The sequence below is a fragment of the Heteronotia binoei genome, chromosome 8 (assembly GCF_032191835.1).
Source record: "Heteronotia binoei isolate CCM8104 ecotype False Entrance Well chromosome 8, APGP_CSIRO_Hbin_v1, whole genome shotgun sequence".
Lineage (NCBI taxonomy): Eukaryota > Metazoa > Chordata > Lepidosauria > Squamata > Gekkonidae > Heteronotia > Heteronotia binoei.
In genome coordinates this window covers 18,338,002-18,482,180 of record NC_083230.1, presented here as the reverse complement: position 1 = coordinate 18,482,180, position 144,179 = coordinate 18,338,002, and the positions used below count along the sequence as shown (strand labels likewise).

Here is a 144,179-nt window from a genome sequence, read left to right as displayed (position 1 = left end):
CTGCTGTATCACCTGCCTTGACTTAAAGGCTTCTCTTTTTTGACATGCTGTGTTGGGTCCCATACTGAGATGCACTGGGCTCCTGAACCATAGGTTCCCAACCCCTAGCCTAAATCATGTTAGAAGAAAATACAAGACCTTTTTCATTGAAATGGGCTTCCAGCTACAGATTAACTGAGACTGTTTTCATCTGGGTGCTTTAAGTGCTGCTGTTATGATCCTTTTTCAGATGTGTGGTTATTCACTACCTTGTCTCTTCTGACCTTAACACAGGGCTTCCCCCCCCCCCTTTTCTTTTTTTTGTAACCAGTTCTGCTGGCAGCTACGTCATGGATTCAGCAGAAGCAATTCTCATTTATCTGGTTCTCAGGTTTGGCCGTTATTGTCTTTAGAGCTGAACTATGTATCTTCCTGGGCTTGATGCTTCTAGTGACCCTCTTTAACAAACGACTCTCTATTCTGAAAATGCTTTCCTATGCCATACCTGCGGGGGCTTTTTGGTTAGGTAAGTCCTTCTGAACTCATCAGGTCTGATTTCGTGTGTTCCTTTTTCAGAATTGTTGAGTGATAGTTAACCTCGTAAGGTCTTGATTTTATGTTAGAAAATGGGCAAAATAGATACTGTTTTTAAAGGGACAAGGGACAGATCCTTATCGATGCATTGTCCGTGAATTCGGCCTAGTCCGTGTACCTGCTCAGTTGACCTGGGTTTGAACCAAAGTAGAGCTGGTTTACAGATGACCCACTTGTGTGCCCTTTACACACAGGTGCATATTTTTATATGAAGTGGAGAATACACACACACACACACATTTTGTACATAAGTATGTTTGTCCATTTGCTCCGATCATTGCAAAGAGAGTGTGCAGACGAGGTGATGTTCTAAGTCTCAGTTACTAAGAAATGTTTCTCGTGACCTACGAATATGGTTAGTGTAGGCCCAAGGCTTACTCTGAAAGCCCACTGTGAAGTAGACCTGACCCGCTAGGGCTACTTATAAACCAGTCTTCTGCTTCCATTCTACACCACTAAATACTCCTTGATCCAGTGACTTCTTGTTAACAACAGCATGGCTTAGGTGGTGCAAAGCAGTGGAGTCACCCAGTAGAACACTAGTGACGTTGTAGGATATACATTTGTGGATATGCGTCGTTATCCTACCAGTGTCAGTTTGATATGAAGGTTTTTAACAATGATTTATTTATAAATAAATGTATTTGTTATTATGATTTATTATTATGATGTTTTTTTATAAATAAATAAATTACGCAAATAGAGGAGACAAGAATATTTATACCTTAGATTTGTGGATTGCCCAGTCCCTGCTGCTGCAGGGCTCTGGGCAATGTACGACGTTATTAAAACAAACCAGTTACAATATTTATTATTAAATTTCTATACTGCCATTCCCGCCGAAGCAGGCTCAGAGTGGCTTAAATATCAAGAAGGCAATTACATAAAACCAATTAAAACAGATATAGAGGGTAACACAATAGAACATTAAAACAATGCCAGCTGCTATCTCAACAGTCTAGAAATGGCACTATATGTAATGATGGCTGAAGCAGCATGTCTGTTTCATATTTTCAACTTTTATCCAGATGTTTTGTAAAAACCGTAGTTAAAATACATTTTGACAGGGCTTTATGTGTAGGAAAAGCCCAGCAAGAACTCATTTGCATACTAGGCCACACCCTCCTGATGCCACCATTGTTGCGCACGGGGCTTTTTAGTAGAAGCAGCCCAGCAGGAACTCATTTGCATATTAGGCCACATCCCCTGACACCAAGCCAGCCGGAACTGCGTTCCTGCTCAGAAAAAGCCCTGCATTTTGATAACACTGTAGAAACAGATGGCGAGGATTGTTACTTATTCTGATTTCAGACCTCCGGCTGCTTCGCAGGCAGGCCAGGTCGGGGCCAGAACTGAGAAGGCCTTGGCCCTCATTGAGGATGGCCAAGCATCTTTCTTTGAATCTTGGTCCAGATCAGGACTATTTTATATGCCTAGGTAACGTATCAGATTGCTGTAAGACAGGCTTCTCTGTCTAATTCTTTTTTGGATTTTTCATCTTTTAGGACTGACAGTGGTCACGGACTCTGTGTTTTGGAGGCAAGTTCTGTGGCCTGAAGGAAAAGTGCTTTGGTATAACATTGTTTTAAATAAAAGTTCCAACTGGGGTGTATCCTTTAACTGTTGAAGGTATGATAAAACATGAAGCAGCCTTTTCCTGAGTTAGATCATTGTCTGTCAAGGTCAATAACGTCAACGTTGACGGCCAGCAATTGTCTTTCACATCACCTCCTACCTGATCCTTTTAATTGGAGATGCCAGGGACTGAACCTGGGACCTTCTGCAAGTAAAGCAGGCTATACTGAGCTATGGCCCAGTCCTAAATTGAATCAGCAAGCCTGACTTATTCAGGAGGTTTAATTACAGGCGGTTAAAATGATTTCTGCGAAGAAACCCATCCAAAAAGCCAATACAAAATTATAATTTTTTTTCAATGGCAATTTTGCATGGTAATGATAAGTGCTAGTGGAGCAAAGCTTGTGGAGAGGGACTTTTTCCTCTTTGTCTTTTCAGTGGAGCCCCAAAGCCTTCCAGGAGTTTGTTCTTGGGGATCGGTGGACTCCCATGAACAGCACAGGGGGCAAAGTGGAGGTTTGTAATGGATGAGCCAAACGGGGCATAATCCTCCCCCAATCCCAATGACAGAAGTGCCCTTCCTTTATTGGAAGCAACATGTAGGATACAATCCAGTGTTTGCTTTAAAGAATCCTTAACTCTTTTTCGATTGAAGACCTCTCCTTTCTTGTGGTATTTTTATTCAGCCTTGCCTCGAGGTCTTGGGTGCAGTATTCTTTTCATACCACTAGGTGCAGTGGACAGAAGAACCCGAGTTTTGATGCTACCTACGATTGGCTTTATTTTCTTATATTCATTTCTGCCACATAAAGAACTTCGGTTTATCATATATACTTTCCCATTTTTCAACATAGTGGCTGCCAAAGGCTGCTCCCGAATGTAAGTTTGATATTACTTGTGTAAATATATTGCCTTCACACAGAAAAACTGTTCATAGTTGGTTTGTCAGGTCTTCAACCACTTAAGAAGAAATGAGTGTTAATTTGTCTTGTTCCATTACGTTCAAGAGTTAAGCGAGCCACATGAAACTAATTGGAATTCTGTTGTTAAGATACATATTGGCAAGTAAGGTGAAAGATTATAGCATCATCTTGTGATAAGAACATAAGAGAAGCCATGTTGGATCAGGCCAATGTCCCATCCAGTCCAACACTCTGTGTCACACAGTGGCCAAAAAAATTATATATATACACACATATATCTACACACTGTGGCTAATAGCCACTGATGGACCTCTGATCCATATTTTTATCTAACCCCCTCTTGAAGCTGTCTATGCTTGTAGCCGCCGCCACCTCCTGTGGCAGTGAATTCCACGTGTTAATCACCCTTTGGGTGAAGAAGTACTTCCTTTTATCCGTTTTAACCTGACTGCTCAGCAATTTCATCGAATGCCCACAAGTTCTTGTATTGTGAGAAAGGGAGAAAAGTACTTCTTTCTTTACTTTCTCCATCCCATGCATTATCTTGTAAACCTCTATCATGTCACCCTGCAGTCGACGTTTCTCCAAGCTAAAGAGCCCCAAGCGTTTTAACCTTTCTTCATAGGGAAAGTGTTCCAACCCTTTAATCATTCTAGTTGCCTTTTTCTGGAATTTTTCCAATGCTATAATATCCTTTTTGAGGTGCGGTGACCAGAATTGCACACAGTATTCCAAATGAGACCGCACCATTGATTTATACAGGGGCATTATGATACCGGCTGATTTGTTTTCAATTCCCTTCCTAATAATTCCCAGCATGGCGTTGGCCTTTTTTATTGCAATCGCACACTGTCTTGACATTTTCAGTGAGTTATCTACCATGACCCCAAGATCTCTCTCTTGGTCAGTCTCTGCCAGTTCACACCCCATCAACTTGTATTTGTAGCTGGGATTCTTGGCCCCAATGTGCATTACTTTGCACTTGGCCACATTGAACCTCATCTGCCACGTAGACGCCCACTCACCCAGCCTCAACAGATCCCTTTGGAGTGCCTCACAATCCTCTCTGGTTCTCACCACTCTGAACAATTTAGTGTCATCTGCAAACTTGGCCACTTCACTGCTCACTCCCAACTCCAAATCATTTTTGAACAAGTTAAAGAGCATGGGACCCAGTACCGAGCCCTGCGGCACCCCACTGCTTACCGTCCTCCACTGCGAAGACTGCCCATTTATACTCACTCTCTGCTTCCTATTAATTAGCCAGTTTTTGATCCACAAGAGGACCTGTCCTTTTACTCCATGACTCTCGAGTTTTCTAAGGAGCCTTTAATGAAGAACTTTATCAAAAGCTTTTTGGAAGTCAAGGTAAACAACATCTATTGGGTCTCCTTTGTCCACATGTTTGTTCACCCCCTCAAAGAACTAACAGGTTAGTGAGGCAAGATCTTCCCTTACAGAACCCATGCTGAGTCTTCCTCAATAACCCGTATTGAGGAATAACCTCAATAACCCGTATGTGCCTACTCATTCTGTCCTTGATAATGGTTTCTACCAACTTTCTTGGTATTGAAGTCAGACTGACTGGCCTGTAATTTCCCGGATCTCCTCTGGAACCCTTTTTAAAGATGGAGGTGACATTTGCTACCTTCCAGTCCTCAGGAACGGAGGCAGATTTCAATGAAAAATTACATATTTTTGTCAGAAGATCCACAAGTTCAACTCTGAGTTCTTTCAGAACTCTTGGATGTATGTCATCCGGACCTGGTGACTTATTAGTTTTTAATTCGTCTATTAGTTGTAGGACTTCCTCTCTTGTCACCTCAATCTGACTCAGGTCTTTCAACATCCCTTCCAAAATAAGTGGTTCTGGAGCGGGCAAACACTTCTCGTCTTCCACAGTGAAGACGGAGGCAAAAAATGCATTCAGCTTCTCAGCCATTTCCCTATCCTCCTTCAGTAATCATTTTACCCCTTGGTCATCCAAGGGCCCCACTGCCTCCCTGGCTGGTTTCCTGCTTCTAATATATTTGAAGAAATTTTTATTGTTCGTCTTTATGGTTTTTGCAACATGCTCCTCATAGTCCCTTTTTGCCTGCCTGATCACAGTCTTGCATTTGATTTGCCACAGCCTGTGTTCCCTTTTATTAATCTCACTTGGACTAGCTTTCCACCACTTAAAGGAGTCCTTCTTACCTTTTACAGCTTCCATTAACTTGTGCTTGTAAATACTCTAAAAATAAACAGCATAAATGTATAATACATCAAGAGAGAGTTAACACACATGAGAAACCGTGGATTTCAAGCCAAACTTAGTTTTGAGTAGATCTTCCTCAGACCAATTCTGTTTTATTCTGTTTATTCAGTTTTTTTAAGAAAAAACACCAGTTCAAGGAGCCAGAAAAGGTATCTCACCCATCCCATAGGCCACACTCCCTTGACTTAGCCAATCCCCCTGGAGTTTACAGTAGGTCCTGTATAAAAGCCCTATAAGCTACATCGGGTGTGTGGCCTAATTACAAAGGAGTTCCTGCTACAAAAAAAAGCCCTATCCGGCAGTGTTTCTTTTTGTTTTCTCCAGCCTGTGCCATTAGTTACAGTCTAACACAGTTACAGCCTTCTAAGTCTGTTGAAGCTGCACTGTAAGGGTGTACAGAATTTTGCAGGAAGCTCAAGAGAAATCCTGGTTGGAGACACAAATAGTGGCATGTGTAGTAGATGGATCTATTTGCATGTTCCAGCTGACTGCATTTAATTGAGTGGGATTCTAAGAGTGGAAGGAGTTTCTCAAGCAAACAAGGGGTGGTCTATAGAAGTGTCTGTCCCGCTGTGATGTATTACATGTCATCCCTGGGGTTTTATAATCAAGTTGTTTAAGGGGGTGGTTGAAGGAAAAGTATTGGTATGTGAGTTCTGTGGCTCTTGAGGAAGGATGGAATTCTATAAACGGCTGTTTCCAGTTTCAGCATGTCAAATTTCCAATGAATTACAATTAAATGTTTCCATTTAGTGGGAAAAATCTATCACTATATACTGTCACAGAGATAATACCCCCATAAGGCACTGTGTTGAAGGAACTATCCTTACAGACAACGAAGTTGCCTCCAAGGATATCTTGGGCATATTAATATGAAGCATAAAAAGAAATATCTAGGTATATTTATATTCCGTACAGAATACTGAGTGGCTTACTAAATAATGACTTTTCTCGGAAGAAATAATTAGAAGACTCTGAGAGATCTAGGTTCAGATCCCTTACTCTTCCGCAGAAACCCTTCAATGGGCTTAGAAAGGTGTAAAGCTGTTTTAGGATTACAGTGCAAATTTGCCTCCTTCAGGAGGATCCATAATTATCTCTGCTGCAACTTCACTGTGAAACCATTTTTAACTATATTCTCTGGTACATAAGCAGAGGAAACAGCACTAACTCTGGTGCAATTTCTGTTCTCTCCACAGACTAAACAATTACAAGAAATCTTGGCTGTATAAGTTGGGCTCTCTCTTTGTCGTAGCGCACCTGCTGGCGAATGCGGCTTACTCGGGTGTGTCGCTCTACGTATCGCACTTCAATTATCCTGGAGGAGTTGCAATGCAAAAGCTGCACCAGGTGGTGCCCCCAAGCACATGTGTGTAGAGCTGAGGTGAAACTGCCGAAGTCTTGTAGCTTGTATATTTGATAGCCTTAGGCCATTTGACGTAAAAGTTTATATTGCAAATGGGGGAGAGGATATTTAGATGAACAGCTTACAACATTGTTCTTCGTGGTGGAGTTATACCATGTTGATTGAATCGTTGTAATACTTGGAGTGTAGGCCAGTATTGTTCACACAGACAAGAACCATAGCGGTTGTGGTGAGGTGAAGAATTGTTTGGCCTAGGAAAGAACTGTCACAGTCAGCTGAGAGGCCTAGCAAGGAATTTGAAAGCAGAATGGCAGCAAGATATTGGTCCTTGAGGGGACATCTGGCCAGAGCCCCATAGCAAGAGTTGTAGTGTTCGAACTGGCCAAACTACTTCTCTGTGCAGGAAATCCAGCAGTACAGCATTTCCAACAGATGTCTGTGCAGACCATCAAGTGAGTGAGATTCCACACTGCTTCACAAAGGCTGAGACAAGTCTTATGAGAGGTCTCTGAAGGAAGGCTTTCAGTTGGCAGTTCCCTAGAAGTTTTTAACTCATTCTATAATGTGGGTGAAGTCTGCTTCCTTCAGCTCCCCCCCCCCACTCCCACATACTATCTTCACTCCTTTCCTTGGAGTCCTGTCTCTTTTTTCATTCCAGTTCTCCATTATGACAATTTTAAGACTCCTGTGGATTACATCAGAATGACAGGGATTGGTTTTTGAAAGTGGCATTATCGAGAATTCATATCCTGTTCAAGACAGATTCTCACAGAAGTTTGTGTAGACTGATAGCAGCCTTCTGTATTTGAAGCGCTAACAAACAGATGTACTTCTGCTTTTGCATCTCATCCTGAAGTGTCAGAGAAGACTTGTGAGGGAAACAGATTGTATCCAAGTTGAACACCTTAGTATCTTGGTTCAGAAACACACTTCTGTTTGTTGGCCCTTCCTCTTATATACCGTATACACACACACACATATACACATGTAAGTACCGTATATGTATTCCTGTTTCAAGGCACAATTTGTTCTCTTTTCAGATGTTTCTGTCCACATTGATGCAGCCTCAGCACAAACTGGAGTCTCTCGATTTTTGGAAGTCAATTCAAATTGGAAGTAAGAAGTGCTTTTAAAGCATTTTTCTCTGTGATGATTGCTTTCCCTTGTCCAGTACAGGGATAGCCTTGCCAAATCTCAGAGTGTTGTCAAGGAAGCAGATGATAGATCTTAGCTTGGTGTCACAGGAAGGGCCTTCCCTTCAGACTACCAAGCAATCTGCTTCAGAGAAGATGAGGCATCAGAGAACACTGTGTGAAAAGACATCTCTGAGACAAGTGAATGTGGTGCTTATGTCTCTGTATGCCACTTCTGACCCTAGCTGCAGCTACTTCCCAAGATCAGAGTCACTACAAAAGAGTTAGACAGACAGTACCATGAGGGAGTCCCCACAGGGGACTCTAAAATGTCTTTTTATGTTGTGGGGAGAAAAGAGGTGATCAAGCTGGAAGCAACCTGCCCAGTCTCATGCTACTTTAGGCTTTGCATGGCCTAGCCAGGCCATTCTTGTCAGGTTGGAAGCAGTGTATAAATTTAATGCTGCTTCTGTTTCAGCCATTGTTGCTTCAGTGTGGTGTGACAGAAGACTCTTTTAGGGGGTTGCCTTGTCCCTTGTGCTTCATTTTCTCCATCATTGCACTGTGAGCATTAGAAAAATGGAGGACAGATGGGGGGAAGAAGCCCACCTGCATTTGTCAAATGTCTTTATGTTTGATAAGATTTACCTATGGCTAAATAGTTGCTTCTTTTAGGTGATGACTTAGCTAGATTCCAAACCATCTCCAGACAAGCTGGAAGATAAATTTAACAAATTCATGAAATTACCTACAGAGAGTAACCCTGGGGAGGGGGATTCAAATCTCCTTAATTTTGTGAATGGAAATAAACTATTTCCTATTTATACCTTTGGGAAAATGTAAATGAGTGATTTCCCCCCCACACACACACAATTTAAGTTATTAATAATCTAGGAGAAAATTTCATTTAGTCCAGAAACTGGGAGTATGCTGTGAGAGTCCTCTCCGCCCCACCTACCTCACAGGGTGTCTGTTGTGGGGGAGGAAGGTAAAGGAGATTGTGAGCCACTCTGAGACTCTTCGGAGTGGAGGGCGGGCTATAAATCCAATATCTTCATCTACCTCACAGGGTGTCTGTTGTGGGGGAGGAAGGTAAAGGAGATTGTGAGCCGCTCTGAGACTCTTCGGAGTGGAGGGCGGGATATAAATCCAATATCTTCATTTACCTCACAGGGTGTCTGTTGTGGGGGAGGAAGGGAAAGGAGATTGTGAGCCGCTCTGAGACTCTTCAGAGTGGAGGGCGGGATATAAATCCAATATCTTCATCTACCTCACAGGGTGTCTGTTGTGGGGGAGGAAGGTAAAGGAGATTGTGAGCCGCTCTGAGACTCTTCGGAGTGGAGGGCGGGATATAAATCCAATATCTTCATTTACCTCACAGGGTGTCTGTTGTGGGGGAGGAAGGTAAAGGAGATTGTGAGCCGCTCTGAGACTCTTCGGAGTGGAGGGCGGGATATAAATCCAATATCTTCATCTACCTCACAGGGTGTCTGTTGCGGGGGAGGAAGGGAAAGGAGATTGTGAGCCGCTCTGAGACTCTTCGGAGTGGAGGGCGGGATATAAATCCAATATCATCTTCTTCTTCTCCTAAACTAAGGAAGCTGATTTTTACACATACTCTTACTTTTGGCACTAAAATGTTTTAATACCAAAGAATGTGAATGTGCAAAGCACATCGTCCGGGCCAGGAATTTGAAGTCCCAAATATGAAGCAAACAGGTTGAATAGATTTTCAACAAAACTTTATTTCAGTAGATAATCTGAGGGGTTTCCAAAAGTGGAAAGCGTTTCAGGTTTAAGAAATGAAAATATGATAAAACCCAGACAAAATTAATAATATTTAAAATAGATGCAAGCTCGCTATTTTTATATTTGCTTTCTTAGTTTACACCCCGATTTTCTCCTCAAAGTGGCTTCTGTTCTCATTTATTTTATCCTCACAATGATCCTCTAAAGTAGGTTATGCTGAGTGCGTGAGTGGCCAAGGGTCACCTAGGAAGCTTCCATGGCAGAGTGGGGCTTTCAGACCTGGGACTCCCAAGATCCTAGCCTGACACACTAATCACTACAGTACGCTGTCTATACTAGGGGCCCCCAGACTTGTTTAACCAGAGATCACATTTGGAATTTTAAGAACAGGTCATAGGCGCTATAACAGTTCCCTAGCCACAAATGTCCTTCAGTAGTGGAGCCAGCCGATTCCCGGTGGGCGCTCCCTGCATTATAAAGTAAATGCCTTCTGGGTTTTTCTAAGCCACCTCGGACTCCGACGAAGTGGAAGACACCCAGGGCTGACTGCCTGCATTGGAGAAGAGATGCTTTGAACACCTGGAAACATATAGGTGGGCGCCATGATATCCATGGGGGACCACATTTGTAGTCTGCTGTTAAGTAGATTTGAGTATTTAAATAAGCTTAGTGATTCATCGGCGTCATCTGAACCATTTCATTGCCATGTCTGCCTTTACCTCGGGGGGGGGGGGGGGGGAGAAGGACACGAACTTGATTATCTGTATCCAAAGACTTGACTTCAACTGGCTTGATATAAATGCTAATTCAAGGCAAGTCTCGTCCTGGCCTTTGTAATCCTTGCATCAGGCGAATGGATTTACACATGTAGGGAACTTTACAATGATAGTATGCATGGAAGCTTCCATCTTAATAACAGCTTCTGTAGTATCCAGAAGCAAAGTGTTGCTTTAGGAGTTGGCAGGTGCTCAGTTTTGATAATAACCTGCCCAGACTTTCAGTTACAATTGGCAGATGAATCTGATATGCTACTCAGCAGCTTGGATGAAATTTCTAAAGAGGGTAGGAAATTTGCCTTGTGATCCGTGGAAGTGTGTTCTCTGCCATTTTGGACATTCAAACCAACAACGACAGAAACCCCCTTCACATGGCACAGGAATTGTCCCCCTTCTTCAGATTCAGCTTACCTAGCCGACCACACTAATTCATGCTACGATTGCATCAAAGCTGTGCTGTCAGAATGTGCTGCTTGTAGCGCGGTCCGTGGAGAGCACATGTGTGCTGTACGTTATACAAAACGTGGCAGCTAGACTTGATGGGTTGCAAACACATTACCCTGAGTTGAAGATGACTACAGTTTTTCCCAGTTTGCTTCTGCGTTCAGTTCAAGGTGCTGCTGTTTACCTTTAAAGCACGGTTTGGAACTCTTAATTGAGAGCCAGTTAGGTGTAGCGCTTTAGAGCATGGACTGTAATCTGGGAGAACAGGGTTTGATTTCCCACTCTGCCACATTCAGCTGCTGAAGGGACCTTGGGTTAGAGCTGTTCTCTCGAGAGTTAGAGCTGTTTTTATCAAGAGCAATTCTCTCGAGAACTTTCTCAGCCCACCTCCCTCACAGGGTGTCTGTTGTGGGGAGGGGAAGGGAAAGGAGATTGTAAATTGAGAGCCAATTTGGTGTAGCGCTTTAGAGCATGGACTGTAATCTGGGAGAATAGGGTTTAATTTTCCACTCTGCCACATTCAGCTGCTGAAGGGACCTTGGGTTAGAGCTGTTCTCTCAAGAGTTAGAGCTGTTTTTATCAAGAGCAATTCTCTCGAGAACTTTCTCAGCCCACCTCCCTCACAGGGTGTCTGTCGTGGGGAGGGGAAGGGAAAGGAGATTGTAAATTGAGAGCCAATTTGGTGTAGCGCTTTAGAGCATGGACTGTAATCTGGGAGAACAGGGTTTGATTTCCCACTCTCCCACATTCAGCTGCTGAAGGGACCTTGGGTTAGAGCTGTTCTCTCAAGAGTTAGAGCTGTTTTTATCAAGAGCAATTCTCTCGAGAACTTTCTCAGCCCACCTCTCTCACAGGGTGTCTGTTGTGGGGAGGGGAAGGGAAAGGAGATTGTAAATTGAGAGCCAATTTGGTGTAGCGCTTTAGAGCATGGACTGTAATCTGGGAGAACAGGGTTTGATTTCCCACTCTGCCACATTCAGCTGCTGAAGGGACCTTGGGTTAGAGCTGTTCTCTCAAGAGTTAGAGCTGTTTTTATCAAGAGCAATTCTCTCGAGAACTTTCTCAGCCCACCTCTCTCACAGGGTGTCTGTTGTGGGGAGGGGAAGGGAAAGGAGATTGTAAATTGAGAGCCAATTTGGTGTAGCGCTTTAGAGCATGGACTGTAATCTGGGAGAACAGGGTTTGATTTCCCACTCTCCCACATTCAGCTGCTGAAGGGACCTTGGGTTAGAGCTGTTCTCTCAAGAGTTAGAGCTGTTTTTATCAAGAGCAATTCTCTCAAGAACTTTCTCAGCCCACCTCCCTCACAGGGTGTCTGTTGTGGGGAGGGGAAGGGAAAGGAGATTGTAAACTGCTCTGAGACGCCAAGTGAAGGGTGGGGTATAAATCCAGTCCCCTCCTCTTCTTGTCTGCAGAACCTTTTGTCCACAAAGTAGTTCCAACTATAAAACCCGGAATTATTAACCGTTCCCCTCCGCAAGTTACTGAGAACTGCTTCTACTCAGGCATGGACTTTCTTGGTGGTCACTCCTGTATTACGAAGTCGGCTTTGTGAGGATGTGAAGAAGGCCCAGCCTTGCAGAGGTTTCAGAGGGTGGCCTGACCTGGATGGCCCAGACTAGCCTGGTCTTGTCAGATCTTGGAAGTTAAGCAGGATTGGCTCTGGTTAGTACTTGGATGGGAGACCACCCAAAAAAAGTCCAGGGTTGCTATTAGGAATGTACAACAAGTGGGGGGGGGGATGTGGTTTCCCCCTTGAATTTGGGTATACCGGACCTGGAAAATATTGGTATTTAGTGATATTCCCATATACAAGTTTTGGTATGGTGTCTGGATTTGGTAAATATTTGGGAAGCCCAGTTTTTTGGGGGGTCCTCTAAAGTCAATGGTAAATCTATCCTGGGGTATATTCAGGAGACGGAGGGGGTGTTGAGGTAGAGGCATCGAATTTGCAACACGGCTGCTGGAGCCTCTCCTCAAAAGAACCTCCAGGTTTCAAAAAAGATTGGACCAGAGGGTCCGGTTCTACGGGCACCCAAAGAAAGCGCTGCCATACTCCATTGTTTCCAGTGCAAGGAAACAATAAGGCAATACAAGTCTAGCACAGTGTCCCAGAAGATCTACATATATGTACATATGAAGCTGCCTTATACTGGTGGTCACGCCTATATTATGAAGTCGGCTTTCTGAGGATGTGAAGAAGGCCCTTGGTCCATCAAAGTCAGTATTGTCTTCTCAGACTGGCAGCGGCTCTCCAGGGTCTCAGGCTGAGGTTTTTCACACCTATTTGCCTGGACCCTTTTTTGGAGATGCCAGGGATTGAACCTGGGACCTTCTGCTTCCCAAGCAGATGCTCTACCACTGAGCCACCATCCCTCCCTGATCTCTGCAGCAGCAAGTGAAGTGAGTGCGGGGGAGGGGCACGTTTGCAAGGGTAGCTGCTGAACCAGCGCTGCTGTGGCAGTGCCAAAACCCAACAGGATTCAGGTCAAATCTGAGAATCTCTGAAGCACAAATGGAGGGAGGGGCATCTCTGCAAGGACAGCAGAACCAGTGTCATGTCCTTGTGCCCAGCAGCAGAACCCAGTGCCATTGTGGCAAATGCCAGCTCAGCAGGACTGAAGTCAAGCACAGAATCACAGTCTAAGGGAGGGAGCTGCAAGGACAGCAGAACCAGAGCAATAGTGCCCAGCAGCACAACCCAGTGCCAATACGGCAGCAGTGCAAACCCAACAGAACTAACCAGCGTCACACCAGAGAATCCCAGCAGGGCTTTTAAAGAAGAAGATGATATTGGATTTATATCCCGCCCTTCACTCCAAAGAGTCTCAGAGCGGCTCACAATCTCCTTTACCTTCCTCCCCCACAACAGACACCCTGTGAGGTGGGTGGGGCTGGAGAGGGCTCTCACAGCAGCTGCCCTTTCAAGGACAACCTCTGCCAGAGCTATGGCTGACCCAAGGCCATGCCAGCAGGTGCAAGTGGAGGAGTGGGGAATCAAACCTGGTTCTCCCAGATAAGAGTCCGCACACTTAACCACTACACCAAACCGGCTCTCCTGGCAGAAGCCAACTGGCAGAAGCAAGAACTGTAGAAGCCCCGCAGAGCACTCAAAGGTGCAGGGTGGTCAGTCATTTTTGCGAGCCCACCTGAACCAAGGCCAGCCCAATGCACAGAAGCCCAGCAGTGTTTTGTTCTGTTCCAAAGCCAAGGGCAAACCCAGAGAAACTTTATACTCCCCTTTCTCACCTCCCGCCTCTGAAAAGAATGCTTCAATTAGCTTTGTTATTTATGGTGCCCCTGTGGGCTCTGCTCGTTTAAGTTTGGCATACAGATCTCTCTGACGTACTCTACCCTTTTCGTCTCTGCCGCTATGAAGAATAGCTTTTGTGCGGCCGTTTCAATTTCAAGATGCGATTTTGGTAAGGGACGGCTGGCGACTTGGTGAGCTGCGGCTCGCGAGCGCACCCGCCTGGCGCATCACCTTGTGCTGCGCCGCTGCCAGGGTGCTGTGTTTTGGTGCGGATGGATTGAGAGCGGCAGCGGGGGAGACCGGTGGGCCGTTTCCGTGCCCATCCGACTGGTTAATGCTCCTGCTGCTTTTCGCTAGTCTCTTGTTTATATTCTGGGAAGAACATTTTGCCCCGCCTCCCCTGCGCAGGCTGAGAGAGGATGCAGGCACAAGTATGTGCTCTGGTCACTCTCAACGTCCAGGGCGGAGTAGCTAAACAGTGGCAAGCTGACCTGCAGGAAGACCAAATGGTCAACTGTCCAAGGGGGGCAGGGCATGAGCCATGTCAGCTGATAATGCTGTCCTAATAGGAGGAAACCTGTTCGCTCTGCACACTCATCGGAGGGCATGAGAGAAGTCTCTGGGCCATGGCAGAGAGGTCTGGCCAGACTACTTCCTTCACTGGTCCAGTAGCTCAGTGGACTGGCGGCATGCAGCTCACAGGGCTCTGCGAGGTATTCCTTCACCATCACAGCTGCCATTTCCTGGATCATGTGCCTGTTGCTCCCAGAGAGGCTAGGGATCTGCCCGATAAATGCCATCTCACAGGTCGTTACGGTGGCAGTCATGGAGGGTGAAGCTGTCTAGTGGGGGAGGTTGGGGATGAACAGCGTTGGGGTGCTTTTGCCACCACCACCCCCCCTCCAGCTCACACCAAGGTGCCTCTCTTGGCTTGCATGTGCACAACTCACTGAGGAAGCTCATCTCTCCAGGGAATGAGCTTGTTAGCCTGCTCGGTGGTCTTGCCCTTTATGTGCGGGTCACACATTGTCACCAACACAGTAGACCTTCTGCTGAGTGAGAAACTTAAAAGTGCCCTTGAGTCCTTGCAGACTGCTGGAACCATGTCTGCACATCCTTCTGCTGGCTCCAGAAACGAGGCCAAGGCCTCATGAGCAGTTCGGATCATGGGGATGACCAGAGCAAGACCTACTGCTCAGGGGAGGGACAGTGACTCAGAGGTAGAGCATCTGCTTGGGAAGCAGAAGGTCCCAGGTTCAATCAACGGCATCTCCAACTAAAAAAGGGTCCAGGCAAGTAGGTGTGAAAAACCTCAGCTTGAGACCCTGGAGAGCCACTGCTGGTCAGGGGAGGGACGGTGGCTCAGTGGTAGAGCATCTGCTTGGGAAGCAGAAGGTCCCAGGTTCAATCCCCGGCATCTCCAACTAAAAAAGGGTCCAGGCAAGTAGGTGTGAAAAACCTCAGCTTGAGACCCTGGAGAGCCATTGCCAGTCTGAGTAGACCATACTGACTTTGATGGACCCAGGGTCTGATTCAGTATAAGGCAGCTTCATATACTGTGTCAGATGAGAGCATCTCTGTGTGGCTCTTAAAGGGCCTAAGAACTTCCACAGTCTGGGAGATAGTCAATCAGTCTTTCTGGTTGAGCTGGCTCTCTTCCCAAATGACCGCGGTCAGTCCCAGAGATAAGAGATCAGAGCAGCAGAGCACCTGTTCTTGAGCATGGCACAGGTGGAGTTCCAGCGAGTGCTCGCATCACCAATAAGGCGGTGCACTAGTATGCCTGTCAGGGTCTGCTTCCCACACAGCAGATGGGTGTCCTTTGTAGTGGAAGAGATGTGACCCATGATAGGCTGGCATTTCTAGAGGAAATGCCTGAACTCATGGGTCTCAGCATCAGACTGGGATTCTCTGCAGAACCTAGTCCCAAGGCATCCTTAATCACCAGGTGGAGAAGGTGGTCTGTGCAATAAATGTACCGGAGGCCCAATGCCTGTGCAGCTGCCCTCATGTTCGTGCCGCCATCAGTCACCGTTAAGTCCATGGCGAGGTTCCTACGTACCCATGCTGCTATCCGTCTCTTGACAGTGGCTGAGATGCCCGCCACGTGTGGCCCAACGAGTACCTCAGCATGGAGCAGAACCTGGCAATAGCTAGCCCAGTGGCCCTGACCCTGCCTAACGCTAGTAGTTCCCCTATTCCCACCCCCAACATTGCTGGGTTACCACCAGCATGCAGTCAGCGAGAGATACGCGTTGTGAGTCTGTGCAGAGGTCCAGCTGTCAGACATGAAGTGTACCGTTCTCCTTTAAGCATGGGGCAACTGTGCCTTCATATGGTCCCTGGCAGCCCTGTACAATGAGGGCAGTCTGGCCCTGCTCAGAATGGTGCGAGCAGGGGGCATGTACCGGGGCTAGGAAAGCAATGACTTTTGATCAGGGAGAAGGGGACGCCACCTACAGCAACCGTTTTGGCAATGAGTTGAGCGATCCTCTTATTTTCCTGCTGTTTCCTCCTCCCTAGGTACTCTAGTGCCAACCTAACCGAGCGTCTCTGTCAGACGTGCTTGGCGTCCATTCCTTAGCATGGAACGCTCAGAAACAGCACTGGAGGTGGTGGCAGGACCACTCACCTCCTGGCTGGCCGCTGGTGGCTGCTTGGGTACCCTAGCGGCAACCTTCTCTCCTCTGAAGAAGCACAGCCTGGTGGTGCTTCATCCGATGGTTCCTCAAGCTGGTAGGCGAGAGATGATAGCGGTCTTTCCCTCGACTTATCTGGGCCCTACACAGCTGGCACCACGCAAAGCAGGGATTTTCCATCAGCTGGAAGTGCTTCCAGACTTTGGCGGTATAGGCGTACCCACACTGACCAGCAGCTGCACGCACTCCTAGAGCTGCTTCTTGTGAAGAGCACAGGGCAGACACGTCGTGTCTTGAGGGCACAGGAGGAAGAGATGCCTAAGGGGGGGAAAGGATTGAGATGGCAGCAACACAGGGTGCACCTCCATCTCTTCCTCTTGCGCAGCTTCTGGCCTCCTCTCCTGTACCTCCTCAGAAGGCCTGCTGGACTCTGGAGAAACCATAGCAGTGGGCACAGCAACCACCCTTCCCCCCTCTAGCTTCTCCAGAAATCTCTCGGTCCCTGAGTTGAGTTCTAGATCTGGAACACCCTCATCCCCAAAGCTTACCCCAAAAGGCAGCTCAGGCAGCTCCTCCTTTTGCTGCTGAGTCTCAGCAGCAATTGGAGGAGGGTCTGCCTAACCAGCAGGGCTGACCCAAGTCTGTCGGGCACCGTAGGCAAGGCTGACTTCTGGTGTCCTCCCCTACACTGATAACATCACCTAGTCATATGGGGGGGGGGCTAATTTGGTGCTCCTAGAAGGCTGGTGCCCTGAGCAATTGCCTCGTGGCAGGGCTGGCCCTGACTTCTGCCCTGTGGGCACATCTGTAGGTGGCGTGCCAGCAGCGGCCTCAATGAAGAGGGCCTCGTGTGGTCTCTTCATTGCACCACTCAGGGCAGAGGTTGAAGTAGTGGAAGGCAGCTGTGGAGCAGTCCTCTGCACAGGTGGGGAGAAAGCCACAGCCCTCCCCCTCCACTCCATCCATCAAGTCTTCTCCTTGGCCCTACTGAATGACCTTCCTGCTGTTTATTATCACCCCAGGCCAAATTCTTTGTAAGTTGTGGGGAAAGCATTATGCACCTACAGGGTCTGACACGTTTTGATGAACCTTTCTGGACCCAAACTAGGTTATCTTTCAGAAGAGCCTAACCTAATTTTGCTTCGGTTTTTGTTTTCTTTCTTTTTCTATTTCTGGATTTGTAAAAGTTTTTTTTTTTTTTAACAGCTAGCAGTGACTTCCTATACTGAACTTGGACTATGGCTCAGTAGACTGTTCCATGAGATGGAACAGCAAACTTTTAAAAAGTGTAAGGCTCTTTATTAAAAATCTGATTAGTTTCTATTGGAACAAGCCTGATTTCCTTGATGGAATATTCCAAAGACTAGTCACTACGGTTCAAGGCTATTGCATAGTTAGTAACCTAGTCAAGCTGCAAATTATGAAGATTATTTTCGGGCCAGTATTTTAGTTTTGACAGTTTGTCAGGGGTAGCCAAACTTGCTTAACGTAAGGGCCACATAGAATAAATGTCAGATGTTTTGAGAGCTGCAAGGCATGAATGACATATGTCTAAGACCTGCAAGGAAGGTAGGCAAATAGATGGGGGAGGGAGCGGTGGAAAGAAAGCAATTTTTACTTTAAATGGCTTGGCTTGGAGAAGTGATTTAAAAAGATAAATGTTTTCTCCAAGCTGGCCGACAGGTCAGTGGGGGTTTGGAAAGCCACACAATATGTGTGAAAAAGCCACAAAAGCCTGAGCTGCAATCTGACCACCCCTGATTTATGTTCTACTAAGTGATATATGGCCAGTTTTGCACAGTCTATTCCCTATAAGGGTTTACTTGTTTGGAAATTTCATTGTTACATTCTTAGCCCAAAATGTATTGCCAGACAGATCCAGTTGAATGTAGGTTTTGATTAGCCCATGTTAAATATAGTTGTCTTAATTTTTTTTGTGGCTTTATATTTTATAACCATATGCTAACTTAATGGAAAGTTTTGAAGTAACAACATATGTACTGGATGGAATTGTATGGTTGGTTTTATGTGTTGTTGCTGTTCCCTTGTCTGTCTGTCTGTCTATCTAATCTCTACATATAAAAATGGGGAAAATGCAGAGGAAAGAAGACAAGCACAAAGCCTCACCCCTCCCAACTTCCCGAAAAAAGAGAAATAGAAAAAAAATCTCAGCAGAAGATGGTGAAGGAGAGAGAGAGAGAGAATTTGAATAAAATAATAGATTTCTAAAACCAAACAGAACCCCCACAAGCCCAAAAAGGACCAAAAATGAATAAGTGAACCAAGTTGTAGAGCAACTCCAAAAAGCCAGCGTTGTCAACCAAAGGCCTCCCCATAGGGTCAAACAACAGTAAAACCCCACAGAAATAAGGAACTCTGACTAAAACCAGTAAGAATCAAACCAAAAGGAACAAGAACAAAAACAGCTTGAGGGGGCCCATGGCCTCATCCCCCCCCCCAAAAAAAACCCAAAAACACCCCACCACCAGGAGCAAACAAGTAACAAAAAACTCTGAATTGTGAAGCCATGCCAGAAGGATCTAAAAGCAGTAAGAATCAAGCTAAAAGGACCAATAACAAAGGCCTAAGGAGGCTCCTAACTTCACCCTCCCTCATCAAGCCCAAAGAACAAGTACCAGAAAAATAAGTAAACTTAAAAAAAAAAGAAAAAAGCATTGATCAATCAAACCAGTTGTTGCTTTCTCCAGGAAGGCAGGATTTGATCCCAGGGTCACAGCAGAGTCTCTCAAGCCATCAGGAGGCAGGCTCAGAGAGCGGCATCTAAAGCTGAAGCCAGAGCACACTCGCCAAAACCCCTCTCTCAGCAGTGGAGCCTAGCTCAGCTTGACCCTTGCTTTTATGCTCTTTGCCCATGCACAGAATTGGAAAAAAACAAAAAAAGAATGGACTTCTGTGATGGGCTAAAGAGCCGCGTTCCCCCTAACCTGATTATTTGGTATTGCCAAATAAAGCCGAATCACTTTCGGCTTTTTTTCCTGCATTGATTATGCCAGTAGCCGAAAAGATTCTGTAATTTGTATTTGGCTCGGATAAACTGAATGCACGCCCCTAGCTGCTGTGTACTGGCAAGGCACCTCTGAATGGCTCTTTCTTTGAAAATCCTACGGAGCTGCTGCAAATCAGCTGTGACTTGATGGCACTTTACGCACACTGCAGGGGGGAGTTTTGCCAGTGTGCTTTTGCCTCTTTGAGTCTCCTTGGTAAGCAGGATATAAGTACTTTCCAGAAAAAAAGAAAGAAAAATGCATTGTCACTGTTTACAGTCTGGTGTCCATGAGGGAAGGTGGCAGGAAAATGTGACTTTTGTAGTACCTCACAATCAGTTACGTGTGAAACAAAGTTGTGGATAACAGAGGAATAGTGCAACATTCAGCATTTGCAGGCTGAACTAGTATAGGCCGAGGGCCTTTAATTGCTGTGATTAACTGGAGCCAGCCAGTCAGGCTCTTCTATTAGCTCCCCCATTGCCAATTTCCTCATGCAACCACCTCCACCCTTTGCCGATGCTGGAAGATGTCTGTGTTCCACCCAAACTAGCACTGCCATCTTAGTCCATAAGAGCAAAGAAAATAAATTAGGAATAACCTCATCTTACATTGGAATTGCCTTGTACGTTGAAGAAGAGAGAAACTCAGAAAGGTGTCTCCATGGTCAGAAAGGAGTCTCCATGAAATGTGTGGTGGAAGCTTCTTTGAGGCTTTTTGAAATCTTTTTGGAACTAGAAGCTACAGAACAGGTGTCGTGCTCTAGAAATGTTTTGAGATTCTGCAGTACTAAGGCTTCTTACACCAATTAATCTGCTGGCTAAAAAGAGTTTCTCACACTACAGTTTACAGGGTTGAGCACAGTTGCATTACCTGACAACTCAAAAGCAACTTAATCAAATTCCCTTCCCCACATAGATATCCAGGTTCCAGATCTGTTATAGCTTCTAGACATTTGATTACATGCTCCAAATTGCCATATCCTAATCTACATGGCATTCTCCTAAGTGAAACTGTTCCTGACATTGTACTTCTTCACTCGCATTACTACTAGTTGTCAGGAAATACAAGAGTAAGCATGTTTACCAAGAAGTGATCCTATTTGTGAGGTTTTGCCAGTTGCCAATCCCAATCAACGCAGCACATGTAGAAATGGTCAGTTGTTTATTCGGTACAGAGCAACGGACTTTCGTGCTACGAAGCTAATGCTGAGAACAGAGCAAGTCACAAACAGAACCGATACGATACCAAGCAAAAAGGCACACGAAGCCAGCCTGTCGGGTTCCCAGGGGGTAGGTGCACAGCACAAAGTCTGCCCTGGATGCTCAAGGTCATCTGGCAAAAGCCAGACGCTGCCATGGCTACCAGATAACAGTCCCACTCCCTGCAGCGCGTCTTGAGAAAGTTCCAGCAAGTGAGATGCCAAAGCAGGCACAATTAGCTATACATTTGAAGGAAGTGTAAAATGACTACAGTTGAGATTATACTGGTATGCAATGCAAAGCGATAAGAGGAATAAAAATGACTGGAGGATCAAAACCCGCAAACAAAGCAGAACCAGTGTGACCCAAATGTCAGGGAACCTGACGATATTAGTGTTTCCCTGCTAATGCCTGAAATAATATAGGACAGTTTGGAGTTGATTAGAATTTGACTAAGAAATGATACTGAGTTGGATGCCAGCTTTATGACTATGCCGGCTGATACTTTCTGTAAAGACATGGGCTTGGATCCACTGGAGCATTTCCACAGATGGAAAAGATTGCCACCTATGAAGCAAATTTTCTTGCTTCCATTACAGCCCAAGATTCCCCCCCCCCCTCCCTTAATTATGTTCAGGCGCAGCATTTTGGGCTGCAGCACAAACAGAAGATAAAGTCATTCTCCACATGGGGAAAGCCTTATTTTCACATAAATGACAGGATTGGACAATTATTACCTCACATTGTTTTCTTGAGCTTCTGTAATGCATTCTGTGTGGGTCTGCCTTTGAAGATCTCTCCAAAACGCGGTAGCAGTGATAATAGCGATCTTATTTAAAACAGATGGTTACCAGTTGGTTTTGACCTAATTGGTCCTGGTAAGGATCATCTCATGTATCAACTTGCCTGATACTTACTCAGTGGCTCAGGAGTCATACATGGCTTTTGAGATCCCACCTGTGACTCCTCTGAGCTCTGTTCCCCAATATGCACTTGCCTCCAATTTTATGAAAGTGCCTAGTGGGCTTGTGGCTGGCAGTTGATCCCCACCTTGAAACAGCTGCTTCCAGAGAAGTTAGTAAGCTGCAAGCCTCCCTGTAATATAGGCTTAGTGCTGGGGGGTGGGGAGTAGATGTAGCTCTTCTGGTTGATGGTAATTGTGAATGTGTCCTGGCCTGGATAGCCCAGGCTAGCCCAATTTCATCAGATCTTGGAAGCTAAGCAAGGTCAGCCGTGGTTAGCATTTGGATGGGAGACCACCAAGGAATACCAGGGTCAAGACACAGAGGCAGGCAATGGCTAGCCGCCTCGAAACATCTCTTACCCTGAAAATCCCATAAGTAAGCTGTCCACCAATTATGAATATGGGTCTGCATAAGCTGTGGAATGAGTACTACTGCTTTACATTTATTTGCAGAGACCTGGTCTTCTGAGGTGTGGGTTCAGGATGATAAAACCTTCTCAATGGTAGTGCCATGACTGTGTCAGTCAGTCATATTTATTACAGTCATTAGTCCATCCATTCTCTCCCATGACACTGATCTAGTACTTTCTTTGGCTGTTTTTAAGCATCAGGTGACAATTTGATTATTTCATTTGCTATTTCAGTTGTTGGTTTCACTGCCCTTGAGAAGTGTTAAGTTTTTAAGATCCAGAGATATGAAACTAAAAAGTTTCAAGAGTCAGTCAGTCATGGATTTATCAGCAAGTAAGTTATAGCAACAATTTCATCAAAATAAAAACAAAACATTTCCAGACGTTTTCATAGGGAAAAATAAAATGCATAATTATTTAAAATATCTCAAAGGAACACCATCTTACAATCCAAATGTCCTTTTTTCCCTGTTGCTGGTCTCATCCTTTCGTGATGACAGTTTTAACTCTTTTGGGAGCTGCTTTCAGTTTTAGGAAAGTGGAAGAAATATATTTTTCATCCTTTTTTAAAAGTAGAGTATAATATTGTTTAGAAATCACATTTTCTAAATTGGATACATAGATATATCTGTACTGGTTTTGGGCACCAATTAATGAAGGAAAAGGATTCTGTGGTTATTACAAGTTCCAAAGCTGAGTTGGCAATATCCACGTCCAAAAAAATGAACACAAGAGGATTATTCCCAGAGTTCAAAGTGGGTATTTATATCTTACTAGAAGAGCAAATCCTTTGGCTTATTACATGAGAGGTATATATAAAATCCAATTTCAGTAATTGTTGGTGCTGTTAAGTGCCTTGCTCTCACCTGTCTTCAGAAAGTGGTAGAGCAGTCAATTGCAGAAGCCTATATATCAGGGGTGGCCAAACTTGCTTAACATAAGAGCCACATAGAATAAACATCAGGTGTCTGAGAGCTGCAAGACCTGAACAAATATTGCACATGTCTTTATTAAACTCTTAATACTTCCTTTGCACAGAAAGATAAAATACATATGTATGCACTTTACAACATGACCATGCTAGGAGACTTTAAAAAAACAAAATGTGGGAATAACAGTCCCCATAAAACCAGTTTAGGGAAAGGTTGGGAAATTATTTTTGGCGCTAGTGGGAGAAGGAAACACACATGTACCATGTAAATCACTGACCACCATTTGCATCTCTCATTGCCTTGACACCAAGGTTAGTAAATACAGCTCCTACAAAAGCTATGAAACTAAGGGGGAACCCTGTGCCTCCCTCTTTAATTCTGTTCCTCCTCTGAGTGGCTCCCTTGGCTCTTGCACTCTTTTCCTACTCTAGGTCTCCAGGCAACCTCTGTTGAGCTAGCAAGCCTGCCTAATTTCCCCTCCTTCCCTGCTTCACCAATGGTGGAAATAGACACCCACCAATGGGTCAGTGTTGAGGCTGACTGAGGTCCCAATGCTAAGCACACTTACTTGAGAGTAAGCCTGGATGAAGTTCTTCCTTGTCCTCCAGAAGCCACACAGTATGTGTGAAACAGCTGCATGTGGCTCCCAAGCTGCAGTCTGCACACCCCTGCTATATATAAACTAAATGTATTTCTCTTCTATATCACCAATTACTCAAATAGGAATTCTTATTAGGTATGCCCTGTTCCTGTATACTGGAGAAGTTACTAAAGTGAGCCTGCTTCTGTAGCTTAAACATGGTGCAGAGTTCTACTATGCTGCATTCCAGCTCTGTTCAGTGGGAAAGAAGTGCCACAAGCCCCACCAGTTAAGAGCCGTGCCCATTTTCCCGAAACATGGGGGCAGATGCTGCATTGGGGAATGGTGCTCAGAAGAAGAAGATGAAATTGGATTTATATCCCGCCCTCCACTCAGAAGAGTCTCAGAGCGGCTCACAATCTCCTTTACCTTCCTCCCCCACAACAGACACCCTGTGAGGTGGGTGGGGCTGGAGAGGGCTCTCACAGCAGCTGCCCTTTCAAGGACAACCTCTGCCAGAGCTATGGCTGACCCAAGGCCATGCTAGCAGGTGCAAGTGGAGGAGTGGGGAATCAAACCCGGTTCTGCCAGAGCTATGGCTGACTCAAGGCCATTCTAGCAGGTGCAAATGGAGGAGTGGGGAATCAAACCTGGTTCTCCCAGATAAGAGTCCGCACACTTAACCACTACACCAAACTGGCTCTGCACTGGGTGGCATGTCAAAGAGCCACATTTGGTGCCTTGCACTGAGTATTATGGATGTAAGGCTCCATAGTAGCTATGAAACATTCAAGGTGGTGTTTTCAATGTCTCTCCTCTGTTACTACCAAAGTCTAATCACTTCACGTTGGACTGAGCCTGCAACGCAACAGATCTTTCCTTAAAGTTCCAAGTTTCCATGTGATTTTTCCATAGTATATTGAACGTTCTCTAACCAGTTACTTAGTTTGTGATTACTAGGACACTGGAAATAATACTGACCATTCTTGGTCTTCCCACCAAGAGGGACGGTGGCTTGGTAAGCAGGTCACAGGTTCAATCCCTGGCACCTCCAACTAAAAACGGTCCAGGCAAGTAGGCGCGAGAAACCTCAGCTTGAGACCCCGGAGAGCTGCTGGCAGTCTGAGTAGACAATACTGACTTTGATGAACTGAGGGTCTGATTCAGTATAAGGCAGCTTCATATGTTCACCAATCAGTTTTATAGTCTGCTGTTGTCCTTTATTCACCCATAGCACCTGGGGAGATCAGTTTTGGTGGGGTAGGGCGGGATATAAATCAAGCAAAATAAATAAATTTCACAACTTCAGTTCTCCCAGTAGCAGTGAGAGCCCTTATTATGACTGATGATTATAATCTCTGTTACAATTCTTTTTAATCACTAGATATAGTTATGCTGCAATTGGTCACAATTGCCATTAGAAAGAAGCACATATACAGCTTTTTGTTTTATAGAGTTTTAAGGGTACTTGGTAGGGGAATGGGGTGTTAGCAGAAAAGAACTCTTATACCCTTTGGCACTGTACTCAGAACCGGGGATCTTTCGAACAGGACAATTGGAATTTTTAATCCTTTTTGCAGTGGTTAATTTCTCGTTCTGCTATAGGTATGACAAACGGGAAGAACTCAAACCAGGTGACCAGCTCATGTTCTCGTACACACACATAATCATGGAGATGGATCCTGTTCAAATGTCGCATTACGAGACAACCCACCGCATAGTGGCACGCATTTCTGGGACTACCGGGATTACCTTGAATTTCACTGTATTACCTCTGTTTACTATAAACATGAAATCCCAACTAGCATTGTTGGAAAGGCTTCCCACTTCAAGACCATAATTCCGCCCCCCCCCCCCAACAGCTTCACATTTTGGAGATAAATTGGTGCACTAATTCAAAACCATAATGCAGGAACCATGAGAGCCTGAAAGGATCTTTTAGTATCGTTTTCCTTCTGTGAGCAGTTGGCATATCCTAAGGTTACATACCTACACATTTCTATGTAATCCAGTTGTATATATTGCCATTTTATATAATGTTTTAAGATATGAACTGGGGAGGGATGGTGGCTCAGTGGTAGAGCATCTGCTTGGGAAGCAGAAGGTCCCAGGTTCAATCCCCAGCATCTCCAACTGAAAAAAGGGTCCAAGCAAGTAGGTGTGAAAAACCTCAGCTTGAGACCCTGGAGAGCCGCTGCCAGTCTGAGAAGACAATATTGACTTTGATGGACCAAGAGTCTGATTCCGTATAAGGCAGCTTCATATGTTCATGATATACAGTTTACGCTTCTAATAAATTGTGTAGCCCTTTAATGTCATTCTATACAAATTTATTACGTTTGGTTAAATGATATACTACTGTTTGCCCTATTAACCTGTCACATGGCATTTTAATGTCATTTTGGTTAATGTTTTAGCTACATTCATGATAAACAACTTCAAATGATCTTCTCGCCGCTCATCATCTTGAGAGCAAGATTATTACCTCCTGCAGGAAATTCTCAGGGTACTGTAAACAAAAGTTCAACATAGTTTTCTCTGAAACTATGTGATCGGTGACTCATCTAAAATTTGGGATGTCTGTCTACATGTCTGGGATATTTCTGCATATAGAGAACTGGATGCAGCCAGCTTATTCACTAAATCTTGTTCCGTTCCCCTCCTGTATGGTTTCCATTCATGCCGATCTCATGGCGGCTTGCTGCTGTCTGCACCAATGGCAAAACTGGCTGGATCCAACCTAGACATTATTCAAAGGCAATACTCGTGTATGTATATCAGATGAGCAGGTGCATTCCCAGCCATTCTGGGGCTTATATTTTACACGTTATAAAATGACATCATGGAAAGTAAGTTGTTGATATGATGACTAAAGATATGTAAATAAAGAGGAAAACATTGCTGAGACCAATCTGTCCTTACTAATATTTCCATCAATGTTAGGTAGTTTTAAGAATACCTGCGCAGAATGTACTTTTCGGTGGGGTGTAATTCAGTTTTCTGGCCAGCTGCAGAAATAAATATTTTCATTACATCCTTTAAGTAATGTTATAAAATAGTAAAATACATCGAAAAGAAGCAGATAAATGATCCAGTTGGTTAGATCTGGTTTTCTCAGTGGTCACCACGACTGCCTGGAGATCCATGGGTCTTAACAGTACATACCAATGCACCCTTGCTTGTAACCACAGCTTTATACCTAAGCCGAATCAGCAATTCAGAAAGAAAATGTGCTGCTTAAAATTACTCATTTCTTTTTTTTTTCTTTCAACGATTTAATCATAGAGCTGGGTGTAGCCTAGTGTGCAGATTTGCTTAGATGCAACAAATGCCAACCCGTAAAACCAGTCCATCCACACTGTCCAGCTGCTTCCCCTGCATACTATGCCACACATTTGATCAATTTTATTGTCGTGTTCTTTGATGCGCACTTCATCCTTGATGTACTGAGTTATTCAGGTATGTAGCAGCAGCCGTCGGTGATGTTCAAGACGTGTGAAGCAGTAAACCCCATATCCTTACAGCAAACTGCACTCATGGTTTCCTACTTCCAGCACTAGCGTGAACAAGTGATACTGTGGCCTGGGTCTTAGAAGTAAGTGAAACTTACTGAAATCTCTTTCACATCTAAAACCCAAATTACTACTGTGTAGGGGGCTGTCGGTCTTCTGGACTTACCTGTGCCACCAATTTCGTCTGAGGTTGAGTATGCCATAATGCAAATCCAGCATGCCATGTCTGCAAGCACCATCTACAAACTAGCAGCTGTGAATGCTGACGTATTCAAATTAAGATGTGCGTTTTAATTTGCTTCCTCTTCCAAAAATCTATTACGAACTGATGGATGTATCTCAAAAATAGGCATTCTCATCACTTTCAAAAGAGTTCCGCTAATTAACCTCAATTATTGTATGCACCTGGTCAAGGTCCACAAAGTGGCAAACATAAACACATGTGAATTAAAATCATCCAGAACTTTAATTCAATAAAAACATAAGCATATAACAAAAGCAGGGAGGAAGGCCAATAGCTGTTACCTGGGCCCAGGAGCGCCCCCCCCCCCAAGCTGCAAACCTGCTCCTTTAGGGGGAGTGCAACCTCATTCATAATAGGAGATAGCTCATTTCCTGAATCAGACCCCCTCTCCCCTAGTAGCACTTACATTTGGTTGTGATTAAGATTCAGCATGTTAGTCTTCATCCACTCCAAAACTCCCTCCGTGCATCAGTTCATGGTTTGCAAAGCCTCCCTGCGACGTGCTAGTAGTGTGATACAGAGCTGAATGTCGTCCGCATATTGGTGTGAACTCAGCTAAAATCTGTGGATGATCTCAGTGGTTTTATATAAATGTTGAACAGCATGGGGGACGTGCAAAGATAAAAGCGGGCTACAAAACAATCCTCCTGTTGGCCAGAACCCAAGAGATCCCTGACAACTCAAGAGTTTTGAAGGTCTATACTGTGAGGATGAAATGGTGGTGTGGAAATGCTTTTCTTTGCTACCATTACTGCAACAGAATAGGCTTTATAACGAGCTCTAGCCCATGACTTCTCGGATTTGTCCCGAGTCTTTCTCCACAGTTGCTCTACTCATTTCCCTTGTCTTTTAATCATCAATAGCCCATCAGTAAACCAAAGGGCTGCCTGGGCTCTTAGACCTAAGAGAGGGTGCCGAGATGCAATTCTGCAATTTGTCTGGATGACTTCCCCATTCCAGAGGTCAACCAGTGCACTGATGGCCACACGGACAACACCACCAGGAAAATTCCCTAATGCTGTCCGGAAATCAAAAGGCTACACAGGTAAGTCATCTTAATCAGTCCCTCATCCCTGCAGTCTTGGTACCCCTCTAAGTCTAAATGTCAGCAAAGAGTGATCCTCTTCAAATCCCCCCTCCTTCTGATCACCTTCCTCCTGACTAGAGCAGAATGCCATCAGTTGCATGACCTGCAGACTGTGGGACCTGCTATTACCTGAAACAGGCCCACGGTTGTTATGAAGACCATGAAATCTTGAGTTGTTCCTGACAAAGCAGCCTCAGCATGGATGTCAGAGTCTAACAAGACCAGCAACCTAGGAGTCCTACACACAATGTCTATGACCTCCTCCACAAACTCAGGGAGACTTGGGCAGCAGGGTGGGTGGTACACCAACAAAATCCAAATCCTGTCTTGCATTCCCACCACTAGATATACATTCAAACTTGGCAGTATCACGGACAAAACATCAAGCCAGCACGATAAAATCCAGATAAGACTAGTGATACCACCCCCCCATAAACCGACAATTTATGTCAGTGTTTGTGAATATAGCAGTACAAATCTCTGCTGTCCCAAGCAGAGATGTACTGGTGAAGGGAGAGTGCATGCACACATCTTTCCCTATTTTCACCTGTATTAACAGCAGCCACTGAAAATCCCTCTTGATCTGATGCTAAAAGCATGAGGGAACTCTATAGCCATGCATTCTAGTACCTATACCTAGGTTTAATCTGTGTTGCAAGTGGCATATAAGATTCTTGAAGAACAGGAGAGGTGCTGGAAGACTGGAGGCAGGCAAATACTGTTCCTATCTTCAAGACGGGGAAAAAAGAGGATCCGGGTAACTACCGACCTGTCAGCTTGATGTCTATACTTGGAAAAGTTTTAGAACAAATCATCAAACAGTCGGTCCTGGAACATTTAGAAAGAATAGATGTGATTACTAAGAGCCAGCATGGGTTTATCAAGAACAAGTCATGTCAAACTAACTTGATCTCTTTTTTTGAGAAAGTGACTACCTTGCTGGATCAGGGGAATGCTGTAGACATCATTTATCTTGATTTCAGTAGGGCTTTTGATAAGGTTCCACACACTATCCTTGTTGACAAGTTGGTAAAATGTGGTTTGGATCCTGTTACCGTTAGCTGGATCTGTAACTGGTTGACAGATTGCACCCAAAGAGTGCTTGTGAATGGTTCCTCATCCTCTTGGAGAGGAGTGACAAGTGGAGTGCCTCAAGGATCTGTCCTGGGACCTGTTTTGTTCAACATCTTTATAAACGATTTGGATGAAGAAATAGAGGGAATGCTTATTAAATTTTCTGATGATACTAAATTGGAAGAGGTTGCAAATACAGTAGAACAGGGGTGGCCAACGGTAGCTCTCCAGATGTTTTCTGCCTACAGCTCCCATCAGCCCCAGGCAGCATGGCTGATGAGAGTTGTAGGCAAAAAAACATCTGGAGAGCTACCGTCAGCCACCCCTGCTATATACATCCTGATCTTATATTAATCACTGTTCTTAGAAATCACTGTCCCCTGTCAGTGATTTCAGAAGGGTGAAGCAAAAACTGAACTAGCACAATTCAAAATTCAGGCCAATTTTTTAAAAAAACAAACAAACAACGAAATCAGCTTTTGTATGTAGACTTGATACGATTACCATGAACTAAATCTGAACAGAACTCATTTGTGTAACTGAACTCTACTGGTACTCCTACTTTGTGAGCTACTGTATAAATTAAGTCTGCTCTGGGGCCATTTTTCCTGAGCTAAGACAAAAATGTATGAGCCAGAGGCTAAAAAACTGAGTTAGCTCACACAAACTCAGCTTAGAGGAAACACTGCCAGTAACAGGCTTCAAATTGGGCAAGAGAGGTGAGCAACAGTTCCAAAATGCAGGCTGGAGTTTATGGAATATAAAGAACTCAACCCATGGTCTTTCTTCAGTATGTACACCTAGCAGTGAGGTATAAGACCAATTACTTAAGGTGAGAAGATGGACAATGATTAACTAGGATAGTCTTGTAGCTACATCCTTTTGACTCATCCTTGGCCTGTGCTAATGAAATCTATTCTACACTAACACTCTGCAGGTAGGGTAAAAGGCTTTTGTACTCTTACTGATTGGTATAATTTCGCTAACACAAAAACAAAAACTGTGCTCTCTACCTATGTATCATGCCTCGCTGTGACCTCAGACTGGGGACTTGTGTTAGCCCTCCCAGGCTCCTACTAGGCCACCTGCACTACATCCAGTGACTAACACAGCACTTTTAATGCTTGGACCTAACTCCCACCATTAGACCTTAAGTGCCTTCCCACTGTGAATAGTCCTTTCCCCTCCTTGAGTTTCATGCTCCTGAAGCACGCCCCCCCTCCCATAGCTCCCTTGCCCTCCTTGCTGCAGCTGTTGTGCATTTATATCACCCAACCATGATAGCAGAATACAAAGCTCAGAATACAAACACAACCCCCTTGCAATGAGTGTGCTCAAAGGGCTTTGGAATTCTTTCTTGAATCTATGCCCTATCGTGTTCAGCAGTGGGGGTTGGTTACTCCAGAGGAAAGCTATATCTGATATGCATATTCTGCTGTTTCAATTAAAAGCCACTAGAAATGTGCAAGACCTTAAGCCTGTCTTTAAGTAGTTTTTCAAACTGTTAAGTGGTTCTCCTCCCCCACCCCATTTCTGAGGATGTGACACCTGGAAGACGACTCATTTTTGTCAGGTTCTGAATGTAAGCAGTCACGCCATTTGACTCTTAAATGCAAACGTATATTTCTAGAGGAGAGGATAATTAGACTTTAACAGAATGAAAGCTTATATGGCAAAATGTTTTGAAAATGCAGCCCTTTATGCTGTAACGCATAATTTGATATTGATTCATCCTATTCCCATTGACCTTTACATGCTTAGCGATGCAAGACACTTGTACATCATTCTCCGCTCAGTAGTTTGGGAACCTGAATCCCACTGGAACTAAAGGTAATACTGAAACAGCAAAAAGTTCTGAATGCAAGGCTGTGTAGAGGCAATCTTGAAAGACCCAAAACAAAGCAAAAAGCCTTCTTCCATGTATTTCTAATATAGTTCTTTTCTGCATACTCCTAAGAAACTCTTTTCCAACTAGTAATCCCCACTAACTTCCAAAGGGAGGGGGGAGACCCACGAGATCACAACTAGTACTAAAAATGGCAAATAAAATGTTTTAATTTCAGAAACTCAGTTCACCATTTATAAATACACTAAAACATAGTAAATGCAAAAAAAAATTAGGCAGAGGTACAGTATTTTAACAAAACTACGTCTTTCCTAAAGGTCATAGGCAACTCCCATTTCCCTGAAGAATTTCATCAATGCACAGAAATGGGAAGAGGAATCTTGAATATTAAAAAATAAAACAGAACACAGAGCATACTGTTTACAATTAAAATGCTGGCTATTCTTAAACCTCGGTTTGAGGCTTCGACGGCTCTACAATATTTTATTTGCCTGATCAACAGTGTCAATTATAGGTCAATCCTAGCAAATCACATTCTAAGCAGGGCACTGTTCTAGAAGGGATATTGGATGAGAACCAGACTGTCGACTTCTACAGAAAACCAGGATTTCGTTTTTACACCAAGTAGTAGCACTGGATGTTTGGATGCACTCTGTTTTTAAAAAGAATATAAAGGTGACTGCTTGTATTTCTTTCAAATACACTGTATTAAATAAACAACTGGAAACAAAGCTGAAAATAAACACCCCCAAAACCTTATAAATACTCAAGCTCTAATTCAGTTACAGTGTAAAAAAAAAACCAACCTGAAGAAGGACCACTGAATGGCAAGACTATAGGTTACTGATAACTGATCTTCCATAATACCTCTAACTTTAGTTTATTCCAATACTAACTCAATAGCCACCTTTAGTACATACATCATACTGGAATATTCTCATAACCTTTTAAGTACATTAGACCTGCAGTTAAAACCTGCTATGTAAAAAGATGGCTTCAATTCCACCTTTTATGTACAGCTTTCTTCTGACAGCTAGAAAATGTCCCCCCCCCCCCCCGTTGTATAATTAAAGCAATATTTAACTAATATACAGTACCTGGTTTATGGTTTTTACACAATTGAATAAAAAACTACATAATAGAACTGTTTACATCTTTGTCTGCGTCTCTATTCAAACAACCGTTTTAAAACTTCATTTACAATTCTCAATTAAAACCTACATAATTTTGTGTAATAGGGACAAAGACAAGCTAATTCTAGTAAGAAGTTTTAAAAAAAACACATATGTACAGTATCTGGCCTGAAGGACAATTAGTAAGGCACATGTAGACATATAGAAAGACAAAAAAATAAAACTAGAATTGGGAACTACTGTCACTGATTAGATGTCATACATGGCCCCTACTGGAGCAATTTAACAAACTAAGTTACAAATACAGTAATTATCCAGTGAGCAACAATAATTTTAGACTGGCAGCTTGTTCATTAGTTTCAATACTGGAAGTATATCAAAGGAAGATTGACTTTCAAAAAAATAAGTTTTTCGAAGTGTTCCATTGCTAGCCTTGACTGGCTAAAGCTGCTGTTCTCATTGGATGTACTGAACAATCTTTCTGATGGAACAATGCTCGGGGGACAACCCAGAAATCGGACCGCCAACTTTGACAGTATTGGCCAAGATGACTTCTTAAAATTCCAGTATGTCAGAGGATCACAGTTATGCTCAAGCACTTCTTCCTCCAAGTACAAAAGCACCATTTCTTCTGGCAATTTAGCCTTCTCTTTTGGAACTTTTGCTTTTTTCATATCTTCCATAAGTGACCAAAGATTACTGTCCCCGTAAGAGTTTTTAGATGGTGAACCCATACCACACCCATTGGAAACAGGTTTCTCATCATCTGAGGTAGCACTTAATATTTCTAGCTCCCTGATTAAGTTCTGTTTATACTGTTCGGCCTCCTCTTCTGTGAATAACGAAGCCTTGTAACGAGGGTCCAAAAGAGTAGCAAAAATGTACCTTGGATCATGAAGTGTAGAAGACAACCTACTCACCATAGCTTCTTTTAAAGACTTCAGCATGGTATCTATACCCATCGTTTCCTCAAACAGTAGTTCAATTTTCCTGTTGAGGATATGAATCATTGGAATTACTTGGCTTAAAGTGGACATGTGAGTGCTCATCTCTCTGCTTGCAACTTCAAAGGGCTTGAGAGCATGACAGACAGACTGCATCACTTCCCACTGATCGCAGCTTATTAATTCCCTGAAGCTGCACTCGATGGACATTTCGTCAATCGCTCTTTTCTGCTCAATGAGGCGTTCGAGCATGTGGAACGATGTATTCCACTTTGATGGGACGTCTTGGATTAATTGATGCTGGGGCAAGTGATACTCTTTCTGCAGCTCTGCCAGCTTCTCTCTCGCTTTCGCCGACCGATGGACACGTTCGCAAATCTTTCTTGCAATACTAAGCAAGTTCTGAACCATTCTCTGGCTTTTAATAGCTTCGTTAACTATTAGGTTAACTGTGTGACCAAAGCACTGCACGCTCGAATGATCCCCTTCATTTAAAGTTTTTCCTATAGTCTGATTATCTGTAACAGTAATCCCAATCTGAAGCCCGATTGAGGTTATCCAGGCTTCCCACCAATATTCTAGTTGCTTCTGAATGCTGATACCACTGTAGTCGCAATCTATCTGTGAAACGTTTAACAGAGCCGAACAATGGTAATCTTCACACTGTGGTCGAACCCTTGACTCAAATGTTACCCAGTGAGCAGTAAGAGTTAGATATTCTCGAGTTTGGTTACTCATCCATATCCCAGACGTAAAATGGATTACGCCACTTTCAGCTTCTTTAAGATGCGAAACAATTATTTGTTTCACACTTTCATACATATCAGGTATTGCAGTCCTAGAAAAATAGGATGGTGAAGGCAAAGAATACTGAGGCTGCAAGTATTCAAGCAGTCGATTAAAGCCAATATTGTCTACAAAAGAATATGGCTGAAGGTCAAGTGCAATCATTTCGGCTACAAGACTTGTAATTTTTTTGGCAACAGGGTGAGTGTCAGAAAATTTATCACTGGCTTCATCAAAAGATGAAGATCCCAACAGATCCGTGCTCAGTGGCACACGACTATTTGTAGATGAGGACAATACTGGCTCTGAGGCATCTGGTTTCAGGACATTGTTATGAAATCGTTGCAAATGTCTTAGAAGGCAACTGGTACCTAGATTGGTTGGCTTTTTCCCCCGACTTATTGTACGTCCACAGTGCATACATATTACTTTAGTTGAATCTGCAGAACAAATTGAAAAATGATTCCACAGTTTTGAGGTCTTTTTGCTACTAACAGGAAATATGACTTGACTATCATTAGTGACCATTGTAGGCAATTCAGTCAGTTTTGAAGATGAACATTCTGCAGAGGCCAGAGTTGCATAAGGAGAATTTGCTAAACTCACATCCATAAAATTCTTCTGGATACCAATGAGTTCAGGATGGCGTCTATATAAGTGTCTTGTCAAACAGCTTGTACCCACATCGCCTTTCCTTCCACGATTTATCATACAATTGCAATGTCTACACATGACTTTTAGACTATTCCCTGGAGACAAAGAAAAATGATGCCAAACTTCTGACTTAAGCTTCCGCATCATCCGTTTATTCTGATGAAAAACAGCACCATGTTCAAATATCAAAGGACTTTTCTCAGGGGAAGAAACTAAGGAAGCCTCACCTATATCATCAGATGACAATAACGATGAGTCTTCCATGAGAGCATCTCCCAAAGGTAGATGTGAATTGTTTTCTTCAACCATTCTATCTGGAGAAGAACAAACAGATGCTGGTTCTTTAGTCAGTTTTCCAGGGGATGACACAGAACTCAGATCACCATCTGAAGGCAATAAAGGTGGCAGCAGAGTTGGAGGAGCCGTGTACAGTGGGGGAATGCTTGAACCACCTCCATTCTCTTGTAGAACAATAGAACGATGGGCTCTCCACATGTGCCGTATTAAGCAACTAGTTCCAAGATCTTTACCATTCTTTCCCCTGCTGAATTCATTCATGCAGTGGATGCAAACAGCTTTTGAGTTATCTAAAGGAGACAAATAAAAATGCTTCCAGACTGCAGATCTTCTCCTAGAGCCAGATGAACTCTTAGGAACTTGAACAGTTTTCTCTGCTATGTTCTCCACTGTTTCTTCACACTGGCTATTAGGAAACTGTTGAGATGACACAACAACAACTTCTTCTTTATTGTTCTTTTCAGCAAGCGACAGATCTGAGGGCAAATCTTCAGTAGAAATTATAGGAAAAGACTCCTCAGTTATTTGATCTGGTGATGGGATTTTGGAAACTGCTTTCTTAACCAGTTTTATAGGAGCCAACGTGCTGGTTAGATCTCCAATATCTGCAGACTGAGGTGGCAGTAACAATGAAGGAGAAGGAAAGGGAGATATAGTTGGGATGCCTCCATTTTCTTGAATGAGTACAGTAGGGTGGGCTCTCCTCACATGCCTCATGAGACAACTTGTACTTAAGTCTTTTTCATTTTTACCCCTGCTAAACTCTTTCATGCAGTACATACATATTGCTTTTGTGCTGTCTCTAGGAGATATAAAAAAATGATTCCAAGCAGGGGACTTTTTTCGGGAGCTTATGCTTCTGCTTGAAAGAAGGCTCTGCGTTACAGCTTCCATTGCTACATCATAAAGAGTGCTGCTGTACTGGGAAAACAGAGATCCATAATCATCTTCATTTTCGGCAGACACATATTTGCCTGGATTGTTATGGACAAAATTCTTCTCTCTGTCGTCTTGCTCATCACTGCTATCTGTCTGTCTTAAGTCTTCTGGCTCAGTTTTGATATCCGCTGTTTCTAAAGCACAATTACTATCATCTTCTGGTTCCACTTTTAAATTGTTGATTTTATCTATTACAAAGTTACCATCAATTGGGGGGGAATGTGCCCTATCTGTATCCATGGTTGACTTCCGTTACTTCTGCTGTGTCTTCATACCTTAAAGTGAAGAACTACAGTTAAATTCTAACAACTAATGCAAAAAAAAATTATGATGGGAACATAAGAAGAAATGTTTTTATGCAAACTTATGGAAAATAATTTGGTTTAATGCATAACATCTCATTCTTCCCTCCAGGATTTTGAGTTTCCGAGTCATAAATTAGTTTTGATGGTTGCTGGTATTAAATGCTTCATATTGTGGGGAGCAGCCTTGGGTTCTTTCCCAATAAAATCATGTACTCTATTACAGTCTGTTCACATCATCTAGAAAGAAAAAAAAAGAAAAGATGTAAGCACAGCTATTCAAGTGAGCTTTCTTTTCTGAACCAAATGATTATTCTTTGTTCCATATTTAGCCGTTAAATATAACTATTTATGTAAATTAATTTAAGCACAAGACTGAGTAACTTTAGGAAAAAATGTAACAGTGCTTTAAAATTACTTTTTAGATTTTATAGATATAATTTTGCACAATTTGTAATGGCCAGATCCAGAGACCTACTTCAGGTACACAAAAGCTTAGATATACCCAGTGTGTATTATATATGAAAACTAGATTTAAATAGCGTGACATCTCAGATTCTTGTCAAAAGCTCTCTGTTTAAAAAGCGACTTGCAAAGCAACACGAAGAGCAGCTGTTTTGAGAAACACAAGCCAAAGTCCTGTTGGTTGAACAGTATTGTGCAGTTCTTTGAACTCAAGCCATTATTTGTCTGTAATCCAGTTAGCATAGGCCAGAACAATCCTGGTGGAGCTGCACTCAACAGTTCTCCGGACCCCAAAATTCTGCTTGGCTTACTATCTAAATCTCTATATTTCGTTGGTTTAAAATATAAAATTCAGTTCTAGCGCTTCACATGAGCAGTTACTTGCTCATTGATCAAAGGGGAGTTTCTCTTCCCTTTTCAGCCAACTGAAAAGCTGACTGCATCCAACCGAACAAGTGGTACAGTTTCCACATGCACGCACAATAGTGCCAAGATGTCACGTTTCAGAAACAATCCAAAGTTAACAGATACCTGCCTTTACATGCGCCAGAGATTGATCCTGATACTTAGTAAACGTTGCCAAACTGTGTTTAACGGCACGTTCTTGAAGAAGTATCTGAAGAAGTGCGCGTGCGCTTTATACCGTGAATAAAACTTTGTTGGACTTAAAGGTACCGCTGGACTCAAACTTTGCTAAGAACATAAGAGAAGCCATGTTGGATCAGGCCAGTGGCCCATCTAGTCCAACACTCTGTGTCACATAAGAACATAAGAGAAGCCATGTTGGATCAGGCCAACGGCCCATCCAGTCCAACACTCTGTGTCACACAGTGGCAAAAAAAAATTATACATACACACACACTGTGGCTAATAGCCACTGATGGACCTCTGCTCCATATTTTTATCTAAACCCCTCTTGAAGGTGGCTATGCTTGTGGCCGCCACCACCTCCTGTGGCAGTGAATTCCACATGTTAATCACCCTTTGGGTGAAGCTCTGGTGCTTCAGACCATCGGGGCTACCCTCCTGAACGTATGTTCTCGAGTAAAGGGATATTCAGTCGAAAAGATCTGAGACTTATTGCTGCTAGCTTTCACCAAGCCATGCATCCTCAATTCTAAACTGAATGCATGTGTTTTTAATTTATTTTAAGGAACCATGGCGTACTGTAATGACATAAAATCCTGACTTTCTGAATCTGATGGTTTCTTCTGCCTACAAGTAACTTGCACCCCAAAGAGGGAGGGGCTTTATGGAGATATGGGAGGTGCACCCTAACCCACCGTTCATCCTAGTGACCATTCATTTTGCCTGCATGCGCTTCGGCATCAGACAAAGAAGGCAGAGCTCAACCGAGTCTACACATGGCCTTACATCAGGAGTGGATTTAATCATGCCCCCAGAGTTTAAAACAGGTTAGCAAACACTGGTTAAGAGAGAACCTTGTTAGCATTAACAACAGTTAACACCCACGCTAATTAAATTTTTAACCCTTACTAAGACGGAAAGAGAAATTCAGACACAAGAAGTGAGGGAGTACAAGGGCACAGACTTGCGGCAGTTCCCTTACCACGGATAAGGAGAGTTATGCCTGCCCCAATTCTAAAATGGCAAAAAAAAAAATGTATTTCATGTGATATAAAGGCAACGTGAGAGCATGCTGATGTTATCATGAAAAGTAACTCGCGTGAAACCTGTAACTGAAGAACATGCTTTGGAATAAGCAGCATGTGCTCATTAAAAAACAATCGTGTGTGACCACCTCACTGATGAAGAAGTAAACCTTGTCATCTAGTAAGAATAGCAGAACGGGGAAGGAAAGCAAAAGATGTACCTATAAGTCGTTGCATATGTATTAATTTGCATGGAAAGGAATTTAAGTGGAATCATACATGGTTGGCAGACTAAGGGTTCATCCACTCCTAACTCCCTTCCCTTCAATCTTCTTCAGTCTACTTAGCATAAAGCTGATAGAAAATTAATGATGCCACTCCCATCACTGACAGAATGCCTCCCTTGCCAGTTAATTTGAAATGGTAGTGGCAACAGCTCTAATTCCTGTCCACCCTTGCTTCTGGCAAGCAGCCTGAGGTGAAGGATGTATGCAAGAAAATTAGATAGGAAGTGAATGGATGCAGCCCGCCTACCTGGTGTGCACGACCTTTCGTTAAGAAGACTTACAGAGAATAGGGCAAGACAAAAATGCTGAGACTCTCATCCACTTAATTCATACCCAGAACATAAGAAGAACCATATGGGTGGTACAGAACTGGCAGCAATACAGGAACACACCCATAACAATGTAACGGATATTTCCCCATGCACTCTGAAGAGCTGGGGCCAGATCCAAAGTACACATAACTTACAGTATTTCTGTTCCTTTAAAATGAAGTTATTCAGAATTCTTACACAAATGTGAAAGCACTATCAGTTCTAAAAACAAACAAACAACCCAGCCCTACATTAAAAGGGGGAAATGTGTATGCCAACAGAACAGAATTAGCATTTACAATGACCCAATGTGATCCATACTGCATTGTCTTACTGTATAGTATAGCAACAGCTAAAAATACATTGAAAGGTTGGACATTTTCATCACATACAAATTTAAGTATACTAAATAATATTTAGTAAGGACTTTACAACCTCAAAACAATTCTTGTGCGGCTCAAATAGTACGATAAATTTCTGTTAAGTTTTCCCTGTCTTTAAGTTGAGTATTTATAGGGAGAGATTTAGCAAGCCAGCCAACGATTAGCTAAGGTTATAAAACTTTGTTTTGCCTGAAGATGCTAACTCTAATGGCATTCAGGACAAAGAGTGCGGTGTTGTAGCAAACAAATATTCCATACTAATACGGGGGGGGGGGGGGGGGGGAAATGTTCAAAATACCTTCTGTTCAACAACAGGCTAAAATGGTAATAGTGGCAGAATTAAAAAAAAAATAGTGGCAGGATTTTTAAATAATTAGATGCAATAAATCCCCTTTTCTTTCTTCAAAATCTCGTAATGATCAAAACAAGATTTGAAATGCATTTTATTCAATAAATATTGCCAGAATTGATAATCACATACCTCATAGGCTTCATCCTCCTAATGAGGTCCCATAGTAATAAGTGGATGTGGCAACTTCCACAAACTGGACTTACTGAAAAAAACAGATCAGCACACTCAAGCCTACACAAAGACAAGTAGCACTCACAGTACAGCATTATGATCACATCAAATATATTTGGACACACAGGCAACACAGATCTTCAGGATGCCTGCACACTTAATGTTTAAGTTTTTAGCACCATAAAACCTCTAATTCTGCATCAACTTCTTCACATGGTTAAATTTCTCGGGCTCTAACATAGTATTGACTGGAATATTTTAAATCACTGTTTACAATTTTAACACAAAAGCTAACCATTCAGGGCATTTTACATCTGATGAACCCACCTCAAGTAGAAAAATGAATAGAGCAGAATGAAATAAACAGTATTTTATAAGGCACTTACCTATCTGATCTATTATCTCTTGCTGGCTTCATTGCTGAAAGTATCTACAGATCTAGAAAACAGGGAAGGGGGAGAGAAAAAAATATATATATACCATAGGTTGTTATGTTTCCATATTGAAGCTTATAGTTTTTCAACTGGTCAGAAGATATATGTTATCCCCAGCTTTTAGCCATAAATATGCCAGCTATATTCAACATAGCTATTAAATCATTTTGGTCTAATAGTGCAATGCAAAATGTATTAAAGGTCAGCAATGCCTTTTGCTGAGTTTTACCAACAATACTCATGGCCTCTCTGCAAATCCTTTAGATAATAAAAGCCGCACCATGGTGGCAAATCTGAGGATTTTCATTGGTTGGATGTGGGCTAAGCAGAATTGGCTTGCACTCTGTCTCTGGCATGCCACTGGCTGATTCTCCTTTCCCCCGCCCACCACCAGCTCCTGTCAGGGGAGAACCCCATCAGACAGCCACTGACCTCTGAGGGAGACAGTTCTCGGATGACAGGTTCTCCTGAGGTCCTACTGATCACTACTGCCTCTCCTCAAGGCCCACTGTGGGAAGTCAGGGACAGTCTGCCCCCTCCCCCAACAATGCTGCTGCAAAGCAAAAAGTGAAGCAAACAATAAACTGTGAGATACATGTTCAGGAGACAAACAGTAGCAGTTACTCCTCTTCAACTGACACAAAAGGAGTGTTCATTCACACCAGGAAGGGGCCAGTTCAACAGCAGCAGATAAACAGACTGACACCATACAATGGATCAAGCCCCCTTTCCACCTGCAAATACTCTTCACTCTTTTTGTTCAAATTAGGCTAGAGTGGCCTCATATGATAGAATGGACTCTATTCTGTACTATGGGTCTATAGGAAACAATGGTCTCCATTCTATCCTATCAGCCCACAGGACATAATTAATGGTCTCCATTCTGTCCTATGAGTCCATTGGACAGATGGGAGTCCATTCTATACTGTGAGACCATTGGACAGAATGGACGTCATTGTATCCTATGGGCCCATAGGATGGAATGGACTCCAATATGTCCTATGGATTCATAGGATACAATGCAGTCCATTCTGTCCTATGGGGCCATAAGATACAATGGAATCCACTCTGCCCTATGGCCCCATGAGATGGAATTGACTCCCTTTTGCTTTTCCACCACCTGCAAGTGGGAGGGAGCAAAAAGGAGGCTTGCAATGGCTCCCTGCCTCTTACAGCCATCAGAGGAGTGGGTCTGCCTGTCAGTTGCTTGCTTTAAGAGATGGGGAGCCATTGGAAGGCTCCCTTTCACTACCCCCACCTGCAAGTGGTTTGTTCAATGTTTCTGTGAGGTTTTTTAATGTTGTAAGCTGCCCAGAGCCCGCTTGTGGGATAGGGCGGGGTATAAATCGAAAAATTAAATTAAAATTAATGGCTGCCTGCCCATCTTGTCATTTTTCTGTCTCCCTGTCTTCTTCCTTTCTTTCATTTTCCTCTTTTCCTCCTTTCTCCCCAACTTTTCCATAACTCTCCCTTCCTTCCTCTCATTCTTTCTCTGTCTCTCCGTCTTTTTCTTTCATTCTGTCTATTTTCCTTCTCATTTTTCTTTCACTCATTTGTCTCTCTTTTTTACCTCTCCCTTCTGTTCTTTCTCTCATTCTTTTTATTTCATTCTACTTTCCTTCCTTTCATTTTTCTTTCTCACATTCCTTTCTCCCTATCTTTTGCCTACCATTCCTTCTGTCTCTCTCTCTCTTTCATTCTGTTTGTCTATCTTCCTTCCTTCCTGCCATCTACACGCTCATCACCCCTGCAATATTTTTTCGAACACCCGTTGTATTTCTTCCTACAATGAGCTTTACTGCTAGTTTAGTATAAAACTAAGAGAGCACCCAAAGCCCACTGAATCAGCCCACAAGACTGCACACACTGCCCTCCAGACAACAGTTAGACACACTCTTCAGTCAGGAGCATGGTCACACATTTCAGGGAGGAAGCTCCCATGCTATAGGGCAGAGGCCCCCAACCTTTTTTATCCCAGGGACCGGCCCCAGGGCTGGCCGGCCCCCCACGGCCCCAGAGCCAGCGGCCGCCCCCCCACGGTGCCTCCCCCTTTCCTCCCTCCTTTGCCCCACCCCCCCGCAGCCTCACCGCCTCCTATTTTTACCACTTTAAGGTGAAGCACCTTGCAGACCGACTTCCCCTACCGGCGATCAGCTGATCCAATCGGCTGGGAAAACTACGGCAGCGCAGCTGTTTCAGCGGCCGCTTGCCGCTGCCACTGCGGTTTTCTCCGCTGACTGGATCAGCTGATCAGGAGGCTGGAAAGGCCGGCCTGGAAAGCGCTTCATGGCACCTTCCCCGGCCTTAAAGAGGTATAAATGGGGGATGGCTAGGCTGCACAGCCCACTTATAAACAGGCCACAGACCAGTACCGGTCTGGGGCCCAGGGGTTGGAGACCCCTGCTATAGGGTGCTTGTGTGAAAAGTTTCTTTCAGCTGTTTTAACAGTCTAAATACAGGGGTATCCTGCTTACTTGCGTAGTTCAAAACTTAAATTGTATTATTCACTATATGAAGTTCAACCATTCGTATGTTATATCACTGGCCTAATAGCTTTCCAGCACCTTTAAACTGTATCATGCAATCATTTAAGTTGTTTCTATGCATATTCCAAGTAAAGTAAGGATTCTAATCGGCATGATTGTGCCTAGACAGATGTGATAGTGATTTCAAACTGCTGACCCGGGCCCAAAACCTATTAGAGTTAGTTGTGATCAAGGCTAGCCACAATCAGCTTACTTTTAGTCATTAACAAGGCACGCTTCTCAGAGAGCGTTTCAAGTACAGTGGAACTTATTCCCTATGATATAAATGTTTACCAAGAAGCAAGTACAAGGGAAAGCAAGGCGGTCCGATTTAGTCTCAACTAGTTTGTTCCGGCAGTTTTACTGGGATTTAATCACAACTAACTTTGGCTGCATTTAGACGTGGAGTACAGGCATGTGATGTTGCACACCTGATGTTTGTGCGAGATTAACAGTCCAAAGCTGTCACCGCACTGTTTTGGTTCTTTCCTGTGCTGCTCTCCTTGCGCAGCAATGGTCAAACTTTGACTTTAACAAATCAACATTCCACTTGCATTTTTATGGCAGTTCATGCAATTCAAAAAAATGTGAAAGCCGTTTCAGAAAGACAGACAAGTGTCTGATTGATGAAACAATTACTTGCGGTATTTTCAAGCTACACAAGAGACTACTCCCATTGGTCAGTAGTAAGCCAAATTGCAACTGCAGGCACACTAGTAGCATTTCAGAGTCTAAAAAGCCTGTTCGCATTTCATAACAGATGAATGATTATAGTTCAATACTCCCTTTTTTTTCTTTCTTTACAAAGCAGCATCATATATCTTACTGAATTACATAAAAGAGCTATGGCTGTATTGCATGCCCATGAATTGGACACACATTTCTGTTGCCAAATCGTGCCTGGATTGAGCCTCAGTCTCCTGTTAAACCTGTCGCTTTAATTTCTATAGTAAATTAGCCTCTACAGTCAAATTTTTGGTCCTGTTTCCCAGGAACCTGCAGAACTCTGCTGGTGCTGTGGCCTTCTGGTACTGATAACCCCCGTACATCCTTAGAGGATGTTTATATATTCCGAGAGTTAGTGGTGCCACTATCAAAGTTTAAAGAGAGAGGTATCAGAACCTAGTTTCCTTCACTTTCTGAGAGTTTCCTGACTCCAGAGATAGAAAGAAGGAGAGGGATTTGGGTCAGTACATTGGGTCAGTTCTGGTCAGTTCCAGTTTTTCCAGTGACACATTTACCACAGCTATATGTCAGTAGGTATGTCAGCAGCTATAGGTCCAAGAAAGGTATATATCTCTGGTTTACTAATGGTTGAGGTTGTTCTTCAACGCCAAGGAGCCTTGATGTGTAACTAGACTATATTCCTTATTTGTCTGGGTGTACACTGTGGATTTCTGTATTCTACTTGATATCTACTTGGAACATAATAAACTGAATTTAGAATTAAGCTTTGGTCTGTGACTCACTCTCTCTCTGGCAAGGAAGTGCCCAGCCAGCCATACCCACCAAATTAGAACTTTGGAATGGGAACTTGGGGCTCCAGGTTTCCCAGCCCCTAAATGTTTTCCCCAACAATTTGCAGGTACAAAATAAGCATAATATATGGAAAAGACAGGTCTGTCATGGTTTAACACTGACTGCGAAGACCTAGATTCAGATTCCCACTCCTTCCCAAAGTCTGCTGGATTACTTTGGGCCAGTAACTAAACCACTGCATTGAGAGGTTCTGAAGATAAAATGGAGGGGGGGGGGCAATTTGTTCTGCCTGAAGCTCCTCAAAAGGGAGAGCAGGATAAAAATCTATTAAATAAACAAACTATGAAGTTAAATGATATTTAACACTTGATAGACTATTGACAAATTCAATCCTTACAAAAGGGAAGGAAAAGAACAATCAGGATATTCCTCATATACATTAATTTATGCTTGGCACGAAAAGATGTTTTGTAGTTCTACATAGCGTGGTCCTCCCCTGTGAGGTAAATAATTCAGTCTGAGGGGCTGTTTCAACTGCAGCCTACCCAGTAAGCCAAGATAGCTTGAGTGGGAGGTAACACACACAATTCTCAGTGTTTTAGCACAGAGACAAACTCAAATCTGGTAGAATCTACCAGAGGAACCTAGCGCTATTACTACTTACTGTAATTGTTTGGTCTGAGCTCCCATGCCTGACAATTTTTAGTTAGAAAGGTAGCAGTTTTAAAAGCCTCTGGAAGATTCTCACCTCTCTGTCATTTTTTCTTAGTTTATGTAGTTATATCCCACCTTACCACCAAAGGGTATATTTCCCCCACATTTCCATGTGGCAGCCCGCCATGCAGAAGGCAAATGTTTAAAAGCCCCCTAACTCATGATTCAGTCCAAACACTGATGACACTACATCAACATTAGGTTTTAGGGGAGTGACGGTAGCTCAGTGGTAGAGCATCTGCTTGGTAAAGCAGAAGGTCCCAGGTTCATTAGGGAGGGACGGTGGCTCAGTGGTAGAGCATCTGCTTGGGAAGCAGAAGGTCCCAGGTTCAATCCCCGGCATCTCCAAAAAAGGGTCCAGGCAAATAGGTGTGAAAAGCCTCAGCTTGAGACCCTGGAGAGCCGCTGCCAGTCTGAGAAGACAATACTGACCTTGATGGACCATGGGTCTGATTCAGTATAAGGCAGCTTCATATGTCCATATGTTTACACAGAAAGCAAAATACTAATACAGAAAGCAAAATGCTGAAAATATTTTAAACAATGAGACCACCACTCGGAAGTGTTTTACAGCAGCTCTCATATTTATTTGCATTATTTATATCCCACCTTTGTCCTCACAATCCTATGAGGAAAGCTATGCTGAGACTGTGTGACTGGCACGTCTTACATGGGGCACTAGCAAACTTACAAGGCAGATGGGAACTCAAAGCTGGACTTTCCAGTTCCGAGTCCAAAACTTTAACCACTACACCATGCCGGGTCTCAATATTGGGGCTGAGGATGGGTTTAACTGACTCATACAAAATAAGACAATTGAACCGTCTAGTCCAAATACAAAATACGTCAACTGGCAGCAACCACCCTTCCTATTAATACCCGATCACTCAGCATCAGGTGCTCTTCATCAGTTATATTCCCTCCTCTATCATACACCAAAAAGTACATGAATGCTTGTGCAAACATATGCATTGCTGTAGGAACACTCGCCAGGAAGCCCCCATTCCATGAAGCAGCCTAAAGTTGCCCATCTGTACAGCAGAAACAATCCCTGAAAGTACTACCCCCATCTAGAACTGCCTGGGTTGTTAAGAAGATTAGCTAAATAGGGTTTGATTACCTTTTGGTGGTAACAACAGGGGCACTATACTGTTTTAAAGACAAGCACTTAGCATCTCAGGAGGCAGGCCAAGCTATTCACAAAATGCAACAGCAAAAAGGAGTGCAGCAGCATCTTAAACAAGATGTTATCCTACATAAGGTTTACTGCACTAGAGCACACTTTTGACAGACATACAGCTATTCCACACTAGGCAAACCCCACTACGTGCATCTGACAAAGTAGGCTGTAGAAATCTTAGGCCATGGTAACATTAACCTCTAAAAGGTCTCTAGACTTGTGGCGACACAAGAAACCTGGCTACCCCTCTGGAATTATTTAAAGAAAATAGGCTGCTGCAAGGGAGGATGGAGTTGGCCACCCAACATCTCTGTTCCCAAAGAGGTATGTTCCAAAGGGAACTTAAACACATCCTACAGAAGCCCTGTTCTCAAGTTTCAATGAACGCATGTACATCCCACTGCATAAGAAACAGTCAAAGAGTGTGCAAGAAAGAGCCAACACACGTTCCCTTTACAAATGAAACTATGGACCAGTACCCTGAGAAATGTGCGTTTCCCTCACACATTCAGCTGTACTCACGTTGAACATGACACAACTACCCGAAGCACTTTTAAAGAAAAATTAAGTGTATGGAGTACACAACACCACGCGTGCATTCCCTGCAACTTTGCTACATTGTTACAATATGCCATGAATGGGGGGGGGTGGAGGGGAGGAGGTCGCAAAGAAATGAAAAAGCGGCTGCCTATTGATTAAAACAGAGCAAGAGATGGAGGGTCGCAGGAGAAAGCGCTGCGCTCTCAGAGACGGCCCCCCCTTTCAGCGAAGGTGGCACCGGCCAGAACTGAAAAGCGGAGCGGGGACACTGGGCCGAACTGAGAGCCAGACAAATGCCGAATTATCAAAGATTTCAGGTTTTCACGGCTGGTAACATCATTAGGGTTTGTAGAGTCTTTCGGGATCTTAAGACTCTACAAACCCTAAAAATGCCGAATTCCTGGTTTCCTACGGGGAAGTGCGGCCCAGCGCTTTCCGAAGGGGGCTTCCTGCCTGAGAAGCACACGGGGGACTGGGAAGGACCCAAAGCAGCTCCATCTTCCGCCCCGCCTCGCGAGGGGGCTCCGAAAGGGCGGGGGGGGGCAGCTCCGCCCCCTTCTCGAACGAACAGCAAGCCCTTTATTGGCACAAAACAGATTTAGCAGTAAAACAGCAATATAAATAATACAAAATCCTAGATTATAGAGTACGCGGGGAGCTAAAAAGGCATAAAATAAGTAAAATATATACGAGTCGAGTTTAGCCAAATTAAATAATTCAAACAAATAAAATGTGGTCATCCCAGAACCATTCTGTGTCGTAAAAGCTAGCGTGTGTGAGGTTGGAGGGGGCCTGGGTCACTGTTTGTGGCGCCCGCCTGACCAAACCCAACCGCGGCCTTCAAAGGGGGGGGAGGGCGGAAGGACTTCACCTAGCGCACAACTCCGGGGAGAGCGGCTTAAAGGAGTCCCTCTCACACACCCCTCACAACCAAATCTTTCGCCTCGCCTCACCCGTCTTCGCCTCCTCCGGTGCAGCTTCGCCAGGGGGGTCCAGCCACGGGTTAGAGCGAAGGCTCGAGCGGGCCCATCCCATTCATTGCTCAGGCGCTTTGTCTCCCGCTGCCGCGACGCTCTACGCGAACTGCCCCAGCCTCGGCCGCCGCGACAAGAGTGCGCATGTGCCGCTCTCGGGGCAAGGAGACGAGCGGGAGGGGGGGTGGAGCTGGGGCCATGGCACGCAACTCTGAGGAGGGGCGGGGCGTCGTCGGCCGAGCTTGGCGTCGCGCGGGGGTTTCGCGTCGGCGCGGAAAATGTGCGTCGTCGAGCGTCGCCGGCTGTCGTCAGCGCCGTAGGAAAGGTGGGGGAAACAAAAAAAAGGGAGGACAAAATGGCTGAAGCGGAGGTGCTGCTGGGAAGCGGAAGCGAGTGCTCCCAAGCTGCTTAAAAAAGGGGGGAGGGAGAAATAAATAAATGAGAGCTGTTCTGTCTCGTGCGGCCTGCACGGCACCACGGCCTTCTTCATGATGAATGAAAAGTAGGGAGAGGGACGGTGGCTCCGTGGTAGAGCATCTGCTTGGGAAGCAGAAAGCCCCAGGTTTCAATCCCCGGCATCTCCAACTCAAAAGGGTCTAGGCAGTAGGTGATGGAGATGGAGGGATGGTGGCTCAGTGGCAGAGCATCTGCTTGGGAAGCAGAAGGTCCCAGGTTTCAATCCCCGGCATCTCCAACTGAAAAGAGTCCAGGCAGTAGGTGATGGAGATGGAGGGATGGTGGCTCAGTGGCAGAGCATCTGCTTGGGAAGCAGAAGGTCCCAGGTTTCAATCCCCGGCATCTCCAACTAAAATGGGTCCAGGCAGTAGGTGATGGAGATGGAGGGATGGTGGCTCAGTGGCAGAGCATCTGCTTGGGAAGCAGAAGGTCCCAGGTTTCAATCCCCGGCATCTCCAACTGAAAAGAGTCCAGGCAGTAGGTGATGGAGATGGAGGGATGGTGGCTCAGTGGCAGAGCATCTGCTTGGGAAGCAGAAGGTCCCAGGTTTCAATCCCCGGCATCTCCAACTAAAATGGGTCCAGGCAGTAGGTGATGGAGATGGAGGGATGGTGGCTCAGTGGCAGAGCATCTGCTTGGGAAGCAGAAGGTCCCAGGTTTCAATCCCCGGCATCTCCAACTGAAAAGAGTCCAGGCAGTAGGTGATGGAGATGGAGGGATGGTGGCTCAGTGGCAGAGCATCTGCTTGGGAAGCAGAAGGTCCCAGGTTTCAATCCCCGGCATCTCCAACTGAAAAGAGTCCAGGCAGTAGGTGATGGAGATGGAGGGATGGTGGCTCAGTGGCAGAGCATCTGCTTGGGAAGCAGAAGGTCCCAGGTTCAATCCCCGGCATCTCCAACTGAAAAGAGTCCAGGCAGTAGGTGATGGAGATGGAGGGATGGTGGCTCAGTGGCAGAGCATCTGCTTGGGAAGCAGAAGGTCCCAGGTTTCAATCCCCGGCATCTCCAACTAAAATGGGTCCAGGCAGTAGGTGATGGAGATGGAGGGATGGTGGCTCAGTGGCAGAGCATCTGCTTGGGAAGCAGAAGGTCCCAGGTTTCAATCCCCGGCATCTCCAACTAAAATGGGTCCAGGCAGTAGGTGATGGAGATGGAGGGATGGTGGCTCAGTGGCAGAGCATCTGCTTGGGAAGCAGAAGGTCCCAGGTTTCAATCCCCGGCATCTCCAACTAAAATGGGTCCAGGCAGTAGGTGATGGAGATGGAGGGATGGTGGCTCAGTGGCAGAGCATCTGCTTGGGAAGCAGAAGGTCCCAGGTTTCAATCCCCGGCATCTCCAACTAAAAAGGGTCCAGGCAGTAGGTGATGGAGATGGAGGGATGGTGGCTCAGTGGCAGAGCATCTGCTTGGGAAGCAGAAGGTCCCAGGTTTCAATCCCCGGCATCTCCAACTGAAAAGAGTCCAGGCAGTAGGTGATGGAGATGGAGGGATGGTGGCTCAGTGGCAGAGCATCTGCTTGGGAAGCAGAAGGTCCCAGGTTTCAATCCCCGGCATCTCCAACTAAAATGGGTCCAGGCAGTAGGTGATGGAGATGGAGGGATGGTGGCTCAGTGGCAGAGCATCTGCTTGGGAAGCAGAAGGTCCCAGGTTTCAATCCCGGGCATCTCCAACTAAAATGGGTCCAGGCAGTAGGTGATGGAGATGGAGGGATGGTGGCTCAGTGGTAGAGCATCTGCTTGGGAAGCAGAAGGTCCCAGGTTTCAATCCCCGGCATCTCCAACTAAAATGGGTCCAGGCAAGTAGATGTGAAAAGCCTCAGTTTGAGACCCTGGTGAGCTGCTGCCAGTCAGGTGAGGGACGGTGGCTCAGTGGTAGAGCATCTGCTTGGAAACAGAATGTCCCAGGTTCCATCCCCGGCATCTCCAACGAAAAGGGTCCAGGCAAATAGGTATGAAAATCCTCAGCTTGAGACCCTGGAGAGCCATGAATGGGGCTGTGACTCAGTGGTAGAGCATCTGCTTGGGAAGCAGAAGGTCCCAGGTTCAATCCCCGGCATCTCCAACTAAAAAAGGGTCCAGGCAAATAGGTATGAAAATCCTCAGCTTGAGACCCTGGAGAGCCGCTGCTAGTCTGAAAAGACAATTACTGACTTTGATGGACCGAGGGTCTGATTCAGTATAAGGTAGCTTCATATGTTCATATGTAGTAGCCCTTGGTCCTATGTGTAAAATCCCTGCTGTCAGTGCTGAGGCTCTATTCCTGGCCACGTCTAAAGCATAACGCTGTTGTTTTGAACTCTCCTGAAGCAGTGTTTTCAACAGCGGTTTAAGGTTTACTTTCGTACAGTGAAATGCTGCATTTGCTGGTTAACTGTACATAAGTATTCCGGGTCGATTTTAGCAAGTTGTTTAAAAGTGTTTGTTTCACAGTGCTGTCCTGTGTAATATTCTTCTCATCTAAATTAATTGAAATCCATTTAGACTGGAGCAAATATGTATAAGACTGCTGTATCTGGTTATTGGTTTAGTTTTCCTGTTCTGAATGACAGCTGCGAACCTCTTTACTGATTAGCCATGAAACTGAAAACCTTTTCACTCGACGTACCAGAGACTGAATCTGAAATTTTATGTATGCAAAGTATGTATTCTGTCCCCTACATACAGCTACTTTTATGTAGTGCATCTTTTGTCATCCGCCATCTCAGTGTAGTTTACCATTTACATGGTTCTCCCTATTACTATTTTCCCTCACAATTCTCTGGCTTCAGTTAGGCTGAGATAATGACTGGCCCAAGGAAAGAATCCAATAAGTTTCTTGACATGAGGACTGGAACCCAGGTCTCCCCACTCCTGGTCCAGTCATTTCACCACATTGGCAAGAACTCCCAAAATTTTCTCCTTTGCAATTAAAAAAGGAGTATTTCTCTCTTCATCTGGTTATTAGCCGGCCCTATGAAAAATGAATGAGTGAGGTAGTAGACAAATTCCCAGGATAACCATTACAGTGAAATCTCAATCACAGAGTTTCTGAGGCATAATATTTAGCCCAGCGGCAGAATGGCCTCAGAGTTTTAAATATATCATTTTTGTTGTTGTTCATGAGGTAAATGTAAGATAAATTAAAGCATGTGCTAATGGGTATACTTGAACTATTGTTTGTTTCAAGTATTTCTACCATATCTCCCGATACAAATACAAAAGTAATACAGAAGCAGTAAGCAGACAACAAGAAGCAATAAAAGTAAATTGGTGTCCTACATCTCCACCTTCAAGGAAGGAGGTTGTGGGTTCAGGGTGTCTTACCAGTTCGGGGTTATAACATGGCAAACTGTATCTGCTCAGACACCTCTTTCTGCCCAACTATTAGGTCTTCATGCCACTATAAATATTAATTGTAGTTCTTTTTTCCCAGTGCTCATTCTGAGAACCTAAAGTGGAGATAAAGCAGGTTCAGTAGCAGTTTAATTGCTGTTTCCAGAACGACTCACACTGGTTTTCTATTTATTTGACTAAGAAATGCCAGAATATGGAAAGATTCTCATTGATTGAGTGCTTACTGCCAAGTGCTCCAGTCCCAAGGAAACTTATCTGAGGATAAATACACTGAAAGTGGTAGCTATTTTTGAGTAAACTTGAATAGGATCAGACTGTAGCCTGTGACTTATACAGTCTTGCATTCAAAGCAGTGATGTGCTGACTTACATCTGCCCTCCTTAATAGTATTTATTGTGATGTAGAGAAGAGAGCTGGCATTGTCCTGGAATTTAATATCTAAGGTCTTTGTTACTTGAGACCTTTTTGCAGATAATGTACTAATTGATTGGTGATACTGTATAGTGACCTGTCTGTCCTTTGCGATAGCAGTTTTTTTCTATCTAATTTTGTATACCAGTGGAGGATCCTACCTTGCCATTCCATTCAATAATTATGCATCCTTATCTTCCAGAAGGAGACAGTCCTATGTTAACTAAATACACATCCAACTCTGCCAGACTGGCCTCAACCATGCAATTACCAGATTACTGTTTTGATTCACTCCCAAACATGAGCCTGCTCAGCACCTGAAAAGGTTTTGCGGGAGGTTGTCCAGTATCTTTAGTTCAAATCTTTCCTTGCTCCAGTACTTTGAGTATCTTATACAAGTCTTTTCTTCACTTAGCTGCTGGGCCTGTGTGACTTTGTGCTTACACAACAATAAAAACACTTTAGTTCTGCTAATTGTCTCTCTGGAATGCAAGAGCACTGTGTGTGGTATAATTTCGTCTGCTCAGATCTTAAAAGACCTGTTGCACATAGACATTGATTAATTATGCTCAAGTAATGTCTGAAAATTGGGTGTAAATTCTGGAAGCATTCTTAATGAGTTTTGTGTAAGTCAAGGAGATAAAGTTGTGCAGAGAAAACTGGTTGCGATGACTCATGGAGCAAATGTTGCTTGCTTACTCATTTGGTTTTTAACTCCTCCTGTGCTCATAGTGTATATCTAGGTCATCCGAACTAAACAGATTATGAAGTGATTCCACTGGTGTATTGCGTAATCAGGCTCAGAATGTATAATGTACTGCCTTCCACTAATTATATAGCAGGGGTTCTCTTTCTCTCTTTAATAGCAACTCTTGCTGAGCGGAGGCAAGATGTAAATACAGTAGAACGTCTCTTTTTAAAATCCAATACGTCAGAGCAAAAACAGCAGAGCCACCTGGGCGCACAATATGCTATGCAGCCTGATTCACAGCATATTACTTGGAAGCAAGTCCCACTTTGTGGGGCTTATACTGTTAATAAATGTGCATAGACCTGAGGGTTTAAGGACCAGGATGTGTGGGGGACCCCCCCAGTATATGCCGTGAAAATGGAAATAGAATGCTTCAGAACCAGAATGCCAAAGACACTTAATTCAGACTCTAACATTGAGGCAGAGTCCTTTCTGAGTATGCTGAATAGACTTGCTTCATCTACATTAGTGTCCAGTGAGGAAACTACCTGAATGAAGGGCCTGCAGCATAGGCAGTAGATGGTGATGAAAACTGCGTATTTTGATACTGTCTGATTTTTTTTGCAATATATTTCTGCAATAAGATGAGTTTTACAATCTATTTCAGTTGTGCAGTTTTCTTTTAGTTTTAGAACGGCAGCTATATAAAAATGGCACCTTTCGTTTTTAATTTTTTTCCATACCCTCTGCATAAAAATGCATGATCTGATGCAAACAAGGTGTTATACTGAATAGATTCAGGTCGGTAGTCGTGTTGGCCCGAAGGAACAGAACAAAGTTTGAGTCTAGTGGCTCAAGTTTTATTCTGGGTATGTACAGAATAAAAAATGGTTGGTCTTAAAGGTGTCACTGGACTCAGACTTTGTTCTCGTAATGAACAGTTGATTAAAGAAATGGGAAATTTATTCCTAAGCTAAATTTCTGCAGCATTACAGCACTGAAACAGAAATATGCATAGTTTGGTTTGAAAACTGCATAGGAAGTGATTCCGAAAGACCACAGTTCAACTGTGCAAGGATTCGCCTGTTTATGCCAAAGTAATCAAATATAGGGGATAAAATGAATAAAGGAAGAACATCTCAAGTATTGAAAACGGCACTTGATTAAAATGTACAAAACATGAGCTGGGGAAATATCAGTGAAGAGCCTTTCGCAGGGAGGGTGGGATAGAAATAAATAAAAAATGTTAAAAGTACATATTTGTGTCCTATGGGAAAAGAATGTTTCATACTTTACAGCGAGGAAGGCATAACTTAAAGAGTCTCTTGATCTGGACAGGACTGCACTTAGAGCAGTGGCCCCCAAGCTTTTGGCACCAGGGACCAGTTTTGTGGAAGACAATTTTTCCCCAGACAGGTGGGAGTGGTTTTTTTCGCTGCCCCCACACCCCATCCCTCCCCCCTTATGGCGGTCTTTAAATGAGGGGTAGGTGAAGGTCACTGCTGCGCTGCCCCTTCCACCCGCCTGGGACCTGGGCAAATGAAAGAGGCAGTGCTTCAGATTGAGGCTGCCTGGGACCCGGGTGGGCGAAAGGGCAGTGCAGTGCCTCTGCCTTACTCTGCGGCCTGGTTGCTAACAGGCCACAGACCGGTACCGGTCCACAGCCCATGGGTTGGGGACCCCTGACTTAGAGGCAGGGGTTTTTTGTTGTTAAAAGTCCACTCTACAATCTATCAACGACAAGCTTGCCATCAGAACATTACATACCATACAAGGTGCTTTTACTTAGGAACATTAGATGAATTCAGTCCGTGCATCTTTTAGCTGACTGGATGGAGTCAGTCATTGTATTGGTTAACAGTGGCAAATGAAGTGGGTCCAACTTTTAGAAATACAGAGCTGTTGAAATGCACTCCCAAAAATGGGGTTTGCAAGCAGTGTTCTGTGGGCATTGAAGCTGCTGTGTGTATCTGCCGAGGAAGTGGAATTGTTGACAAGCATCTTGCTAGCCGCACAGTGACTCAGCTACGTTTCTGTCTCCTTCCTATCTGTGGTTGTAGTTGCTGTTTTACTGCAAAGGAACTTCAAGAACAGAATGGAGAGGGAAATTGCTGAATTACAAATTATTATGAAACTTGGAACAACACCTCCACAGGACTGAACAGGAAGATTGGGTTTTTATCTTATTACATACGCTAAACGCACTTTTACCAAGGAGGGCTATATATCCACAGTATTCCAATGTATTTCTCTTTTAGGATAGTTAATCGGAATGTTTTTGCATTGACATACTCAAACAAGGGATATTGGCTGTTTATCTCACTACATATACTAAACCCATCTTCCACTATATTTTAATGTATTTTTTCTAATGGCAAACTAGAATGATGTATATATTTATGTTACATGTTAAAAGGTAAATTAGTTGGGCAGGAAGTACTTCTGGGGAAGAAATGCCCTCGTTTTGACCCAGGCTTATTAGCAATAGAATAATTAACAGGCATTCTCACATTCTGACATGTTACTGTTTTGTTGGTTTCCCGCGCTAATGCAACCCTGATCAAAGGTTTTCAGATTTCGTTAATTTTACTATTCTGCTATTGGATTTTTAACTTTGTACCACTTTACATTCTAAACCCCACAAGCTATACGTAGCTCTCCTTACTGTACCTCATTCCTTGTCTGAAAAAGTGTGCATGCACACAAAAGCTTACGTTCTGAATAAGTTTGTTGGTCTTAAAGGTGATACTTGACTCCTGCTTTGTTCTGTTGCTTCAGACCAACACGGCTGCCCACCTGGATCTATCTGGTTGTACATCTGTCGAACGAAGTGGGCTGTGATCCAGAAAAGTTCATACTGAAATATGGTTAATCTTTTAGGTGCCACCATATTTTTGTTTTATTATGTAGGTCAGAGGCAAGAATCAAAGGGCAATACTGTCTATTAAGCAAGCCATTCGCTGGATTTAAAATCTCCATGGGAGTTCTTTTTGTGTTGTTTGTCCATTAATTACATTTTGCTTGTTTAAATTATTTTGATTGTGAGCTGGTTTGCATCCCAGGCAAGGAGGACATCACACTATTTAATTATTGAAATACGTAACATTTAATAACACATAACCTTTAATAACAAACCATAACAAAAATTGAGAAAACTTAGAAAATATGCTGTAACAGATGGGAATCAACCCTTAACAAGTGAAAATAAGTCCCGTACTATTCAGTGGAACTTATACCCAGGGAAGTGCCCTTAGGATTGCAGCCATTATATCCATGTATCTTCAGTGCCTTCAAAAACTATTGTTCTGCCACTAAAATGATTTATTTGGGTTTTCCATTGCTGTATTGTGTTGATATCAGCATACGTGTAATAATTTAGAAAATCAGTGTATTCCTTAAACATTGAACCTACAAAGTAATATAAAATTATAAAGCAGGATAGAAAACCTGCTTTGATTTATTCAAAACATATGTTAATGTTCATGTATTCCAAAACCTTAAAACTCATAAAAACCCTAGACATTTAAAAGTGAGACAGAAAGGTTTAACCTCTTAATGGGATAAAACTGATCCAGATATATAGGGGGGAAATAATTAAAAATAAAAAAGTACAACGTTGACAAGCGCTATCAACTCCGGCCTTTATTGGCCATTGTTCTATTTCTGGATTTTCAAAGAATTGGGGGGGGGGGTCCCCCACCCTTTTTTGACAATGGAGGAACACTCAGTGAAATCAACAAGGATTTTCATTTCTTTAATTCTGGGTTCTATCCCCCACCCACAACTGTATTAATAAGGTTCACTGTCACTGTTTGGTGAGGTTGGTTTGTTTGTTGACATCGACAATTCACACATTGCTATGGAGCAGGATGCTACAATTATAGGGGGAAATGCTTCCTAAGGCAGTCCGACATGCCTGACTCCAAAACAATAACCTGATGGCTTTTTTGAAGGTGAACAATGATTTAGGAGAAGTTTGATGGGTGCTAATAGCGTCTGATGACTCTGTAAATACAAGGTGGGGAAAACTACCAGGTTTTGGGAACAGTGCTAAGTGTTGCTTAATTAGGGTGAATGGATGAGGGGAAGTGGGTGTTGATGATATTCATCGTGAGGCAAGATGTTCTTGGGAAACCCTTTGGCTTAAATTATGTATCTCTCTAGGGTGGGGAGGAGGTGATTAACTGGCCAGCCGCTCTTTCCCACACTTCTAAACTACATGTCCAGACTCGTCCGGCTGATATTCATTTTGTATCATTTTAGGCCAGGCAGTATATTGTATTTATTTATCTGAAATGATATTGTAGATTCTCTAGCTGTAAACAGCCTCTCTGAGAGGGGTCTGCCTGCTAGCGATGGCTCTGCACATTTCAAAACAATAACAGAATCACAGAGTTGGAAGGGACCTCCAGGGTCATCTAGTCCAACCCCTGCACAATACTTGGAAACTCACAAATGCCTCCCCCGAAATTCACAGGATCTTCGTTGCTGTCAGATGCCCATCTAGACTCTGTTTAAAAACCTCCAAGGAAAGAGAGCCCACCACCTCCCAAGGAAGCCTGTTCCACTGAGGAACCGCTCTAATGGTCAGGAAGTTCTTCCTAACATTGAGCAGGAAATTCTTCTGATTTAATTTCAACCCACTGGTTCTGGTCCTACCTTCTGGGACCACAGAAAACAATCCCATACCATCCTCCGTATGATAGCCCTTCAAGTACTTGAAGACAGCGATCATATCACCTCTCCTCCACACAATGGCTCCACACATTTAAAGTTGAATGTATAACTGATTACTACTATCTGCTAAAAGGGGCCTCATCACAAATTCTAGGCGTTATAAGGCAGAGGTGTTGAACTCGTTTGTTATGAGGGCTGGATCTGACATATTTAGCCAGTCTCAATAATCTCAGGGTTATGAGTAGACAACAGGAAGTCTTACCACCATCAGACTGTCCCTCATGATTTTGAAGAAGAGGATCTAAGTAAATGGCACGAATATCACAGTAAACCATACAGTGCAGGAGAACATGTTCAATACTTTCTATATCCCTTGAACCACAAACACAGAACCTGTTGGAATATGGAATTTTCTTAAACCTCCCATACAACACAGCAGAAGGAATGACATTAAGCCGAATTTTGGAAGATGATACAACAAGAAATCTCCAAAATTTTGGGTTATGATTTTAAGAAAACTGCAGAGACTTTTTTGCTTGGATTACAATTAGAAAAATTTCCAAAGGAAGACAGGACTTTAATTTGGTACTTGCTCTCAGCTGCTAGGACATTGTATGCGCAGCTGTGGAAACAGGGAAAAATACCAGAGGAATGGGACTGGATTGTGAAAGTTTTGTGGAGTGAGATGGACAAATTAACTAAAACTTTAAGAGACCATGATTTAGATATATTCAAAAAGGAGTGGAAGAAATTTAAAGGATATATAAAGAATGGAATATAAAAAGTCATTGGACAATTTTTTAGTATTAATGAGAGAAGAAAAATATTGAACTTTGATTGGTTAGTGGTATCTTTGTAATCGAATTTAAATTTATAACTCCGGGGAAGTCAAATATTGGAGGGAGGGGGGTTTGAAATATCATATGGGTTAGCATAGAATAGAGACAATTAATTATTGTAACCATATGTTATTAATAAATTGTTAAAACACAAAACAAGCTAACATGAAAGCTCTACAAAGGTTAGGGGAAGTCAAGCAAGCAAGATCCGTTGCCAAGGTTCCACTAGAGATCCCCCACCTCAAAGGGGAGCATCTGCCAGAGGCAAGGCTTCCGAGTTCTTGCATTTCAATATCTACAAGTCTTTGTGTAATCAAAGCAAATGCAGTCCTCTCAGGGAGGAAGACTAAATAATCAAAACTGAACCCAATTATGGATTTTTTAAATATATATGTTGGGTAGCCATGCAGATAATTGGGGTTCAGATAGCATGTATGCAATGAGACTATTGGGGCTACTCCTAAAATATAAGTGTAACCAGAATTTAATTGTTATAATCCAGGCTTTTGTCTCTAGGAGTCTTCGATTGGTCTCCAAGCATATAGCTGCATAGGGCACACATGCTGGTGGCCAGTGTTCCCTTTAAGCTGAGTTGGTGTGAGCTGGCTCACAGTTTCTTACCCTCTGGCTCACACATTTTTGCCTTAGCTCAGGAAAAATAGCCCCAGAGCAAGCTAATTTATGCAGCAGCTCGCAACTTTAATGAAGATGAAGAAGATATTGGATTTATATCCCGCCCTCCGCTCCGAAGAGTCTCAGAGCGGCTCCCAATCTCCTTTCCCTTCCTCCCCCACAACAGACACCCTGTGAGGTGGGTGGGGCTGGAGAGGGCTCTCACAGCAGCTGCCCTTTCAAGGGCAACCTCTGCCAGAGCTATGGCTGACCCAAGGCCATTCCAGCAGGTGCAAGTGAAGGAGTGGGGAATCAAACCCGGTTCTCCCAGATAAGAGTCCGCACACTTAACCACTACACCAAACTTGCTCTAGTAATTCACAAAGAAGAATTTTTGCTCACAAGATTCCACAGCGTAGACGGAGTATTGCTGGTGGCCCTAATATTTCCCTTAAAAAGTTGGATTGTATTCATTCTGCTTTATTAAGGGCTGTGATCCAGATTGGAATGCCATAAAGCAGTTTAGCACTGATCTTGTGATTAAAAACTCAAAGGGCTACAGGAATGTATTGATTTCCCTTGGTACAATTCAAAGATTTTATAACTTTTTTGTTGGTAACCCACCCCACACTATAATGAAAATAGACTCCTAGGTATCTAAAGCTTTTGACCTGTTCAATCCCATTCCCTCTTATATTCTACTTGACAGGTTTCCGGGTTTTCCCAAAAGCCATAAAAATCACAGCATTCAGTTGCTGACCTAAGAGTAGCAGCGCTCTCACAAAGGAATTTCAAAGGGAGATTAGGCTCCTGACGATTGACAGGGCACCACTGTTGCCAGCTCCGAAGGTCTGGAGCCTTGGCGTGGTCCTGGATGCCTCATTTTCTAAGGAGGCTCAGGTTATGTGGTGGTCAGATCTTCCTTTTATTATCCACGGCAGGCGAGGCAACTGGCTCCCTACCTCTCCGCCCAGGATCTGACCACAGCACTCCATGCAACAGTTACTTCCAGACTGGATTACTGCCACTTGCTCTATGCAGGCTTGCCCTTGAATCTGACCTGGACACTCCAGCTGGTGCAGAATGCGGCGGCACGCCTGCTTGCTGCAGTGCCTTTACGGGTGTGCATGCAGCCAGTGCTCTGCCTGCTGCACTGGCTACCAATTGAGTACCAGATCCAGTTAAGGGTTTTGGTTTTGACCTTTAAAGCCCTGAATGGCCTGGGACCAGCATATCTATGGGACTGCCTCTTCCCATATACCCCCCCGAGAGCTTTACGCTCCATGGATCAACATTTGCTGGCCCAAAAGAAGTCCACTTAGCCTCATGCCTGGCGGTGGACATTTGTCAATTTTGGGCCAGCCCTGCTGAAATCGTTCTATTGAACTGACTTACTATATTAAGGCTATATAAGTAGGCAGCCGTGTTGGTCTGAAGTAGTAGAACAAAATAGGAGTCGATTGCACCTTTAAGACAAACTTAGTTTTATTCAGAACGTCAGCTTTCGTGTGCATGCGCACTTCTTCAGACGAGGAATGAGGTACAGTAAGCAGAGCCACATATAGCTGGTGGGGTTTAGAATAGTGGTACAAAGTTAAAATCCAATAGCAGAAGAGTAAAATTAACAAATTCAGAAAACCTTTGATCTGGGTTGCATTAGTGCGGGAAACCATAAAACAGTAACATGTCAGAATGTGAGAATGCCTGTCAATTAAAAGAGGGCATTTCTTTCCCAGAAGTTTTTCCTGTCCCAACTAATTTACCTTTTAACACGTAACATAAATATACAACATTCTAGTTTGCCGTTAGGAGAAAATACATTAAAATATAGTGGAAGTTGGGTTTGGTATAGGTAATGAGATAAACAGCCTATATCCCTTGTTTCTGTCAATACAAAAGCATTATTCTGAGACACTATCCTAAAAGAGAAATACATTGGAATACTGTGGATATATCGCTACACTTGATGAAGGTGGGTTTAGCATCTGTAATGAGATAAAAACCGAAACAACATCTCTGTTCAGTCCTGGGGAGGTGTTTGTTCCAAGTTTCGTAATAGTTTGTAATTCAGCAGTTCCCCTCTCCATTCTGTTCTTGACGTTCTGAGAGTGGGTTTAGCATCTGTAAGGAGATAAAAAAAACCAACATCCCAATTAAGGCGATGTCATCTGTCTTGTACCAGCTAGGAGATGCATGGGAGAAGTGGCTGTAGTTTGCTATCACCATCTGCAGAATTTGACTTGTTTTTAAGATTGTTATATTTTTATTGTATGATTTCATTTTTAACTCTGATAACTGCTGTTCCCCACCAAGAGCCCGTTGAGGGAAGGGAAGGTTATAAATCAAAAATAATAAATAAATAAAATAAAGGAGAGATTGCTGAATTGCAATTGATAAGGGAGGGACGGTGGCTCAGTGGCAGAGCATCTGCTTGGGAAGCAGAAGGTCCCAGGTTCAATCCCTGGCATCTCCAAAAAAGGGTCCAGGCAAATAGGTGTGAAAAACCTCAGCTTGAGACCCTGGAGAGCCGCTGCCAGTCTGAGAAGACAATACTGACTTTGATGGACCAAAGGTCTGATTCAGTATAGGCAGCTTCATATGTTCATATGCTGATAACAAAACTCAAGACAATGCATCCTCCAGGACCTAGCTTTCCTGACCCATTACCAATGTGTGCTGTTATCATATGACATCTAAAATCACTCTACTCTCCAGGATACAAGGACCAATCAACGTGTTCTAATTCTTAATCAGGGTCTTTTTGAAAGAAAATAAATCCAATAGTAACGGGGAAATCCAGTGTTGTGCTATTTTGATTTTTACTTTCAAGATGTCCTGCACTTGTTTGTTAATTGCACTTCATACTTTTTCTCCACTGAATCTAAATCAAGGTGTGCATTAATTCCTTTATATAAGCATGGACATACAGTATTCAACAACATGCTTCATGCTCACATTACAGAAGTAATGCAACTTGATATTGCTCATAAGACACAAGCTATCAGCTTGAGTTTGGAGCTTTTCAGCAGAAGAAACCTGGCTGACTTCAAAACATTAATATATGGGGACATGAGAAGGTCCTAGAAGGATAAAAGAACACAAGGACCATAGATGTGAATCCTTTTTCATTTATTCTGCTCAGCCCATTCTGTAGTTTGACTACGGCAGAGGTCTACAAGGAAAAAAAACCCAGAATGGAGTTATTAAGAGGGTATTATATAATGCATGTTTTAGTAGAACACTTGAAGAATATTTGAAAGAAAAATACATAACTGTACTTTTAGCATTTGGCTGTCTTACTCTGAATATGTGTGTATGTGTGTGGTGCTAGAGTTTTACCAAGATAGACAAGGAAACAATGGCAAGCAGTTTCCTAGCAAGATTTACCCTTTGTAGATGGATAAAGATCCTTTGAAAACAAGGAGAGTGATCATCTGCTAAGATTCAACTTGAGCCTCCTTTCATTTTTTTAGTTGACTTAAAGTCTTATTGATATGCGTTGGGTCAAATGGCCATTTTTCATCACATGGTTAAGATTTACATAGAACCGGATGATATGTCAAGATTCAAATATGATACTGATCATCCAGAGGCCTTCTCACATCAACTTAGGTATGCTCAATGATATCTTTGAAGCTGATCATGGCCCTTCATAAGACCCAGTTTTATACAGAAGCTAAGACAAACAGCAAAACCAGAAGACAAACACTCAAAACAACAATAAGGTTTCTATGTGAGAAAGCTGTTAGAGATTTTGAACCTAGTCACATATTTAATTGAAACACTGCTGCAGAACACATACATACTGTAAAAGACCTAATAGCAGCCACTCTTTTAATTAGGACTACCTATTCAAGAGTAACTCAGAGGCTGTTATCTTCCACATATTAATATAGAAAAGTTGTTATGATTCCGTAAGAAACTTCAAAGGAAGCCTACCATTCTAATAATTTTGAGTCATGTTTTGATTACTTAATATCAGATTCAAATGCATTCACTATTTGTCCTTTTCCTATAGGTGATAAAAGATTCAACAGGAAGTTGTGCAGGAATTGGTTACAGGCTATTTAAAGATTAGTTGGATGTTGATGGTGTAACCATAATATTAATTCAATCTTTAAAAGTACATCTAGAAAGAAAATCCTAATAACGGATGCTTTAAAAAGCCTGGTCTTGTAGATTAAGAGATGGATACAAGGCACATAGAATGCAATATTGGACAATACTGTAGAAAGTGTGTAGTTAGTGTTTTCTCAGACTGCAAGAATGATCAAATGCATTACTTTATAAGATTACAATTTATTTATTAAAATATTTATACCCTGTCTTCCCCATGACTCAAGGAGGCTTACAAAACATAATTTAAAAATCCAAACAACCATAAAGCTGCAATTCACCCCACCCTGATCAAATGGCTACAACCAATATTCCCTCTAAGCTGAGTTAGTGTGAGCTAGCTCAGTTTTTTAGACTCCAGCTAGGGTTGCCAAGTCCAATTCAGGAAATATCTGGGGACTTTGGGGGTGGGGCCAAGAGCAAGGGTGTGACAAGCATCACTGAACTCCAAAGGGAGTTCTGGCCATCACATTTAAAGGGACCGCACACCTTTTAAATACTTTCCTTCTATAGGAAATAATGAACGATAGGAGCACCTTCTTTTGGGGCTCATGCAGTGTGTCACAGAAGTGAGCACACCCCCTCACATTTTGTAAATATTGAAGTATATCTTTTCATGTGACAACACTGAAGAAATGACACTTGGCTACAATATAAAGTAGTGAGTCTACAGCTTGTATAACAGTGTAAATGTGCTGTCCCCTCAAAATTATGCAACACAGCCATTAATGTCTAAACTGCTGGCAACAAAAGTGAGTTCATCCCTAAGTGATAATGTCCAAATGGGGCCCAAAGTGTCAATATTTTGTGTGGCCACCATTATTTTCCAGCACTGCCTTAACCCTCTTGGGCAGTTTCACAGGTTGCCACTGGAGGCCTCTTCCACTCCTCCATGACGACGTCACGTAGCTGGTGGATGTTAGAGACCTTGCGCACCTCCACCTTCCATTTCAGGATGCCCCACAGATGCTCAATAGGGTTTTGGTTTGGAGACATGCTTGGCCAGTCCATCACCTTTACCCTCAGCTTCTTTAGCAAGGCAGTGGTCATTTTGGGGTGTGTTTGGGGTCATTATCATGTTGGAATACTGCCCTGTGGCCCAGTCTCCGAAGGGAGGGGATCATGCTCTGCTCCAGTATGTCACAGTACACGTTGGCATTCATGGTTCCCTCAATGAACTGTAGCTCCCCAGTGCCGGCAGCACTCGTGCAGCCTCAGACCATGACATTCCCATCACCATGCTTGACGTAGGCAAGACACACTTGTCTTTGTACTCTTCACCTGGTTGCCGCCACACACGCTTGACACCATCTAAACCAAATAAGTTTATCTTGGTCTCATTGGACCACAGGACATGATTCTAGAAATCCATGTCCTTAGTCTGCTTGTCTGCAGCAAACCATTTGCGAGCTTTCTTATGCATCATCTTTAGAAGAGGCTTCCTTCTGGAATGACAGCCCTGGAGACCAATTTGATGCAGCATGCGGTGTATCGTGTGAGCACTGACAGGCTGACCCCCCCACCCCATCAACCTCTGTAGCAATGCTGGCAGTACTCGTACGTCTATTTCCCAAAGCCAACCTCTGGATGTGACGCTGAGCACGGGCACTCAACTTCTTTGGTCGACCACGGCGAGGCCTGTTCTGAGTGGAACCTGTCCTGTTAAACCGCTGTATGGTCTTGGCCACCATGCTGCAGCTCAGTTTCAGGGTCTTGGAAATCTTCTTATAGCCTAGGCCATCTTTATGTAGAGCAACACTCCATTTTTTCAGATCCTCAGAGAGTTCATTGCCATGAGGTGCCATGTAGAACTTCCAGTGACCAGTATGAGGGAGTGAGAGCGATAACCTGCTCCCCTTTCACACCTGATACCTTGTACCACTGAGTCACATGACACCAGGAAGGGAAAACGGCTACTCGGGCCCCATTTGGACATTATCACTTAGGGTGTATTCACTTTTGTTGCTAGCATTTAGACATTAATGGCCGTGTGCTATGTAATTTTGAGGGGACAGCAAATTTACACTGTCATACAAGCTATAGACTCACTACGTTGTAGCCAAGTGTCATTTCTTCAGTGTTGTCACATGAAAATATATACTTAAATATTTACAAAATGTGAGGGGGTGTACTCACTTCTGTGACATACTGTAGAATTGAACCCCCTGGCCCAATCGTTTTGAAACTTGGGGAGTATTTTGGGGAGAGGCACTGGATGCTGTACTGAAAATGTGGTGCCTGTATCTCAAAAAACAAGCCCCCCCCAGATCAATTCTCCATTATTTTCTATGGGAGTAAGTCTCCATAGGGAATAATAGAGTTCCCAGCAGACATTTCCCTCCCCTCCCTCCGCTTTCTGATGACCCTGAAGCGGGGGGGGGGAGGGCCTCCAAACCGGGGGATTCCCTGCCCCCACCTGGGGATTGGCAACCTTAACTCCAGCTCACACAATTTTGTCTCTACTCAGGAAAAATGGCCCTAGAGCAAAGTAGTTCATGCAGTAGCTCATAACTTTTAACGCCAGTAGCTCACAAAGTAGATTTTTTGCTCACTAGCCTCCACAGCTTAGAGAGAGTATTAAAGGCTTTGATTAATAAAATAGGCTTATGGTGCCTCCTGGAAGCTTTCAAGGACAGCACTCCCCATCTCAGGAAGTACATTCCATAAAATGGGACAGGTCACGAGGGAAGTGTGGGCCCTTGTCAATGCCACGGTGGACTATGGGGAAGAAACACCCAAAAGGTGGCAAGCTGAAGACTAGCTAGACACACAGGGAGATATGGTCTTTTCAGTATGTGGGTCTCAGGTTCTCTTTAGTTGAACTCAGAAACAAACATCAACCAGTGTCATGGTTTCACAATAGAAAAGATGTGCTTCTGACAGCCAAACCCTAACAGATGTTAAGTGGTAACATTCTGGATCAACTGCAATTTCCAGGTTATCATAAAGGGCATCCCAGTGTAGAATGTGGTAAAGTAATCTAACCATGAGATCAGCATGGTCATATCTGTCATATCAGGGGAGGGACGGTGGCTCAGTGGTAGAGCATCTGCTTGGTAAGCAGAAGGTCCCAGGTTCAATCCCCAGCATCTCCAACTAAAAGGGTCCTGGCAAATAGGTGTGAAAAACCTCAGCTTCAGGCCCTGGAGAGCTGCTGCCAGTCTGAGTAGGCAATACTGACTTTGATGGACCAAGGGTCTGATTTAGTATAAGGCAGCTTCATATGTTCATATCTGCTGAGTCCAGTAAAGCAAAGAGCTGGCTTTTCAAACAGTAAGGCAGAGGTCTAAACCGAGGAAGGCAGTGGCAATACAGAGTTAAAAACTTATATATCTTTGACTACCCAGAAGTTCCTTTGCAGAAAACTGCAACCATACGTAGGCAGACATTCACATGATGGAAATCCATAGTTTACTTCCCATATAAATGTTGAAGACTCAGGGGTGGCCAACGGTAGTTCTCCAGATTTTTTTTGCCTACAACTCCCATCAGCCCCAACCAGCATGGCCAATGGCTGGGGCCGATGGGAGTTGTAGGCAAAAAAAAACATCTGGAGAGCTACCGTTGACCACCCATATACTTCTTTTCCTCATGACTCAAGGAAGTTCACAAATCACAATTAGAAATACCACAACTTAAAACCAGCCAATAAACTACAGCTGAGTTTCAGGGTCTTGGCAGTCTTCTTATAGCCTCACATACCTGCAGTTAATACCCGATTAAAAGCCCTGAGAAAGAATTTGAATTCGTAGCACCTCCTCCTCTGGATTATACTTGCTTAAGAGATGTGCAACATAGCTTACTATCACAGTACGTTAGTCTGAATCAATGGCATTTTTAAAAAAAACCATTCTTGTTCCTTTTCGGTAGAAATCCACTTATTCTTAAAACTTCCCCTCTTCTTTCCGTTTGCGCAAATCACTGACCGGAGTAAACAATAATCCTATGATGTGACCCAAAAAAGATTTCACTTTTCTGCCTTTGATTTGACCCGTTCATTTGCATATTAGGCCATATTAATCAGGTATTAACTGCTCATTTGCATATTGGCCCCCTGACGCCAAGGCAGCCTGCTAAAAAAAAAAAAAAAAGTCCTGATAGCAGTGAAAAATCGCTGCAAACGCGCCATGAAGCGTGTCCTTCTCTGCGGTGCACAGAGACGTAATTGCAAAGAATCAATGTTCACCCGGAGTTCAACCTGTCAAGCGAGCGACGGCAAATCACCTCTCGACGTCCTACGAGGGAGCCCTAAATCAGCCGTTCCTCGATTCTTTCCACCGATCTCGGATCGCGAAACGGTTTGAAAAGGAACCCAGCGCGCCGGGCTTCCATCCCTTCTGCAGAAACCGCAACGCGCTCCTCGTTAGGAAACCTTCAGCCACAAGCGGCGCGAGGCGAGGCGAGGCGGGACAGGCCACGCCCTCCTCCGAGCAGGCAGGCGGGGACTCCTTCCGCGCTCTCGCTCTCATTGGCCCCACGGCAAGCGCTCGAGGCGTCGCGGGCAGCGATTGGCCGGCGAGGCCGATGACGCCAAGGAAGGGCAGAGGCCTGCGGAGGGCCGGGCCGGCGTCGTCGTCGTCGTCGGGGGCTGGGCGGTGCCTGGCGCCCCTCCTCCTCCCCTCCCCTCCCCTCCCCCGCCGGCGCGAGCGCTGTGGTGAAGCCGCCGCATTGTTTGTGCCGAGGGGGGGAGGAGGGGAAAAGGTTCTCTCGGCCGCCGGAGCCTTCCGCAGCCGGCCCGTGGCCCTCCGCCCTCCCGCCCCGCATGCGTCGCGGCTGCCCGGGCCGCTCCTCTTCGCCTCCGTCCCCTTCTCGTCGTGCCCGGCGCTAGCAGCGAGCGCCGCCATTAGCCCGGATCTTCGAGCGAGAGGAGGCGGAGGGGTCTGTCAGCCGCGTCCCGGCGGCTCCCTCAGGTGAATGCGGAGTGGAGCGAGGCGGGGCGGCGGCGCTTCTCGGCTTTCGGCCGGGGCGCCTCTTGCGCTGGGCGGGCGCCATGTTTGTGGCCCGTACATTGTCCCCCCGAGGGTGGGGGAGGGAAAAGAGGACGGAGCGCGGAGGGAGAGGAGCGCTTGTCTGGGGGGGGGGGGGAAGGGCCGCGGAGGGTTTCGGGCCTTGCTCGGAAGGAACCATTCGGGGAGAGGGGGCGGGTGGGGAAGGGAAGGGAAGGAGCGCCGTTCGCCTGGGCAGGAACCATCGGCGCGGAGGCGGGGGGGGGTGTGGGAGGGGAGAGGGGGCGTGGCCTGGAGCGGCGTTTGTGTCACGGGGAGGCGGGGCCTCGGCAGGGGGAAGCTGGCCTCTCAAGGGAAGGGGGCGCGTGGCTCCGAGGAGGCTTCTGGATTCTGCCTCTCTCCCTCCCCGGGTTTCTCGTTTTTGTGCGCATGTTTGTCGGCTGGCTTCGTGGGTTAGAGCGGGTCGTTGCGGTGACGTCAGGGAGGGTGGGTGGGTTAGTTCCGGGAAGTTCACTTTCGCTTTTTGCCGTGGCTGTGGTTCCTTCCCCCCCCCCCCCCCCCCACCACGGTTTTGATTCTGTCTCGCGTGCTTGGGGATTGCTTAACTCAAAGCAAAGACGCGCACGGTCATGTTCGACGTGTGCGCTTTGATAAGGGCTGCCAAGTCCAACTTAAGAAATAGCTGGGGGTGGAGCCAGGAGTCTTTGGGGGGTGGAGCCATAACACTTTGGGGGTGGAGCCGAGATCAAGGCTGTGACAAGCATAATTGCACTCCAAAGGGAGTTCTGGCCATCACATTTGAAGGGACGGCACACCTTTTCAATGCCTTCCTTCCATAGGAAATAACGAAGGATAGGGGCACCTTTTCGGGGGGGGGCTCATAGAATTGGACCCACTGGTCCAATCTTTTTGAAACTTGGGGGGTATTTTGGGGAGAGGCACTAGATGCTGTGCTGAAAATTTGGTGCCTCTACCCCAAAAAAACAGCCCCTCCAGAGCCCCAGATACCCGCGGATCAATTCTCCATGATTTTCTATGGGAATAAATTTTCATAGGGAATAACAGAGTTCCCAGCAGACATTTCCCTTCCCTCCCCCCGCTTTTTGATAACCCTGAAGCGGGGGGAGGGCCTCCAAACCGGGGGATCCCCTGCCCCCACCTGGGGATTGGCAACCCTATATTTGATATTTCTTGGTTTGATCTGACCTATATAGATTTGATAGGGTAAGGTTTTTATCGGTATAACATAGCAATGACGTAGGTGCTGAGCAATGTTCCCTTTAAGCTTGTGGAGTTTTGTGAGCAAAAATTTGTGAGCTACTGGCATGAAAGTTGTGAGCTACGGCATAAATGAGTTTGCTCTAGGATCGTTTTTCCTGAGCTGGAGGCTAAAAAATTGTGACCTAGCTCACACTAACTCAACTTCGAGGGAACACTGGTGCTGATAAATGTGTCCTGTGACTCACTTATTTTGTGGGACGTGCTGGTTAGGTAAATCTTACTCTTCTGTAAGAATGACAATACCTTTTTTAAAATGGTTCCTTAACCCATTGGTTATTGAATGTTTTCAAGACTGGACTCTTGAAGTTGTATCATTTGGGTTGAGTATCAGAAGACTTTCTGTGAAAAGTCATTAGTATGTGTTTTATAGTCTAGTGATTCGGATATGTTTCTTTATTTGCAGCAGCTCTGAGGATTATAAATGGTTTCGTGTTGGTCAACTTTTGGGGAAAAATAATTTTAATGTATGCTCTATTAGTTTCTTTTGCTTTGTTACACACATGTACATAGTTAAGTTATAATTTCATTTTCAAAGTGTGATTTTTAAAGTTATAAGATTTTCAAATGCTTTATTGCTGTGCGATAAACTAAATTCAGGAGATATGTTCCTAGGACAAGTAGTGTGGCCCATTTGAGCTTGCATCTGGAATGTCTACTTTCAATAGCTGTTTTTATCACTGACTATCTCTTGATATCAGGTTCCTATTGGTGGAATGAGAGCAGTAGTGGGCTACTTTAAGGGTAGTAGTTAAAGCGAATACAAAGACACTGAAAGAGTTGGTTGTCTTCATTTACGCTGTAAGTAGCATTGTGTAATGCTTTTAAATATCTTTATTCACTTGATTTTTTAAAATAAAAAATGGCACTGCAACATACACATACAACAAAAGAAAAGTCTTGAACCATCCAAAAGACAAAACTGAAGCTCAGTGCTGGGATGTTCACATCTCCTTTTATCTTCTCTTTGCAGAGGCTAAAGCAGAAGCAAAGCTGCAGGGAAAATGCGGAATGGATTTGCCACTCAGGCCTATGGGCAGAGCAGACCAGAATAGTAAATCCAAACCACGTTTTCCTTGCAACTTTGTTTCAATGGAGAGGTTTAACTTCCCAGCATTCCTATAGCCAGCTGAAGCTTCCTGGAGTTATATCCTTGCAAATCAAACTTTGATGCTCTGAGTCAGTTTTGTCTCTTACTGAACATTAGGACTAGTGCCTAGTGAGTACTCTGGCTTGGGGACCCACAGCCAAAGAGGGATATTACACTGGAGAGCCATTGCTAATCTGAGTAGACTGGGGGTGGGTGGGGGGAGAAGCTTGCAATGCCTTGCCATTTCATATTTTCCCAGGCTGAGGGCATTTTATATTTTTAGTTTTCTGCTGTGTGATCCTTGTGCTTCTCCTTTGATGTTTTATTTTTAAAATTGCATTGCAAAATCCCACTATTCCCATACCTTTCCATTTTAAACAAAATAGTGCAAGAGTTTTAAGCATGTTTGTATTTTAAGTTAAAAAGTAATATCTTTAATTGTGTTTGCCTGTCTTCTTTATAAAGAGTATATCTCCTCTATGGCATTACATTTTAGGACATGCATGGCTCAGCCCCACAAAGTCCCATTTATGTCAGATCCGGCCCTTCTGAGTTTGACACCCCTGCCTAAAGCAGAGCAAAAATGAAGGGTTTTGTGTGTGGTAGTATCTTTTGTACTTGGTAACAAATGGCTAGTGTCTGCAGAATAGGAGTAATTTGCATGCTTCTAGCTTTCAGAAATAGCTCAGCTATGGCATTCTGCAACAGCTGGAGTTTCCAAATTGATTTTGAGGGGAGACCAGTACATTACAGTAGTCTAGTTGATGTGTTATGGTTCCTGGTGGCCAGATTTGCTCTATTGAGGTAAAGTAGCACCTCATGGGCTAGGTTGAGTTTGAAATTTGAAAGAAAGCATTTTTTGCAGCTGTGTTAACTTGTTCTCTAGTGATAAAATTGGATTCACTATAACTCTCTATATAACTCTAATTCAATATAATTCTCTATAATAAAAGTGCTGTGGGATAGCCAAATGCAGGTCTGTCATTGACTGAGGGATGTACATCAGCCATTAGTCCATCAACTGCCACTCAAGGTCTGTTGCATTCCATTGGATGAACATTGAGTTACTACTTCACTGAGGAGAGAAAGGAAGGCTTCCTTAGATTGGCTGACAGAGCGATGAGGGAAAACTGCCACAGAAAGCCTTCACTTGATTGGGTGAGGGAGGAGGAGGGAAACAGCCACAGAAAGCCTTCCCTCAACTGGCTGAGGGCTCCTCCCCCTCTTCCTCTGGGGAACCAGAGAGTTATAGACAAAAAGGGTATCCCTTCCCAGTAGAACAACATTTTATTCTAGATACAGAGAGAGAATATGGCATCCTGTGTTTAAGATTAGGCTGCTGGGGATGCTGCCTTTGCTTTCCCCTCAGTGCCTGTGGCTAGCCAACTAACCTAGTTCTGTCAGTTAAAGGTGGGAGGAGGAGGCCCTTACAAAGCCTATTTTGGCCTTTGGGGGAGAGCTCATTGGGGCTACTCCTGACTACGGTTGCCAGCTCCAGGTTAGAAAGTTCCTGGAGATTTTGTGATGGAGTCTACAGAAGTCACACTTTGGGGAGGGGAGAGATCCCAGCTGGGGATCCACCCTCCAAAGCAGTTATTTTCTCTAGGATGGGGAGAGAGATCTGTTGTCTGGAGTTCAACTTGTGATACCAGGAGATCTTCAGCCTCCCTCTGGAGGTTTCCTACCTTAGGGCTGGCTGCTTGCTCCTGTTCAGCTGCAGCTCTCTTATGACAGCCACTGTAATGTGACAATACTTCAAACCAAGGTCTGCCAGACCCGAATTCCTACTGTGGAAGCTGACTGGGTGATTTTGGATCACCCACATACTTTCAGCCTAATCTACCTCACAGGATTGTTAGCAGATCAAAAGGGGGAGAAGAAGATGCTATAAGCTTCTTTGGTCTCCACTGTGGAGAAAGACTGGCCATTTCCTAGGTGGAGTCTGCAGGGAGGGGGGAGGAGATGGAAAGCTGAAGTCACAGAGGCAAATAAAGATAGGTTGATGGTTACAGCTACCTTCTCAACATACCTTGCCTCCGTCTATCTTTCACTTCCCTCCCCAGCCATCCTCCAAGGCCATGACACTCAGTCACAGCAAATTTCTAGTGCCTGTTGTATTTCTCTTCACAATGGGCATTATTACTAATCTAAATATAAAACATATAAATATCTGCTTAGGTTTAGAAAGGTATTCTTGATTTGAATAGATACTTTAACATTTCAGATGTGTTTGCACGTTTGGAAAATTAATTTTTTTAAAATTAATATGACTGGTATTAAAATATTGGGTTAGATACCACTAGGGTATTGGCTTGTTTATGTGAGGAGTGAGTTGGCTGAGGAGGTGACTGTCATTCCATTCCTCTACTCACCACAGCTTTATCCCATGGGGCCGTTTCTCCACATGGGACCCATAATCCTAAGCATACTTTTTTCAGGGATCATAGCAGGCCCATCTTCTATCCTGCTTTGGGTTTCCATGAAGTACATAATGACATTACTTTCTAGTTTTGCCTTTTTCACTAAGAACTAATTTGTGAATCGCTCTACATATTCACATATGCGCATTGTACACACACAGTACAAATACATGGAAGAAGTGTCTGCTTGTCTGTTCCCCACCTGTGATCAGGGATGCTACTTTGAAAATGTTGCTGATTATGCAGAAAGAGTGTATGCATGGTCAGTTCCTCTGCAAGTAGACACCGTGCTCACAAGCTGGCTTCCATGCCATCAGGATGGGGTGAGCATGTTTGTACTTAACACGTCCTACTTGTGTGTTTAATCAGCATACCAAGGTGTCATGTATACAGTGTTGTTCATGTATTTGAACAAAGACATGAGTTTCATTCATGAATGAAGTACATGTGTTAATTCAAAGAGTAAGCCCCTAATTCAACCATATATTTGGGGTGACAAGCACGGAGCATCATTAAGATTCACTTGTACAGGTATTTATTCTTAATATTATCATTAATTGTAATCATGTTATAATATGAATATTGTTATTGTCAGCTACTTAACATATTCACAGTATGATTTTTTTTCCCAGTATTGGCACAATAGAGGTGCAGGGACAGATTGTTATAGGACAGTGATGGCAAACTTTTTAGAGACTGAGTGCCCAAACTGCAACCCAAAACCCACTTATTTATCGCAAAGTGCCAACACGGCAATTTAACCTGAATACTGAGGTTTTCGTTTAGAAAAAACAACTCATAGTGAAATTAACAAACTGAAAGAACATTTGGTCTGGATAGCATTTACTTAGGAAACCAACAAAATAGTAACAAGCCAGAATGGGAGAATGTTGGTGAGAGTGTCATAAGACAACAAATGGAGGCTGTTCATTGCTCTGTTGCTTGCAAGTCTTGGTTAAACTGAGAACATGCCTTTCCCAGAGGTGTTCCTGTCCACCTAATTTACTTTTGAACATGTAACATACATTATAAACATCATTCTAGTTTGCCATTAGGGAAAAAGAAGACATTAAAATATAGTGTGTTTAGTAGGAGCTGGTGGTTAGGGTGTCCAAATCAGATCTGGGAGGTCCTGATTCATATGCCCACTCTGCCCTGGCAGCTTGCTGGGAAACCTTGGACCAGCAATATACTTTGAGTTAACCCGCCTCATAGGCTCGTTGTGAGGATAAAAGACAAGGGGAGAGTGTGTCAAACCACTTCAGTGTCCTTTTGAGGGAGGAAGGCAGGGGATACATGATGTTAGTTAATAAATTACCGTAAGTTGATGAAAGGAGTTCACTGATTTATAGGCTAAATCTGAGTCCAGCGCCTTAGAGAACAAGATTTTTGAGAGTCAAAGTTCCTTTTATCTAATCGAGGGAGCTCTGATGCTGGAAAGCTTGTGTCCCCTCCCACAAATCTTGTTGATCTCTAAGGTGCTCCTGGGCTTGGATCTAGTTGTTCTACTATGGACCCTTGGAAACTTCATGGATGGTCTTAATTGCACTAACTAGAAAGTCTGATATGAGAAAGGAAGGCCGGTTTGCTGTAGAAGGTAGGTGCATGGACTCTTATCTGGGAGATCCGGGTTTGATTCCCCACTCCTCCACTTTTTAGAAGCTGGAATGGCCTTGGGTCAGCCATAGCTATCACAGAGCTGTCCTTGAAAGGGCAGCTTCTGGGAGAGCTTCTCTCAGCCCCAGGTACCTCACAGCGTGTCTGTTGTGGGGGAGGAAAATAAAGGAGATTGTGAGCTGCTCTGAGATTCAGAGTGAAGGGTGGGATATAAATCCAATATCTTCTTTCTTTAAACTAAAACTGCAATCCTGTGCATGTGTAGAGAGTAGGTGCCACAGTGCTCACTGTAGATTACTTCCGAGTAACCATGGAGAGCAAGCCCAATGAGGAAAGGCTAAGGGACTCGGGGACATTCAGTCTGGAGAAGAGGAGGGAGACATGATTGCTCTTTTGAAGTATTAGAAGGGTGGCCACTTAGAGGAAGGCAGGGAGCTGGCAGCAGAGGAGAGGACTGGCATAGGAAAAACTTTTTAACAGTAAGAGTTGTTCAACAGTGCAATCATCCCCCTCACTGGCAGTCTTTAAGCAGCGGCTGAACAAACACTTGTCAGGGAAACCAGAACAGCAGTGCAACAGTTCAAAAACAGCTTATCAACAAAATAGGAGTCAGTTGCACCTTTAAGACCAACTTAGTTTTATTCAGAACGTAAGCTTTCGTGTCCATGCACACTTCTTCAGACGTGTCTTCAGACACTTCTTCAAATCGCTTGTCAACAATTTGCCTTATGGTCCCTGTCGCTTGAAAGAGCTCTGCTCAGATACTGCTGTCAGAAGCATCATATTTGAAAGCAAGGAAGCCTGCAGTTCCTCCCTTTCCACTCCTAAACCAGAGGCGATCCTGGCTGCTGTTTCTGCCGGATTAGTGGGATCCAACATTTCCTGTAATAAACCCACATCCCTTCAAAAAAAAAGTGCTTGATTCAAGGTCCTGGTCTCTCCTCTCCCCCCCCCCCCCCATCCCCACACACCCATGCTTTCTTCTTCCTTTTGGATTGGACCGTGCCACAACATTTTTGAAATATGAAATGCAACCAGGTCTTGGCCACGTGAAAACGTGAAGCTGCCTTATACCCATCTCTCTAGTGCAGGGGTGGCCAAACTGTAGCTCGGAAGCCACTTGTGGCTCTCTCATATACATCGTGTGGCTCTTGAAGCCCCCCCCCCCCCAGAGAATGTACTTGTCTCTTTAACCCACTTCTTCAAGCCGAGCCAGCCAGTGGCTTGGAGAATGCATTTAAAGTTCAAGTTGCATTCTTTCCACCTCTCCCTCCCACCATCTCTTTTCCTTCCTTCTTTCTCTCAGACATCTGACGTTCATGTCTGGTGGCTCTCACACATCTGACATTTATTCTATGTGGCTCTTATGTTAAGCAAGTTTGGCCACCCATGCCCTAGTGGGTCCATCTAACCCCCTCCCTAAAACTGCAGGAACACCTGCAAGGAGTTTTTTTCTGTTGTGCTCGGGGGCTGCATTGTGGTTGCACCCACCTCCCACGTCAGAATTCCAAAGGTGCCCACAAGCTCAGAAGGGTTGGAGTGCCCTGTTGTCTCTCTGAAGAAGACCCAGTTAGGGTGCCAGGTTTGGCTTGGGAAATACCTGGAGATTTGGGGGAAGGAGCATGAGTTTGAGGAGAGGAAGAGCTTCAATGAGAGATGACTCCATGGAGTCCATCTTCCAAAGCAGCCATCTTCTCCAGGAAAACTGATCTCTTATCGCCTGGAGATTCGTTGTAATCCCAGGAGGTTTCCAGCCACCACCTGAGGGTTGACAACCCTGTTCTGCACCCATGCTTAGAAGGGTATAATGCCACAGGGTCCACCTTCCAAAGCAGATATTTTCTCCAGGAAAACTGACCTCCATCACCTGGAGATCAGTTGTAAAAGCCAGCAACCTCCAGCTACCACCTGGAGCAGGGGTGGCCAAACCGTGACTCGGGAGCTACAGATGGTTCTTTCACAACTATTGTGTGGCTCTCGAAGCCCCCACTACCCTATTGGCCAGCTTGGAGAAGGCATTTGTCTCTTTAAATCCCTCTCCAAACCAAGCCACTCAGAGCCCTCTCTGTGGGCATGCATGCTCCCTGCTTCCCCCCCCCCACGCACGAGGCTCAGCCCCCCCGCAGCAGCGCTCCGTGACCCCCCCTCCTCAGAGGCAAGCCGAGCTGTGTTGAAGCTGGGCCCTACTGGCTTTGATGTGGCCCGCGCGCCTTCTAACTCTTTGAAGCCCGTGCAGGAGAAGGCTTCACTCCCCCTCACTTCTGGCTTCGATGAGTTAGATGGCTCGCTGGCCAGATCGAAGCCAGTAGGGTCCAGCTTTGGTGCAGTGTGGCTTGGTGCACCTCTGAGGAGCAGTGGGGGCCACGGAGCGCGGCTAAATTGCTGCTCCAGGGAGGGAGGGAAGGCGGGGGGGGGGAGCCGAGCCTTGTGCGCGGGGGAAGGGAGTGCACGTGCCCACAGCGAGGACTCCGAGTTCTGCCTCTGGCACACATGCCATAGGTTCGCCACCACTGTTATAGGATATAATTTAGTTCTCTTCTTCCCTCCCCCCCCCCCCCATGTGTGCACAGGCATCACCAGATCATATTTGTTGATTGAAAGGTAAAGGACTGAACAGAGAGATGTGAGGCATGCACTAATTTCTTATGACTTGTAACACTTGTTGAACTGCTTGTGCACGGGGCAAAGGGAGGAGGGAAAACAGGACTGTGTCATGATTTAAAGTGGTGGTAGGAGAATCTCTTTGTGCAAGAGCAGTGTGGTAAAGGATTATGTTCAGTATGGTTAAAGAATACACAAAATTTGTCTCACTCCTTTTAGCCTTGGCATCCAAAAAATAAGGAATAATTGCAATTTGTTGTTCAGTGTTCCACACACCATCTTGTGTGTTTTATTAAGAAGAAGAAGAGAAGAGATTGGATTTATACCCCCACTCTTCATTTGGAGTCTCAGTGCAGTTTCCACTCTCCTTCCCTTCCCCTCCCCATAAGAGACACTCTGTGTGGTGGGTGGAGCTGAGACAGCTGCTCTTAAGAAAACAACTCTTTCAGAACGGTGGCTGCACCAAGGTCACCCAGCAGCTGCATGTGGAGGAATCAAACCCAGTTCTCCTAGATAAGAGTCCATGCACTTAACCACTACTGTTAAACTGAATAGCTGACACTTCTAACTCCCCCCCCCCCCAGCTGATATTTAAAATTTAAGACATGGAAGGCACACATTAAATGTAATAACATACTAGTTCTCAGGAAGCAGGTTATTTCTTACGTGTTCAACAGGTGATTCTTCTCGACCTGTCAGCAGCATTTGATATGGTTGACTATGATCTATTGACCCACCGCCTCGTCGTCGCTGGAATACGAGGGGTAGCCTTGCAGTGGTTTTCCGACGGGGACAAAGGGTGTTGCTGGGCGAGCAGACCTCCCTGCGACACCCACTTATATGTGGAGTGCTGCAGGGAGCTATTCTTTAACATCTATATGCGCCCCCTTGCCCGCATTACCCGAGGTTTTGGACTGAGTTGTCACCAGTATGCTGATGACACTCATCTCTATCTGTTGATGGACGGCAGACCGTCTTCTGCCCTTGAACATCTGTCCAAGGCATTAGGAGCCGTAGTGGGATGGTTACAGCAGAGCTGACTAAAGTTAAATTCAACTAAGATGGAGGTCCTGTGCCTGAGTCGAGTGGGGGGGGTGGTTGTGTACCCAACTTCCAGCCGTGGATGGCGCTGTTTTAGCGCTGACCCAACAGGTGAAGCATTTGGGAGTGATTTTTGATGCCTCACTTTCTATGGAGGCTCAGGTCACAGCAGCTGCCGGGTCTGCATTCTACTACTTACGGCAGATCAGGCAGCTAGCACCATATCTATCCCCCCCAAAAAAGACCTGGCCACAGTGACCCATGCAATGGTCACTTCCAGACTAGATTACTGTAACTCGCTCTACGCTGGTTTGCCCTTGAAACTGATCCGGAAACTGCAGCGGGTGCAGAATATGGCAGCTCACCTGCTGACTGCATTACCTATATGGGTGAGCATGCTGCCCATGCTCCGTGGCCTGCACTGGCTGCCTATAGAATACGGATTCCTTTTCAAGGTGTTAGTTTTGACTTTTAAAGCCTTACGCGGCCGGGGACCAATATACCTGTGGGACCGTCTCTTCCTGTATATGCCCCGGAGGTCGCTTCGTTCTGCCTCCCAAGATAGGCTGACTGTCCCTGGCTCAAGAGATCACCGTCTTGCCTCTACCAGGGCCAGGTCCTTCTCGGTCCTGACCCCAGCCTGGTGGAATCAGCTCCTTATAGAGAACCAGGCCTTAAGTGGCTTGCTAGCCTTTTGTAGGGCATGTAAAACAGAGCTGTTCCGCCAGGTCTTCGTGTGAGTCAGCGGGCATCTATCCATTAGATCGGTTGGCCTGCCCTACTGTACTATCCTACTGTGCTGATACGCTGCACTGTCCTGCTACACCATCTTATATTCTGTTTTATTGAATATTGTAATTGGTGTCACGGCTGGGGCCGGGTCAGGCAAAGTCCAGAGGCAGTCCGAGGTCTGTAGCCAGCAAGCAGGAGTGTCCAAGGTGCCAAATCCAAATCGCTGTGCAAGTATCGCAGGTCCGAGGTCCAGAAGCCGAGGTCAGGGAGTCCAGAAGTCAAAAGCCAAAGTCAGGGAGTCAGGAACCAAAGTCAAGCCGGAGTGGATGCTAGAACATCAGGGAGATGACTAGTTGCTTCCACAAAGCCTCCTCCCAAAGCCCACAGCTATATAGCCCTCTGCTGGCTGTTGCCCATTTGGGCTAATTGCTGGCTCTGGGAGGCAGCCAGGATCCTGTTACAACTCAAGCATCCTTGCTCTTAGGAGAGCCAGAATCCTCTCAAAACTCAGGACTCAGGGAGCGTCTTGCTTGTGAGCGTGCTGCCCTCCTCCGATCCCTGAGGTCCTGACGGAGGCGGTCATGCACACGAGCCACCCGAGAGGGCGAGGCAGGGGGGCTGGGATCTTCTTCAGCAGGAGGCAGGGGTACTGGTGCAGGTGGCAGGGGTACAGTTTCCTCGGCAGACTCGTCTTCCTCTGCAGGGTCCCCAGCACCCATGACACTTGGTTTTTATTATTATGCTGCTGTGATTTTATTATTTATGTTGTTCTCGTCCTAAGCCCCTATGGGGGAATGGGTGGAATATAAATAAACAAATAATAATAAATTATTATTATTACCTACTCTGAGCTTGCTTTAGTGGGATGGGCGGGATATCAATCCCATAAATAAATCATTTTTTTTCTTATTACTTAGTTTAGGGGCTCCGTTTTCTTCCTGATAAATGCTAAAAAAATCAATTGAAATAAACAGTTTAAATAAAATGTAATAACAGAAGTGCCCAAACCTGAAATCTGTGCAGGTTTTGAATTTACTGGGTAGGACACTCAATAGCCATAGGATACAAGCCATGGGCTAACAGTACCTTGGTTAATGTCAAAAGCATCGCACTTGTGGCTACACCCTGATATAATAACTGCAAACAGGAAGAAGGCAAACACATGCTGTGGAACTGGCAAGGTGTTCCCCACCCATTCTGCTCCCTCTGACCATGAGTAAAGAGAGCCTCAATATACAGAGGCAGAAAACCTCTGAATAGTAGTGCCAAATGACAGTATCAAGGGGAAGGCCTTGCCGTCTGTGCCCTGTTAGGCCTTCCAGGACAACTCTTTTGACTGTTGTGTAAACAAAGCTGGGCTAGATGAACCTTGTCTGATTCTGAAGATATGCTGTTGTGTTCTGGAGGCTAATTTAATGTTCAGAAGAGTTGTATTGTGAACAGGGGCAGCCCGATGCCCCATAGCGCCATAGGCAGACTCGCTGCCTAGTGCCCCCCAAGCACCCCCACTCCTCCCTCTGCCACCCCCCCTCCCCCTCATGCTTCCTCCCTCCCTTCGGACCCTCCCCCCGGTGTCATTTTCAATGCCGGAACTGGCTCTAGCGCCACATTCTCGCTCTTTAAAGCCCCCTTTCCCTGGCCGAACACTCAAAACGCAGCTAAAACCGCACTGGGGGCGGGGGGGGGCGGGGCAGGAACAGGATCTCAGAAAGAGCGTGCTGAAAAGGCGGCCCCCTCTGCTACTGACTCCTCTCTCCCATCCAGGAAGTGGGGAGGGTAACTCCAGCATCTCCCGTCCTCTGCTGAGGACTTGTCTAACAAAATGTTCTATGTCAGGGTTTCCCAAACTTCCCCCCTCCCCCAGGGCCCGGTTATTTTTAGACTTCTCCTTTGTGGCCCACTAAAATTTGGGGGTGGAGCCAGGAGACAGGAAATGATGTACAAACATGCTTACAACTCTTGCAATGTTTTGTTTAGGAAAGGTAGGAGAATAGTGGAATTTTGCAATGCAATTTTAAAAATAAAACAAAGAAAAAGCACAAGGATCACACAGCAGAAAACAAAAAAATATAAAATGCTCTCAGCCTGGGAAAACATGAAATGGCAGGAAGGAAGGAAGGAAGGAGAGAGAGAGAGACGGGGTAAGAATGACACAGAGCGAAAGACAGAAAGAAAAGACGGGGAAAGACTGACAGAGAAAAAAGAAAGAAGGAAGGAAGACGGGAAAAGACTGACAGAAAGAGAGACATGAAATGGCAGGGCATTTCAAGCTTTTCCCTTCTCCCCCCCCCCGCCCCCCCGGCTCAGATTAGTAATGGGAAGGGAGGAAGGAAAAGAGATGGGGGAGGGAAGGGTAGAAAATAAGCAGCTTTAACTTTCTACCACTTCCTTAGAAATTTCATACAGTCCTCTCCCCAGCTGAATTTGAGCAGGTGCACTCCTCCTGTCTCTGAATATCTGTGCATAATGAGGACTGGAAACATTTTAAAAAATACGGGTTGTGGTTCTCAAGAGTCCAAAACAAAGCTGCAGGTGCCTATATTAAAAGGGACAATCCCTCACTGCATGTCTCAGTTCACAGTCACAGACCTCTGGGACCTCCTTGGTTGCAATTGGTACACCTTTTCCAGCTCTGTGCGTCCTTTGTGAAGTGGACCAACTAAAACTGTGGGCACTATTCCAAATGCCTTGGAAGTTCACCGGTGAGGCATAGTGAAATAGCTGTACCCTGGTGTTTGCCCCTGTCACCCATTATTCATTTATTGTTGATATTTTAATCTATTTTTTTAGTTTTTATCCATCAGTTGGAGGCATGGTATTTTTAATCATCACAGGCCCTGTTGAAGCAGGTAGGCCTCTGAGCCTCCTCTGATCGTGCGGATGGGGGAGGGGGGGTGGAGCACGGCGTGGCGCTGGGGAAAGGGAGAGAGGGGACAGGCCCTGGCGGTGGCGGCGAGCTGAGCCTTGTCCTGAAGGAGCGGCGCCTTGGCACTGCGAGGGCAGGGGGCGGCAGCAGCAGAGGGGTGTGTGTGTCATGGGAGAGTGGAGGCCCGGTTGCAAACATGCTGCGGACCGGGACTGGTTCGCGCCCCGGGTTTGGGAACCCCTGTTCTATGGCACGAGGGCTGCTGTAATGAGAGGGAATCGGATGAAAGCTCAGCTCCTTCTTGTGCAAGCAGAAAGCCTTTAGGATCCAATGCACTGCCCAAGAAGAAGGGAGGAAACACAACCATATTGCTGTTTCTTGTTCTTCTCCCTCTTGCCCCTTTAATAGTATATTAGATTCTTCACAGCATCTGTCTGGGCCTTGAATCAGGATGTTGTACTTGACCACTTTAACTTTCAGTCAGCTTTGTTGCCTTGTTGCGAAGCAGTCTGTAATTTCTGCACTAACAAGAGAAGCCTGTATGCACAATACAGGGGAACAAAATAATGTCTCGTTTCAAAGGTCACGGAGGCCCTGTATTTCAGCCAGAGTGCCCTTTTCGTCTTCATAATTTATTTTTCTGTGGACAAACTACCAAAATTCATAAAACTAATAATAATAAATGGATGTCATTGACAGTACAATATTAGGTGAGATTTGCAGTTAATGTTTTTCAGTGGATTGCCTCTGGACACATACTGCCTATATGTGAGATTTGGATGATAAAGCCAGGTCTACGGTATATCATGGGACGTATTTGAAATTTTGATTACTCAATGTACATCTAAATAAATAATGCTAAATTAGATCATACTCTTGCTGTTTAGCGTACAGGAAACTCCGATTCATATTTTCTAGAAAGTTCCCATCACTGATCTCAACAGTCTGATGTCTTCTCTTATTTTTAAGGGTGTATGTACATGACTGTACTACGTCTAATCTTGCAGATTGTGTCCGTTTCTGTTCTCATCCAGCCCAGGGCTTTAAATGTTCACTTACCTCAAGTGTTGCAGTTTTCCTACTGTAAAGGTAGTTTCCCCAAGGAAGCAAAAGGGAAAAAAAAAGACACCAGTCAGATATATTAGGTATATTTAGCTAGGCCAAATAATGGGTGTGAGGACCAGGCAGAGTTACCAACAGGAGGAAAAGGTTTATTTAAAAGGTCAGTGCAGTATAACAACCAAGGTACATAAAACAGTAAAAGGGTGAAGGGGAAAATAAACAAATGCCCTAACACGTCTCTCTTACAGTCCCTACTCTAATACCAACACTTAACCTCCCCCCCTCCCTTGGGTAAGGGTCTCTCCCCTGCTTCAAGCTCTCCAGGCACAGCTTGCCTCCAGCTCAGCCTTCCAGGGAAAGAACACCCACTTCCTGGGTTTGGCCCTTATATATTCTGTTCCCAGGCCCCACCCCTCTCTAGGCCTGTTTCCCTCCAAAACCCTCCCTACCCAATCAGAGGATAGAGGGGATCCTGGGAAATGTAGGTTCTTCCTAGTACTCCTAAGCATGCTTTTCTGGAGCCTGCAGGCCTTGCTAGGCTCAGGATCATGACAACTTGCTTCAGTTATGTTCTGTAAAAAAGAGTGAGAGTTATTGCTTTTCCTATGGTTCAGATTTCATATACTAGGAGGAAAATAAATTTAGTGCTTTGTCATATGATACATAGGATACCTGTTTTCCTATTCCATTACACCTTTTAAAAATAAAATTAGTCTTATTTATAGGAAATGTGTATTTATGTAATATGTAATGTGTGAATAAGTAGAAAAACTACAGTTTAGCCATAAGAAATAGTGTCATTGGATTAATTATAGACAAATCCAGGAATAATTTAGGTTACTTTGTGTGACTGAATAATTTGGATCTTGACATCATTTTCTGAAAGGATGTCAGTGACAATGGCGCTATTTCTATGCTTTTTTGGTTTCAGAACTTTTTTTTTAATGTCAAAGCACATATTTCTGCTCTAAATCAAATACTTTTTGTATTTTTAAAACAGCAGGATCTTCTTCGTGGTCTCTGTGCTTCATGCTCAAGGGATATAGCTCCTGTGGTGATCCCCCGAATCGGTACCTAAAAAGCCCGGGATTTTTCATGCTCGGCAGCAGTGGGCATGCACAGGTGTCCCAGTACGCATGCTCACCAGAGCCAGTGCACGGATCCCGCCTTTTTCTGAAGCCAGTTCCTTTTTCACCGCCGCGTTGATAGGATCTCCTTTCGATTGCTCCGGTCGGTATTTGGTAATCCTTTGGATTTTCTCCTTGTTATATAGCCCGTTTGTTGTTTTCTTAGTATAGTAGTTAAGTGTTATAGTTAGTTATTGTTGTTTAAAAAAAAAGACTGCTGTTGGTCTTGCCCTTCGAGGCTTTATTTCCCCCCCATTCCCTCAGAGTCGTTCTGTGTGTGTTCCGGCGCCTATGGAAAGGCTTTGGGGTTTTTTAAACATTGCCGCAAGTGTGGTAGCAAAATTGCACCTCCTGACAGTCACTCCTTCTGCTTGTTGTGTCTGGGCAAGGGACACTCGATTCATGCCTGCATTGCTCGAGTTTCTCAGAGCAGACTTGCAAAAACCAGGCGGCAAGGCTATCGGCAGAAATTAGACAATGCGGGCAGAAAATTCTATTCAGCTGGAGCATTGGGAGTCAAGGTCTCCAATTATGCAGCGTGCATGGCTCGCTACCAGTACTCCATTTGGGAGCAGCTCACACCGCTATTGTCTTCTTTGAGTGAGGAGAAGCGATCTTCGTTTAAGAAGCTGCAAAAGGAGCGTTTTGCTGCGACTAAGCAACAACTGGCTGCAGCAAAGCACATGGTGGATGTATTGGCTAAAACCATCACCTCTGCCGTTTCCCTGTGTCGTCACTCTTGGCTAAGGTCTACAGCTCTTCAGCCTGACTCCAGGGCCTACGTTGAAGACCTGCCTTTCGAAGGTGAAGGTCTTTTTAGTTCAACCACTGACAGTGTCCTTTAAGAGATGGACAAAAGTATAAAGACCTCAAGAAACCTTGGTGTCCTGGCTTCCTCTAGGACTGGCAAGCCTAAGCAATGGCATAAATCTTGGCCCAAGAGGCCCTACCTGAAATTCTCCCCCGACCAGCAGTGGAGACCTCATTCTTCGCAACCAGAGAGTAGGCCCCCCCTATAGGGGAAATAACAAAAACAGATTTGCTTCAGCATCTCAAACCACCGGCAAATCTAAGGGTGCCCGCCCACAGAAGCAGGGCCTTTGACTTTTCTGTAGCACGCATTGCCACCCCTCTTTCATCACATACCTGCCTCCATCAATATCTTCTGGCTTGGGAGTCCATCTCCACAGACAGGTTGGCTCTTTCCATCATAGCAGAAGGATACAAGATAGACTTCGTTCAGGTTCCGACTCAGTCAGTGATTGTCACCACACCCCCTTCCCCACCTCTGCTGGTGGAGGTGAGCAACCTCTTGCAGAAACAAGCCATAGAACCGGTCCCAGTAGAGGCCAGAAGGGGGGGTTCTACTCTTGTTATTTCCTGGTTCCCAGATGGGATGGGAGCTTGAGACCAATTATGGACCTTCGAAATCTGAACAAGTTTATCGTGTAACAGAAGTTCAGGATGTCCACCCTGCAAACAATCCTTCCCCTCATCAACCAAGGGGACTGGATGGCAACGTTGGATCTCAGGGATGCCTACTTCCATGTCAGCATCCATCCTTCGTACAGGCATTTCCTTCGTTTTGCAATAGGTTCCAACCATTTTCAGTACAAAGCCCTCCCATTCGGCCTGTGCACTGCACCACGGTTGTTCACCAAGATGATGAGTGTTGTAGCTGCGCATCTTCAGCTTCAAGGCATAGTCGTCTTTCCGTATATCGACGACTGGCTCCTTGTGGCGGAGTCAGAAGAATGTCTATCCGGCCATATTGCAACTACTCTTCGTCTTCTTCACACCTTAGGTCTGCAGGTCAACATAACAAAGTCTCATCTTACACCATCATGGACAGTTCAGTTTATAGGGGCCTTGCTGGACACAAGCCTTCACCGTGTTTTCTGCCTCATCAGAGAGCGATGGACATTATCAGTCTCATCCATCTCTTCCAAAGTCGGAAATGGGGCACGGCATAGCAGCTGCAGCGGATGCTGGGGGCTGATGGCGGTGACTACAAGCGTGCTGCTGTTTGCAAAATTGAGAATGAGAGGTCTTCAACTGTGGTTTCTCAGACAGTTTTGACCTTTACGGGACTCACCTCGGGAGAGGTTTACAATTCCACCCTCGATCCTCCGGACCCTTTAATGGTGGAAATCCAGAGACAACATCTGTCTCCCTTCCATCTACCTGTGACAACAGTTACGATCACCACAGATGTGTCTTTGTGGGGCTTAGGTGCTCACATAGATTATCTGTGTGTGGGGGGCCCTTGGCCTATACAGCTGACTCGTTACCATATATACTTTCTGGAACTGTTGGCAATTCATTTCGCCCTTCGGTCTTTCCGTCCCATGGTGGCGGGGAAGGCTGTGGCCCTGTTGACGGACAATACTACAGCCCTTTGTTATGTCAACAGGCAGGGCAGGACAGTCTCTCGACAGCTCTGTGCGCTAGCAATAGAACTGTGGATGGAGTGCCTGGAGCATGGCATCTATGTAAAGGCTGTGCACCTTCCAGGGGTGCTCAATCTGCAGGCAGAATCGTTGAGCAGACGAGCAGCATCTCCACACCTGTGTTTCAGCTCTGGGGGTATCCTCACGTGGATGTGTTTGCCACAGCCAGAAATCAGAAGTGTCCTCTGTTCTGTTCCGGGGGGGGGGGGGGGGGGCATGGATCCAAAGCCATTGGGAGATGGCTTGATGTTCCCATGGAACGATTGGTTCCTATATCTGTTTCCTCCTCTTCCGCTGCTGACAAGAGTTGTCAACAAAATTACAAAGGAGAGACCGCGGTGCATTCTAGTGACACCATGGTGGCCTCAGCAGAACTGGTTCCCAATCTTGCTTCAATTAGTGAGGGGGGTTTTCTATCGGTTTCCGGCGGAACCAGACCTTCTGTCAGCCCAGGACGGACACATGTTTCATTACAACGTGCCTCTTCTAAAGCTGATGGCGTGGTTCATCGACCCTGTGAGTTCTCCAGCAGAGTCCAACATGTCTTTCTAAATAGTAGAAAGTTGTCTACCCATGCTTCCTATGACAGGAAGTGGAGGAAGTTTCTTCAGTTTTTGGCTGACCCTACAGTCTCACCCCAACGGGTGGGTCTGCCGGTGATTTTTGATTTTCTGTTATCTTTGGTGGATGCTGGACTTTCCTTTTCTTCTGTTAAAGTTTATTTATCAGCATACCATGAGCCTGTTGATGGGCATTCAGTTTTTGCTCATCCTCACTCGAATAGGTTTCTAAAAGGACTGCTCAGATTGCATCCTCCATCAAGATCCTCAGTTGTGGGACTTGCCTTTAGTATTGGACAGGTTTACTCGGTGTCCCTTTGAACCAATGGCAACCTGTTCTCTTCAACTTCTGTCATGGAAGACTGCCTTTTTGCTGGCTATCACGTCAGCACGCCGTGTAGGGGAACTCATGGCTATGCGTTGTGACCACCCATATTTAGTTTTTCATGAGTCTGGAGTGTCATTGGCTCCTGATGTTTCTTTTCTTCCTAAGGTGGTTTCCCAGTTTCACCTTAAGTTGGGCGTTTGGTTACCCAAATTTTATCCCACACCTTCCTGGAGGTGGCACGCTTTGGACGTTAAGTGTGCGTTACTGTTTTATTTGAGTTGTTTGAAGAGTTTTCGTCAGGACCAGCATCTTTTTGTTTCTTATGCTGCTCCTAAGTTGGGCTCCAGAATTTCATCTCAGCGGCTTTCAAAGTGGCTCACTGTGACTACTAAACTGTGCTACTTGCTGGCAAAGAAGCCGTTGCCTGGGCCCATTCGTGGACACTCTACTAGAGCGATGGCGACATCGGTGGCATTCCTGAAGGGTGTTTCCTTGACGGATGTGTGCAAGGCCGCCACCTGGTCCTCTCCGCATGCTTTCATGAAGCATTACACTCTGGATGTGCATGCTCAGCAGAGAACTCATCTGGGAACTGCAAGCTGTTTCTTCTGGTTGACCGTCTTCCCGCCTCCAGGTATGTCTTGCTTGCTAATCTCCCATGAGTGTGAAGCACAGAGACCACGAAGAAGATAGACAGGTTGCTTACCTGTAACTGTAGATCTTCGAGTGGTCATCTGTGCATTCACACTACCCGCCCTCCTTCCCCACTGCTGACGGTCTCCCTATGTTAGGTGCTTCCAGCGGTCAAGAAGGAACTGGCGGGATCCGCGTGCTGGCTCCGGTGAGCATGTGTCCTGGGACGCCTGCGCATGCCCACTGGTGCAGAGCGCGAAAAATCCCGGGCTTTTTAGGTACCAATTCGGGGGATTGGTGTAGGTGCTATATCCCATGAGTGTGAATGCACAGATGACCACTCGAAGATCTACAGTTACAGGTAAGCAACCTGTCTTTCTTGTTTTTTTAACATTACAAAAGCATGTAGAATTCTTAATGTGATCTTGGTGAAATAATGTTTGATTTAAAATACCTGAAATGCATTTTAGAATGGACAGTAGCAGGGTAAGGGGAATGGGGGAGGGTAAGGGGAAATTAGATTTTTAAACTAGGTGTTTTTTTTTAATCTAACTTTAAAAGAAAACTATTTACAATTGTGGTTCTAATTTTAGATAATCAGTACCAAATGAGGAGGAAAGGAAGATGCCATCGAGTACCTTCAGCGCGGCACTCTTCTTCTCCCTGCAGTATTAAACACTCTCCTACTAGAGAAACCTTGACTTATGCCCAAGCTCAAAGAATGGTAGAAATAGAAATTGAAGGTCGATTGCACAGAATCAGTATCTTTGAACCTTTGGAGATTATATTAGAAGATGATCTTACAGCCCAAGAGTTGAGTGAATGCAACAGCAATAAAGAAAATAGTGAGAGACCACCAATATTTTTGAGAACCAAGCGACATAGAAACAACAAAATTAAAAAGAAAAATGAAGTTCTTCCAAGTGCTCATGGCATTCCATCTACAGCAAGTATTCTTCCAGAACCGAAAGTGCATATTGTTGAGTACAGCCCACCTTCTGCTCCTCGAAGGCCTCCAACTTACTACAAATTCGTTGAGAAATCTTCAGAAGAACTTGATAATGAAGTGGAGTATGATATGGATGAAGAAGATTATGCATGGTTAGAAATAATTAATGAGAAGAGAAAGAGCGATGGAGTTTCTGTTGTGTCACAGAATATGTTTGAATTCCTTATGGACCGTTTTGAAAAAGAGTCTTACTGTGAGACTCAGAAACAGGGTGAACATCAGTCTTTAATAGATGAAGATGCAGTTTGTTGTATTTGCATGGATGGGGAATGTCAGAATAGTAATGTAATTCTTTTTTGTGATATGTGTAACTTAGCAGTGCATCAGGAGTGTTATGGGGTGCCATATATACCTGAGGGCCAGTGGCTCTGTAGGCAGTGTCTGCAGTCCCGTTCACGGCCTGTAGACTGTGTACTGTGCCCAAACAAAGGAGGTGCCTTTAAAAAGACTGACGACGATCGGTGGGGACATGTTGTGTGTGCTCTTTGGATTCCAGAAGTTGGGTTTGCCAATACAGTTTTTATTGAGCCAATAGATGGAGTCAGGAACATTCCCCCTGCACGATGGAAATTAACATGCTACCTCTGCAAACAGAAAGGTGTCGGTGCCTGCATTCAGTGCCACAAAGCAAACTGCTATACAGCATTCCATGTGACATGTGCTCAAAAAGCTGGTTTGTATATGAAAATGGAACCAGTGAAAGAACTGACAGGCAGTGGCACAACTTTCTCAGTAAAAAAAACGGCGTATTGTGATGTGCATACACCACCAGGTTCTGTTCGGAGACCTCTGAATATTTATGGAGAAGCTGAGCTGAAAAATGGCCTCTATAGAAAAGAAGGCTCAACCAAAACAAGGTCTGCATCAAAGATCAAAAAGAAAGCAAAGAAGTCCAAGAAAGCAACAGCTGAACCCTGTACAGTTATGCCTGCCGTGTCTGCTCCATGTATCCCTTCTCAGAGGTAAGAAAATGCATGCGCCATATTGTTTATATTTGTCAGCTTATTTCCTGTGGATATACTTATGGGAACTTTTCAAGAAAGCAGATGTTGGATGGTCTGCTTTGTTAATCATGTTGTTAAAGAATACTTTCAGAATTTTGCATGCCAGTCCTCTCAGGCGAAAAGAGAAGAAAATGGCTTTCACAGTCTCTGTTGTTGATCCCACACAATGGATAAAGTTTACCTTATTAGTTTCTCAAGTCAGAAACCGTTGCCTTCCATAAAGCTCCTTGTTGTGTGTTATTGGGGCTTCAGCTTGTGAAGGCAGGAGTTACTTGAATTACTATTAGATATCAAACTGAGAGCCAGTTTGGTGTAGTGGTTAAGTGTGCGTACTCTTATCTGGGAGAACCAGGTTTGATTCCCCACTCCTTCACTTGCAGCTGTTGGAATGGCCTTGGGTTAGCCATAGCTCTTGCAGGAGTTGTCCTTGAAAGGGCAGCTGCTGTGAGAGCCCTCTCAGCCCCACCCACCTCACAGGGTGTCTGTTGTGGGGGAAGAAGATAAGGAGATTGTAAGCTGCTCTGAGACGGATTCAGAGAGAAGGGTGGGATATAAATCTGTAGTCGTCTTCAAACAAATATGATCAGTTTAATTCAGAACCACTTATTTTGATGTGATGTTAAAATTGCATCATTAAACTTGATCTCTACTTCTGTTTATTGAGATTAAACATAAAAGCCCAGCATGTATTTAAACTTCCCCCCCCCCCAGAACTTTAAAAAAAAATTGACTTCGTCTGTAGCGTTTCTACTTTCAGATGCTCGTTTTAGATGGAAGTTGGCTTTCTAAATGATGCTATGTTCACATTTAATTATCAGAAATACTGGAAAATGCAGTGCATTTTTGTCATAGGATGTGTATTTTTATTAGTCTAAATTATAAGATTGGGTGTTCATTCTGATAGACTGTCGTACATGCCAAAGTTGCTCATTATTTCCCAAGGTTGGAGACAGGAACTTCTCTTTGATGGGTTTACTCAAAAGGTCTGCTGGATATAGAACTGTTCTGGTATATGTTCTTACAGTTAATATGTGTGTGTGTGCACATGAGCACGCGCACTGTGTTTGCTGCTCATTAACTTTCATGACTATAGCTATACCTTTGCACATTGCTGAGGGTTATGTAATGTTTGCTGCACAGACAGAATTTGCTGTTTGACACGGTAGCTACCAGTAAAATAGCCTGGATTGTATGAAGGTGTGTTACTACTCACAGTACTCAAACTCTGAATAATCACAAATAGCACGGTTTTGCCCCTCATACTCATATATGTACTCAAATACACAATCCATTTTAGAATACATAATGAGTAGGAATATGCACTCGGTATATACTGAGCTGAATAAATACCTGAAAAATATATTGTCTGCAGTTTTTTTTTTTTTTTTTTTGTATTTATTCAGCCGAATCAGATTAGAGAATCTGGTTTGGCTGCTAAAATAGCCGTGCCTGAATAAAACCAATATTATTTGGGTGCGGCTAGAAGGCATTAAAGTTTAAATGCCTTGTGAACTTCTAAGTCTTGCAGCCATGGCAGTGCAGCGTGTGAGCTCAGAAGGCATTTAAATTTTAAGTACCTTCTGAACTCCCATTATACTCTATGGGGGTGGTACTCCATAAGATATAATGGAGCCAAATAAATTTGTGTTTCCCAAATATTTATCGGAATTCCAATACAATACCAGTATTGGGATTCAGGAATATTAAGAGAGTACCAATATTTTTGGGGTCCAATAGACACAAATCAGGAAAAAGTGATTTTTGTTTTGTTTTTTGCACACGCTTAATGATGAGCAGGTTTATAGAAATGTGTCAGTTGGCTGCCAAACATAAATTTCGGATTGTGTTATAATTATTTATTGTTTCCTGCTTCAGAACGTTTTCCATAAATAAGAGGTCTGAATAATTTTGAAGGTTTTTTCCCTACTCAGCCAATGCCATCTTCAGGAATGTAATATTTTGTCATATCAAAGTATTCTTTGAAACGTAATGAACAGTGAGTGCTAAGGAACAGAATAGTAGGCATTTCTGTATGCCCTGCTAGAGAAAATAGATTCCTGGCCTAGAGTTCTTCCTATCCTTTATTGAGGAGGATAATCAGAACCAGTAACATTCAAATGTAGGGAGTCTTCTACTATGACTCCAATCTTAAGCATGCTTACTAAGTCTCATGGAGTAACATGTTTTGAATTCCCATGTAAATCTGTGCTAACAATTTAAATATTCAGAGTGGGTTAAACAGTTGGTTTATTTGAACTTTAGAAAGTTTCCACAGTTACAGTATGTGAATACATTTTAAAACAATGTATCCCAATGTTTTAGAACAGATTTTGTGGTTATAAAGTGCTGCAGAAGAATGGGGAGCAAGAAGAGTCTGGTGACTGATCAAAATGCTGTGTGCAGATCTTGAGATCCCACTTAACTGGGTTAATCTCTTTGCACAAGATTAATAATGAAGGTGCTTGTTTTAATATTTTAGCCGTTGATTTTAGTTGGCTTATACTAGGATAACTAACTCTATGATTGCACTGTTAGGTGTACTTTTGAACACTGTGTGGGGCTCAAGCATAAATACTATTGCTTTACTCAGCTAGAATCCCCCTCTTAAAAAGTACCCAAAAAGTTTAGCTGTCTGGCCCAGGAACCTTCATATCCCATCATCTCCAGTGGAATCCTTTTATTTTGATGACAGTGCCAAGGCATGAGAGAACTAGTGCTTAGATATCAAAGGGAGGGACGGTGGCTCAGTGGTAGAGCATCTGCTTGGGAAGCAGAAGGTCCCAGGTTCAATCCCTGGCATCTCCAAAAAAGGGTCCAGGCAAATAGGTGTGAAAAACCTCAGCTTGAGACCCTGGAGAGCCGCTGCCAGCCTGAGAAGACAATACTGACTTTGATGGACCAAGGGTCTGATTCAGTATAAGGCAGCTTCATATGTTCATAGATGAAGCAAACACAGCTGAGTAGCAGCACAGTTCTGCTTCATCAGACTTAAATATTCAATTTTCTGACCTCCTGTATTAGTTAAGAATTATAACTAGGTGAACAGGTCAGGAAGCTGGAATTCAGTCTTTTCTTTCAGAGAATCTAGTCTTTTCTTTCAGAAAGTCAGCGTATTAGTCGGTGAGCTAGTCACTCTCGTAAACTGATTTGCAAAGTAACAAGGTATACATCGTTTTATGAGATTAAGGATAATTAAGGATCTTTCTACATGGGTGCCCTTCCAGTCTCAGTCTTCTGATTTCTTGATTGCAGTCTCTCTTTTGGTTGATGATGGAGCCAAGGGATAGAGCAAAAATTTAACAATTCAGTTTCGTTATAATCAGCCTTACAGTTATGTAATTCCTCAGTAGCTATTACTTGTATCTTCTTGATGTTCAGTTGTAATCCTGCTTTGACGTTTCCTGATTTAACTTTCAGCAATAGTCTTTTCAAGTCTTCCTGTTTTCTGCCAGTAATGTGGTGTCGTCTGCATATCGCAGACTGTTAATGCTCTTCCACCAATTTTCACTCCACCTTCATCTAAATCCAATTCAGTTTTCCTTATATGTTCTGCGTATCAGTTGAAAAAAACGAGATGAAATATGACACCTTTGCGAACTGGAAATCTATCTGTTTCTGCATATTCTGTCCTAACAGTAGCCTCTTGTCCAGAATACAGGTTGTGCATCAAAACAATTGGATGCTGTAGCACACCCATTTCTTTTAAAACCAATAACTTTTCATGATCCACACAGTAAAAAACTTTGCTGTAATCTATGAAACATAAGCTGTTTTTTATCTGAATCTCTTCTGTATGTTTCAGTAACCAATGTAAATTTTCAGTATGATCTCTGGTGCCTCTTCCTTTTCTGAAGCCAGCTTGAACATCTGGCATTTCTTGTTCCATATATGGTAACAGTCTTTGTTGTAAGATTTTGAGCATCACTTTAGTCATATGTGAAATTAATGCAATGGTCTGATAGTTGCTGCAGTCTTCGACATCTCCTTTTTAAAAAAACCTGGAATATAAATTAATTTATCTATTACATGGGCCATTGTTTTGTTTTCCATATTTGCTGTTATGTTCTTAAGACTGATGGAAACTGTTTCTGCAGCTTAAAATAGCTCTGTCGATACCCATCTGCTCCAGGTGATTTCTTTTCTCCCAATTGCTTTCAGTGCAGCTTTCACTTTACTTTCTAAAACTACATGTTCTTTTTCCAAATATTCTACTTTTAAGGATGGAGAGGCTATGACTCAGTAGCAGAGCATCTGCTTGGCATGTAGAAGGTTCAGTCCCCGGAATCTCTAGTTAAACAGACCAGGCAATTGGTATTGTGAAAGACCTCTGCCTGAGACCACAAAGAGCCAGTGCCAGTCCAAGTAGACAACATTGACCCTGATAGGGATCCATGGTCTTATTTAGAATAATGCAACTTCATGGATTCAAGGAATATGTCATCTTTTAATCTCTTCTGCATAGTTATTAAATGAATTGTTCACATCTTTTCTTTATTTTGTCCTGTCCAGTTAATGCATCTCTGTGTTGATCTTTGAGCATGCCTAACTGTGCTTTACATTCCGCTTTGATTTCTTGGATCTCTTGTTGCTTCCTTCTTTTCTCTTCTATTTCTTTACACTGGTTTATTATAATAGTTCTCTTTGTCTCTATGTACAAGTGCTGGAATGCTGCATTTAGACTTCTGATTTTATTTCTGTCACATTTTACTTTTGCTTCTCATCTATCCTTAGCAATTGTGTCATAGTCATCTATCAAGGCTTTTCATTTCTTTTGGTTGCCGGAATGTTTCTGTGCATTCTTCCTTGATAATGTCTCAACCCAGAATTCTTCTGGTTCATATTCACTTAAACTTATTGATGCAGATCTGCTATATACATGGTCTTTAAACTCATAAAGAGTGTTGTTTTTGGATATGCTTTATCAGATTGTTGGCTTCGGAGCCAAAGACTCTTACACTAAGCAGTAATCTTTATCTATTGGAAGAAAATTTTGTTCTGCCAGAAGCAGGGTGGCTAATTTTTTTTAAAAAAAAAATATTTAAATCAGAATTTTTAAAAAATTTAAATTGGATTTTAAAATTTAAATTGGATTCCTCAGAAAGCATTTTAAAAAAATTCTATTGTCCAAAGGTTATTCATCATGAAATAAGAATTAGTTTTAATTATGTAGCACAAGGCTGAATATTCATGCAATGTTTAATTTTTTTTGGTAAACGAATTCCGTTAATCCATTCACAATACCATGCTTTCAGAGGTTTCTGTTGGATTATTGGACAGTTTTTCTGTCTGTAAGATACTATCACAGCTATCAAAGATTTCAGGTTTTCACGGCTGGTAACATCCTTAGGGTTTGTAGAATCTTTCGGGCTCAAGTGCCGTGTTCTACTGGAGAAAGTTTTCCTTCCAGACGTTTCATTCTCAGCTGCGGAGAACATCCTCAGTGGCGTTGCAGCCGGAGCAGGCCCTCTGACCTTCTTGGCTGCTGTGCATTGAGCTGCTTGGTTTCTCAGTTCTCTGAAGTTGTTTGCAGAGATCACATGCCTCTTCGCAGCAAAAATGTTTTAAAATAAACACATGAGTTAAGAAAGCTCAGTCCTATTGGTCCTCTTCAAATCTCTGCACACAGAATCAGCCCCCTTATCAAGTGCTAAGTTTCAAGAAGTTCAGTGAATATAGGATTTTGGGGTCGAATAGGTCTGGATGGGGGGAGATGTTAAGAACTAAGTGTGAGTAGGGATGAGCAAGCAGGACAAATGAAAATGAAAGTTTTTGAGCAGAATACTCCAGAAATCTTGAGATCTTTATGAGTATATCCTTATGGTAGTGTAAGCCGATACAAGAATGCAAGTGCTATATAATGTCATTGTTTTAGTTAAATAAAACAATTTAAATGGTTACTGGGTTTTTTTAACCTTCTAATAAAGTATAGCAGAAAAGTTGTTCAAATATGAACAATTAATCTATTAAACAGGAGATAATTCACCTTGCAATGATTTCATAATTATATAACTAAAACTAACCAGAAAAGTTATTATACTAAAATGAAACCTTCATCTGGGTAGTAAATATTAAGGCCAGCAACAATTTGCCTTTCTATAGAAAATCATGATTTAAATTGAGTCTTACTGACTAGTGATTTAAATCAGTTTGATTTAAATCAAATCCACCCTGGTCAGAGGGCATCTCATTTAGGAGAAGTGGTCTTCAGAGCTAGTCCATTATTTTGGACCACTTCTGATGAGTTGCCAGGTAATTTTGAAATCAGATTTCTCTTTGTGTTTTTTGTTATCTGCCCAACCAGGATCAAAAGAACATGCGACTAGTTCCATACACCTAAGCGATTTGGATTTATTTCTTGGACAGAAGCGCACACGACAGAATGCTTAAGACTAAGAGAAAATTCAAAAACAGTTTATGATATGGAATGAGCGTTTGCCAGTGGGGGGGAAAAGTCAAAATCTGTAAGAATGCCAAAGTTCAAAGCAGACCTTATCAGTTACAGTCCGAATGTCTCTTAGAACAAGAATTTTTTTTTGATGTTCAGCTTAAAATTAAATACTGTTACAAATGATTATATATATTTTTTGCTTTGTTTTCTCCATGGTTTAGATTAAATAAAATTATGAATCAGGTAGCCATTCAACGGAAGAAGCAATTTGTTGAAAGGGTGCACAGTTACTGGTTATTAAAAAGGCTGTCTAGAAATGGTGTTCCTTTATTAAGAAGACTACAATCCAGTTTGCAGTCGCAAAGAAACACACAACAGGTATGTATATTCTGAAGCTTAGTTAAGCACTGAGCAGTATTCCCTCTAAACTGAGTTAGAGTGAGCTAGCTCACAGATTTTTAGCCTCCAGCTTACACATTTTTGTCTTAGCTCAAGAAGGATGATTCCAGAGCACACTAATTTATGCAGTAGCTCACAACTTTAATGCCAGTAGCTCACAAAGTAGAATTTTTGCTCACAAGACTGCAGCTTAGAGGGAACATTGACATTGAGTATGGAATATTAATAACATAATTTAGAATAATTACCTGGGCAAATCTGTTGGTTTTTGACGTGATACTGTAGCACTTATGCTATTTTTATACTTATACTAGTTTTTTCTTTCCATTTTAAAGAGGGAAGATGATGAAGAAACACAAGCTTTAAAGGAGAAGTTGAAATACTGGCAAAGGCTGCGCCATGATCTTGAAAGAGCACGTTTGTTGATAGAACTTATACGAAAACGAGAAAAATTAAAAAGAGAGCAGGTACATAAATAATTTTTATAAGGATTCTGAAGCTACTGTGTGAATAGCCAGATGCAAAGTAAAGAGCACTTTTTTAATTCTGCTGTTGAACACTTTTCTAAACCTTTCTGTTCCATCATATCTGAGAAAACAGGACGGAAACAGTTCCATGATAAATTAGGGGAGCAGTTGTGGAGGTAGGAGAAATCATATGCTGACTAAAATTTTAAATGGCCATTGTAGGTCTTTTAGATACCATCTAGAGATTAGTAGAGAGGTTCAAAGTTGTTTGGGATAAGGAGTTATCTCTTGTCTCCATAAGAGATTTCTCATCCATTATTGTAGTTGACGGTAGGGGTGTTCATAGAGAAACAACAATATTTTTCAGGTACAAGTATATTGAAGCTAAAAAATATTGCTGTTTCCCAATATTCCTGAATCCCAAAACCAGTATGCCATTTGAATTTAGGAAATACCCTATTGGGACTAGAGGGTCTCTTTAAATGCCTTCTGCAAATTACAACTCAGCGGATAAACTCAGAAGGCATTTAAAGAGATCAGGGTCTCTTTAAGTACCTTCTCCAAGCTGCACCCAAATAAAAGGCAGATAATATCGGCTTTTATTCAGGCTCAGTTATATTAGTAGCCAAGAAGAAACTCTTAATTCCTTTTTGGCTTAAAAAAAATCCAGAAAAATACCCGTGAGGTATTTTTTTTTTTTTAGTTTTGTTTGTTTGGGTAAACTGAATGCACACGGCTCGTTGACAGTATGGCAGGACTGGAACTGAGATGAGTGTGTGACCTTGTCTGGCCACAGTTAAGAGATCACCATTAATGTGTCCATTAGTCCCATTTGTACTTACCACCCAAACTTTAAACTTAAAATCCTTGAGCACATAAGTCAAGATGGGCAGCCATATCTGTCTGTAGCAGTAGGAAAGAGCAAGAATCCAGTAGCACCTTAAAGATGAGGGTATGAGCTTTCATGAGTATCTGAAGAAGTGAGCAGTGACTCTCAAAAGCTCATACCCTGCCACAAAATTTGTTAATCTTTAAGGTTTTTGTGCATCCAGTTTGGTGTAGTGGTTAAGTGTGCAGACTCTTATCTGGGAGAACCGGGTTTGATTCCCACCTTCTCCACTTGCACCTGCTGGCATGGCCTTGGGTCAGCCGTAGCTCTTGCAGAGGTTGTCCTTGAAAGGGCAGCTGCTGTGAGAGCCCTCTCCAGCCCCACCCGCCTCACAGGGTGTCTGTTGTGGGGGAGGAAGGGAAAGGAGATTGTGGGCCGCTCTGAGACTCTTCGGAGTGGAGGGTGGGATATAAATCCAATATCTTCATCTTCTTCTTGTAATCTAATGAATCATTAATTCAAAGTAGGAATGGGCATGAACCAGGACTATGGTGGTTTGTGTTGGCTTGTGGTCCAATTTTTTTTTTTGCCATCGTGGCAGGCTTTTTTTTTAAACAAAACAATAAAACTTTATTGAAATAAATAGGTGTTACAGCAAAAGAGATAGCAAAATTGAGAAGTCATATCAATGAGACATATAAACAACCGTATACATCAGATTATCTTCATAACAATCATATATAAAAATGAATGGGAAATCTGGTTTGCTTCAATAAATACAGAGGTGCTTGTGAAAACATTAGAAATAAAGCAAATCATGGTAGTAAACATTTTTTGGGATGACATTATGATTTGTCAGGTGTTCCACTACGGGGTACCAAAGAGCTTGAAATGTCTGTTGATAAGTTGCTAGATCTGGCCTTAAGGTGTTATTTGAGATCTTTCCATACACAAAAGATTCCCAGAGTTTATTTTGCCATTGTTGGAGGTTCTTTGTCTCTCCATTTTGTGGCTATGACCTGTCTAGCAATAGACAGTAAATACGAAATTAAGGTAAGAGTTATTTTGTTACCAGAAAAGGAAGGCAAGTAAGCTAAACGAACCGATTCAGTTAAGTCTGGAACTTGGACTCCAGTGATAAGGAAGATGTCAGACAAAACTTGTTTCCAGAAATCTCTGATAAACGGACAATACGACTAGCATAAAATCACTGAATTGGCCACAGTTTTTCCAGCATTTGGGACTAATTTTAGGGTCTATCCGATATAACCTGCTTGGTGGGAGATACTATCTGTGCAAAACTTTGAATGAGTTAAAGCTAATTGAAAATATCGGGGATGTTAGATTGGGAGCCGTATAAATAGTATCCCAATCGATTTCCTGTAGCCTTTTATTACAGTCTATGTTCCAAATGATTTGGTGGTAAGGCTGTTTCACAGTGGGCAAGGAAATTAGCAATTGATAGATTTTAGAGACTAAACCTTTGATCTTGCCATTAGTCTTTAGTAAAACCATTTCTAGGGGAGTTAATAGAATTTTTAATATGTTTGCAAAATTTTCCTTGAAAAACATACGTTGAATCTGTAAAAAACGATACCAAGGCACTTGGATGGCTAACTTAGCTTCTGTCAGCTTTAGAAATAAAAGGTTTTTTTTAAGTTAAGTCTATTATAGTGTTACCCCCTTATTTTTCCATACTTTAAAAGCAGCCTGATCGTGTCCAGGAGCAAACCAATTTTGGCCCAAAAAAGTAGATAATGATTATTTAGATCAGGGGTGTCAAACATATGGCCCGCAGGCCAGATCAGGCCAGCAAAGGGCTCCATTCAGGCCCTGCAGCAACTGGCTGTCGTCTACTTCATTTTCCCTTGCCTGCTTTTTTCGGTCACCAGTTTGTGTTTCTCCCCGAATAAGCCAGAGCAGCAAAGCAGCCTTTCCCTCTCCCCCCTCCCTTTTCCCAAAGGGAGGAGGAGGGAGGAGCAGCCTCAGCCAATGAGGGAGTTCGGCTCTATAGCTCTTCTGGGTGATTAAGTTTGCCAGGCTCAATTAATCATCTTGCAGAGCTACTGAGACAAGCCTCTCTTCCTTCTAATGAATGGCTGAGGCTCCTCCCCTTCCTTGTGCCCCAAGGAAGGAAAGAAAGAGTCAGAGCTTCCTTTGCAGTCCCCACCATCAGGAGAGCTACAAAGAGTGCTTTTTAAGACTAGCAACGTTTTACTGAAGGTATGAGCTTTTTGCCTTGCTATAGAGAGAGAGAGTGAGTGAGTTTTGTTGGGCTTGTTATGGGTGTAACTGGGTTCCTCTCCTCTTTTTCACTGTACTCATGCCCTCCAGTCTTTCTCAATAGGAAAGCATGTGAACTATTTAGAAGAGAAATATCAGCATTAGGCTGAGAATGTGTTCCACCCCAGGTTTACCCAACAAAAGTTTCCTTAATTCCCCCCCCCCCATTTTCCTTTGATTGGGGGTCTTGAATTTAGACTTCCCAGATAGTAGGCTGACACTGACTACTGTGCATGGCTGTCTCTCTGTTCTTGTAGTTGTTTTTGGGGGGGAAGTTGTATTTTTTTTGAGTTGTAGTCATTTTTCTGGGGAAAATTATAGTTTTGTAGACAAGCGCATAGCCCTCAGTCTGTGCCATGGTGCCTTCACATGTTCTTGACTAGTATGTGAAGCAACTTCTGTACAAAAGCTCACAGTGTCCAGCTGCTTCATGTTCCTCTGGGTCTTAGACTCAAAGCATTGACCATGAGATGTCTGTAATGAATGGCAATGAATCAAAAGTAGGTTTGCAACTTACAGATGTGCACACCTGAACAGCACATATTCAAGACTGGTACAGCACAGACATTGCCTGCAGTTTTTGATGCAATAATTCATAGCAAGAGAAGACATTTATCAGAGACTGTAAAACAAAACATTGCAAGCATGCTAATATTTTAAGCATGTGTTATGTTAAGTTGAAGTTTATATGTCCGCTACCTGTCATTACATTTGATGATACACATGGCCCGACCCGACAAGGTCTCATTTATGTCAAATCCGGCCCGCATAACAAATGAGTTCGACACCCCTGATTTAGATAGTAGAAGGTGTTTTTGAGCTTTATCCCAAATTTTTAAGGATGTTAGTAGAAAGGTGGTGTTGAGGACATTTGCTGGCCTATGAGATAGTGAAGTCCAGAACAATTCTAAATAGCTTAGAGGTTTTGCAAAGTCTTCCTCTATAGATTGCCAGGGTAGTACAGAATGATTTGTAAAACAGCAGATTTTAGAGGCTAGATTAGCCGCTTCTTAGTAAGCTGAGGTCAGGAAAACCCAAACCTCCCTTTTTGCTGTGACATCTTAGTGATGAGAAATTTATCTGAGGTTTTTTGAATGCCCCCCCAAAATTATTTTTATTGTTTTTTGCCATTTATCTATGTCTTTGTCAGTTTTAGGAATAGAGATTGTGAGAGCCCGGAAAAGAAAAATGTATTTAGAAAAAATAAAACTTTTGATAAGGCTAATTTTATGTGGCCAGGAGAATCCCATACCATTCCAAGATTTTAATATATTATTTATCTCATCATAGATTTTTACAAAGTTAGAGATTAGATCATTGAGATTTTAGCCATTGGATTAGAGTAAATTGTTCTTATTGCATTATGAAATTTTGGACCAAAGTTCATTTCTGTTAACGCTCGAAGTAAATGGGGAAACTGAACACTGTCAAAGGCTTTTTCCAAGTCAATCAATCAATCAATCAACCTTTAATGGCATATAATTCCAAGTCTATAGTTAATAGGATGGACTCCAGTTTTTTTAAATTTACAGATCACATTTAAAACTCTTCTAATATTGTCCATAAGCTAACGGTTAGGCATAAAGCCAGTCTGATCTGGGTTTATATAGTTTGTTATGATGGATAGTGGATGATTAGCCAGAATTTTGGAAAATATTTTTGCATCACAATTTAGTAAGGCTATGGGTCTGTGATTAGCTGGATTTTCCAAACTTGTACTTTCTTTTAGGATTGTAACAATGTTAGCCTCATTCCAAGTAGAGGGCATGTTTTGTGAGTCTAACACATGATTATAAACTTTAGTGAGATGAGGAGTTCAGCTTTTGAAAACTTAAGAAAATTCAGAGGGGTATCCATCACGACCCGGCGCCATATGATGTCTTAATTGTGAGATGGCTTTTGCAAGTTCTGCTTCAGAAACGGGTTTGTGCATAAAATCACGGTGATCAATGGACAATTTTTTGACCAAGTTATTTTTAGAAAAAAAAATCAGAAATAGCCTATGTTGGAGCCGAAGAGGTGCATAAAGACTGGTAGTATTCCACGAAACATTTACTGATGTGTAAAGTCTCAGTATTCCTTGTATCGTTGGTGTCTAATATAGAAAAGATACGATGTGGTAGAGCTTTTTTACAGACTCTCCGGGCTAATAATTTGATATTACGGGGGGACTTTTGCCACAACTGTTGTTTTAAATATAGCAATTATTTTTGGATATTATTGGTTTCCAGTGTTTCCAGAGCTTTACGTTCTGCTAATAGACATTTATAGATTTTTTTGGACCCAGTGGTTTTATGTTTAGTTTCCAGCTCTCAAATTCCATCAAGGAAGTCTTTATTCTTGTGGCTACGTTCTTTTTTCAAGTGGGATGATAAAGCTATGATTTTACACCTCATTACTGCCTTGAAGGCATTCCAAACTACTGGAAAATCCACTGCACCATTGTCATTTTCCTTAAAGTAATTTGTAATTAGTTGATTCAACTCAGCTTTGCAACTCTCCTGTGCTAGAATCCATTTAGGCAATTTCCAATTGAACTGTTTTGGGATATGATCTGTTTTTTGGAGCGAGCATTCAAGAAAAGCGTGGTCAGACCACACAAACTGACCTATTTCAGCATCAGTAATTTGGTCAATGAGAGAATAGGAACAAAGAAGAAAATCAATTCTCGTGTAGGACTGGAAGCGGGGGGGGGGGGTGTGGAAATAGGTGTAATCACACACTGTTGGGTGTAACTTACGCCAGATATCACAAAATTGGATTTTTTCCCAGCAACTCATATAGTTTGAGACACTCTCTTCTCTATTTTTCTTGTGTTTTTTGTTCTGCCCAGATTTGTCTAATACAGAGTCAACAATGAGATTGAAATCTCCACCAATTAATACATGGCCTTCAAAGAAATTCTGTAGGGCTTGAAATGATTATTCTAGGAATTGTTCTTGTTGAGTGTTAGGAGTGTAAATTGTGGTTGGAACACTTTCCCTATGAAAAAAGGTTTTGCCATCCAAAGTCCCTTTTAGGAATAAATAACCACCTGTGGGATCAGAAAGAGCATTTTGCACATAAAGTGCAGTGTTTTAGCTAATAAAATTGCCACGCCATGGGATTTTGAGGAGCTGTGGGCATGAAATTGTTGATTGTACCAAGATTTTAAGACTGTGTTGGTACCAGATCTCAAATGAGGCTCCTGAAGGAGGACAATGTCTGGTTTATATTTCAGGATAAATGATGTCATACATTTACATTTGATATTATTATTTAAACCTTGTATATTAATTTATTTTTTAGTTTTTATTTTAATTTTTTAAAAAATATATAAATTATTTTTGTATTATTTTGATTAGTAATATTTTAAAACTATCACTCAGAGTAAAAAAGAAGACAAATCAGTTACTATAAACCTACACCTAACATAAAATGCTTACAAATACCTAATAAAAACCCCTTGCTGTATAAGACCACCTAAGAAAGTTGGTTAACCCAATGTAGATAATTAGATCTTAAGAGAGAAAATCAAAGGAAGAAAACAAATTCTTTGTACGCTACTGTAAGTTCCCTGGTTCTCTCCCCCCTGTCCCCTTAATACTAAAACCTTTTAAATAACGATCAATACAGTTTTAACCCACTCTAACACACCTACCCTTTAAACCTTAGATAAGTAGGAAATTAATTATTAATATTAATTATTTTTTAAAAAAACCTTTAGTATTTTGTCTGAAACTATTATAGTAATGATTGAATTATAAATAAACAAATGTATATAATAAAAAGAAAAACAATACCAGAGAACTTCTACCCCTCATACAATACTAAGTAAAACCCTAAGAACACTAAGAAAAGCTATTCAGTCTTAAACCCCAGGAAATTTACTATGGAGAAATCCTATGAAGTGAAAGCATTTGACTTTACCCCCCTCCCCCTCCCTCCCGAAGCACACTTAACTTTACTAAGCTATTAACTAGACAATATAACTACAGAACTAGAACCAGTTAAAAATTCTTAGAAATACTGTCCACAGGCCCTAACTAGAGAAACCCCGTCTAGTCAGGTATAGAAGCACAAAGCTCTATCCCCCAGGACATGTCTGTCTATACTCAAAATGAAAATACAATCAGATTGTTAACAGCATTAAAAAAATACAAATGAAGTGAAATATCACTGTCAATTTCCCCACCACACTTCTCCCCACCCCCCACCCCCAACCATACAACACAGTAACCAACGGCATAATGTGATCTAAAATGCCCAGCAAGCAAGAAAATCCAATGTTAATTCAGAAAAGATTCCGGGGCACAACATTTCATAAGAACAATCATACTTAATGCATGTTATAAGCTAAATACTTTCACTCTTAAGCAGCTTCAAGGAGAGCGGAGTCTTAACAAAGGTCATGCTCTTTTAGTCTAAGGGAAGGAATCTTTGTGTCTTTCTGAGGAATCACTGGAATCTACTGCTTCCGTTTAGAAGATTTTTTCCGTTCCTCTTGCTCCATAGGGGGTTTTATGTCCAGATTGTATAACTGGTCCCAACCGCTTTCCTCATCCCAAGCATAGTATTGCTTGTCTTGGTAAGCCACAAAAAGTTTTCCAGAGGGCAGCCATTGATGCTTCAGTTTACCTTCACGCAGAGGAATAGTGATTGGCTTCAAGATCCTACAGATGTGAATGGCAGCCTTAGGTAGGTTAGGAAATACTTGTACTTTGTCCCCATTGAAAATGAGAGAGCCTTTAAACCTGGCTTCTGTGAGAATCCTTTTCCGGACACGTTCATCAAAGAACGTGGCTATGATATCCCTAGGCAGTTGGTTAGGCGATTGAACACTTTTAGGTTGTAGTTTTCCTGCCTGGTATGTTGTTATGATATTTGGACAAACCTCATCCTCTAATTTTGAGGCTGCAGCTTGGCAGTGTGCCAGGAAAGTAGCCATGTCATTATTCTCTTCCACGCCCTCCCACACCCTTCTGAATTTGAGGTTTGCAACTTTAACATCGTGCTCTAGGAGGGACACCCGTTCCCTCAGTTCAGCATTTTCTTTTTGTAAGGCTTTTCTTTCTCCTTGCACTGTCGTACTGATTTCTAATGCCTTTTCTGCTTTCTTAGTGACTTGTACAAGAGAGCCTTTTATCTCTTCTAATTGGGACGACGTTGTGGCCATACTGTCACATACATATAATACCCTTTTCCATGCCTTTTAAGTAAGCTAAAATGTCAGTGTTTACTTGCGGTTCTTGTGAAAACTCTGTTGCTGCTGTTTCCGACGCCATTTTTGTCTTTGTGAGGGAAGCTTTCCTGCAAGAACTTACTGGGGCAAAGAACTGCTCGATAGTCAGATTTGTTGTAGAATTATCTTTTGATCTATGTCCCTCACTTTCCCCCAGAACTTTAAGGTGTTTTACTTTAAATTTTTACCACATAAGGTTGGAGGGCGGAGGAGGTAGAGGAGAGCATAGGGCTTAGGCGTCCACCATGTTCTGTGGCCATGCCCACCCTCCGTGTGTGGTCCATTTGATTACACGAACCAAACTGGTTCATGGTTCATTAGTTCAGCATGGCTTGGGGGAGGGAGGAGAAGGCATTTAAATGCCACCCCTTCCCTTCTCCAGCCCATGATCTCTCCATTGTACCCTACGGTGGTACAGTGGAGAGATACTGCTGCTGCAGCATGACTAGGGAGAGAAGTGGTTTAAAATTTAAACTTTAAACCCCTTCTCTGGAGTTGCGCTGCAGCCACAGCATGATCTCTCCATTGTACCTATGGACCCATAGGAGGTTTGGAGATGGTTTGTGGGAGGAACATATTCTGAATCCCTGGTTCACAAATTGCAGTTCGTGGTTCTGTTTGTGCCCATCCCTAATTCAGAGCCTTGTCTCATGAATCTTTGTCCTTTTATAATTAAACAGTGTAAACCTAAATTTGGTTGACTTCAAGCTACTGAAGATTTTGCACTTTTGTACATTGTAGGGGAGACGTGTGATGAAATATGGTAATTCCTTCAGCTTTTAAGAAATTATCCTGGTCATATTGTCATGTATTATGTGCTCTCTCTTGTGAACACTCCTTTGTCTTAAACGCTATGTTTTATAAATTTTTATAATTAAAATATAAATCTGGTACAGAACAAATTCTGCCATTGCTGCCTATGTTACTGTGCTATTAGAATGTTATGGTCTTGCTCCATACACACTTGGATGTATCACCAGTCTCAGTAGGAATTACTTCTGATTAAGATTGTTTGTGAGATCCATTTTTAAGGCTGGCATGTTAACACTTGTTTTTTTATTGTTTTAATAGCCTGTAGTCATGTATGGGTATTGACTGCGTTTTTTTTTCCTTCTGTTGTGTAGATCAAAGTGGAACAGGTTGCTTTGGAGCTTCAGCTAACTCCTTTTACTGTACTGCTGAGTACAGTACTGGATCAGCTACAGGAAAAAGATTCTGCTCGCATTTTTGCTCAACCAGTTAATCTTAAAGAGGTGAAATATTACTTTTCCTGGTACAGAATATATAGTTCACGAGTAACTTTCCGTTTCCTTGTTCTGAGAAACTGACTAACACTTGGATGCAAAAGAATGATGAGCAAAAGTCTGTCTTTGAAATGGAACCCCCTATTCCCATCTCCTATCCCTTCACCCACACACAGTATTTTTTTTTAACTGTTCGTAATATTTAGAAATCAAAATGTAAATATACTTCCAAATTGTTTTGGAAGTAATTGTGGTAGTGTTTTGTGGCCGGTGTTCAGGGAGCTTCAAAACAGAAGAGAAGAGTGGTAGAGAAGTTTGGAAAGCAAAGTGCCAGGTTGACAAGAGACACCAAATTGTATTGGATGTTGTATTATGTTTTGTATGTAACCTGCCCCGAACCTGCTTATATATTTGCATGCAAGTCATTAATATACAAGTTTATTTTTCTGACAGCAAAACAAGCAAGCAACTGTTACTTTCCATTAATAGTTCATGTTCATTGCCATTTTGTAAGATGGGATCTCTGATTTGTTCTGTATTAAGCCCAATTATTGGAAACAGTGGTCAAAAATCCAATAATAATAATAAAGAGGCAAAATGAAATTTTCATGTCCTTTTTTTCAAACCTATGCTTTAGGTTCCAGATTATTTGGATCATATAAAACATCCGATGGATTTCTCTACCATGAGAAAACGGTTAGATGCCCAAGAGTATAAAAATCTCACTGGGTTTGAAGAAGACTTCAACCTGATTATTGATAACTGTATGAAATACAATGCAAAAGACACAATATTCTACAGAGCTGCTGTGCGGTTAAGAGATCAAGGAGGTGTTGTTCTGAGGCAAGCTAGACGAGATGCGGAGGCAATTGGCTATAATAATGAAACTGGAATGCACTTACCTGAACGACCTAAACTTGAATCTCCTCCACCTTTCTCCTGGGAAGATGGTAAGAGCACTAAAGATTTGGAACATAATAAGTGGGTTCCCAAATTTGTTTTTATTTGCAAGTCCCACATATGTCATCAAGTGAGCAACTTTAAGGCATGTTGCAAAGGTTGTATGTTTTCCACTGTACAGTAGTACCCTACCATGCTGCGTCATAGTTTGTATTTGAACTTGCTGTTAGATTAAAAGCAACTTGTGAGGTAGTTTAAAAAGTGTGGCCATGTAAGATGTTTTATAGGGGTAAAATATTGGACTGTGTAAAGTCTTCCCTCACTTCTATCTTGTAGGCATTGGTACTCCCATTTATAGTAGAAAGAAAGCAAAACTTTTCAAGAGTGAGAAAGAAGATGCCTCATGATAGATGCTAGCATTGATGGGTTTCTCCCATTATTTCTTGCAGCTCTTCCACAGCCTGACTGTCCTCAATATCTATTTTGTTTTGTTTATGGAGAGTTTTAATATTTTAAAATCAGTGCATGTGCCACAGCTTTCTATTTGTTCCAAGGAGGGAGGTGTTTCTCCTCCCATTTGCATCATAATGTACACCTGGGCCACAATTTTTAAAATAAGATCTGATTGTGAGTCACTGTGGTGTAGTGGTTAAGAGTGTCAGAGAATATAAGAGAAGCCATGTTGGATCAGGCCGATGGCCCATCCAGTCCAACACTCTGTGTCACATAGTGGCCAATATATATGTAGCTGGGAGATCCAGGTTCAAATTGCCACTCATGTCATAAAAGTTTGCTGGGTGACCTTGGACCTATCATACTCTTTCAGCCTAATTTATGTCATAGGATTGGAAAAAATTGCTTCTCCCATACAATTTATCTCAAGATCTGATCATGAGATTTCAAGAAGGGGCAGGGCTTTAATACCGTATATCCTTTGGGATACAGTTTTAGAACAATCCTTATGCTAAAGAAAGTCAAACACATTCAATATCAAGGAACTGTCAAGAAAGATGTTATAAGTGAAAGCAATTCAAAGTTGATGGTCACAGAAGCAACTCCTAGCCCTTTCAGAAATTAAAAACGTTTCTAGTTTGCTCTTAAACTTGGAAGTTAGCTGGGAAATTCTCCTTTAAATTTTTGTTAGCAAAAATATACTTGTTTCCTTGGGCCATGAATTAAGATGTCAGGTAATCATGAGGACTGTCCTTCGCAGAACGTATTGGAGGAGAGGCTCGATAGACCTCTTGTTTTGTTTTACAGCAGGATATGAAACGCCCTACTTAGATTTAGGTAAACAGTAGCTGTTTGCATTGCAGCTCAAGTGGTAGTTTCCTGCTGTTCGAGGCAGTGAGACCTTTGTTTGGGGAGCCTGATCACTGGCGGTACACTTCAACAGCTTGTATCAGCGCTCTAGCTGCAGTATAGTGCTTTGCTGGCAAACCCCGTAGAGGCTAGAGAAATAGGTAGGAAGGAATTACATGGCTCTGCCTCACATCAGTTTAATACAGAAGTTTGCTTTAACTGTTTCAGTGTTTTAGCCTGACTGTGTTAGTTGCAGAATCGAATCCTGCAACTTGAGCATTCCTACTACAGCGTGTTGTTTTTAAACTGTGTTTTTAACGTTGTATTCTTAATACTGGGGGGGGAATTCTGTTAAATGCTTGTGTTTTAACTTCAGTGGATAGGTTACTGAATCCAGCAAACAGAGCGCACATGTCTTTGGAAGAGCAGCTGAAAGAATTGTTGGAAAAACTTGATCTCACCTGTGCTATGAAATCCAGTGGATCTAGGAGCAAGCGAGCAAAGCTTTTGAAGAAGGAGATCAATATGATCCGCTGCAAGATAAGTCAGCAACATCATCAGCCCTCTCAGTCTGAATCAGGTATTGGAAGTTTTGAAGAAGAAAATGCAGTATTAGAACAAGAAGGTGAAGAAGAAGGTAAGAGCTTTGCTGGTTGCACAAACGTTACAAAAAGTAAATAGCAGACAGCGCTGCCAGGGATTCTTTGGTGGTGTGGGTGCTTATTTAGTGTTACTTGGAAGTTGCAAAAAGTTGTGTAAACTCTTGTGATACTAGAACTGCTTGGTTTCTTTTAAAGACATTCTCACAATCACATTGTTTGAATTGCAAAAGAACACTAGGGCTGGAATCTGCACATTTGTTTGGGTGTAATCCAGTTGTACGCAGCCGGACTTGACTCTGAGTAAGCATTCACAGGATCAGATTACATGCTGGCAGCATAGTACAAAAATGGGTGGGGACTGGAAAAGAACACATTGTATGCAGCTGTGCTGAATTTCTACCTGTTTGAGGCTAGTGGTGAAGCTCCAAATGATTTCACTTTGAATAAGAACCCCAGTTTCTTATGATAATGAAAGAAGTAGGGATCTCCTGAATGGCCTAGAACAAAATGGTGTCTTAATTGTCAGAAAGCATTTTGTCACCTGTTAACTTGTGTTTGTGCATACACATTTGTGTGCATGCATGTACATTCACTCTCAACTGTAAATAACCCCGGAGATTATAGACTAATCTGAAAGAGGCACATATGAATGGAAGCAGTAGTTGGTCAGGGATATGAAAATAAACTCATGTGTCTACATAGCCCAGTGTTGCTTTTAGTTACTACCCAACTTATCCTGCATAGGAAGTACATCAAAGTATTGTATTTATATGGTAGGACTTCTGGGGGGGGGGGGGCGGGGAGAGTTGTGTTGTTTTTTACTAGTAGCAGCTCCTTTTTGCCCCACTGGAATCTCCTGACATTCCTTCAGCATAATTGCCCATTTAGAGTAAGGGCAAGTCAGCTAGCCGTGTTGTCCCAGCAATCATGGATATACATCTTGACTTGTATTAATTCGTTGTATCTGGTAACTCCAAACTACTGTCTTCTACCATTTTTCTCTTTATTTGGAAATATTCATCAAATCGAATATTATACATGTAATCCCTATTTCAAAATAATGATCCTATAGAAAACCCAATTGTTTTTAAAAAATCAAACAATTTTGTCAATGATTTTTTTTAAAAAATTAAGCCTTTGCAAAAGAAAATGTAAATTGTATGAATAACACGTGTTTGTAAATTTCTTTTAACATGTCAAGCTGGAGTTCAGACCTTTTTTTTTTTACAAAAACGTCAAACTTTTTTAGCGTGATGGATTAATGCATAGGAGAAACTACAGTCCATGCACGCTATTTTCAAGGAGGGTTGGGGTTGCTGACTTAGAAAAGCACCCGTTTGATACTGGTTAGCTGAAGGTGCTGACAGAATACTTTCGAAGAAGTCGATGTTCTGTTTGCCCTTCTCAGTTCGTGTGTCATTCATGAATATTTGATATTGAGTTGGGCCAGTGTTGTTGTTTTTTAAGCCCAATAGCAGGCATTCCTACTAGCATGGAATCGCTGTGAACAGTGGCTCAACTGGCATTGGAATAAATAGCGTGGGGAAGTGGAACCTTTAAAGCATGGCGGGGGGGGGGGCGGGGTTGGATATTCCAAATAATACCTGTAAAATTTTCTGCTAAATATCTACCACAGATAATAAGGCTTGGTTCCGATATAACGGCGAACCGTGCTTTCTTGCTGTTCGAACAAATCACGATGGAGCTTCAGCTTCACTCATGTATTCCCTATTCTCTCTCCCCCTTGCATAAGCAGGGCTAGTGCCGATTGCAGTTTTTCCAGTTAGGATGGTAATTTGGCCTAGAAATGGCAGTAATTAGTATATTTTTGGTGAATTGTGGGAGAAGGGCGGAGGTTGCTCTGCAGTGAGCTTGAAACTCCTTCCAGGCTTTCTTCGGTAGCACTGGCTTGCTGCTAAGTCTGAAACAAGCTTCTGTGGATTTTTTTTACTAAACTAAAATGGTAATAATAACTATAAAGAGGTTCTGCAGTAATAAAAGATATTAAATTAGGAAAGCTTTATAGCTCCCTATTAATGGTTGCGACTTAAGAATCCAAATCTAAAAATAATTTAGTAGAAACAGTTAAAAGAGTAAGATGTATGTACAAGTTGTATGTATATGCATCTTGCCGAACAGTAAGTGCTTTAATAAATGTCAAGTTATGAAATACTACATAATGTGAGACATAATAGTATCTTATAAGCTTAAATCTTTGACTCAACTCTTCACACTCCACAGCACATGAGTAAGTCCTTTCATTCTAGGGTGACTTACCGTGGAATAAGTGTGTTGAAGATTATAGCTGACCTTTTCCATCCCCATCGTATTCCCCATGTAAATCCAGGCCTTAACTAGGATAGATTTGTATAAAGTCTACATATGCAAGGTGGTATACTCTGTATCAAACAACAATACTTTTTTTGTGGGCTACATATTTGATACTTTTATGTAGTAGCTCTTATAACTATCGGTTTTCAAAAATCCAACTTTATTAATTTTTTCAGGAGATAAATCTCCCCCTAAACTTGAACCATCAGATGCATTACCTCTTCCTTCAAACTCGGAGACTAATTCAGAGCCACCAACCCTCAAACCAGTAGAACTCAATCCAGAGCAGAATAAGCTTTACAAAAGAGTAAAATTTGACAATGAATTGTATAGTACTTCCATTCAGAAAGAAATAAATGGACACACTTCAGAACATTTACTTGACAATAATCTCAGTGAGTCGACCGTTTCTGCTGTAGCTGAGTCATCAACTGATGTAAACAGACGTACATCTGTTCTCTTCTGCAAATCGAAAAGTGTAAGCCCCCAAAAGTCTGCAAAGAACACTGAAACCCAGCCAACTTCTCCACAGCTAGGGACCAAAACCTTTTTGTCTGTAGTCCTTCCAAGGTTGGAGACACTACTGCAGCCGAGAAAAAGATCAAGGAGTGCATGTGGAGATTCTGAGGTGGATGATGAGTCCCCTGTAAAGCGTTTGGATACAGGTAAATGTTTGCTTTCATTCTTCTTTCCAAAGACAACGTGGATAAATGGCATATTTAATATGCAGACATATATTAATTCAATTGATTAAATCTAGAGCATTATGTTTAACATCTTGATATCAACTATCGCTAGTGAATTTGTTTTATCCATGTTGTCTGACTTGGTATTGGAGGTTTTGAAGGGAAAAGAGGGCTTGTGTGTGCAGTGCTGGTATATCTGCTCCTTTTCAAGTCGTATGAAAATGTAGGTATTTCTCCTGTTCTTTTTCTACTAGTCATTTTGAATATCCAGATGTTATCTTGCATATTGTGTGCATTGTATTTATTTTTAAGCCAAATAATGTAACGTTCCTTCAGAAGACATCTTGGTGGATTGACTCTCCAAGACGTGACCGGTTCTTTTTGGTCATGCCATTTCTGGCAACAGCCATAGACTGGAGGAAGGGCTGTTTTGCACTGTTTATGTTGCTACTTCCAAAAAAAAAATCTGCTTATCTATGCTGGGAAAAAAGTTAGAAACCCTCTGGAATTTTGAGTCATGTGTAAAACCAGCTGTTTGTTTACTTTTGTTTTGACTAAAAATATCTTGATCAACATTATTGCCCAGATAGTCTAGATCCTGCATACTCAAGAGTTTCAGTTTCAACAGGGAAATTCCACTGAATTGAGAATTTGTATAGATGTTGGAGGGCATGTGGAGATTTCTTGGAGGTTAGAAATATGTGGTAATGCTGACTGACTTGTCTGGGTTGCTGATACTTTCGTGTGATAAACAAACTAATCTTTTCAAAAAAAGAAAGAAAAATGAGTGCATAGTAACACTTTTATTTGACTTCATTGTCTTACACATTTTGCAGAACAAAGAAACATTTAGAAGTTTGTGTTGTGAAGTTATCATTACTTTATACTTGCTTGTCAAGTTGTTTATAAGTGATGGTATTTATTATTATAATATAATTGACTGCTTACAATTGGTGAATATTTTGAAACTGGCATTTACTTATTTACTTATTTATTTATTTATTTTTATTTTATTATATTTATATCCCGCCCTCCCCTATCAGGCTCATGAGCCATTGGCTTTAATCAGTGATCTATTTGAGTACAGTCTTTTATCTTCTCTGAGTTTGTATCCACATTTTTTCTCTACCTGGATTTAAATTCTTAGGTTGATTGGGCTATGATCTATATAGTTCTGTATAGTTACCAACAATGATTCTTCATAGGTAGCACCTGATGCACTTCATAGGGTCACTGAAAATGTATCACATATTAGGATTTGGTTTTTGCTCTGCTGTAATTCTTATGTTATTGAAGTGTGCTATTTTGACTCAGAGCTCAAGACTTTGCATACTGTATTTCTAAGAGTCCAGAGTCAATTTATTGTTGCAGTTCATAACATTGGTCCAGATAATTGCATTGACCAATACTTATGTATTTAATCCATATATGGAATAAGCAAGGAATTTAGATAAACTTCACCTGGCAGTTTATCTGAGTAACTAATAGAAGCATTGATGGAAGACAGCTACCGGAAGATTCATATAGTTTGAAAATCTACATTTTACGAATGATGTCCACATTTTTTTTGTTTTCTTCAATTATCCAAAGGATGCGCTCATCATAGCTTCTCTGCATCTTCTCACTTCAGCCCTTGCTTTTCGAACGGGATTGTTGTAAAACTAGAATTTGTCTACTGTGCGCTGTACAGTCTTCAGTGAAATATGGAGTAATCATAAGTTCAGCCAAGAGCAAACCCTTTTACTCCTATCTTTATAGCATATATTGATGTTATCAATTTTAAAGTATTATTAGACCTAGAAAACAAGGTAGGCTACAGTCCCAGGCCAGAATCAAGTTTTCTTTGATTTTGTTTATATCAGTAACAAAGGGTTTAACAAGTAGTAGCAATGGTATTGGCTTCTTTTAGCTCAAAGCCTTTATGAGCATTCATATTTTATGCCAACTAGAAACAGAAGAACTCTGTTTTGGGTAAACGTCATTTCAGTCAGGGACCAAATATTTTCTTCCTCGACTTTGATGGCTTGCTGTTTTCAAAGTCCTTTGTATTAGTCATGTTACTTAGTTGTCTTGCTTTATTTTTAGCTACCAGTTTTTCAGTCTTTTACTCTTATTTGGTTGCATATGATGAAAAGGGATTTCAACATGTATCCAGACTTCTTCAATTGAGTGTTCTAATGAATATTAATGAATATTCATTAGAGTATAATGAATATTAATGACCATTGTCACTGATAAGGATGGGCATGAGCTGAACTACAAAACAAAGTTTGTCACAATTTTTGCCGTTTGAGGTTTGCAAATAGAACTTCACGATGTGTCTACTGTCATGAACTTTCATGAACTTTTAAAGCCGTTCATAGTGGTTCGTGGATGGAGCAAAAACCCCTGCTTTAAAGGGAATCTGCTTTCTGTTCTCCAAGAAAGCCACAAAACAACTGAGTGGTGAGCAGGTGCTCCCTGCTACTCAGTTGTTTTGGGCTGTCTCGTGCAATTGCTTGAAACTTTAAAGGGACTGAACAAGACAGCCCGAAACAGCTGAGTGGCAGGGAGCAAGGTGCTTCCCACTGCTCAGCTGTTCCTCGAGCTTTCTGCAAATCCTGTTTAAAAGGACTGTGGTTCCTTTCAAAGGGTTTGTGGGGCTACAAACCATGTTTGGTACATGAACAAATCTTGTGGTTTGGTCACAAATGCTGAACCTCAGTTTCCTGGTTGGTGCCCATCCCTAGTCACTGATGCTTTTGTTTTTTAAAAAAAATCTAAGAAGTGTTTCTCTTTTTATCTCATTGTTCATGCAATATTTCGATATCTGTTGGCAGCAAAAAAAAGATCTTCCAGAGTGTTCTTGTATTTATTAGAATTATAACAAGTGGCATCAGTATAAAGAGGACTGTGTATAAAAATAATAGGCTATCCACTGAGCTGGAAAACGTTAGGAGAAAGATTGAAAGTGCCAATTTTTTAAATATTTCACAGAAAGTGCAAGGAAAGAGAAATGAATCGATTCTGTTGATATAACTGAAATAAAGTTGAGAATGTTTCCATTTCTTTCCTTTGATAATTGATAACTAAAAAGGTAGTCCCCTGTGCAAGCACCAGCTGTTTTCGACTCTGGCGTGACGTTGCTTTCACAACGTTTTCACTGCAGACTTTTTACGGGATGGTTTGCCATTGCCTTCCCCAGTCAGCTACACTTTCCCTCCAAGCAATCTGGGTACTCATTTTACCAACCTCAGAAGGATGGGAGGCTGAGTCAACCTGGAGCCGGCTACCTGAACCAGCTTCCGCTGGGATTGAACTCAGGTTGTGAGCAGAGGGCTCCGACTGCAGTACTGCAGCTTTACCACTCTGCGCCACTAGAAACATGTAATTGACTGAGTATATTGTTCTAAATAAATCTCTTAATATGTTAATCTTCAGTTTCAATGAAGCCTGAGCCTGCTTCGGCGGTGAAGGCAGGATAAATATCTAATAAATCAAATCAAATGCACAGTAACACTAGACTGATATCCAGCACGTCGATTCTGAAAATTTTCAGCAACAGTAGCTCATTCTGAATTTTCCTGGTTCAAACATTTTTAAAAAGAAAAAGACAGTCTTAAAAACCCATGTCTGAAATGTTATCAATCCTCCATTTTTAGATTAACAGTTAAATCCAAGTCTACTTGATAATGATTATTTTTGTTTCCATGTATTGAAAGTTAAGCTTGATTCTTAGCGGTTCAATAGTGCCCCGCAGCTCTCTTCAGCACACAATTCTCATCCACGACACACATTCAAAAATGACATGTGTGAGCTGCTTTCTGTAAAAAAACCCCATCTTTTTGTGGTGTTGAGGCATCTTCAGAGTTATTCAAGCTAATTTCCATAAGGAGAAATTAAGCTTTAGAATCTTTTATTACTGATTCAATTAGTCATCTGACTCTCATTGGAATGAATTTTTACAAAAGAAGTAGTCCGTGTTCTTGGTATCTCTTATGACTAATGGCTCTTGAATGCTCTGCCGCTAATGCTTTCAATAACGAGCAGTTGATTCAAAGTGGAGACTGTTTCAGTCTCACTTCCAAATTTAATGTTAAGTAGTAGAATATGTGGAAAGTTTGCTTAGCTTTTGCTAATCTTGCTCTTGGATACTACTGGGAGGATGGCTTATTTATTTACAGCTCTTTTCCCTTCAGTGAGACTAAATGACTTTTTCCACTGTCTTCCAGGTTCTCATATTAACTAATATGCTGAGTATTTATCTATTTGGATCCTAATTATTTTCTATTATCCTGAACACGGACTGGAATTCAATGTAATGATCATTTTGGAACGCAGAAAGACAATTACATTTCAAGTAATTATTTTGGATCATGTTGGAGACACCAGCCATCCTTAAAACAAAATCAATATCTTGAACACTGTTGGAGGAAGTCTTTGATATATATGAACCTATGCTCTTCATTCAGTATATTTCCCCATCTCCGTAAGTTATAAAGTTGTATGTTACAATCTATGTGACATAATTTGTCGCAGTTTTACCAATCCCCAGGACTCTTACCTCAGAAATGCTCCTTGTGGGTTGATTGGTTTGGAATGTTTCTTTCCTGGTCTCCATTCCTCTGCAAATGACATTCCTTGGCCAGGTTTTAGATTCCCTTAACTTGTGCACCAATTATGGTAACTGCTTTTCTCTTAGTTTTTGGTTTAATAAAATATGAGAATCTATAAAGGATGTAATAATTACTAAAATTCCAACATTTTGTACAAGTACTGAGTGGCAGAAACTGGCTTTTTGGGAGTGTCTCCTCTTGCTTGATGAACATACTTGACTGCTGCGCACTCAGGGTGCAGAGAAGGAATTAGTCAGACAAGCTTTGAGACTCCTTAAACAGAAGGCAGATTGAATTTCCAAATGCAACATTTGGTATTACTTTTCACACTTTTATAGGCCCTCTTCACTTTCCCCCCTGCTACTTTTTCATGGTCGCTTGCTTGCTACTGCATTAAGTCTTTGAGAGATCAGTATAGATCATAGTTAGGAGACATGATCCATACTACTTATATATGTTTTTTGTACATATTAAAAACTCTGAAAATGCACTCTTCATGTTTGTAAACTCAGTTTAACTTTTAGGGGGTTATTGTCTTCTCCCACTGCACCAGAAGTCAGAAATACCCTTTTCCCACTGGTATATGCAGTCTGTTTCATATGAAAACTAATGCTCTCATGGATGTTTGTATCAGCAAAATCTAGAATACACTAATAGTGAAAACGGCTCTTACTGAAGTTGCATTACCATTTAAACTCTGCACTACAGTAATAATTCATTTATACATACATTTCTTAGATGTAAATAAACCTGGAGGAATTGTTGGTTTCATAATCTTCCTCCCCTCCCCCCCATGCACAACCACTTATGTGGAAAACCATGGTTTGCTGTTACATCAGAACGAGAAAATTATATTTCATGTCTTCTATCAAAATCAGGAATTCAAACACTGCTTTGTTCCTGTTTTGAATCCAAAAAGAAAAGGCGGAGGGGGTGGAGTTTACTGGCTTGATTATAATGACAAAATATAGTTTGCCACATAAGCAAAAATTACTATTTAGCACACCAGGATGAAAGGGGAGAAAGCAATTTCACAAAAACCCAGATCCTCAAGCTTGTTCTTTTATGATATACGTATAACCATGTAAAGTTGTTGTGGAGGACATATTAATAGACAAGTGAGCATTTATATCTTAGAGGCTTGATTTAAATAGTCATCTAAAAACCAAGGCTGTGGAGGTTTGGCATGAGTATGTGACTGTTCTCCTTGCTTCTTTTTGTGTGACGCCTTTCAAGTTGCTTTTGAACATAACCATAGTTGGCTGTGAAGGCTTAAATTGACAAGCTGTGGTTAATGTCACTCCTCCAAATCAGCTATGATTCCTAATTTTTGGTTTGTAGTGAAAGTTCTGATCATAGGGTGCTGGTTTGGATATTATGACGGTTTATGGGGTTGCACTAGGAAGAAGCACAGAAACTGGAAGTTAATGAGCCTTTGAAAATAGAATATGAACCATTCTTAGGGCTCGGTCATTGTGCCAGAATGTGGGACAGATTGAGGTAAAGTTTTGTGGTTTTCTCTTTTCCTCAACAGCACAGTCTCTGAAGACCCTACAGTTGCTCAAAATGTTGTTAGCTATTAAACACTTCCATTCACCATTCCCTGTGTTCTTCTGTGAATCACTGTGTTGATAATTATTCTGTAGACAGTGTTACATTGGACTATTGTTCACAGCATATTGCTGGCAGTTAGGTTTTCATTTTTGTGTATTTAAACAGTATGTGTTTATGCATGTATTTCTGCATCTCCACAGAACTGTTAAGTCTTGGAGTACTGGGGAAATATAGGGAATGAAGCTTCAGCTGGGAGTGGGTTTAAATGAAGTGTGCATAAAAGTGTTGTTTTGTTTTAAAATATTACAATTTTTGCTGTGCAGCTAACAAAGGTGTTCAGTAGATGGCATACTGATCACTAAAGATCAGGCATGCCAGGCATCCAGTTTCCTAGCCTTCTAGAGACTAGTGCCTGATCTCCTTCACCATGGCTAAAATCACCTAACTTATTAAATTTTATTGTGAATGTGTTAACTATGTAATGGTTAATTATTTTAAATGTCATTTCTGTTTGGCAAGGAATTTTTATTCACAGGTTTTAGTCCTTTTATTGCTAATGTCCAGTAACAAGCTTTTCACTAAAATGTCTGGGCTCGCTCTTCTGACTCATGGAACCATTTTGCTTAGGCATTATATTCCCATAATGGTTGTATGCACAACTGTGAACTTTAAAACTGTTCAAATCAGAAGTGACATGGAGATTTCAAAGGAGACTTTTGCACTAATATATCACAAACTATCTGTTATAGCTTCCCTTGTCACGATTTTTGTACCTAAGAATACTCCAGTGTCTGCTGTTCACAACTGTATATACCTCATATAATGGGGGGACTTCATTTTTCCATGCTATATGAACATTTTTCCTTCCATCAGAATATTGGTATAGGGGAAGTCATTCCTAGGATTTATGTGTGCTGTGTGTAGTTCTAGGATGTAGTGTCTCTGGATTTTATTACCACAGATGTATAGCCTACTTGTAGCTCAGATTGACTTAATATATGGTCTGAACATAGCTTGATTAGCCCTATAGTGACTGGTATTTCTCGCAACAAGCTTAGCTTTTTAGAAATGATATATTAACAGTATCTCCTTTAAGATGCCCAAAGATACATAATTCTATGCTTCCACTATTCACCATTTCTTAAAGAGGAAAAAAAGAAGAGCATTCATTCAGGTTCATGCGTACAGCAATACGGATGGCCTCAGTCTTGATCGGTAACCAACTCTTGTCTAAAATGTTTCCTTCTCAATTTAAAAAAAAATAAATGTCAAGGTTAAAATGAAGTCAACTCAACAGTTCTGATTGCTGTAAGTGACACGATGGTTTGGATTTGTTCAATAGTGGTGGCTCATTGGCTTACGTGCAGTGCTGTGTATGCCTTCAGAAGCTTCTGGCAAGCTAATGGGGACACAGTGTGCCCTTTTATCTCTTGAGACGATTTACATAAAGGCCGAGTGGTTGAGGATAGCATTTTTTTCATTTTGTTCTGACTATTCTGTAGAATGCGCATTGTCACGATTCTTGTGGTTTGCATGCTATGTAAAGTAACTGTACTGTTGCAGTTGTAGCAGGCAAGTTTTCGAAGCCATAATATTTGTTGTAATGAGATTTTAGTTGATTTTGTGTATTCTATTGGACTTTGTTCTAAATGTACTTTTTATCAACGGTACTTTTTAATTTGTCCTGTGATCTCCAGTTCTTCCTTGACTTAGTTTCTTCACTGGTGTCCACACATTTATGTTTCTCTTCATAGTTTCTCTTTCCTCTTGCGCATGTTTCAGTTGTATTGAGAGGCTCTGTGCATATTGAACAGTGTGTGAAAATATAATGCACTTCCAAATCATGCGTATTTCTTTCTTAACTGGACAGGCCTTTCAAATGGTTTTGGAGATGGCAGTAAAGACTCAGAGTTAGATGACACACCAGGAAGAAAAGTAGAACCTCGTCGCCGTTGTGCATCTGAATCTAGTATATCTTCAAGTAATAGCCTTTTGTGTAACTCAAGGTAAAAGCGTGTTATTTTTAGTCTGAGTAAAAATTTAAACTGGAGCACTGGATATGCTGGCTAAAACTGGAGTAAAATGTCTAAATTAAACAAGGATTTACAAACCTGGAAAAAAAAAATCCAGCTGCAGAATGGATGCAATGTTGCTTCATCCATTCAGTCTGACATATACAAAGGATAGATGAGCAACCTAACTAAAATCGTCAGTAACCATGTAATAAATCTGATAGTTAAATTGCCATATTTGTAACCTTCCATACAGAATTAAAATGTTATGTATTTGCAAGCAAAACTAATGATCCTTATTATTTTTCTAGTAACTCTTCAAATGCTTGTAGTTTTAGCCTGCCAAAATGTGGAAAAGGCAAGCCAGCGCTTATACGAAGACACACGTTAGAAGACAGAAGTGAGTTGATATCATGCATTGAAAATGGAAACTACGCAAAAGCGGCAAGAATTGCAGCTGGTAACTGACACTTTTATCAACACACAGGATAAATGCATAGAATCCAGAGATGGCAATCTCAAGGGCTTTTTGCCTGTTCTTTGGAAACAAAAGAATTGTATCTTTCAAAGGCATGTGTACCTAACTAAATGGAAGCCCATTTGAAAGCCAGTGTGGTTAGAATGTCTGTTTAGGATTTGACAGTTCAGATTACAGAAAGATCACTGGGTGGTCATTCTTTCTCAACCTAATTTAGCTCATAGGGTTGTTTTGAAGATAAAATAGAAAAGGGAGAGAACTATGTATGCTGTCCTGAGCTATCTGGAGAAAGAGCAAGATTTTAAAAAAAAAAAAAGATTAATTATGTGGGGGCCAGGTACCTGGATCCATTCCATTAGGACTTTTCCTCATGGAAGAGCTAGCAACATTATTTGATTTCAACAACACTTTAAAGGCCAATAGAATTTTCCAGGGTGCAAGCATTTGTGACCCAATCTCATTTCATTAGACGATTCTGAGGAAATGAGTTTTGCCTCATGGAAGCTTATATCTTGGGGGGAAGAATTGTTAGACTTAGTGTTAGAGAACTCAGCATTTGTTTTGTTTTAGAACTCAGCAGTCTAACATGGCTAACAACTACCCACCTGAAACTGTCTTGTAACATAAGAAAGCTCCTTCCACTTGAGGAAAATACTTTTTATCAGAACAGATTTCTGGAATTCAACCATTTGTGCGAGTCCTGATGTATTATGGCATTGTCCTTTGAAGGAGAGATTTTGCAACTTTCCTGTGATCTTTGTGTCTCTCCAGCTACCATCCCATGCATGCACACACCTCTCCATCCAAACTCCTCTTTGGACAGCCATTCTTCTTGTTTCCATTTTTATAAGTTATTTATTTTAAACCTTACAGGTTTGCTTCTTCCACAGGGTGGGACTTGATGTGGGTGTTGCAAGTATTATTTTTATCGACCACCTCAATAAAGCAAATTGCCAGTGAGCTTGAAAAAAAATATAGATTTACTAGACTATTTGTGGTCTCTGTGCAGTCACAATGACATTTGACCATGCACAGGATTGGTTTGGAGAAGCTTCTAGGAAAGGAAAGGTCCCCTGTGCAAGCTCCAGTCGTTTCCCACTCTGGGGTGACGTTGCTTTCACAACGTTTTCACGGCAGACTTTTTTACGGAGTGGTTTGCCATTGCCTTCCCCAGTCTTTTACACTTTCCCCCCAGCAAGCTGGGTACGACCTCGGAAGGATAGAAGGCTGAGTTTTTGGCACAGTTTCATCCATTAGAAGCACCTGGTAGCAACACATATGCTCAGAAAGACTGGAGTTGCACTTTCCACATACTTCTTTCATTGCTACGTTGGAGACATCCCAAAGAACTACACATTAAGAAAAAAGTTTACCTTTTTTCACAATGATGCTTTTCACTGATGAAATATAGTCTTCTCTCCTCTTTTATTTCATCTTTCCTTTTGAGCACAACTCCCCCCCCCCTTTTTTTTTCTAACGTGAATAGCACTGGAGGGCAAGTTTCCTTAGATTTCCCCTACATTTTTTCTCTTTTTGTATGGCACAGAAGGCTTTCTTGAAGCTCTGTGTTTCTGTCAAGGGAAAGTTGCCCACTAAAACATTCATGCAGAATGTCCCTTGTATCTCAGTGTGTTGATTCCTGCCACCATTGTTAAGTTTACTAAACAAGCCTGTAAGAATTCCTGTCCTGTCTTCATCCTTTGATAATTGAGTATTCTTTCTTGACTTCTGTGGATCCTAGCCTCCACCTCCAGATTGACCCATCAGGCAGAGTCCATCCCAAACATGGGTACAGTGTTGGTTTTGACTGCTGCTAACGACTTATCCCTGAAGTGTTCTTCTAAGTCAAAGCTCCTATCCATTGAGGCAAAGAAGAAGAGTAAGAACCATAATTCATACAGTAGCTCTAACATTACCTCCTTTAGCGAAGCTGTCAATGGCCCCTGAGCAGTTGTCAGTGGATTCTGCTGTACCCATTTTGGAAGTTACAAAGCACTTTGTTTGTGGCTGCCAATACCTGTTAGGGAATCTCCGGAGGTTCAATATGTGGACTCTTGCTCTGAGGTCCAAATTTAGGACAGTTCTGGGAACACTGTCTACTGCTTACCATATCAGTGGCCTCCGAGATTGGCTCCCAGAGACTGTTCTTACTACAGTTGTCTTCAGTCCTAAACTTAGTCCTACTGTGTTCATTCTCTTTCACTGAGAAACAGACATTGAGTCTCCTGTAACTACCCACCCTCAAAACACTGGGATTGTATTTCTGCCAACACCACATTCTGGCCACCATCTTTTTGCTGCTACATCTCAGAGAGGTATACACAGCCTGTTAGGCAGGGGTCGTTTTGTAGAAAAATAGGTAGTGGAGCTCATCTAGGGATGGTTATGCAGCTGCACATACTATTCAATGAGCAAGGAGATGGAATTCTCAGAAGGAGGAGGTGGAACTCTCAGAAAGGTTCAGGAGCTGTGCTCCTGTGAGCTTCCACTGAATCTGAAGCCTGCTGTTAGGAATCCATCATCCTGCCCCTTATGATACCCACTAGGCCACAGTCCATTTATTTGTTTCGGGTCTGAGCATTTGCTTCACAGCATGAGCCCTTGCTTTTCACCATTTCAGGACTGAAGAGCCTCTTCTACTTAATGTTCTCTTCAACCCCATTGAGATCAGACATGTTCCTAACCCCATCACAGCCTTGGCATCCATCAGCCACATCATTTCTGGTCCAAGATGCCTTTACCAGCATTTTGCTTTTGATGGATACTTGCTCACCAGGAGCTGAATCACACACCCCTATTGGTACGCCCATGCTGCCTGCCCTCCTGCATGTTATAGAAGTTGCCTCTTCTCCTCCAGCCTCTACTAAACATCTCAGAGGCGTATGCAAGGTATAATAGATGTCACATATCTTATTATTTATGCATCCTACCACCAACTTCATTGTGGAGGTGGCCCAATGTAAAAATAAGCAAAATATCAACACCTCACCTACAGGTAGGGAAGGGTGTACCTTGGACAACTTGAGATGTAGTTCTATTCCTTTGCTTCTGCTTGCCTTAAAATAGCCAGTATGCAGAATGCATGTTCTGTTGTATGACAGATGCATGTTCTGTTTTGAGGACCTAATTCTGAGAGAAGATCTACTAGATCACCTTCCCTGGGACAATGACTAATGCCTTAGATCAGTGGTTCCCGAACTTTTTTGGGGCCATTGCCCCCCTGGTTCCATGAACTCATCCCCAATGCCCATTACCCTATAAAAAGCATTACTCAGCATAGTGGTTTGCATGACTCACCAAGGAAGACAACAGTACCTTTCAAAACAATAACAAATTGTTTTGTTAGCATATTTATTCAAATTTTAGAACAGTAACAAATAACTGCATATTTATTCAAAATCCAATTGAAACTTTATAGTTTAATTTATTCAACAAAATTAATTTACTTGATTCAGTGAAGAGTCATAGATATCACATTTAGTCACTATTTCACTGTTCCATTAAATTCTGAATGTGATGTATTGGCTAGATGAAGTGATACCAGTTTCCCAGTGTCTGGTTTAAAGTCATTTAGCAGAAGTCTTAAATCACCATGTTTAGTAATCTGGAGTCAATTTCCTTGCTTGGAGGAAAGTTGGATGACCACACTTAACTACAGTTCACCAAACAGGATGTTGGAAATGCAATAAGCAGCTTCTTAATCACTGTCCATAGCTCAGAATAGTGATCGGAAATTTCCTTATGTAACAAGAACTCTTGATATGACTTCAACTCAGTGCCATTTTGTACCTCAGTTCTTCCTTTACTACTTCAACTTCCTTATTGTTTGTTTTTATTTATTTATTTAGTGGGCTTATATTCAACCCTTTCCCATAATGGGCTCAGGGCGGATCACAACATAAACTGAACAACAATAAAACCCTACAATTTAAATTTAAAAACAATACAATAAAATTAGCAAACCCAAGAACAGTAGAGCAAAATAAGATACGTCACAGGCAGGAAGGGCACCTTTTACAGAATAAAATAATTTTTCAGCCCAAGAAGAAATGATGGTAATAATAAATACAATAGCACCATAGTGAAGCATGTCACAAGAAGGCTGTAAAGTATGATGTCACAACACGGGATTTATCACCCCACCTGGAATTTTTATCAAAAGAAAATTCTCAGATTGTTTAGACATGCCATCATGTAGCATATCCAAATGGTCACCAAAAACTTGCAGATCACCATCTTGTATCTCACCCTTCTCTTCTAGCTCAGACAGGCTCAGAAATTGGTATAGTTTACAGTGGCCTGTATTACATTTTAATAGAGTTGGCCTTCGTAAGAGACCTCTTTTCCTTGCAACTGTATATTCATTTCATAGAGTTTTGCAAGTAATTCTGATAAATGAGCAATGTCATGTCTGATCTCTTTTGAGTTCACCACTGAGAAAAGCAATTGTGTCTTTAGAAAACTCTACAATGTCAGAAAGGTTGTAAAAGTCTAACGAAGTTGCCTTATAACAGCCAACAAACTTCAGTATAAAGCAGCAAATGTTCAAAATCTTAATTTGATACACATAGACACACACCTTCATCTACCACGGATATATGGTAATCAATGCATTAGAAAATCAGTAGCAGTTACCAATAACTGACTATCTTGTGACCACTAAGAATCATAAATACAAATGTGACCAAAGCAAAAAACTTTGAAAGCAATAAGAGCAATAAAGCTTAAAAGATCAAGGGAGAAAACTTTTCCCCTGGACTCCAGCCTAGAGTGAACAATGTGATTGAAGGGGCCCACCTTCAGTGCCCCCGTGTCACTCCCTTACTGCCCCCCCCCAGGTAATCTTACCATCCTCCAGTTTACTAAGCAAGAGCTTAGCATAGCCCATCCATTAGCTAATTGTAGGACAATATCCCTGGCAAATGCTGTTGCCTTGTGTCAACATGCTTAGTTGGGTTTTTCATCTGTTACTCATGAGACTCTTCAGCCATTTTTAGACCCCTCAAGAAGCTGTTCTCCACATCATTCTGTTGGAATGGCTTGTGATTTACAGATCCATCAATGCATTTTCCCCAGTCTTCCACAACAAAACTGTTCAGATCCTAACAGATGTCATTGCATTGATGTATCTTGTCGACAAACAAAGGTGCAGGATCAGCCTTGTGGCTATCATGCCTATGATCTCTGGTTCCGATGCTGCAAATACGACATAAATATCACAACCACCCAGGTGTCAGAATGTCAAGGCATACACCCTTAGCACACTAGACCGTTCAGCCCGCAAGTGGTCTTAAGACAGCTCAGTTTTTCATTCCTTTGAAAGCTGGCTCTGTCCAGAGATCTCCACATTCACTTAGCAGAACAACTGCAAAACAGTAGAGTTTTGCAGCAGAAGTGGCAGGGGCAGCAACTTTTGCAACAGAAAGGGCATCTGACCTGTTGCTGCAAGAGCATGATCTGTTCATGTGGCATCTGGAATAGAGAAGCAGCAGAATACAAGTAAAACTTAATGATGCCCTTTCTCAGCACCACCTTTTTCTCAGCTCCACGCCCAGCAGCCAGCCTAATGCGTTTGTTGAGCGCTGTCCAGGCCCGTAGCTAACCAGGGGCCCACGGGGCCTGTCCTCCTGACAGTTTTGGGGGGCTCCCTCACCCCCAGGCTGGCCCTGTGCAATTTAAATTGGGAGGGAGGGACACCTAGGAGCAGCTGCTGCCCCTCTCATGCCATTTAAAGGGCCCACAAACCAGCTGATTGGTGGGGTCCAAATAGCATGGGACCTATGGCAGGAGCAGTCACCAGACTCCTGCATGATTTAAAGGGGCCCCCCATAGCCCCCTCCCCTCATGGCTACTAGCTATGGGGCTGGCTCTGTCCCTGTATGATTTCCAAGGACTGCCTGTAGCATTTGCAAAGCAAGGCTAGTTTAAACATTTAGCAGTAGACAAACTTTAAACATTTAACTCTTTTCATCCCTACCTTCTAGTACTGCATTTAATTCACATATAAAGATAAGCATGTGTTTGGGTCATGCTTGTGTATGGAATGGATGTTTTGTCTCCTGCTAAACCCAGCACAGAGTTGCAAATTAGTTTTACTGCTGTTGCATTTCACAGACAGCTAGCACTTTCTACTCCGCACCATGCAAAGTACATTTTGCAAATGTGATTGATTGTTCCTGCTGAAGTTTACAGAGTTCCAGCTTTCTCACCCTCTTTCCTGACTTCTCCCATGTATAAAGATTGCACATGAGGGTTGTCTGCTTCTTTAGATTGCAAAAACTCCAGCTCCTTTCTTGCTGCTGATCTGCTCATTACACTTTCTGGAACCAGAATGTGAAAGTGAAATTTCCTCAGCTTTGGAAAGTCCCTACTTGTTAGCATTCAGAGTTTACTTGAATTGAAGTTTGTATCTTGGTGTGATCACTGGAGCAATTGCAAAAGAGATGTTGCTGCAGTTAATGTTGAAAGAAGCTGATATTAAATTTCTTACTTTGACAAATATTTTTGCAGTTGAGACTTGTGTAGTTGTAGAGTGGAACATTTCATTAAGCCTTGCATTAATGCAACATGACCTATTCATTTTTTAACTTGTGGTTACATTTGAATGGTGGTCAGGGACAGAGTCGGTGCTGGGGCTTTTGCAGCCCCTGGCAAGGCTCCGCTCTTGAGGAGCCCTCCATGCACACAGGGCCATCCAGTCCAGCTTGGAGGGAGCCCTCTGTGCAAATGCTCACACTCCCACTCAACCTCCCCATGGCGCAGGGAAGCCAAGTGGGGCCTAATGGCAACAGGCTCCTCTTGAGGAGCTCACCGTGCAAAGCCCCCATTGACTTTCCCGCGGCACAAGAAAATCTTGGGTGGGGTAAAGAGGCGGTGTGGGGAAAGCAGTCTGGGAGCAAGGCCAAGCTGGCTCTTTCCTCTGCCTGAGTCTTGGGCCAGGAAAAAACTCAGCGGGCCAGCTGGAGTGTGGGGAGGGGGCGCCTACCAGCACCCCATAGACCATGCCCTAGGCAGCCACCTACATGGCCTACTCCCACTCCCCAGCCTTGTCAGGGAAATTGACAAATGTTGGTCAGGGAAATGAAAAATAAAATTTTAGTGGCAACCCTGTCCTCCCTAAACTGGCAGGCAAAGGGGGGAAAGCTCCTTCTCTTAATCCTTCCTTTGCTGCTGTGAAGGTAGGATGTGCTTCTCCCTCCTCTTCTCCTTTGAGGTTTTCTGAGACCTCTGAGGAGGACTCTCTTTTCATCAGAAAGCCTTACATGAGGTAGAGAGAACTTTTCTTCTAATGGTTCGTTCTCCCTCCCCCAAAAGTATATTAGTAGTTTCTCATTGAATTCTTTGTTTGTTGGGCCATGACCCTGTTAAAAAAGTGTACCAAGTATGGTGCAAATGGACAGTCACTCCCTGTGCCTGTTACGTTTGGGTGAATCTCGTAATGTCAGTGCATGTGATGCTTGCAAGCAGTTCACCTCTGTGGCCTGACATGAGAGGGCTGCCAGATTGAAAGTAGTGTTATGGGAAGAGGCTTTAGAGGCCCCTGAAACACAGATATATCACCCTGTTAGTGTAAGAAACCAGCTCCTCAGTGGTGTCAGCACCATCGGCTGCATCCTCAGATCAGGCCTGGTGACATGCCTACCAGTCAGCTTCAGTTCTAAGAAGCTCTTCTGAGTTTCTAAGCCACCTCCGAGAAATCCATCCAGTTCTTCCTCATTGGGGAAAGCTGCACCTTATCCTGAGTGTCCAACCCTGCCTTGGACTCTGTTGCTACATATAGAATGTGTCAAGAGCCCACTCAGTTTTGAGGATGAGGTGTAAAAGGTTTGCTGGACCCAGTGCTGTGTTTTGCCAGCTACCTTAATACCCTTGTCCAGTGGCCATGTATGTCCCCCCCAGTGGGGCACTCTAAACAGACATTCCAAAGCATAGGGGAAGCTGTAGAAGACACCCACAAGAAAGCTGTAGGTGTTCAGACCTCTGCTGGTTGCCTCTTTCAACTTTTGTCCATATTTTGTTTGCATTTTTTTGACTGTTGGTCCTTTTGTATCCTACATTCTCCCCATTATTGTCGTTGTTATTTGGACCTTTAATTGCCCATCCTGGGCAAGGCCCGACTCTTTGCGATGCACAACAGATAAAACAATACAAATCTATAAAATTCCAAATAAAACATTTCAAAAAGTTGAGTCAATAAAACTCTGAAAACCATGATTGTGTCCCATTGCTTAAGTTCTCTTCTGAACTATCAGCATGCGGGGAGGGGGGAGGGGAGGTAAAATTTCTGTGTACCACATTCTCCCATCAAGCTGCTCTTTTCCAAGTGCATTCTGTTATACATCTTCTTTTCAACATTCATTACAGCGTTTTTTGCAAACTTTATCTTACATTTTTCCTCCCAGCTATGTCATTCCTAGCTTGTCATGCTTCCTAGCTAATATGAATCGTGAACTCTGTGAATATTGAAAGGCTGTCTAGTACATAGCCAGTAAAAGTACAGAGATTAGGTCAATTAAGAACACAAACTGAGCATGTTTAGTCTTCTAGAATGTACTTTTGTGAACTCTTGCTTAAGGAATGGAATACGATAAGATTATTTCACTCAGACTTTTCTATGGAATATTAAATGAAGCAGTTCAGAAAAGGTCGGGATTATTTTAACTGTTAGAGTGGGGGGGGCAGCGAGATAAAATTGCTGTAATCATATATTACCTGCTGCATGCAAATGTTCTATTCTGGTATTCACATAGTTTGCATTGTAAGTAAATACCATACTGCCAAGGTAGTCTTTGAATTAGTCTGAGCATGTAATTAAGTTCTAAAATAACTTATGCATTTCTTTTAGAAGTTGGACACAGCAGCATGTGGATTTCAACTGAGACTTCCAATTCTGTACTTGAGCCTCTAAAAGTTGTGTGGGCCAAATGCAGTGGCTATCCCTCATATCCAGCACTGGTGAGTAATCAGTGTATAAGCAATATTTCCAAATTAAGCCTCCAAAAGAAGACACTCCAAATGTATGCTGTGTTTCCAATATTAGAAGTATCTCCTCTCAATATATAGCTTTAAATTGCTTCTGGGTTGGCCACTGGAAATTAAAAGGCATCCTGTTACACAGAGTTTCCACTTGATTCATTGACAAATTAATACTAGATTTAAGTGCAACTTCACTTTTTGTGGTTGGCTCCACCTTCTGTGATGGCCATTTTATTGTTGTGCCAGAATTCCAAAGATGCTTGCAGGCTCCGAAGGGTTGGGGACTTTACACTAGAGTAAAATACAGGAATGCATGGCTGCTTCATTGTGCAGTGAAATAAACCTGATTTGGAAATCTGGCCATCTCCAGTTGGTGGCATGAGGCATTTATGCATAGCATGTTAAGGCTTTATAATATATTCAGATTCTTTCAAATAGTGGTAAGGATTGGCCCCACTTGCTCATTTTAAGGCCTAATATAGAAACTGAGGCTGGATTTAGAACTTTCAGTGTAAAAGGTAACCACATTACACCACATTATGGATTGTAACTACCTAAGTCATGTGGAAGCTGTTTCTACACTGTTGGAATCAGGTCTACATTAGTGTATACTTGTTATGGATATGCATTGGGATTTATTTGTAAAAGTGGATCCTTAAGAACACGGGTTAGTCATTTACAATAGTATTTTTATTTTATTTTATAGATAATTGATCCTAAAATGCCTCGTGTTGCTGGTCATCACAACGGTGTTACAATACCTGTGCCACCCCTCGATGTGTTGAAAATTGGAGAACAAATGCAGACCAAATCTGATGAGAAGCTTTTCTTGGTTTTATTTTTTGATAATAAAAGAAGCTGGTACGTATCTTTCCCTTGAATCGACATTTTACGTATAATGGAATTTATAGGTGACCATTAGGAATTCAGGAAGATGCAGTGGAGAATGTATGGAACTTGAGTTTTACAGCTCCCTATCATGTTTAGGGGTGGACCTTGGCAAAAACTGTAGAACAGAACTGGTGAGAGAAGCGGAGATACAGAACCTAAAACTTCAAAAGTACGTAAGCCTGTTAGAGAGTACACACGTTGGAAGTCCAGTTTTACACTGAAGACTATGTATTGAAATGTTTGTCATGTCAAAATTTGTTCTTTAACAAGAACTAGATCTGACAAGCTGAGGATCTACATACACCCCCCCTCCCCTCCCGCTACTGTTTTCCTCCAAATCTGTAATCATGTCAGGATTGTCAAGGCCTCAGTGCTTCAGTTGCTAGGCAGCCAGTCGAGAATTTGTCTTGTGAGATTTTGCAGGATCTTGGTTGATATTTGCTGTAGGTTTTTTTGGGGGGGGGGGTGGAGAAGGGGGTGTCTTCAAAATGTTCCGTATGTAGAAAAATTGCACATTCGATGGCCATTGTTCAGAATTAGATACAGAGATATTTCTGGAATATGCAAGTAAAGTTTTTTATATTGTTGTTGGATCCAAATAAAACATGACAAAAGAGCACAAATGTCCCAGTTACTGAAATGCTGATTTCTCCATCTCTGACTTTGCCCTTCAGGCATACAGCTTTTATTGTCGAGGATTTTAATTGTCTGAAATCTTGCGCGGTGTTCCCTGCAGAAAAATACCTGGCTTCTATATGAAAGGCAATTTTTTAAAAATGGCCACAGTTACAAAGCAATAGGCAAAGGAGCTGCTACCAAGTGTGCTTCTTAATTTTTTTTTAGCTGAGAAATTTGACATAACTATATTTTGGCATCATTTCTAGATGTTAGATGGTAGGCCGTTCTTACGATACCTGGTAGGTATGGTTGCGTAGTCTGGATGGAATCACAATTTCCTCGATAGAGCTGGTTCACATCCTGGTTCTGTAGGTCCTTTTGTCTTTGACATCGTGACTCTGTGTTGAACAAGGATCTTACCATGACCATTTATATGGTTATTTGATAAACCTTGTGAATCAAATACTGAGGAGTGATGTGTATGTGAGACTTTGGTTCATAGAGTGTTCGAGTTATAGCTGGTCCAGAACTTTACTACCTGTCCTCTAGTCATTGATAAATAAAGGGAGTAATTGCTTAAAATCTTGCTCTTGGTCAGCTGTATTAGCTGCTGATTTGCTTCCAGGCACAATTCATGCTTATGACTCTTACTTAATGAAGGACTGAGCAGCTGAGGCTTGGTTTATCTTATAGAGTGCCTTCTTGAGTACTGTAGATGAGACTGCTCTACATCCACAGGGAAAAGGTCTAAGTCAGGGGTGTTAAACATGGCCACCAGAGAGCTCCACCAAATCAGGCCACCAGAGGGCTCCTATCAGGCCCTCAAGCAACTGGCTGTCATCTGCTTCCTTCTCTCTTGCTTCCTCCTTCATCACAGCTTGCTTTGCCAGGCTTGCTCAATTGCACAGGAGCTACAGTGCAAATCCTCTATTTTCTCGATTGGCTGAGGCTCCTCCTTTGGAGAGGAAAGGGGGAGGGAGAGCTTGCTTTTCCAGGCTCTGTCAATCATACAGCAGAGCTATTGAGCCAAGCCACTTTTCCTTCTATTGGTTGAGGCTCCTCCCCCCTCCTGGTCCCGTGGAGAAGGAGGGAAAAAACAAGCCAGAGCTATGAAGAAAGCACCTTTAAGACCAACGAGGGCTAATGTTTTAAACATGTTTCATTCTTTAATTGTGTTTGTGTCCTTAAGGAAGTTTATATTTCTGCTACCTAATCTTAAATAGGAACACACACACGATCCAGCCCTCATAACAAATGAGTTTGACACCCCTGGTCTAAGTGCACGAAGCAGGGACTTTACTGTTCTTCCTGTTGAAGCCTGCTGGACAGCGGTATTGCACAGATTCAGATAGCAGGCTAAGGCTTTTTAATAGTCCTTGATGTTTTCTGCAGATACTGATACTTTTATGCTGTTTTTCATGTTTTTTTTTAAAAAGCGTGTTTCTAATTATGTCTATTATAGACTGTCTTGAATGTTTTTAAAATGGAAAGCAGATACAGAGAACTTTAAATATAATTTTTGCACGGAACATTAAATATTTAGCTCAGGGTTCTTAAAACGCGGTGTAATGATTAATTTATTCTGTCAATTATAGGCAGTGGCTTCCAAAATCAAAAATGATTCCACTTGGGATTGATGAAACAATAGACAAGTTAAAAATGATGGAAGGTCGGAACTCAAGTATTCGCAAAGCTGTAAGAGTTGCTTTTGATCGTGCTATGAACCATCTGAGTAGAGTTCATGGTGAACCTGTCAGTGACTTCAGTGATATTGACTAGGGTGCATCCAAGGCACAAGAATCCCCCCCAGTATAGAAACCTACAGGTTAACCTCTGTCTCCAAGAATGTACCGAAGATGCAAATTTGTAATCATTGATCCAGTGGCAGAGTTCCACCAACGTAACTAACTGGTTGAGCAGTTCTTCAGAATCACCATTGTCATACTGATTTTTGTTATTGTGTTACCATTTGGAGAATTTTCCACTAAAATAACTTGTTCATAGTGTTCATAAAGTGTACATATATGTATATTCATCTCTTAACTTATTCTGATTTTACAGACAGCATTTTTATTTCTTTCGTTTGGCTGGGAAAGGGATAAGATTCTTGCTTCCTTTTCTTTCTGCATTTTGAGAAATAAGTCTTTAGCACCACCTTCCAGCTTAGGTGCCGAGAATTAAAGTAACATCAAATAAGTTTGCCTAAATCATATGATATGGTGCTGCTTATGTATTGTTTTTTTTTGTGATCTGTAGCTTTTTAATAAGACCTCTGAATGTTTGTTTTTTGCATAAATCATTACTCTTTGCACAAAGTACCCCAGAGTTAAGGTGTAAATTTACAACAACAAATGTTTATTTTAAGAGAGAAATAAATCTTTAGCACCACCTTGGGGTTTTTTTGGGGGGTGGGGAGGGGGATACTTTGTGAGAAAGATAATGGAAGTAAAAAATTATGCTCTGTACATCACTTGAAAAATCACCAAAAAAACACTCCATTGTTGCCCAAAATATCAGTTTAGAAATTCTGTTGTGTTTTACATAAAATAGGTTTAAAGCCTACGAGTATATTATTTCTTGAGAAACCATATTCCATCTATCTCCCCTAGATTTTATGTGCCTCCCTGTGTTATATTTATTGTAGAAAATGTATTAATTTGCTTTATAAAGAAAAAATAAATGAGAAAGTATATTGATATACATTTTTATACAGGCACATAAAGACAATTTGCTTTGGGGGGGGGGGAAGCTGTCTTGGAAATGGTTGTACAAAATAATTTGATGGGTTGTGTGTAATTTTGACTTCTTTTGTAACTTGTAATCTTTGTTTCCAATGAGGGGATTTATGTAACTTTTAATTTTAGAACACTTTGGTAGCAATAGAAACTTTGGATACATTTTTGTATGGTACATGTGATGTATATAGAATTAGTACTTTATTTTTATTTCAAAGAAGTAAAAGCATTACATTTAGGGAAGAAAAATGGTAGGGTGGGTTTGCAGTAATAACATTTTTATATTAAAAAAATAAAGTCAAAATATTGATTGTTGTAGCTATTTTATTTCTATGTTCACTGGAATACTGAATTTGTAACATGAAATGACAAGGTATGTTTTCAATGTGATTTATAATGACTACATTATTTATAAGTGCACTGCATCGATCTCTTCAGTGATATCTTAAATACTGTACCAAGGTATATAATATGCAACACCAAATAATGCATATGAATGCACGAAATATTTATGCCCAGCTTTTTTATAATGGGTTAGCAAAATATGGCAAAGTCAGTACTTTTAAATCTTTTTAAAAAAATTTAATTGAATAGCATTCTTCATTGTAAAACCTGCTTGGATTTTTATTTTAAAGCTATAGCCAATTTTGGAATAGTTTCTAATGTTTTTATTCTCTATGGTTTGTAATACCCCCTTTAGAAACTTGAAATAAAATTCCTTTCTCAAGTGATACTTTTGTCATGCATTTGGCCCCTTAAAAGTTCTGCCTGAGGTCTAGAATGGCCTTTCTAGCTCTAATTCTTAAAATGGAGATTGAAAAGGACAGTTTATATGATGGGATTAATACAAACTTGTACATTAGGCTATATTTTGAATTTATACCCAATGTGTAAAAATGAGCTGAAACTTTGAGACATAAAGCAATATTCATGATCTCTAGGAACAAATGAGAAAATTACAGAAGTTGCAATCAGTTTGTGCATTGTTGTATATAGAACTGTTCACACAAATATGAGTATTTCAGAGTCCCTTTTGTAAGATCAGAGAAGGAGACCAGTATAATCAGGCCAAAGACACTGCTGATTGGTTTACAAGATTTAAATGTAGAGTCTGATACAATCATGGTTGGACAAAAGTTTAAAACTTTTGGGAGTTTCATGGTGAATGTGCATGTTGATCTTAATTAAAAATGAGCAATAGTGTTTGCCTCTTGCATATTTGATTTTCATAGTCATGGTAGAAGTTGGTATGTTTAGGGTGGATCATATATATATTTAGCACTGAGAACTACAGTTGGCATGAACTCATTCACATGCCAAAATTTGGCATGAACTTAGGCCAGTCTGGAGTTTGTGGACCAATGTTCGGGGAAGGCACCTTCCTGGATAATTTACTCTTTTGGCCAGTTTGGTTCTGCTGCTTCCCTCTCGGGGGCGGGGGAGTAAAACTGAAGGGTTAAATGGATCACGGGTCCATTGGTCAGCTGTTAGGTTTAAGTGACTGGCAGCCATTTAACCCTTCCTAGGCAATCCACACCTCCTTTTTCCCAGCTGCAGCAAGCCATGACCAGGAGAAAGGGAAAGGAAGTCCTTTCTCGGGTAATCCTCCCCCCTTTTTTCTTCTCCTGGCCCCGGTAGACTGCAGCTGGGAGAAGAATGGAAGGGAAGTCCCTTCCACAGTGGTCCCCACCCATTTGGGTGAGTTCAGTTTGCAGTTTGGTTCATGGGCTGTCCTGAACCACCCTTTTTAGGTTCATACCTATCCCTACTGAGAACTATGCTGTGAAAGTTTCTTGTATTTACCTTTGCTCCAACATCAGTATTAACTGAAGACACCATTCTGCATCTCTGTCATAGCTGGTGTGCTGTTTATACATACTATATTGAAAATATAGTCTTGGGGACAAAAGGAGATTGAGGAAGAATCGCACTGCTACAGCACCAACCCTAAATCAGACTTTTCCCTGCAGCCACTGTGGCCGGACCTGCCTGTCCCGCATTGGTCTTGTCAGCCACCAGCGAGCCTGCAGCAGACGTGGACTATTGCACCCTTCTTAAAACTTCGTTCGCGAAGCCAAGCCGAGAGAGATTGAAAACAAGACTTTTCTTTAAATGTGGGGGGCTTTAAAAGTGTGGGAGGTCATCTTTACCTGGCATACAAATTTATCAGTATGTAAAGTTGCCCCCATTCTAAGAGTAGTGACCTTGGTTGAGTTGGGGTTGCCTCTCCCATGGTCTTTAGAGAGAGGGAAGAGGGTGTGCCTTCCATTAGCTGGGTCCAGCATGCTGGAAGGGCTGCTGCACTTCTGGCCCCACTGATGGACCTCCTGATGGCACCTGGTGGTTGTTTTGGCCACTGTGTGACAGAATGTTGCTGGATGGGCCATTGGCCTGATCCAACATGGCTTCTGTTAAGCTCTTCATGCACTCACCTATCTTTTGTGATGGAGTTATTGAAAGCATAGAGGAAGAGAGGCCAGTGCTTCTGTCAGCTGATGAGTCTAGAAACACAGTCCCCACCATCCAGTTGCCTGATGTATGGAAATGCTTTCCTTTGGTTGGGTGAGAAGGAATGAAATTAATCTGTTCTGAGGCAACTGAAGGGAAGGGCCTACAGAGGTACAGGGACAGAGGGAAGCCTTTGTGTGGCCTCACAATTGATGAGAGAGATACTCTGCTCATTAGCTGGTAAATAATGTAGCAGCTGACAAGCGCCGCTTTTCTCAGTAGGGTTGAGCTGTGAGTTACGATGTATGAGAGGGAGCAGTGAAGTTGGGCAGGGAGGGTGCTAGAAAGGAAAGTTAAAGATTAGTAGAAAGACATCATGCAAGTTGCCTGGCTTACCTTGGAAGGTGTCTTAAATTATTTTATTTATAAAATTCATAACCCAACTTCTTGCCCTCATCAAGGCCCCTAAAAGGCTAGCATTAAAAACCAACGAAAGCAAACACATTAAAAACACAACTTAAAATGCACAAAAACAATTAAAACATAGGATGGGAAAGATCACTGAGGGAATGCCAGACGAAATAAGACTCTTCACCTGGTGGTAGAAGATGCCAACAACTTGGGACAGGTGAGTCGACTTGGAGGGAGAGTTCCCGAGTTTTGGTACTGTTATTAGAAATGTTTGAATCTACTCTTTTGCTTGGGGAACTAACGAGAGATAGACCATAGGTAGAACTATGTCGAGTGGGTTCTCTCACCAATAATATGAAGGTCGGATATCAGAAAGAAGACTCCGGATTTAAAATGGTTTAAAATGTTTTACTTAGAAAAATATGCGTAGCAATACCATCACACTTAAAGCAGTCAAAAATATGCTCAAGAAAATTACGGTAGGGGTGAGGAATAGAGACTCTGAGGGATAATTCACAGAGGTGATATTTACCTGTTAAGATGTCTGTATATAAAAATGGAGATGTGATCATGCATAACCAGCATGACGTCAAAAAAGCCCAATTACATAGAGTAACAGGGTATGTGGTGCAATGCACGACGGGGCCAAATTTGCGCTCATGTTTTATACTGTTTGGAGGGTTGGTGCTCCCTCCAGGAATACGATCGAGTTAATTATCGTAGATGGACTTTCCTGGGTACCCTGAATAGATTCTCAGTTTGAGACAAAAGATGACAATGGGTCTCTGCTGGGTGTCCGGAAGAGCCGTAATGGTATAACGTTTGAGATTAATTTTACCTTGGCACTCTGGAGGCAGGAAGGAAAGGAGGTTTGTGCAAGGGATTTGCATATTAGCATAGGATAACACGATAGGTATCAGGGTGGAGTATTGGGAAGCAAGACAGGAGTAGGCACATATTGCCAGAACTTTAGAAGCTGACATACTTACCTGGTAGAACTCATGGATACAGACATTCCATTGCAGGATGGGGGGAAGGAAACTGGACACTGTTTTGCAATTTTGAGAGCCTTAGCTGGATTTTTCCACGAGCAGGGAGGGTTCTCACTTGGCCTGTTTTTACAGAATCTCTGGTTCCAGTCTGAGCAAGGGAACCCCATTGGTTATTGAGGTGCTTGCATAAGTCAGGCAGTGCCTCTTGGCTGCAGTGCAATAATCAAGAAGGCTCTGTTCCATCCAGGCCTCAGATGCAGTGGGAGCTCACAAGAGTGAAACTCCTGAACCTTTCTGAGTGTTCCACCTCCTTGTCCATTGAATAGTATGTGCAGCTGCATAACAATCCCTGGATGAGCTCCACCACCTATTTTTCTACAAAAAGTCCCCTGGTTCCACCCATCTAACCTCAGAACATGAGGGCACACTGTACATCGGAAGACAACCACAGTGGTTGGGTAGGTTCATAAGGGAGAACATGTTGGATTCTTGGTGGGTGGAGGTGAGTAAATATGGTAATCTTTGTTCTTGTGGAAGAAGAGCCTAAGGTGGAAAGTTAGAAGTATTCGGATCAAGGGTGAGCACCAAATTCTAATGTATAGAATGTATTTTATTTTATTTCATTCGATTTATATCGAATTAAAGCCCTTTATGGTCTAGGACCTGCCTACCTTAGGGACCGTCTCTCCCCACATGTTTCCCAGAGAGTGCTGAGATTGGGGTCTCAGAACCTCCTTACAATCCCTGGGCCAAAGGAGGCCCGTCTGAAAACAACTAGGGACAGGGCCTTTTCGATTGCAACCCCCTGTTGGTGGAACCAGCTTCCGGAGGAGGTGAGGGCCCTGTGGAATTTCAGACAGTTCGGCAGAGCCTGTAAGACAACCCTCTTCCGGCTGGCATACAACTGACCAATCTGAATATCCAAATTCATGAAACATCAGCATATCTGAACACTGGAATACTTGAAGAACCGACTTTTAGGGAAGAAGATGATTTTGGATTTATATCCCGCCCTATACTCTGAATCTCAGAGTCTCAGAGCGGTCACAATCTCCTCTACCTTCCACCCCCACAACAAACACCCTGTGAGGTAGGTGGGGCTAAGAGTGCTTTTACAGCAGCTGCCCTTTCAAGGACAGCTTCTATGAAAGCTATGGCTGACCCAAGGCCATCTCAGCAGGTGCAAGTGGAGGAGTGGGGAATCAAACCCAGTTCTCCCAGATAAGAGTCCACACACTTAACCACTACACCAAACTGGCTCTACACCACTCAGAGTCTCAGAGCGGCTCACAATCTCCTTTACCCTCCTCCCCCACAACAGACACCCTGTGAGGTGGGTGGGGCTGGAGAGGGCTCTCACAGCAGCTGCCCTTTCAAGGACAACCTCTGCCAGAGCTATGGCTGACCCAAGGCCATTCCAGCAAGTGCAAGTGAAGGAGTGGGGAATCAAACCCAGTTCTCCCAGATAAGAGTCCACACACTTAACCACTACACCAAACTGGCTTTCAAGATGTAGCATGGTATATTGATAAATGTGTTTTTATGTATTTTACTGTATTAATTATTAATGTATTTTAAACTGATTTATTGTTAGAGTTTTATGTTGTAAGCCGCCCTGAGCCCGCTTCGGTGGGGTAGGGAGGGATAGAAATCGAAATAAATAAATAAATTTAATTTAAAAATATCTTATTAAGAATTTGCAGAAGATAGCACGATTGCAAAGATTATACAATACATAACTGTTAGTTGCAAACAGTATATTGAAGATCAAGATGATTGCAGCTTACAGTGGTCATCTTAAAAACAGTGGACAAACAGCCATAAATGCATATGATGAAATCAGTAAACAGCAAAAAAGTATTTAAGAAAATAGAGGAAGATTTTGCATAGATAGATAGATAGATAGGTAGGTAGATAGGTAGATAGATAGATAGATCTCCTGTGTCATGGTCGATGCAACTCTGTTCTCCTGTGGTTCCAGGAGTGGGATGGTCCATCACTCAAAGTAATAGGCTCCTCCTCTGAAACCGTCAGTTCTTCAATACAAATGGGTAAAAGGTAAAGGTAATCCCCTGTGCAAGCACCAGTCGTTTTCAACTCTGGGGTGACATTGCTTTCATATTTTCACGGCAGACTTCTTATGGGGTAGTTTGCCATTGCCTTCCCCAGTCATCTACACTTTCCAAGCTGGGTACTCATTTTACTGACCTCAGAAGGATAGAAGGCTGAGTCAAACTGGAACCAGCTACTTGAAAACCCATTTACCGCCTGGGAGGAGTGACCTATCCCCTGGGACCTTCCCCAGTTTTACCATCCGTGTTGTTCGAACAGGATGTCTTCAGCACTGCAGAGTGCAACATTTCCAAAAGGTGGGGGGGACTCTGCTTTACACGTGCAGCAGCCAGCAAAATGAATGACTCCTGGCATCAGGGTTAGCCTGGACAAGAGTGGAGTGCCCAAACCAATGGAGGGCCTTCTCTCCTGCATCCATATGGGGCAGGCAGTGGTTGAAACTGCATGTCGGGTCCATCGTGGCGGCAGCATCTGCAGTGGACCAAGGGACCAGGTTGCCCAGAGAAGCGCACCTTGCGAAGAGTCCATGCTCTGGTGCATGCTCTGGGGCCCTGTGCCAGGGACAGACCTTCCGGTTGGAGGAGAGTCTCCTTTTCCACTGTTTGAGGCTGCTTATAGTTAAGCTGGGATGGAGGCATATAGGGTTTTTCATAACCAGCTTTGGAGTTGTGAGCCTGGCAGAGGTATTCCCTGAGGCTTCTTCTAAAAAATAAATTTATTCAACAAATTTATCTTGCTTTAGGTTTATTTCTAAAAATACATTATGTAAATTTAAGTTTTTGTCTCTGTATGTATGTCTCTATAATGCAATTATGTTACGTTGTTATGTTATGGTTGAATTTGTAAAAAGGGAGCTCTTCCCAAGCTTCATCTTCTCCATCGGGAAGCGCTCCAGTACCTTGGTAAACAAGGATGTTCTTGTAGGCACTGAGGAAGCCTTTCAATATGAAGCGCTGGATGACTTGGCAGCTACCAGAAGGCTGATTATTAGTTCTTGACATATCTTGGGAACATGTACATTGTTCCATTTGTTAAGAAAAATCAGTTCAGGTGAGAGAGGATTTCTTTAATTTGCTGAAAAACTTCATTAATTTGTGATTTCTTTAATTTTCTGAAAAACATCAAGCCAGAATTTCTTTATTTTGGGACACTACCACAGCAATGAGCATAGGAACCTAAGGCTGGTTACAGACCGGCACTTTGGGTCAACTCAGAGACACCTCTGAAGTCGACCCAAAAAATCTCTACAGATGACAACATCTGCCGGCCATCCTCCTCCCATCCTCACCTTGCACTCCAGGCGCCTGTGACCGGCTCAAAAAGCTACTACTTCCAAAGTGGTAGGAAATCTATAAGTCGGCTGTCAGTTGCCTCCCCACCATCTGGACAGGGAAGAGCACAAGCAAGGCGACTTGGTGTGGAGTTCCCCAAGCAGTTCCTAGGGTTTTTTTCTTTAAGAAACCAATCAGAGAGCTGGTGTGCACGAGCGCTCGCCCCACAAGAGGAAAAAAAGAATCTGGCTTTTAGGGCACCTTCCCGTGCGGAGTCGCCCAGCCACCTCACAGACGGGATGGGGCCACATCACTGTGGACCATCTGGAGGCTCCGGGACGGCTCTTTTTTTGTATAAACAATTTTATTATTCTGCAATATATTGTAACAATAATATTCGTCTATTAATAAAAACTTCATACCAATACATTACATTTTCCACCTCCCTCCCCCCCTTTTCATGACCTCCACCTGTGCTTTTTCAAAATTACTAAACAAACTAAAAGGTAATTTTCAATTTAAGAATCTTCATTAAAAATCTATAATATACTTATAATAGAATAACTATTCCTTTTAACTATCATCCTTATCAAACTAGATTAAAAAGAAAAGAAATTTAGTCTCATTTATTAACTGTAGTTCATTTATTATCCCTCTACCGTTCAACTATTGTCAAAAATCACCAAATGTCCTTTAACTTTCCATTGTTCTTCAACATATTTTGAAATTTTCCCCATTCAATTTTAAATTTCTCTAGCTCAAATTCTTTTAAGATCCTTGTAAGCTTGTCCATTTCATTCCAATGCATAACTTTAATAATCCAGTCCCACTTTTCTGTTATTTTATCTTCTTTCCACATCTGCGCATATAATGTCCTTGCAGCTGAAAGCATGTACCAAATTATTGTTCTATCTTGTTTCAGAAATTTTTCCATTTGTAATCCCAACAAAAAGATTTCTGGTGCCTTCTTGACGTTATAACCCAAAATATTTGAAGTCTCTTGCTGAATTATTTGCCAAAATTGTTTTGCCATTTCACAAGTCCACCACATATGGTAGAAAGATCCTTCATGTTTTTTACATTTCCAACACCTATCCGAAACCTGATTGTTCATTTTTGACAGTTTCTTAGGTGTCATATACCACCTATAAAGCATTTTAAAACAGTTTTCTTTTATATTATTACATGTCGATATCTTCATAGAGTTCTTCCATAAGTACTCCCATTGTTCCATCTGTATTTCTTTGTTTATATTGATAGCCCATTTTATCATTTGAGATTTTACTACTTCATCTTCTGTAGACCATTTCAATAATAATTTATAAATTCTTGAAATCAATTTTTCGTTATTGCCAAACAGCATTCTTTCCAGTTCTGTTTGTTCTTGTCTTATTCCATCATTTTTAATATCCTGTTCAAGCAAACTCTTGATTTGTTGCAATTGAAACCAATTATACTTATATTCCAATTCTTCCACTAATTTTAGTTCCACCTTACCCCCGTGTATTTTTAACAATTGTTTTTGTGATAACCATTTCTCCTCTTTGATATCTGAATATAACTTTATTACTTCTGTTGGCACAATCCAAAGCGGTTTCCTCTCATCCCCGAATCTTTTGTATTTCAACCAAGTTTTTAACAGATTACTACTTATATAATGATGTAAAAAGAAGCCATCCATCTTACTTTTCCCATAACACAGGTATGCATGCCAACCAAAAACATTTCCATGTCCTTCTAGTGTTAATAATTTTCTGTTTAATAATGTCATCCATTCCTTAACCCACACCAAACAAACTGCATCATGGTATAGCTTTAGATCTGGTAATTGGAAGCCACCCCTCTCTTTTGCATCTATGAAAATTTTAAGTTTAATTCTTAGTTTCTTGCCATACAAATTCTGAAAGTGTCCTTTGCCATTTATTAAATTGCTTATTATTTTTCACTATTGGAATCGTTTGAAACAAAAACATAATTCTTGGTAACACATTCATTTTAATTGCTGAGAATCTGCCCAGCATAGACAAGTTCAACAATCTCCATTAATTATTTTTATACGTCAATATTTTTTGTTGTTATTTCTATACCTAAATACTTTACTTTAGAAGTCACCACATTTTGTTATATTTTGTAATTCTTCTTGTTTAGTCTTTAACATATTTTTACACATTTTTTTTTACTTCTCTTTATTTAAATAGAAGCCTGCCAGCTCTCCATATTCTTGTATCTTACGAAGCAGCAACGGTGTAACTTGAGTTGGATTTTCATTTATAAACATTACATCATCAGCAAATGCTCTGTATTTGTAAGAAAAACCTTTCAATTTCAGTCCCTCTATTTCTTTATCTTCTTGGATTCACATAAGCAATATCTCTAAAGTCATTATAAATATCAATGGAGATAGAGGGCAACCTTGTCTCATTCCTTTACTGATTATCATTTTTTCTGTCACATCTGCATTTATACAGAGTCTTGCTTGTTGTTCAATATATATCGCCTTCACAATTCTTACAAAATCTTTTCCCAATCTCAGTTTTTCCATCACTGCAA

The 144,179-nt window shown here is 42.5% G+C and overlaps 3 protein-coding genes across 11 annotated transcripts in view; 2 read left to right on the top strand and 1 right to left on the bottom strand.

Moving 5' to 3' along the window:
• Positions 1-26,676, top strand: part of ALG12 (ALG12 alpha-1,6-mannosyltransferase) — a 37,661-nt gene extending 10,985 nt beyond the window's left edge. Inside the window, exons 6-10 of the mRNA XM_060244787.1 lie at positions 311-505; positions 2,079-2,112; positions 6,528-6,697; positions 7,735-7,810; positions 25,387-26,676. Of these exons, the coding sequence (XP_060100770.1) occupies positions 311-505; positions 2,079-2,112; positions 6,528-6,697; positions 7,735-7,810; positions 25,387-25,621 (710 nt within the window). The 3' untranslated portion in view covers positions 25,622-26,676. The remainder of the gene's footprint in view (positions 1-310; positions 506-2,078; positions 2,113-6,527; positions 6,698-7,734; positions 7,811-25,386) is intronic.
• Positions 26,677-31,729: 5,053 nt separating this feature from the next.
• Positions 31,730-48,261, bottom strand: ZBED4 (zinc finger BED-type containing 4). Of its 2 annotated transcripts, XM_060244785.1 has the most exons (5): positions 48,007-48,261; positions 41,048-41,168; positions 40,568-40,619; positions 40,140-40,212; positions 31,730-36,839 (listed from the first exon to the last, which is right to left on the bottom strand). In XM_060244785.1, exon 5 carries the CDS (start codon positions 36,535-36,537, stop codon positions 33,037-33,039), a length of 3,501 nt encoding a protein of 1,166 aa, XP_060100768.1. In that variant the 5' UTR covers positions 36,538-36,839; positions 40,140-40,212; positions 40,568-40,619; positions 41,048-41,168; positions 48,007-48,261; the 3' UTR covers positions 31,730-33,036. The 2 variants fall into 2 exon arrangements, with proteins under 2 accessions (XP_060100768.1, XP_060100767.1); XM_060244784.1 differs by lacking the exon at positions 41,048-41,168 and having other exon boundaries at positions 48,007-48,196.
• A 19,463-nt stretch (positions 48,262-67,724) lies between these two features.
• BRD1 (bromodomain containing 1) lies at positions 67,725-135,165 on the top strand. 8 transcript variants are annotated; one of them, XM_060244776.1, is made up of 13 exons: positions 67,725-68,069; positions 88,504-89,881; positions 96,533-96,689; positions 97,046-97,177; positions 106,635-106,763; positions 107,392-107,704; positions 109,333-109,593; positions 112,066-112,554; positions 120,595-120,730; positions 121,048-121,196; positions 130,060-130,169; positions 130,897-131,051; positions 133,295-135,165. In XM_060244776.1, exons 2-13 carry the CDS (start codon positions 88,518-88,520, stop codon positions 133,476-133,478), a joined length of 3,579 nt encoding a protein of 1,192 aa, XP_060100759.1. In that variant the 5' UTR covers positions 67,725-68,069; positions 88,504-88,517; the 3' UTR covers positions 133,479-135,165. The 8 variants fall into 8 exon arrangements, 7 of the variants coding, with proteins under 7 accessions (XP_060100759.1, XP_060100765.1, XP_060100764.1 ...); XM_060244782.1 differs by having other exon boundaries at positions 67,731-68,069; positions 112,450-112,554; positions 121,069-121,196; XM_060244781.1 differs by having other exon boundaries at positions 67,731-68,069; positions 112,450-112,554.
• Positions 135,166-144,179: the final 9,014 nt, after the last annotated feature.

Excerpts from the sequence above, each read along its gene's own strand:
- BRD1 (XM_060244776.1), top strand. The coding sequence starts at position 88,518 with ATGAGGAGGAAAGGAAGATGCCATCGAGTACCTTCAGCGCGGCACTCT. Across the intron at positions 89,882-96,532 it reads CCATGTATCCCTTCTCAGAG|ATTAAATAAAATTATGAATC; the intron begins GTAAGAAAATGC and ends TCCATGGTTTAG. Across the intron at positions 96,690-97,045 it reads CGCAAAGAAACACACAACAG|AGGGAAGATGATGAAGAAAC; the intron begins GTATGTATATTC and ends TCCATTTTAAAG.
- ZBED4 (XM_060244785.1), bottom strand. The coding sequence starts at position 36,537 with ATGGATACAGATAGGGCACATTCCCCCCCAATTGATGGTAACTTTGTA.